Source organism: Diceros bicornis, chromosome 1 (assembly GCF_020826845.1).
Source record: "Diceros bicornis minor isolate mBicDic1 chromosome 1, mDicBic1.mat.cur, whole genome shotgun sequence".
NCBI classification, from domain to species: Eukaryota; Metazoa; Chordata; class Mammalia; order Perissodactyla; family Rhinocerotidae; genus Diceros; species Diceros bicornis.
Window position 1 is genome coordinate 61,206,402 of NC_080740.1, and position 144,179 is coordinate 61,350,580.

Consider the following 144,179-nt stretch of genomic DNA (forward strand, 5'->3'; position numbering starts at 1 on the left):
CAAATTTCAATAAAATGGGAGTTAGCAGCTATGAACCAGTTGCTTAAACTTGGAGTCTGTTTCCTTTTTTATAAAATGGGAGTTAATATTGTTCTCAGCATTTCATTTCATTTCAGTCATTCATTCATTGGATGAGACAACTGGTATAATGTACGTGAAGGTGTTCACAAATATGAGATTAATACTTGAAGTGAATAGTAATAAGCAATAATGTGTATACATCCTGGTGCCACATCTGGTATTTATTTCTGCATTATACCTGAAGACACTGGGAAAAGAGGTTATACACACTTTTCCAGTCACATACTCTTAAGTGACAAAGGGTAGTGATGGTATTTTTCTTATTCATAGTCTATCTTCAATATTTATCATATAGTAGGCAAGTAGTAAATACTTAGTGCACATATGATGGATGAGGCAAACTTGGTTTTTAAATGATAATGCTTTTTTCTTAGTGATGGAGGTCACCTGTGGAGAAAAGAGTATTTTTGAAAAGTCTGTTAGGTCATCCAATTCATAGATATGACCTGAACATAATATGTTTTTGGAAAATACTGAATAGGTTGTATAGCATAGCTGGTTTACCACGTTTCCCTCTTCTGGCTTTATTGTCTGTATTGTGCAACATTGCTATGATACTCACTAAATAGTGAGTAATAGTAATAGATACTCCCCTTTTCGGGGAGAAAGAGTTGATTTTAAACTAAGGTAAGAATTGTGACTGGATAATATTTGTTTACATAAAAATGTCATTTTTCATGATAAAGACAGTTATATTTGGAGAAGCCTTGGGAGTGAGTTCTTCCTTCCCTTAGTACCCTTTGCACTAGTTGGCACGTGACCATTTGAAGCATGGATGGGACAGTCTTTGGGTCTTTGGCACCAAGGTTAAGCTCATTTTGAATTTATGCCATATTAGCATGCTGACATTGCCACAGTAACATTTAAATATCCACTTTAGCATCCTAAGATTCCTGAAGTGATGATAACTCTACCTTCAGTAGGTGGAGGAAAAAAAAGTAGAAAAATTGAAACTGCACAAGTTCTACAAAAGCATGTTGGAGTCACATAATGAAAAAGCAGAGTTTTTATTATGATGTTTCTCCATATTTGGCATTGCTGTAAATGGCTAACTAACATTTACTGCCAATTCAGTACAAATGTGTGGTTTGGTAATACCAGAACAGCAAATTTAAATGAAAAAAGTTAAATGTTTCCACACAAGATTTTACAATCTGACATTTCACTGCGTAGGTAAAAAGACATTTTTTTTACTACAGATTATTATTCAGCATGAATAAAAAACTACAACTTTTATTTTTAAACAGGAGTCACTGGTTTTAATTTTTACACATTTTAAAATTACTGTGATAAAAAATAATGAAAAAGCTTCTTAATAATGCCATCCATACACAGTATAATATAGATTTGTCCCCATTATATAGCATTTGTTTAATATACAAAATAGAATATTGACACACTTGAATCTATATGTAGTTAAGCAAGTTATTTGAGGAGGGTATTTTCATACAGCCTTTCATCAGAAAATAAAATTCTTGCAGGCATTTTCTAGAGGGAAGCTAATCCTCTCCCGAAACCTGGTCACTAATCCTTAGTGGACCAGGCTGACTGATAATAGTCTGGAAAATGATGAAACTTCCATTCAAAGTGGTGAAAGTGTCCTCCTTTCACTCTTATTTTCTCTTCCAACTAACTCTCAAACCAGGCACATAAAAACACATTTATCTACAGCTACAGTCTTTTGGGTGACCAACCAAGATCGAAATCTCACTGAGGGATGTCATGCTTCTTGAATTTAGTCAGATCAAAGTATAATAATATTGTTTATTCTATGGTGATGTAGTTTTAAGGTATTTAACAGAGAAGTAAAATGAAAAGACTTAATGATAATAGGTTGTATAGATAAGTAAAATTGGAATTGCACATCTTTTCCACCACTTATTTTGAAGTGAGGTTTGCTTTCCATTATATACATAGCCAGAGCTCATCCTATGCTAATTATCAAGCTGTTTGTTTATAAGACATTAATCAATCATGTTAGTTTTCCTTTTGAGGTGCTATTTTTTTTTTCTTCATTCAGGAGACGGTGGGTGCTCTTTTAGGCTTCTCTCCCATAGTTTAGTTTTAGACAATGGGTATATATGCCCCCAAAGAGCTTGTATAGTATTTCACAGCAAGGCCTAAAAACACGGAGAGGGTCACTTTTTTCCACCAGTAATTAAAAATACTTTTCAGGATTTGTTGTGAGTCACCTAGGCATGTCATCAACTCTCACTGAAGTTACTACAAACTTCTTAAATAGTTTGGGATGGCAAGATACCACATACATAGAAAATGAAGCGGCTTTCAAATAGCACCATATCTTTTTTCACTTAAATCCGTAATTATCTGTGAACATAATTAAGATACTTTTCTTCTTTCCCATGTATTCTAAAAGGGCACAGCTTATTCTTCCATTTAATATACAGCCTCCTATAGTTTTATGAATGTCAGCTGATTTCCTTTTAACAACAAAGTGCACATATTTTTTTTCACTGAGCTCTATTTTTTGGGAGCTGAAGTTATTGGGACTAAAATAAGATTAATGTGTGATGTGCTTTCTGGTTTTAACCATATAAAAATTCCAAAAATGAACAATAATTTACCTTTCAGAAGCTCTTTTCGAAACTTAACACTGTCATTGATGATAATATTCAAGCAGTATTTCTTAGGCACCAAAAAGTTCACATCCTGCTGGGTTACAAACCATCTTAAAATACTTTGAGATCAATTTAAACCATTACAAAAGGAACATTCCCTTTTAGAGAGCATTCAAAAAGCAAATGATTACATTTTTTATTAAATAATTTCTCCAAAATACTGAAAAATAACATAACATTCAAAAAGCATTCAAAGAAAACATAAACATGTCCTCATTTTGTTTGGAAATGAACTCTTGTAGGATAGAAAGGAATTAGTGTATTATTGGCAACCTATGAGATTCTGCACTATTTACATATTGCTGGTACCTCTATGCATATTATTGCCAAACTTCTAAAGCCTCTGTTTTTATTAAACTGTTGGAGAGGCTGTATGTGAAAGTAACTCTGCTATGAGATGGTGCCTTTAAGTGTGTAAGCACCACCTTCTGTCCCCTGTTTACACACTTGAGCGCAAGGGGAGATTTAGTAAACTAAACCTGCGCTGACAGACTCACTGTTGTTGGAATGAGAATGGTGGTCATTCTGGGAGGCAGAGGATTACTTCCTCTGTGATCTGAATGGGACGGAGCCTCAGCAACCTTCACTGCACACAGGGCCAGTCTCCATCTCCCTCTTCCCCTAGAGCAAACCTGTTTGTTTGGTTTCTGAGACCATTGCTGCCTGTATGAATGCTTGCACAATATAAATCATATAGGTTATCCATCGACATTTCTTTGACCCCCTACAAAAAATATATAACATGTCGTGATAAAACAATCTCATCTAAAAATCATTCTTATTTTACACTATACAAGCTATTTTACAGTCATTTTAATAAATTGCATGTAAAGCTGCAGTAGCCCTTCCCTTCCCAGATTAGTGAATACCAATATGATATATATCTGAAACTATAACTAAATATAAAAATATATTAGAAGTTTCATATTTTTAATATTAGATTTTCAGTTTTCTATTACACAAATAATTTGGCCACCCTGAATAGAAATCAGATTTCTTGTGGCTTAGTAAATATAAGTTTGAGTTTACAGAAAGTTGGTAAGGTGCACACAGAAAGGGCTACTACAGCTTCTATTTTGTTTAAAATGATAATTCTCAACAGTGAGAAGGAGAAATTCACAAGGCTTTTGTTAAATTCTATGGCACACAAAGGGATGTGAGGGATGTGTAGTTTTACAAACATGGAAGTCTGACATACATTTCTAAATCACAGAAATCAGTAGCTGAGCTTTCCTGTACCACCAGGAAAGATAGACCAATTGGTGACAGATGGGAATGTGAAAATGGGTATCTAGCCACTTTTGCCATATTAGAGATTGATTTTTTGGGTAAAGGTTAATGAGATGAAATTACTTGGTCTGATTAAAATCTCTCAGCTTGTTTCAGCTGATTATCTGGAATCATAACTTTTAAGAAGTTATACAAACTACAACAAAAGGTCCTGAAAGACAGTTAGTTTACCAACTTTTTTTTTGCCATCTAACCGTTGCAGAGATAGAGCATTAGATACAAACAGGGCCTCTTGGTTTTTTTTTTTTTTTTTTTTAATTAGTCTTTTGCAACCATCATCCACAGTTTACCCAGCAGGTTACTGGACTAGGTGCTCTATGCCAGTAAGGACGGTTAATTTGCACAACCTATATAATTCTCCACTGAAGCAGATATATACAAAATATGAGCATTTTTGAAAAGAATACTGGAGATTTGAGTCAATTTTTGTGGTCTTCTGATAGCTAAGTGCCATCAGATTAGAAGCACCGACCCATTTTCACACAGATTAATGTTTCGAGTTTATTTAGGAAAGCTATGAACTAGCTGCCCATCTTAAACAGCTGTACAATAACTTGAATACAAAAATTATGTAAGAAAAAATGAGCAAGCGTAGTTCACTGAATATAAAGGAAATCGTTAAAACCAGACAGTAATAGCTATAAAAGGCACAACTTCCCTTTTCTGATATACACTTGTAAACTTTTTTCAGGTTTCCATGCATAAATGAAAAAAATGCTATCCTAACTGTACAGGGGAAAATACACCAACAAAAAGTCTAGAAAATTTTGTCCAGCTAACTGTGAAAAGTATGAGCAGAAAGTTTATCACACAGACTTCGGGCACTGGTGGTTTAGGTGCCATCCCTCTCTGACAGTGGAGAGCACCGCCACACATCCTTGTTTCTAAGTTTCTAATTTCCGGGATCCACCAACTATCACTTTCTACTTTTCCCATCACTGAAAAGTGATGGCTCAATTGCTTCTGTTGCCAAGTCTTGGCCCTCTAGAAACCACATGTAGTGCGTATTTAAAACAGAACAAAAACAAAAACTAGACAAAAACAAAAAAAAGTAAAACAACAAAACTGCTACAGGACAAACTGATTTTTTTGTACAATAAAAGCTATAAAATCAACTTTCTTTAAGGCAACCTTTCTTATTAAGGCAGTCACTTTTGATGAAACAGAAGTTTTTTGATATTTCCATTTGAATATTTTGGTATCTGATTGGTGATGATTTCAGCTAACATCTCTGGGAATTCAATACTCATGGTCTTATCCAAAAATGTCTGGAAGCAATAGTTAAGGAGATTTTCAACCACCTGCAAAAGAAGATATAGTAATGATTAGTCTTAAAACTTATCAGTAGGGACATCTCATGCTTGTTGGCCTCTAATTTCTTTTTTTTAAATATCTGATTATAATACACCAATCTTGGCCAGAATTCCCCAGGTGAAAAAGAAGTTTAGTTAAATAAAATGAGCACTCAGGTACCAAAGACATTTTGAATTCCTTAAATTGTATATAGAATTATATGGAATTAGGTGTTTCATGATGAGCTGTAGTACCATAATATATGAAGGACATACTCTAATTTAATGGATTAATCATATGAAACAAGCAAGTCTACCTTTTTAAAAATAGTGCTGTTAAATTCTGTACCAGCATCATGATGTTAATATGTACATGACTAGATGAAATGATATTTCATAATCTGCCTCAGGAAAAATGTGTGCCAAACTGAAGTTCACAATTTGAACTCAAACCATCACCAAAATCCACAAACAGAAAAAAAAACCTATTGTATATAATTATATACACTAATCAGAACATACTTTATGTCCCAGAAAATTCTTGATATTTATTTTTTTTAAAGATTTTATTTATTTATTTTTTTTCCCCCCAAAGCCCCAGTAGATAGTTGTATGTCATAGCTGCACATCCTTCTAGTTGCTGTACGTGGGACGCGGCCTCAGCATGGCGGGAGAAGCAGTGCATCAGTGCGCGCCCGGGGTCCGAACCCGGGCTGCCAGCAGCGGAGCGCACGCACTTAACCGCTAAGCCATGGGGCCGGCCCTTGATATTTGAATTTATGTTTGACACTTACCTCATGCATGGAGTCCAAGAGTTTTGTCAGTTGATAAAACCGCTGCCAGTTCTGACTGGAGTTTCCTTCCCTCTTGACAATGGCTTTTCCTAGCTCTTTGATGTAGGTCATTCTAATTTCATCAAACAGATCTTGGCTCTTCAAACCTTCCTTCGGAACTAAAAGGTTAAGATGTAATCAGCGGAATTTTTGTGTGTAACTTTTCATTTATGCAAGTAGGTCATTTATTACTAACAGCAGACTTCATGACTTACATTGTCTATATACTAGTAATGCATTCTATTAAAATATAAACATTTTCAAAGGATCTTAAAACTACAGCCAAGAGAGACTACAAGATAATAGAAAATTGAAGGACTTAACCTTGGGTAAATCACTTTGTTTCTCACCTATAAAATGGAGCTGGTGATGACACCTTCTCCCTAGTTCACAAAGCTAGTTTGAAGACCAAGTGAATAATACAGTGACTGTCATTCTGCCCTTGAATTTTAATTCAGTATGGACATAGAAAGCTTTAACAACAGTGTTTATTGCACCAATTACATCTTGGAATATCTGTGATATGACCAGTCAGTCAGAACATAAAATCAGCATGCAATACATCTTATTAATCAATGTGTTAACATACTGAGCTGATATGATTCCAATCTAAAAAGAAACTTGATTTTTTTTTTTCTTTGCTGAGGAGGATTCACTCTGAGCTATCATCTGTTGCCAATCTTCCTCTTTTTGCTTGAGAAAGATTTGCCCTGAGCTAACATCTGTGTCAGTCCTCCTCTATTTTTTTGTATGTGGTTTGCTGCCACAGCATGGCCACTGATGAGTGGTGTAGGTCCGTGCCCAGGAGCTGAACCCAGGCTGCCAAAGCAGGGTGTGCCGAACTTAACCACTAGGCCATGGGGCCAGCCCCTGAAACTTGATTTTTTATGTAGCCTATAAATATGCCTTACTGGGGAGCAAATACCTGTCTACTTAGAAATACAGAAAATACCTCATGGATTCTGGATCATAAAATTGGTATAAAATCTTTTTTTATATTACTCCTCAAAAACTGATACTACTAAGGACTGAACAGAAGGTTAATCATGGTTTCACTTAATCTTGCAGAGATTATGACTTTTGTAGAGTGCTACATTTCTCAAAGTGTGCTCCTAGGAATTCGGGTTCTGTGTTAATGGTTAGGGAAAAAAGGTTTTGATAGTCAAAATTTAAGCAAAACTAAATGTTTAATACAAAGTTAGGCAGATTTCTGGTTTTTAGAACTTCTAGAGCTATAATTATGCACACTCCAGGGAGGGGAACACATTGTTTCCCAAACTTAACTTCACTTCTGGTGGCATCTTAGAAAATGCTGGAATAGAGGAAAAGCAGTAGATTTAGGAGCAAGAAATCTTAAAAAAATGCTTACTTGCCCTGTGGACTTGAGTATAACCTCCCTGAGTCTGTTTCCTTCTCTATCTTTCTCACTAGATTTAAAGAAAATTTTTTTTTTAATTTAGATATAATTGACATATAACATTCTATTAGTTTCAGGTGTATGACATAATTATTAGGTATTTGTATGTATTGCAAAATGATCACCACAATCTAAACATCCACCACCATACATTGTTACCAAAAACTTTTTTCTTGTGTTGAAAACTTTTAAGATTTACTCTCTTAGCAACTTTCAGATATACAATACAATACAACTATAGTCACCATGCTGTACATTATATCCCCATGACTTACTTATTTTATAGCTGGAAATTTGTACTTTTTAACCCCTGGCACCCATCCCGCCCCCCCCCCCCAACCACCAATCTGTTCTCTGTATCCATGAGCTTGTTTTGTTTGTTTTTAGATTCCAAGTGAGGTCATATGGTATTTGTCTTTCTCTGATTTATTTCACTTAGCATAATGCCCTCAAGGTCCATCCATGTTGTTGCCAATGGCAAGATTTCCTTATTTTTTAGGGCTGAATAACATCCATTGTGTATATACATATACCACACACTTTCTTCATCCATTCGTCCATCGATGGACACTTAGGTTTTCGTATCTTGGCTGTTGTAAATAATTCTGCAATAAACATGAGGGTGCATATATCTTTTCAAATTAGTGTTTTTGTTTTCTTCAGATAAATACCCAGCAGTGGAATTGCTGGATCCTATGGTAGTTCTATTCTGGATCCTATGGTAGTTCTATTTTTAATTGTTTGAGGATCCTCCTTACTGCTTTCCATAGCAGCTGCACCAATTTACATTTCCACCACCAGTGCACAAGGGTTCCTTTCCCTTTTCTCCACACCCTCACCAACACTTGTTATTTTTTGTCTTTTTGATAATATCCACAGGTGATATCACAATGAGGTGATATCTCATTGTGGTTTTGATTTCAGTTTCCCTGATAATTAGTGACGTTGAGCATCTTTTTATGGTACCTGTTGGCCATCTGCATGTCTTCTTCGGAAAAATGTCTCTGCCCGTTTTTAAAAATTGAATTTTTTTTTGCTACTGAGTTACATGAATTCTTTATATATTTTGTATATTAACCACTCATCAGACATATGATTTGCAAATATTTTCTCCCACTGGGTAGGCTGCCTTTTCATTTTGTTGATGGTTTCCTTTGCTGTGCAGAGCTTTTTAGTTTGTTGTAGTCCCATTTGTTTTTTGCTTTTATTGCCTTTGCTTTTGATGTCAGATCCAAAAAATCATTGCCAAGACTGATGTCAAGGAGCTACTACCTATGTTTTCTTCTGGGAGTTTTATGGTTTCAGGTCTCACGTTCAAGTCTTTGATCCATTTTGAGTTAATTTTTGTGTGTGGCGTGAGATAGTGGTCCAGTTTTATTCTTTTGCATGTAGCCGTCTAGTTTTCCCAACTCTATTTATTGAAGAGACTGTCCTTTCCCCATTGTATAGTGTTGGCTCCTTTGTTGTGAATTAAATTGACCATATATGCATGGGTTTATTTCTGGGCTCCCTATTCTGTTCTATTGAACTATGTGGCTGTTTTTATGCCAATAGCATACTGTTTTGAGTAGCTTTGTGATATAGTTTGAAACCAGGGTGTATGATGCCTCCAGCTTTGTTCTTCTTTCTGAAGATTACTTTAGCTATTCTGAGTCTTTTATGGTTTTATACAAATTTTAGGATTGTTTGTTCTGTTTCTGTGAAAAATGCCATTGGAATGTTGATAGGGATCACATTGAATCTGTAGATTGTTTTGGGTAGTATGGACCTTTTAACAATATTAATTCTTCCAATCCATGAGCACAGAATATCCTTCCATTTATTTGTATCTTCTTCAATTTCTTTCATCAATGTCTTATAGTTTTCAGTGTACAGGTATTTCACCTCCTTGGTTAAATTTATTCCTAAGTATTTTATTCTTTCTGGTGCAATTGTAAATGGAATTGTTTTCTTAATTTCTCTTTCTTAGTAGTTTATTATTAGTATATAGAAATGCAACAGATTTTTGTATATTGACTTTGTATCTTGCAACTTTACTGAATTTATTAGTTCTAACAATTTTTTGGTGGAGTCTTTAGCATTTTGTATATATAATATCAGGTCATCTGCAAACAGTGACAGTTTTACTTATTCTTTTCCAATTTGGATGCTTTTTATTTTTTTTCTTGCCTTATTGCTGTGTCTAGGACTCCCAATATTATTTTGAATAAAAGTGGTAAGAGTAAGCATCCTTGTCTTGTTCCTGATCTTAGCGGAAAAGCTTTCGGCTTTTCACAGTTGAGTATGATGGGCTTGTCATATATGGCCTTTATTATGTTGAGGTACAGTCCCTCTATACTCACTTTGTTTAGAGTTTATCATAAATAGATGTTGAATTTTGTCAAATGCTCTGTCTGCATCTATTGAGATGATCATATGATTTTTATCTTTCATTTTGTTAATGTGGTGTATCACTCTCACTGAATTTAAGATTAGACCAAAGAACACGTATGAAAATGTTTTGATTCTATCAAGTAATACTTGGCACTTCTAAGATGTCAATATTAATGTGAAAATGAAGGCCATTTACTCAGGAGTGATGAGAGCTTACCATGTTAAAAATGGGTTAATTTCACATATTACTATATTATTGTTAATCTAATTATTGATAATATTTAAAATAATGATTGCTTATTTATAATTTTTTTCCTGATGGTTACCCTAATTCTAAAAATAATTATGGGAGAAGCCCTATTCAATATTTATATTTACAAGAATTTCATCTATCCTAAATTATTCCTAGTTATCTTTGTAGTTCCATGAATTTTTGCTTTATGTAGCTGGAGGCCATACATTTAGAATTATTTTCCTGGTGAGTAGAATGCTTTATGTAATGAGTATTTTAAAATATACCACTGGTTTTTTTGCCTTTGAGTCTATTTGATAATAATATAGCTGCTTCAGCTTTCTTTTGGTTAAAGCAGCAGTCAGCAAACTTCAGCCCATGGCCCAATCCCACTGACAGCCTGTGTTTGTAAACAAAATTTTATTGTAACACAGCCATGCCTGTTCTCTTTAAGTATTATTGATGACTGTATTCATGCCATAAGGGGCAGAGTTGAGTAGCTATGACAGACTGTATGCAAAGCTGAAAATGTTTACCATCTGGCCCTTTACAGAAGGAGTTTGCCATCACTGAGTTGCACTATGCATAGTATATCCTTTTACTTTAGCCATTCAGTCTCTGTATCTATTTACAAGAGATATATTTAAATAATGTTGGATTGTTTTTTTAATCCTGTCTTGCATTTTTGGTATCTTTTTACCTTGGAGTCTTGGAGCATTTAGTCCATCTACATTTAACGAAATTGCTGATATATTTGAATTTATTTGTACCACTTATCTCTTACTTCCTCTTATCATGCCTTTGTTTATGCTTTTTTCCCCTCCTCTCATTTCTTTTATTCTTTTGGAGTGTTTTTTCTTAGCATGGTCTCCTACCCCCACTCCCTGCAGTGGTTTTAGTAGTTTGTATAACTCTATTTATAGTTGTCATCCTTGAAATTTAAACACTTTTTCTTATCAAACTCTCCTTGCTTATATGTAATTATTGTGTACTTTAGTTCTATTTTTTAAACCCCCAAAGACATTATTACTGTTATTTTATAGATTAAATGTTAGTTTAATGTTAGTACATGTTATCTACATATTTACCACCTTCTTTGTTCTTTTTTCCTTCTTAGAGATGGGATCATTTTCCCCTAGCCTCAGTATATCCTTTAATATTACAGTCATGTGTCCCTAATGACAGGAATATATTCTGAGACATATGCATCATTAGGTGATTTCATCGTTGTGCAAACATCAGAAAGTGTACTTACACAAACCTAGGTGACATAGCCTACTACACATGGGACCACTATACTATGGGACCACCATTGTATATGCAGTCTGTTGTTGACCGAAACGTCATTATGCGGCACATGACTGTACTTTATTGAGGATCTGTGTTCGCAAACTTTCTTTTCACCTTCATTTTTTAAAAAAATATTCCATTGGTACATTTAGAGCATTTGAATTTAAAGCAATTGTTTGATATATTTGGATTAATAGCTACCATGTTTTTTAACTGTTTTCTACTCATTGCACTTGTTCTTGGTTTCCTTTTTAAAGCAATTGTTTGATATATTTGGATTAATAGCTACCATGTTTTTTAACTGTTTTCTACTCATTGCACTTGTTCTTGGTTTCCTTTTTAATCTTCTCTTTTTCTGCCTTCTCTAATTTTCATTGAGGATTTCATGATTCTATTTTCTCTTCTCTTGGTATATCAATTATTCTTTTTAAAATTGGTTTTCGTGGTTGCCCTAGAGTTCACAATATACATTTACAACTAATCTACACTTCCTTTCAGATAACTCTATACTACTTTATAGGTAGTACAGGTTATCTTCAAACAGAGTATTTCCAATTCCTCCCTCCCATCCCTTTTAACATTGCTGTCATTCATTTCATTTATCCATATGTTAAATCATCCAATATATTGTTGCTATTACTACCTTAAACAGTTATCTATTAGATCAATTAGGAAGAAAAATGAAATTTTATCTTCATCTGTTCCTTCTCTAATACTCTTCCTTTCTATATGTAGATCCACATTTTTGACGTGTTATCATCTTCCTTTCTTCAGAAGAACAACTTTTAACATTTTATGCAAGGCAGGTATACTATGAGTTAATTCAGTTTTTGTTTGTCTGAGAAAGTCTGTCTGAGAAAGTCTGTATTTCACCTTCACTTCTGAATGATTATTTCACTGGATACAGAATTCTAGATTGGTGATTTTTTTTCTTTCAACACTAAATATTTCACTCCACTCCCTTCTTGCTTTCATGGTGTATGATTAGAATTCTAATGTAATTCTTATCCTTGTTGCTCTATAGGTAAGCTGTTATTTTCCTCTGGATTCTTTCAAGATTTCCTCTGTCTTCAGTTTTCTGCAGTTTGAGGAAAATGTGCCTAGGTGTAGATTTTTTGGTATTTATTTTTCTTGGTGTTTCTGAGCTTCCTGGATTTATGTTTTGGTGTCTGTCATTAATTTTGGGAAATTCTCAGCCATTATTACTTAAAATATTTTTTCCATTCCTTTCTCTCTTTCTTTTACTTCTAATATTCCCATTACTTGTATGTTATACTTTTTGTAGTTGTCCCCACAGGTCTTGAATATTCTGTTCCATTTTTTTCCTTCTTTTCTCTCTCTACATTTGAGTTTGGGAAGTTTCTGCTGATGTATCATCGAACTCAATGATTCTTTTCCTTGGCTGTGTCCAGTCTAATGATGAGCCTGTCAACAGCATTCTTTATTTCTGTTACAGTATTTTTAATTTCTAGAATTTCCTTTTGGTTCTTTCTTAGAGTTTCCACCTCTCTGCTTACATTACCCATGTTTTCTTGCATGTTTAGTTTTTCCATTAGAGCCCTTAACATATTAATTGTATTTATTTATTTATTTAAATTTTTCCCCCCAAAGCCCCAGTAGATTGTTGTATGTCATAGCTGCACATCCTTCTAGTTGCTGTATGTGGGACTCGGCCTCAGCATGGCCGGAGAAGCAGTGCGTCGGTGCGCGCCCGGGATCCGAACCCGGGCCGCCAGCAGCAGAGCACGTGCACTTAACCGCTAAGCCACAGGGCCAGCCCATAATTGTATTTATTTTAAATTCCCTATCTGATAATTGCAACATCTGTGTCATATCTTAAGTCTGATTCTGATGCTTGTTTGTCTCTTCAGACTATGTTTCTTTCCTGCCTTTTAGCATAACTTGTAGTTTTTTGCTAAAAGCTCGATATGCATATTAGAACTGAGGTAAGGAGGCTTTTAGTGTGAGGTTTTATGTTAATCTGGCTAGGAGCCAGGCTGTATTTAATATTTGCTATAACTGTAGGTGTTAAGAGCTGCAGTTTCCTCATTTTTATTTTTTCCCCCTGTTGTCTTTTTCCTATATAGCTGTGTTCTGCAGCTCTTTCACTTGTAATCCAGTTATTATACTGCTGAAATGGTGGTAAGGTATTGGGGATGTGGAGTGTTTTATACCTTTACTATTAAATTTCAGTTTTTTGAGTAGGCCTGAGTCCCTGGCTTGTGACCTTCAGAAGTGGTTCTGAACCTTTTTTTTTTCTTTTTCTTTCCCTGCCCTCTTCCCTGACATGAGATAGGAAGGTAGAGGGGGCTGGAATTTGCCATTTCCCTCAGAGGGCCGAAACGTGAGGGGATCTTTCTCTCATCTTTAGCGTAAGAACTTGGTGGGGCTTCTGGACGTAAACCTTAAGAAAGTGTGGGGGACAAACCTCCTAAGACTGGGTCCCCAGGAGTTTTTAACTCACAAGCTATTCCTCACTTAGTCTCCAGCAATTCACCAAAATTACCATAAGTGTTCCTACCAGTTACTGGCTCCAGTAGCTTCTCTGTTCCCAGTAAACTGATCTTTGCTGTGCTTCTCTGTATTTGCCTTTTTCTCCAGATTTTGAGGTGGTGGTTTGCCCTGTGACCCTAATTCTCTAATGGATCTAAGAAAAGTCACTGATTTTTAGTTCAGCTTTTTCTTGTTGTGAGGATGGGAGTGATAACTTTCAAGTTGTTTACTTATTAGCACTGAAACTGGAAGTCCACTTTCATTTTTCAATTTTTTCCCTTAGCATTTTGAAAAAAAATCATTCTACTTTCTTCAGTTGCTGCTGTTTGGTTAAATTGCCTCTCCTTTGAAGATCTTTTTTCTCTGCCTATTTGGTGATTTTCTTGTTAACCTTGTTAATCAGCTGGATTTTATTTATATGTTATGTGGAATTCAGTGAGGTGCCTGGATATGGGGTTTGGTGTCTTTAACAATTCTTCAAAGTTTTCAGCCATTATCTCTTTGTATGATGTACTTTCCCTATTCTCTTTCACTTTTCATTTTGGATCTCTGATTATTATGTCAGACAAGAGCTTTTTTTAAACTGTACTGTCAATGGTTTACTAATGTGTTAAGATAATGATCTACTATGCTGGTCACCACTGGTTGCAAGTGGCCTCATTCCTTTACCTCAGTGTACTATGCTGTACAAATGCTATTTTTTATGTTCCTTATGACAGGAGAAGAGTTATGAAGCACTCTTTTAGATCTCCTCTCTCAGTCATGCCTCTTATCCTCTTGTTCATTTACATATATACATAATACACACACACACCCATATATACATTTTAAAAACTGCATTCTGGCTAATTTCTCCAAATATTTCAGTTTAAATGTGTCTAATGTGATTTTTAGATCCATCCTTTCTTTTTTTAATTTTACTTATTTCCAACCCTTGTCTTTAAACTTACTAAATATTTAATTTACCAGGTTCTGCAAATACCCTCTAAGAGAAAGCTAGCTTCAGAGTGCAGCTTACCTCTTTGGGTTCCTGCCTACACTTAGTTTTTAATTTTTTTTCATCCAGCATTTTTAGTGTGAGGTTAAGGTACCTATTCCAGTATTCTACTAGAGTAGAAGTCTAATTATATCTTAAAGTATGTATTTTCACCCTCACGATTCTATTCCTTTTTTTAAAAAAGAACCAATGATATGTAATAGTTAAATTTACTTTTCCTTATCATCTACAATGAAAAAAATACATCTAGCTCAGTGAATCTGGTATGTATAAAACTTAAACCATCATTTTTTACAAATAAGATTGGTTAGTATCTTGGCACCAACCTATACCTGGATATTATCAATCAAAATCATGATCAGAACTTGAACTGTTTACCCAAACAACATCAAGCTCACTTCTTTAACAAGTGTACTGCTATAGGTAACCTTGAAAAAAATCTCTAGCACTGATCTTTAGGTTTTTTAATGAGTTATGGAAAATTCTCTTACCTTGATTGAAATATTAATACTCCTTAAATCCATTAACATAAAACAACTTTTTGTAGAACAAAGATAGCATGAAAGCATTTAGATTGATGTGTGCTTTGGAAAAGCTTAAATAGGTATAGTCATGTGCAACATCTATAGCTTCAAGTTACTTGGCAACTTTGAAAGCACAGTTGCTAATGGAATGAAGACCTTTTAAAAAATTGCAAATTCACTTTTTTACTGAATGGCCTAAAGTTTGTAATACTAACTGGTTTGCAGACCTTCTTTTATTAGTTGTTGAAAATGCCACATTTTTACTAATATAGACAAGATACTTTGTATTTTTCAAAATCTTTGTAGTTTTACTGAGACTACTTTCAGCTAGCAAAGGCATTACAGTTTTCTATATCAGTAACTTTATCTAAACTTTCAAGATTTTTGTTTTATAAACTCTTGTTGCTGTTTTCAAGGTAGAAGACCTCTGTCCAAAAGTCCACTCCAATGCTGCATTAACCAAACCTCTAAAAGTAATCAAGCACACCTTTTGTAGGATGCATCTTTTTCTCCCATAATTGCTTATACACTGTAGTACTCGGTCTGACCAAGTAACAATGTAGTGGAGAAACAAAAATTATGCTAGTTGGCTTTCTTTCTCCATGTCTCCTAGAGTGGTGTTATCAAAGGTCACATGAAGGAAGGAGGAATTCTGTACACACTCCAGACCAACAGAGACCCCTGTGTGGCTAATATACCACTCTGTTTCTCCATGACATCTATTTGTCTTATTAATCTTGGTATCATTGGCTGTGCCTTTCTAAAATTTACATTTATGAAAATCTAAATTATCTGACTAGCAGGAAATAGTAGTAGACTTGGTATAATTATTAATGCTATGTATACAAATAAATCTTTGTTGCTAGACTTCTATATTTCATGCTTTTAACATACTTAAAAGTGAATTTTAGAAGTGAATAGGTGTTGTACCAACCTGAGGAGAGAAGCAGTAAGGTTTTCATGCAGAGATACTCTTCATAAGATACCTGAAGCCTGTTTAACTCAGAGGAAACATACAGCATATGTTTACATTGGTCATACATGCAGGGTAGAGTCATTCTCTGCCTGTGAAAGACAAATGTCATTGTTTGAGTTAGAAAGAAATAGTGCTTGTTCTCAAACATGTATATTTTTCTGTTTTATTTTGCAAAACTATGAACTCATAAAGGAAAACCTAACTATTGCTATTAATAACTAATTCCCTATAGCTCAGAGTTTTGGAAAACTTTCCTTAAACTTGTTCCCGGGTCTGGAGCATCTAAAGACACTACTGAACAACATAATTTTACATTGGAGAAATTATTTTTCTATCATGCATGCCATATCTTGTTTTTCTTAAATGTTTAGAATTTATTCCTACAGAACTTATTACCAGTTGCTCATTTGAATATGGCTAATTAGACAACACTGTTTTAGATACTACCCATTTAAAAATCAAAAGGTATTTTTTTCAGAGCATTCCATCCTAAAGACAACTATGTGTGATACTGTTTATAGTTATGCAGAGTATCAGAACCAGAATGACTCTAGGGTCTCTGATACCCAGAGTGTGCCTCTGACAGACATTATGTGACTGAATATTCTTCTAACTAAAGGTACCAAATGAATTCTCAATTCAGATTCTCAACAGTCATTATCATATCTACAATTTTCAAATAGGTCTCTAAAGTTTCCTAGCTTTTTAAATGACACTAAGAGCCTGAAGCTGTGCCTAGTTCATGGTTTTTAAAGATCTGTGTTTGTTTTTTTTTTAGTTTCTGACAGAAAATGATCTGGGACTTAGGGAAAAAAAGGTTATTTTTCTGTACTGAAGATGTAGTTTATTTCTTAAATGATAAATCAAACATGAATTGTATACTGTCTAAGGTGATGACAGAGGAGCTCACATGACTCTCCAAATTTAAAATCTGCTCTTACCAAAGAGGCACCTTCCCAATCCCCTAATAGGAAGTAAGCATTCCTTTTCTGGGAGAAAGTTTTTCTCCTTAGTTTCTGTACATGGCAATTTTGACAGTTACAGTGTAGTAGAGTAAAAATTCATTCTAGTTGGTGGTATAAAAAAAAATTTTTTTTCACAACATTCTGACCTAAGGACAACTGTCAGAGACTGTTTTATAGCTACACAGATGGTCAGAACCTGAATGTATACTTCATGACACCCAAAATCTGCCTATCACAGACACCAGAGCCGTATGGAAACACAGTGGGCCAAGAGAAAAAAGGAGAAGGAGGCCTGCCTATTTCATACACAGCAGCATAAAGACACAAGAATGGGAAGTAAAAATGCCCTCTTCAAAACTATTGTTCCTATAAGCCATCCATTCTCCAGTAGAGCTGAACACTGAGTAAAAATAATCCTTTAAACAATCTTCAAAAAGCACTCTTCTGTATCCCATAATTAAAATGAAACTGATGTAAATTTGTTGATAAAAAACTTCTGTAATTCATGTAAGGAATGTTGTGACATAATCAGGTTATGCTGTGACTGTTTAAATCTAAATTAGAGTGCCTCCAAAATAAAAACCCTGATTTAGATTAATTTTATAAAAGAAGGATAAATTAGTTTTTCATATAAATTCTCTGTTCACAGTTTTAATCCCAATTAAATGACTTGAAATTGCTTTTTAGAAAGTGACTGTGCTTTTTAGAAAGTGACTGTAAATAGTAAACAGTGCCAGCATGATGTTTTTAAATAAGCATGGTTGGATTCTGAAATGAGCAACAAGTACTTAGAGATCTTAAATGTCTCTGAGTTTGCATATAAGCTACATATATTTATCAGTTAATTTAAAATTTGATGAAACAACTTAAATCTTGTTAAATTGTGATGCTTGTGTAAATTGTGATGCAGTGGTTTGAACAGTCCTCTTTTGGGCAACAGACAGTCAAGGTGACTTCTTTCTCTGACACAGATACCTAAGAGTGTGTGTGTGTGGAGATCTGGTCTGGCCAAGCACATGGCAGTGCCTGCTAGCTAAGGGCAGAGATATGGCCCCTTCTTGGAATACAAAGAGATTGATTACAGCATGTCTATTTCACGTGCCTCTTGTCATATTGCTTCTCACTATGAAGCCTGGTCCTTTTCCTTCAGGTCTTATTCAGCTCAAATGACATCTCCTCCAAACAGCCATTAGCCACCCTATCTCAAATAGACCTCTCTCTAGTAAAAACTGTATCATAATCTGAAATTATTTTATTTATTTGGTGGTGATCTGTGTCTCCCAACTAGAATGTAAGCAATAAAGGTCAGGAACCTTGTTTGTCTTGTTCTCTGCTATAGTTCTCTTCTAATACGTACCAGGCATATCAGGAGTGTGACGAGTATTTGTTGTTCCACTCTAATCCATTCTCTATCATGTTATCCTTTGTTTGAAACTCTCCACTGGCTTCTTCTTGCTTCTAGAATATGTCCTACAAGATTCTGCTTGACTTGGTCCCTGCCCACTTTTCTAAACTCATACAATATCCTCAGTGGCCTTCTCTCAATTCCTCACACATGCCAAGGTTGTTTCCGGCCTCTCCACTCATTTCCTCTGCCTGGAATGCCCTACCTTTCACACAGCTTGTTCTTTTGTACTATTTAGTGCTCAGCTATTTAGAGAGGTCTTTTATGGTCTCAAAATCTAAAATAGAGTAGCACATACCCCTCTCTCCTCCCCTCCCTCAGTCACACTATTATATCATGGCTTTCTGAAATAATTTTGGTCATTTATTTGATTTTCCCTATTGGAATGTTAGGGGCCTCATCTGGTGTGTTCACTATTATAGCTCAAGCTCCTAAAATAGTGTCTGGCATTTGGTAAGTACTCAAATATCATTGAATGAATACTGTGCTGGAAAATAAGTATCATCAACACAGAAACAACACTAAGTTTAACTCAATATTTCAGTCTGGATTTCTAGACTAGTTTTTTATGCAGCTAGCCTAACAGAGAGAAAACCTGCAATCTCTGCTTTAGGTAGTTCCCATTTATCTTGCCAAATATGTAGCCTTGGAATTACCTAGTAATAGTAAAAAGAAGATGTGCCCTGGATCTAGAATTATCCCACTACTTGTGGTTTCTTGCACAATGCCTAAGAATTTCTTTTAAAATATCTGGAGCTAGTATCATCCAATCTCTACTAAAACACTTAAAATACTTTACTACACCATAAAGCAGGCCTTTCCATTTAACGCTCAGCTCAAATAGATGCTTTCGTATAACTTATACCCATTATTTTTGTGCCTGGCACACCGAACAGATAAAACAATGTTTGCTTTATCTTCATTAGAATATCTCTTCAGGCTATCCTCATCAGTCCTAAGTTTCCTTTTCTCTCTCCTCCAAACATCCCCTGTTCATCAACTGATGTTCATTTCCAAACTCCTTGCCACTCTGGACATAAAGTTGCCACTGTTACTTTTAATATGGCATTCAGTTTTAATATGGCATTCAGTTCTGAACACAAACTACTAATGGTGGATTGACTCACACTCTATTTTAATAATGTGGTTTAAGATTTTATTAAAAATTTTTGGAACCCTTGTCAGCAGCATCCAGAGCTCACAATTAAAGAAATCTCCATCTTTTTCCACACAAACACAACTCTCCTTCATTTTTTGCTCTGCTCAGGCCATGGGTATGTGTGTGTGAACTCCCTGTTTGCATTCTAATGAAGGAGAGAAGCTATGGGCATGAAAAGTAGTAATACAAGGTAGAAAGTGATAAGAGCTAGGGATATACAGTGGAGAGGGCTCATATGGTGAAATGAACATTATGAGCTGAGGGTATGTTTGAAGAATGGGTTATCTGAGTGGGAACGATGAGTATGTGAAGGGGAACAACGAGACAGAAAGTGAGGCCAGGGTCTGAAAAGCCAGAAACCATGCTGAGTATGCACTGGGTGGTCAGTGAGGAGACACTGAAGACATCTGTGTTGGGGAGATATGTGATGTGATCAAACTGTGCTTTAGGAAGACAAAAATAGTCAACACGATGGAGGAGACAGGAAACAACTGCAATGAGGTAAGGGGAATGGATACCTGAAATATTTCACAGATAGAGGAATAGGCCTAGAGGACAACAGAATAGCCGATTTATAAAATCTTAAAGCTTGGTTGGTTCTCTGTCAATTGAAAAAAAACCTCTTGTTCTCATGTTCTTTGCAAGTCATAAACATTGAGTGAACCCTGCCATGCAAAGAGATACCTCTTATCTCTGGGTCCATACCTCCCTCCCCTCAGCCTAGATGTCCTCATCTGTAATTGTCCCTACTGAAAGTGAAATCAACATGAATTGTATCATGCTCCTTTTCCTTTCTGGAATAGGGTTATGTTATTAAAACAATGTCATACTAAGATTCCTTTTTACTTGCTGTAGACTTTACTGACCCCAGAGATGCTCACTGTTTAAAAAAATCCTTAAATATGTCCTGGGACAATATTGCCACATGTACATTTGCTCTACATTACACCTGGCCTGCCTTAAACATTGATAAACAAGTGTATTTCCAGTTTGTCCAGTTCCAAGATACCTAGTATGATTGATTCATTCCTGAATGATCACAATAGCAGTCTATCAGGAAAACATCAGCTGGTTAAAAATACCCCTATGAATACAGGGAAAATGACTCACAAATGACTTACTCATTAATAATCAGATCAGGAGCAAAACACAGCATGCTTCCATTTGATTGTCTATATGATCTCCACCCCAGGGCAAATGCCATGAGGAACATCCATGAATATTGCAGTAGGGTCATTTGGTCATCCAGGTGTAAGTTCCTGAATCCTGAATTAGGAGAAACAAAGATATGAGGAACCCTTCTCATTACCCAAGAGAAGATCATCTCTCTGGAAACTGCCAAAGACCAGATATCAATTAACCTTGTTTTGGGGGACCTCTAAGAGATAGAGGAAATGAAGCACCAAGCGGGCACAGTTTTCCTTTGTCATCTGACATGTTAAAATTGAAGCCCTCAGTGCTTTTTAATAGTATTCAGTGTAAGAAAACTTAAAAGCGTAGCCAGTTTTTGTCACGTTTTGCCTATTTAAGTAAATATGAACTAAATAGTGTAATAGAAAGCCATGAGTCCTGGCTTGGGACATTACTCATTCAATGAATTTAAATTAAAAAATTTCTCTTGATATTTTATACCTCTTTCCCCCTTGATAAAGTAGGGATGCCAGGAGGTCAGGTTACTTCATTCTTGTTCTGTCTCTATTCCTCTCTAACTACAAAGTCAGGGTTGACATTAACATTGACCTCTACTGTTTCATATCATCTTAAAAATTAGATTACCTAAAATTTACATTCAACGTGAATTTTATTTAGTGAAGAGTTAAAATCATTCTACTTGAGTACCTTTTGACAAAATGTCACTACGCCTGATTTTTACCAATTTTACAAATAACCTAATTTTTAAAAGTGATACATTGAAGGAAAACAAACTGAATTCTTAGAAATATTATACATTTTCTTCCCCTAGACTTAGTATAAAAGAAATTTTGAGTAAATCCTGTAACTCTAGTTCTGATCTACATTGTCCTGTCTGAAATTACCAAACTCTGAGTAATAATCTGAAAAGCAGGGAGCAGTGTAAACGTTTTATTATAGACTCTCAACTCTCTCATATTTAAGTGACTCTCCTCTTGTTAGTCCCCAGAACTAAGAGAAACAAGACACACCATGGGACCAGGATGATAAAGAGCTAGAATGTGTTTGTTTAAGAAAATACAAGAGTTTGTACCTTACTGTGTCATCTTTTGCATCTTACCTGGTATCGCCTTTGCCCATTTCACTGCTGCAATCACTTGCCGCCCACCTAACATGTTGAGTGCGGTCATGATCCGCCAAGTGGTATCTGGAACAGAGCTATCGTATCCTGCGTATAACACTTCAGGTTCAATGACCTCCAACAGTGACACCAGAGTAGGGGTAAGTTGTGGTAATGTTGCAGGAACTATTGTTTTGTTAGCAGGATTTTCAGAAGTTTCTTGTGAGGCTCCTGTAGTGGCCTGAATTCCTTTTATCTTTTTCTTTGTTTTTCGAGCTGTGGGTATTAAAAAAATATATACAGAATGAGTTGTAATGGAAGTTCTGGGTGGCACAGTTTATTCATGAGGTATTTTAATTTCTGAAACTATTTAGATTGAAAGAGGACAAATGTTTTATTTAGCTATTATTATAAAGTGACATGGAAGAAAAGAAAAAAACATTTTTTTCTGAAAGCAAAGGATCAAGAGGAACCCATTTATTAATTTCTTCTCCAAATAAGCCAGTTACTTCTTTGCTACAGTTTATATGAAATTAAGTGTCTTACAGCACTATGTTAAAACAATCTAAACTTCTATAGCTTCTTCCAGAAGTCACTTCTATAGATTCTTCCATAAATTAATTAGTCTCACTTTCACTCCAAAGTTGAAATTTTTATTAGTTATATAAGACAAATTACTTTTACTATCAACTGAAAGAAAGAACCTAAGCTTGTAATACCAGACTAGAAACTGTGGCTTCGGGTTAATCTAAATTATGGTAACATATGTAATGAAGAGAGCTATATTATTTACACCCTTGCACAAAGTCTCCTTCTTATCAAGATAGTAAGATGACATAGCAGGTCACATGCTAAAAACAGTATTAGTTCTAACAACAGAAAAATTGACTTTTACCTTTATATGATGGATACTACTTGGTACTAGAAACATTTGGGGAGATGAAAAGAAAAACTTTACATTTCTTCACATAAATTATCAGTGGGTAATTGCCCTGTTATAAGAGATTTATATTGATGACTCTATAAACGTAAAGCACCCATTCTCATATTACGTATAAAGTAACTAAAGCTATCTTTTTTCTTTGACTTAGTCGGGAACAGTGTAATCAAATTACAACTTGAATTCTGTAGATTTTTTTTAAATAAACATATTCATACTCTTGAAGTTACTTGTTGTAGTGACTAATAAGAATTATATTATTCTTTTTTAGTATATGTGCTGCCAAAGCAAGTGCAGAATTATAGTATTCTTAAAGAGAAAGTACTCAGAGCTCCAAGGAAGGGCAAGAAATGTAATTTATGTGAAAGAAGAAATGCACCTGCCTTAGTTATCAGGGATGCAAATATTTTGCTAAGGGAAAAGTAAATGCTAATTATATTTTAAAATAATTATCAGATCCTCTGTCCCTAAAAAGACAAAATATATAGTTTGTGGAGGATAGATATGGTGGCAGGAACTATATCTCAAAAAAGCCTGTCCTTTACATTGAGCAGAATGGTCCCATTTCTTATTGTGCTCTGTGCTGAATGTGGTACTGAGAAATTTAAGAATTTTTAATTAATATTTCAAAATAGAGAAACAGGATCATGACAGATCTATTCTCATTTATTTTACCATGCTCTGTTGAAGACACAGTATGGTGTAGTAGTAAAGAGCATATATATCTGAATTTAAATCCTGGCTCTGCCATTTTAGTAGTTGGGTATCTGTGCAAGTTATTCCCTGGGCCTTAGTTTCCTCTTCTGTAAAATGAGGATAATAATAGTACCTACCTCATAGGATGACTGAGAATTAAATCAGTTAAAATATGTAAAATGCTTAAAATAGTTCCTGGCACACAGTAAGTGCTATATAAGAAGTATTATTACCTCAACTGGTAGAAGAATACAGTTTTAGAATATTTTGAATTCAGATAGTACAAGTCTATAGAGGAGTAATCAAGTTTAAAAAAGGAAGAGCTCCTGTACATAAGGAAACCCTTTAAACAACTAAAGGTATCTCACTGAAACCCAGATCTCTAATTCATGGAATGTATTCTGATGACAAAGTAAAAGAAAACATGCATGTCCCAAATCAGTACACTGAAATGAAAATGTAAAAACCTCAATTAACCATAACTTAAATTGTCTAGAATATGTGTTCCTACACTCCTCCTTGCCACAAGGAGGAAAGGATAAGGACAAGCTGGAGGATTTAAAAAAAATCTTCTTCTATGACTCAGTATATAATTAATTTCTTACTATTTATCTAGTCTTACATGAGAGAACTGATGCTTTTGAATAAAGCTGAAAAAGCGCTAGTGAGCCCAATTGTGTTGTACTGACTTGAGCAAGAAAGTATACTGAAGTTTTCATATAACTTTAGTAAGGAGTTATTTGAATTAGTTAAGGAATCACTATTTTTAAGCAATTTAGTTAATAAGATTTTTACTCTATATAAAGTTCCTGACCTCTTGGAGCACATAGTAGATTAGCAGTCAATACATGGATCTCTATAGAAGTGTTCATGAGTCTGTGATAGCTCCTCTTTCTTAATAAAAGTAATCTTATTTAGTTTAAAATTAAACTTAAAAATATTAGGTATGAAATCTGATAATGTCATCAGTCTCCTTGCCTGTAAAGGTCCATTTGACTCTGTACCAAAAATAAAGCTATAATTTGGAGTGATGGCAATACACTTTAAAATGAGATAAGTATAAAACATTTAGGATCACCATTAAAAAACTCATCTGTACTTAAATGGCACTTTAAGCAGTGAAGAAGGCTGCCTTAAAATAAATCTTGAGAATTCCTTGGTACGGGGCAACAGTATCAAAATACACCACTTGCAGTACTAAATTACATTTATAGAGAATTGGGCTCTGAGAGAGCTGACTGCTTCTGCAAAGTTACTCTGGGCTATCATGAAACTGCTTGGCTTAGGGGAAGCACTCCGATGAATAAGAATGTTTCTAAAGATTGTAAAAAAATAAAAAATAAGCATGAAACACATGGCTCATCTACAATGTTCTTAAGTATTATGGTCTGCCAAACATTTCTGGCACACACACATACCTACTCCAAATAAAGATTTTATATATACTGAAATAATTAAAAACAAAAATGAGGCTTTCACACTAAAACTGCACATACACAAAAAACCCTATGAACTTGGAATTTTTAAAGCCTTTCTTTCAATTTTTCTACAAGTAGAATTACATTATCAACAGCATATGTGCTACCTAATATCTAGTATATTAAATGACAAACTAGAGCTTTGTAAAAGTGGACAGAATATTAATCTTGGCCCACTCTAAGGTGTTTTTAATAATATGAGAGTCCAAAATAACCTCTTTGAGTAGAAGAATGTATATCAAACACCAGCATGTAGTAGCTCTTGACAAATGCAAGTTTCTCCACTATTCTGAATATCTTATATGGACAACTTATCAAAAGCATACAGTATGGTTGTTTTTTAATACAGTGTTTTGAGAAATTGCAGCTCATTTTACGTTGTGTGCTTAAATTTTATTCATTCAAAAAAATTCTGACTTTCAACAAAAGATCTGATTAGAAATGGCAGTGATGGTATATTTGATAATAGAAAGAAAATTAGATGTCACTTGCTGCCTTGGTCTTCCTTCTAGTGAGGTAAAGGCAAAGGGCACTGCAATCGTTACTAAATTTCTAAGAGGGAGGAGAAATGGGACAGACTTTATAGTTGATATATCTTATTTCTTTTGAATAAAAAATTCTGTTACACTTTGGATAGGGAAAGAATTGTCCAGAAGAGCATTATATATTACATCTCCAAACATCTAAACTAAGCTTGATGTGTATTCAGGAAAAATGTTACTGGGTAAGCAACCATATTATATTAGTGATATGACAGAATTTTATTTGGGTTTGTCCTTTGAGTAAACTTATTTCTAAATATAAAACAGCTGAGATGAAAACATGGGGATTAAAGGAAAGTAGTAAAATTGGGGCTAGAGAAAATAAACCAATCACTAAAAACTGACATGTCTTAAAAGAGAGCAGCAAAATGAAACTTGGTAAAATATGGGCAGAGATCTGGAATGTAAGAAAGTGAGGAATAACTATCTTGTTTTTATAACAAAAAGAAATTATCCTTGTGGCACTGAAAATGAACTTATACATGAATTTGTAATTAATCTTTGTAGCTTTTTTAACACCTACAAGAAGATGGGCAGCTGTCACTTTCTTTAAGTCAATGCTTAACATGTTGGCACTCTGCAGTAAAGTTTAAGCAACCTAGTCATACTTAGAAAAAATTTGGTTAAGTGATTGGTGTGACACGCTTGTCTGTAAATATGGTGAAGAGACTAATTTCATGTCTTTTTTGCTGCTGAAGTAATAAGAAGTGAGAAGATAATGTTGTGTATGTGGTTTGAGGAATTAGACTGTTTACAGTCACACCCATAAATCTACTTTATATTTAAAAACACACACACAGTATGTGCTAGATAGCACCAATAGTTAGTCTCTCTTATATCAAAAGAACCACATGGTTTCCATTCTCCCTCTAACATCACCATGTCTTATCTGGATTGCTTCTATAGATATCATTTAATTGGTCTCTCTATAGAAGATTAGTCTTTTCAAAATACAAATCTGATCATGTCTCTACCCTTATTTTTCACCTAATTCCTACTCAGCTTTTCTAGATTTGAAAATGAGTGTTGCTTCTTGCAGGAAGCTTTCCCTTTTAGGACAGAATTAGATGACCCTCCTCTTGCTCCTGTGGCTCTGTTCCTTTTGTAGTGTGCCATACTATTTTGTGACTGACTCTGCAACCTAACTAGACAGTAAATTCCTTGAATACAGGCACTCTTTTATTCCTTTTATGTCTAGTGCCTGCCTTGTTGGTGAGTACTTGTTGAATGAAAGTGCTATGACAACAAATAATATGCACATGGTTTATTAGATCACCACCACTACCTTCATGGAACTTGCAATTTCAACTAAAGCAGAATTCCAAATATTTTCCAGAGGAAAGTTTTAAAATGATGAGATCCATGTTAATTATACAACTTGTTTTATAAACAGGGATATGCAACTCGAACTTACAACTAGTTTCAGCTTTCTTCTTTACTTGAAAAACAAAACAAACAAAACCTATTCAATGCCTCCTTGAGGAGTTTTTTTTTCCTCCTGCAGATCTAATAAAACATACATACATATATAGCACCAGGTAAATGACAGAAAAATGGACATATAATGACAGAAAGGTGACAGGTAAGTGGACATAAAAATGTAAATATATCTGATACAGAAACATTTCCAACCCTAGGTAATAGTTTTGAGGCTGAAAAAAGGAATAAGAAAGATAAAAGGAACGTTGCTTCAAGTTTTGTAAGTTTCATTATTACCTAATTTCCTTTCTTAGTATATAGTCTGGCTATAACTGAATTCAGTGTGTGCAATAAGAGCTGCGAATACATTTAAGCAGAATATGAAATATTCATTAAAAAATTCCTACTTTTACTGAGCAGTAATATAAAATTATGCTAGTCAAGCACATATTTACTGCAATGACCAAATTAATACATCTTCTTGCTTACATTTTTAAAAGTTAAATGATAAATTTTTATATGATGCAGAGAAAATTCCTTTCAGGAATTACCTTCCAGGTTCATTCCAGCTTGAAGACATTTTCGATAGCGGCATGCTGGGCAGTTTTTTCTTCGAATTTTATCAATGATACAATCATTTCTTCCAGCACAAAGATAATTGTGCTGTCCTATATGGAAAATAAAGGCACTGTTAAAATTTCACAGGTCTTAAAGGCTATTTTTATGGAGAGACTCTGGTTTTGTTTTGAGTGGAACATAGCCAAGGACCAAAGGCATCGATTAAGGAAGGTACACTGTACTTGCTTACATTGCCATTACAAAGTTAAGAGGTCAACTTAAAAAAAAAGAAGTCTCTTCCTTATTCTGTTCAACAAAGTAAACAATAGTTCATTAAAAAAATCTTTACAGTAGTATACATATGGAAAAGTGCACAAATCATAATAGCACCTAATAAATTTTCATAAACTGAACACCTCTCCATGTGTTCAGCTCTCAGATCAAGAAGCAGAAGAGTACCCCATAAACCCTCTTCTTGCCCTTTTCCAGTCACTACCCACCAAAGGTAACATCTTTCTTGATAAATCGTGCTTTCAACAGTTACAGAAGATGTCTCTAATCACTATTTTATTATGACTTCTGACCTAATGCTAAGGAGGACTAAAGAAAGAGGAAACTGGTTAAAAAAATACCAAGACAGTCCCAAAGGGAAAATGACTTTCATTCAACATTACACTACCATATGTAAATAAAACGTGCTCCCCCTCCCAATTTTAAATGAAGTGATAGATAAACACTTAATCGTAAACGTTAAGGTTGCCAGCAAGTAGTTAGGTGAAGCACAGACTTGGCAAACTAAACTACTGTATATAGATCTTACAGAGATCTGTTCATTATTTCACATGCTTTTAGAATATAAGAATATTTGAATTCACCATTGACCCCAAATATTAATTTAAAGACTGTTATTGTCTAAAATCTTCTGGCACCCAGTATTAAAGAGGTAAAAGGGCAGTTTTCACCTGGCAAAAATTTTAAAGGAAAATTTAAAAGGAAAAGACTAAAAGCCTCCCTACCCTCCACTAAATGCACATTCTTGTAGTTTTCTTTTAATCTGGTTATCAAATGTTGAAGAAAACTATCTGAGAATCTGCTGGCCTGGCAAAAACTGAAAGGATCCTCCTACACAAGACCAGCATATCTAAATAGCTACACTAGATAATTAAGAGTCTATGTACCTTACACTAGAGGGGATGGTCTTCACAAGACTGCAGGACATTTCTCTTCTCAAAAATAAATCATATTCAAAGAAAAGAGAAAAATCACAATTATCCATTCACTAGGTTGAATATACCTAGTTCTGATTTCTGGGAAAAGGTCCTTTATGCATAAAACAACCTAAGGCTTGACTTGGACAAAAACAAACTATATTCACTTCTTCCTAATATGATAAATCACAATGCTCTTTAAGCATTAGTTTTGGGTAGATGGTTAACTGTATCAGGTTCCATTCTTTGTGAGGAATAGGCCACAGAGTTGACTAATGGCCTGTAATTCAGCTTTGTTCCAGAGCTGCTCTCCAATGCCAAATGTCCGTACCAGCTGTTTCAGTTCCTTTCTGTATTGTGTAAGTTTCCTAGCTGCTTTACTTGGACATGAAATGGAAGCACTAACTCAATAATTTTATCTTCTATAGAGCAAAAGTAGGAACAACAGATGCATCCATAGTTGAAGCAGTTATAATATAAAGAAGTTCTACACCATAAGAATATCCCCAAATCATTGTCCTGCAGTTACTGGAAGAGCAAGTGAAAAAATTACTAATTGCTTAAAACAGAAAAAACTTCAATACTTTATTTATATCTGGCCAAAATATCAAAATGTGCCCATTACGCTAATAATGATTTCTTTATCCCAGGTATGCCTTGAGCACAACTAAGAATCTGAGCTACAGGATCAGGGCCATTGTACCTTCATAAGTTAAAATTAGTCCTATCTGGTTATTAATATGAAATTGGGCAACTCTGTGTCTTATCTATAAAACGAGGAGTTTCAACTAGTGGTCACTATTTTACAAGGCATGGACATGTACCACTAATAGTCACTCCCTGTCAATCCTTTTGATAAGATAACGAGACATCTTAGTTTGGAGTTCCTATGTTTTCTACCACTTGGTAAATTCTGTTTCTAACTAATATAGAGTAAATTTCAGAAGAAGAGCCTTCAGGTGGGCTGGAATTTTTTAACATTGTTTTGTTTGCATTGTATTTATTTTTATGGTTAAAATCTATTTTTGGCAAGTGATTTATAGTGGGTGTGGTAGCCAGCCCCCAAGATGAACCCCAATGGTCTCTGTCTGTTGGTATTCACATTCTTGTGTAGTCCCTTCCCATACTATTGGTCTGTGTGACCAATAAAATATGGCAGAAGTAACAGTACATCACATCTGAGATTAAAGACATTATGTTTCCATATTGGTTACACTCTCTCTTGTGGACCATTTGTTCTGGGGGATGCCAGCTGCTATGTTGAGAACAGCCCTAGAGGCAGCCCACATAGTGAGGAACCGAAGTTTCCTGCCAAAAGCAATGTTAGTGGGCTTGGAGGTGGATCCTCCAGCCCCAATCAAGCCTTCAGGTGACTGTAGCCACCACCAATAGTCTGAATGTAACCTCATGAGAGTTCTAGGACTACTCAGCTAATAAGCTGCTCCCAAATTCCTGACTCTCAGAAACTGCATGATATAATAAATGTCTGTTGTTTTAAGCCACTAATTTTGGGAGTAATTTGTTAACACAGCAATAGATAACTAATACAGGAGGAATAGTAAAGTTTTTTTTTTTTTCTAAATTAAGTTTTAAAAAAGAATAAATCAAGAAAAATATTAAATAATAAATAGAACAGTGATGCATGGACATGATTAACATGAAAGTGGTACAGGAAATGGGCAACACAGCAAGGGCATGTTCTAGGGTTTTCTGCAGTTTGTATACCCTATTTGAAGTATCCAAGTTTTAAATATGAACTGTGACTGTCAGCTTGAGCTTCTTGCTTTACCTGCTGTCAAAAACAGTGTGGTATAATAGAAAGTGCATCGGTAAGGTGCCAGGAAGCCCTTGATCTGAATTGCAGCTCTATTTCCTAGATATGTGATCTCAGTAAAGTTTATTAACTTTTCTGAGCCTCTGTTTCCCCATCTGTAAAGTTGGAAAATTAGCACCTACGTTTCTGGGCTTCTGCAAAGGTTAAAGGAAATAGTGTAGAAGGTGCTTACAGTAGTGCCTAGCACATTGTAAGCACTCAATAAATGCTAGCTGTTAATTCCCTTCTGATTACGTTCATCTCAGTATCTAACTAGATTATAAACTGCCAGGACAAGACTTTTATCACATACCTGTCAGGGAGTCAGTGAGCATTGAGGTTAAGAGCCTGTTTGGAGACAGCTGTGTTTGAATCATAGCTCTGCCACTTAAAATCCTCCGAGCCTCAGTTTTCTAGTCTACCAAATATGGATCATAATAGCATCTAAGAGCTCACAGAGCCGTTAATTAAATAGTATTAAGTCAAACATAGTAATTGGTACATGGTATATTAAGGGTAGCTGATGCCTATCTCCATTATGACCCACCAACAAAAATTACATGCACTTTTGTGTGAAGGCAACATAAGAAAAAGAGACTCAAGGGGAAAAAAAACAACACTACTAAACTGGTATACATCAAAAGAAATGAAGCTACCCAAAGTTCTTTTCTGTATGCAGAAAAGCAACTCCCAGAATATTGAATAAAAAAATTCAAATGTCTGTCCTTGATCGGGGTTGTATGGACAATAAATACGTAAAACTACTGTAAATTTCCTAAAAATAGTTAAATTTTGGGGTATTTTTTATACTATGCCAATTTTGGGGACAAGCTATAATTTGTAACAGGTGTTAAAAATGGAGTACAAATCATACAAGCAGCATCTTGGTAAATGTTTAAGAAAGTGCTCCAAAATATGTCTTTGGGCTTTAAAACATATATCCAGCATGTCTAGATAGGAAAAGTAGAAGAACTGCTATGAGTTAGGTTATCAAAGGATTAGAGAATTTTAGAGCTGGAAAGGACCTTGGAGAACATTAAAATCTAAATGAAGGATTTACTTAACAGTCCACATTTAAACCTTTTCTTACTCATCATGTAATCTAGCCATCATACTTAACTGAAATACTTAAATGATAAACATTTTGAAATAGTATAGCTAATATCCAATGAAATTTTACCTAAAAACAAGTGTAAGAGGGGCCAGCCTGGTGGCATAGCAGTTAAGCGTGCGTGCTCTGCTTTGGTGGTGCAGGGTTCACAGGTTCGGATCCCGGGCGTGCCCCGACGCACTGCTTGTCAAGCCATGCTGTGGCAGTGTCCCATATAAAGTAGAGGAAGATGGGCATGAATGTTAGCCCAGGGCCAATCTTCCTCAGCAAAAAAGAAGAGGATTGGCATTGGATGTTAGCTCCGGGCTGGTCTTCCCCACATACACATAGAAAAACAAGTATAAGAATTTAATTCTAAAGCAGGGATTAAGCCCAGAGGGCATATGGCCTACAGTGGTGTTTTATTTGGGAGGTATGTTTAGCTTTTTTTTCTTTCCAAATTGCATTTGGATGCTTTTAGGTAGGGCATGCTTGCACTCTCTAATATCAGTGCCTGTCCTCTTTCCCCTAGTTGTGTTATATTTGGCCAGATTGACATATACTTGGTCCCTATAGGCATCTGAATTTGAAGCCCTGGTTTTAAAGAATAATTTTAGTTAAAATGGAAGAGAATGAAAAATATTTTTAAAATACCCATATTTCTTTTAAGGCTCCTTTGTCTCATTCTGAATTTCACATTCAGAAACCAATTTGTCAATATTATTTATTATATACAGCAATAATGTATTACTGTTATCACTACATTATATCATGGAAATAACTAATCGGTTAAAATGCTGAATAAAGTAAAGTAAGGACAAAAAGAGGCTTCCTCCTCTTGGGTCTGTGGTAAGTAACATCTGCTTTGTTAGAGGCATTGCAGTAAGCAGGGGTTGGCTTTAGTTATGACTCTACTCAATAGTTGAGAGCTTGTAAACTGGTCAAAGCCTCCATTCCTGTGCGCTATGTGGGGTAAGATGAGTTATTCTATAGTTTGCTAAAGTGTGCAAAAGAAAATGACTCATCTAACTCTTAAGGATATGCAAACACAACTCTAGCCAAATAATAATAATCCTTCTCATACTGTGAATGAATAATTATATTTCTTTCAAAATTAATATAATCAGGGCTTTAGGTAATCCATTCAGGACCCACTGCCTTCAAACTGCTTTACAACCAAATTTTATAACAGTTTTTTCCAAGACGATTCACTGGTGATATTAGGAAATTTTAGAGTGACTTCCAAAAATAATTTGCTATAGAATGAATTTCTCTTTCTTTAAGGAGTTGATGCTATTGCCCTTGTCAGCAGGCTGAATCCATAAGAAGGGTCAAGTTCATGTTAATGTAATATTCATATAGTGAAATCACCTTCTCTAAAATACCATCTTTCCTGACCTCCTCAGGCAGTTTATCACTTGCTCCTCTGTATTATAATCTCTATACCTTGTAATTGTTAACTCATCTTTCACTTCAATTAGACTGTGACCTCCTATAGGGCAGGGGTCAGGTCTTACATTGTATTTATACCACTTAGCACAGTGCCCTGGCTCAACAGAAAAATATAAACCAAAATACTTCCACCTTGCGCCCCCAGTTCTTGTCACTTATTTTTGCTGGGTGGGAATTGTTGGTGACTTTAAAACCAACTAGCTTATGGGACTTAAAGCCCGTGACTCTAATACAATGAGCATTAGGTTACTGTCCAAACCTAACACCATCATTTCACATGATAGCACTTTCTTAGCTACCTTCTGTTCTCTGACCAGACTCCCTCCCTTCAAATTATACTTTTCTGTTTTATTCTAGTTCCGCTTGTGTTGCTTTTTAAAATATCTCTTTCCCACTGGAGGACCTACGACCCACTCGCCTCTCCCTGCTTTACTAACTTCTAGCCTTAATGGGCTTTGCATATAATAGAAATTTCAAAATCCACTCTGAGAAATAGGAACCAAATAGAGGAAAAATAAAACTCTTCAAAACACACACTACCTTCCACTGCTCTTTTGAAGAATACTTTACAGCTTCCACAAGTCAAGACCCCATAATGACATCCCGAAGCTTCATCAGAGCACACAAGGCAGAGTTTGGGAGGTGGTCCCGTTGCTGCTGAGGAGCTGGATGGAGGAGAGCTTACATCTGGTCTCATTCCAGGGCTAAAGAAGAAAGCAGTGTTATGATTTAACTGTCATGACTGTCAAAGGAATATCGAAATAACAGTTCTCACTCTACAGTGAGCATGTTCACACTGAACTCTGGCTTCAAGTACTAGCAAATATTAAAATATACTATCTAAATACATTCAAAAGTTGTATTTTTCTTTTATACAAAATTAAGAGTGAGGTCATTTCTTTTTAAGTATCCTCTAAAAAGAATAGTAAAATTGTGCTTCACTTAGAAATTCCAATTTTTAGTTGCTTAGGATTTATAATCACCTTTATTTAGGTATCATTTACATACAATAACATTCACCATTTATAAGCGTACAATTGATGAGTTTCATTAAGCAGATAGTTGTGTAATACCACCACAATCAAGAGATAGTATATATCCATCACCCCAAAAAGATGCCCTCTCCTACTCCTTTTATTGCTTAGGACATCAACTTTTTTTTTTTTTAATTTTAAGATCTTGTACAGGCATCTTTCTAAATTCAATCAAGTCTCATTACAATTCTGCCCATGTCCTCTACTGGAGTAAAAACTTTTTACAGTATTAGAGTTTGGTCCTACATCTCTCATTCCCAACGTAATCCTAGCTGAAACCATAGTTTCTTATGACTTAGAAAAGACTGATGCAGAAACATTACTTTCTATAACCTTCTTGTCTGGCTGGCACTAAGACTGGAAAAAGCACTAGGCTTTCAACAGTAAGGACCATCCTGCCCTCCCCACTCAATGAAGATATGCCCTGGAGAAAAAGTTGGAAAATGGGAATCTGTTTCTACTGTGAGGTCTTGTTTTTCATTTTGCAGACTTTTCACCACAAGGAGTGCAGGTCTAGTGTTTACTAGTGTTTCAAGATAAATATTCTTTTCCTAATTTGTTGTTTTGAAAACTTTCAAACTCTCAGAAATGTTGAAGGAACTGTACCATGGATATATACCCTTTACCTATACTCACCAATTCTTAACATTTTGCCACATTTGCTTATGCAGATGTATGTTTATAAACCAACGAAACAGTGATCCTTTTAATACAGGGAAAAATTAACTATAAAACACTTCATAATAGATGATATAATGGTTCCCAATGTTGTAACTTCCTAAGGAATTTTCATCTTACGTGCTAACTTCAGAACTAAAACTGTATTGTGTAACTAAAAGTTTCTAACCTTCTAACCTTGTGTAACTGTAAAAAGAGTCTCTACAAAGAGCTTCTAGAGGCTGCCCATTTCTTCTCTGGTTATGTGTTCTTCAAAAATATGGATGGTAGCAATCTGTTGATTTTGAAACTCTACAAATTAAAGTATGTTATTTTTCACCTATATGAGAAAGCTCATAAACATACCATTAACTTTCTCCGAAATTTTCTTAACTTGCCTGTTCTCTAAAAGAGATGGCATTTAGGAATAAACTTAGATTGGGTGTTAGTTGTCTCTTTGTCATTCTTTATTCCTGCACCCAGTTACAATACTAAATCTCAATTACAAATATGCTTGAACTAATTCACAGAGCAAACTAACTTAAATTGTTTTGGTTATATTTATTAAGTAATATCTTTTTTGTTGTTATGTTTTAGGAATAAAAGTTGAAAGGTAATTACAGAATGACAATTTGTTTTATAAATGTCACTCTAAGTATTAGGCCAATAAACCCAAATAAGGTCCCCCTAAATTCTGTCCTCAAATGAAGCTTACTGCACCTTGCCAACCCTCTGTCTGTCTAAGAGGCTTAGTCAACAGGACAGCGTTCCCACAACCCCAATTCTGGGAATAGGCCCTAATGTTTCACACTGTTCTCAGAACACGGTCAAGAAGAATTTCTGGGTGTTTCCGTATCACAAGGCACCGATTCCCTGCTAGATTTAGGAGAGTGGACTGAGTACATATTGAAAGGCTGCAATGGAAGAGAATAACCTGAAATGACTCTGCTGTAGGTCTGGCACGAGCCACCCTTGATTAAGGGGAACTTGTGACTAATGTAGAGGAGCTGCTGTGGGCCAGAGTTTTATAGAGAAGTAGGAAGGTCTTGGAATGAGTGAACAGAGCAATGTGTTAGGGAAGCAAAAACTTCCTTGGCTTCTGTTCTGAAGATGCTCCTATTCCTGCTCAGCCAACTCTGTCATCTGACATCTATTTTTAGGGACCAACCAGTTGTTTTTATATTTAGTTTATGGAAAATGAGTGCAGTATTTAAATATTTGGAAGGTTAATTCTGTAATGTTTTCTCCAATTATATATATATTTTTATATGTATTATATATATTTATATACATACACACATACATATATGTATGTATTTAAAATAGTTCTTTGTAGTACTCTATAGTTTTAAAACACTTTCATGAATAGACTGTCATCTGTTCTCTCAACAAACCTGTGTAAAGGATATCATCACCTCTAGATGAGGTCATGCAGTAATAGGTGGTTGATCAGAGAGCCTATTTGTGGTTAAACTGACTTGTTTCAGATCCTAGCTCTACCACTTAAAAGCTTGTGTGACCTTGGGTTGGTGGATAGGTATCTACTACTTTGAGCCTCAGTTTCCTCTTGTGTAAACTGGGAAGGACATCACCTGTGTGTGTGCTGTAAAAACAAGAGAACACACACAAAGTACAGCACATAGTTCTGCATCTAGAAGGCACTCGATAAATGTTCATTCTTTTCTCTTTCATGAAGACTGGAGATTTTATGAAAAAGCATTATAAGTATTGTGTAAGTAGAAAGTAGTATTATTAAGTCTAAAACTAAAACCTAGGACAGTATTCCCAAATTCTCACTTATAAATTAGAGCTATGCAAAACATGTTCAGGCCACTCAACTGTGAGCTACAGATGACTAAAGGAAAAGTTAAAACTAAATGAACAAATGGATTGATAGCACTGTAGCTAAGAATCTGGATCATAAGTCACACTTTTGGCATTCCTTCAGGCAGTCATTCTAGGCTACATCAGATAAGAACTGAGTACATGGAAAGCTGCCAAGTGTACCACAGACATCAGTGGAAAAAATCAGTTTTTGTCACACAAATATGAGGACTTTGGTGGCCCATAATGAACACCATGGGGAGAAATGGATGAATGCAAAATGGTATTATTCAATTGCAAATGTGACCCTGTGATATTGCTAAAAGGACAAGGGTGCAACAAAATGGTTAGAACTCAAAGGAAAACCATATGGAATCACCATCTTTTAATAAAAAGCACATCATAATAAGAATGCATATTACACCTCCTTTGAATGGAAAAGCTAAAATGTCCTGGTCTTTGCTCAATGTGTGTTTACAGCTGTGCCAAACATTCTGAAGATGCTAAGAGATTCTGTTATGAACTGACTATATCCAGGGTGCTTTCTTTTAAGTGCGGAGTCACAGGAACAAAATACCTTGTTCCAGGTGAAGACTTGAATGCTGTTTCCCATTCAGAATAGAGACTGTGCTGGACACCAAGTTGTTCCTGAGGCTGAGTTTACATTAGAGTTGCGAGAGAGAAAATACATGTACAAAGCTGGGTTTTTCTATTTAATTTTCTTGCAAGAAAAGCAACTGATGAAAGGAGGATCATGGATGGACAGTCATGGATGGATTATAAAAGTTAATAACACACCTTGAGTAGCATGTAAAAAGTGCAGGTAAATTACACCCTTTCATTCAGCACACACTTTCTGGCACCTAAATGCCAGGCACTGTGAGGATACAGAGGTCGTATCATATATGGAAGTGATATCATGCATGAATTGTGTTACTGAAATGATAATGAACCTTGAAACTTTCATCTAGGTAGGAGTAGCACAATATTTTTTAGCTGCCTTTTGTGTCAGTACTACTAGGAAGAGTCAGCTATATATACAGACATTACTGGGTTATGAGTTCAAATTCTAGCTCCAGTGCTCTAACAGCTGTGCAACAGTGGCTGTGCGACAGTGGCTGATTTAACCCTGGAGTCTGTTTCTTTATTGGTACCATTTTAGGAACTTTCGTGTGGATTATATAATATTAGAGTTATATAAAGTATTGGCATACACTCGGTGATCATCAAATGACATGTCTCTCCTCAACCCCCAGGCATACTTCTTTTTTCTCCCTCCCCCAACTCCTCTTTCCCTTCTGGAGGATCTCAGGGAAAGAGAAATCATCTTCCCTGTGAGCCAAGGGAGGATTAACGGTCCTCCAGAAGCTTAAATTCAGGTAATTGTAGACATTCTTTTTTGATACTACACGAAAATTTGACAACTTAGTTTTTTAAAGGTTAGTGTTGCAATGTGGAATCTGAAAGCATATCAGTAAACTTTTTGTAACTCTGTTACATTAAAATCCATTGGTCTATCTTGCACTTTGAATGGACCTTTTGCCCATGCATGATTTTGTACTATGATGCATTAGTCATTTGGAAAATACTGGTTCACTGAGTTATGCAGCTCTTCCAAATGTTGACACAGTTCATTATACTATATAAAACAGTCACATTTGTCAAGCTTACAGTGGTAGATAAAAGTCTTCCAAAATTCTAAATTTTGTTTGAAAGCTCTAATTTTTATCAGTGGGCAACAAATACTGTCAGCTGTCTTCCTTAAAGTGATTAGCTCAATTCAATCATTTTTGGGAAAACATCTCCAAGGTACCCAAGGCTGAAAACCGTGATTTTTTTCATGGTATACCATGAAGAAAGTGCCTTGTTCAACTCACAACTTAATATATACTTTTCTTTGAGACAACCATCAAATGCTATATGCAGTATAAGTGCTTTATGCATCTTCCCATTTTGTCACACACATAGATATTAAAAAGACACATATATTCAAGGATGGAGATTTAACACAATAATATTTTGCTTCCTCAAAGATATTCTTAAGTGAAATTGGTTTTCTTTCCTTTTTTAACTGTGAGTGCATGGCTGTGAATACAATGACTACTGTACCCTACGATGCAAGCAGTTTTACTCACTATTGCTTTTGTACCATCAGTGCAAATGTCACCACAGTGAAAAAGGCAAATAAAGATTATGTATTATTATGAAAGTAGTTCTGAAAGGGTCTTGGGGACTCACAAGGGTCCATGGACCAACTACATTTTGAGAATTGCTGTTACAGTGAATAGTGAGGATCCTAAGTCAGACAGGCTAGAATTCATAACCTAACTGCAGTGTAGTAGCTTGATGACCTTTTAATCTCTCTAAATCTCAATTGCCCTATTCTAAATGGGGACAGTAATGTACCTGGCAAAATGACACAGTATTGCTTACTAAGTTAGAGGCGTTCCCCCACACAGAAAGGAACAGAGATGATACACCATTACAAATGCAAATGGTGTGATTGGCTTAGCCTTCAGTTTAAGTGAATTGAATCAACAATTTTTCAATGAAATGCAAGAAATCCATTTGGGCAAAAGGGCAAAAAGGATGTTATTGCCCCTATATCAGAGAACAAGTACTAATTAACATGGGAAAAAATCCTGGAAATAAAGCTGCTACAACTGGATTAATTTTTACCAACTACAAATGGAAGAGGTATATTCTCATTGGTTTACCAGTTTTTGTCCAAATATCATAGAACAGTCGTTCTCATTTGAGAGCACTTTTGCTCCCCAGGGGACATTTGGCAATGTCTGAAGACATTTTTGGTTTTCACAACTGGGGAAAGGCTTAGGGTGCTGCTAAACATCCCACAACAAAGAATTATCTAGCTTCAAATGGCAACAGTGATGAGGTTAAGAAACCCTTCCCACAAAGCTTTAAGCGACATAAAATGGAGGAAAAAAGAAATTCAACATGGACCAGAACCATATTTTAAAACCTTCTAAACTATCTTCAGAAATGGAGCAACCGCTCTACTGAAACAGCCCTAAATATTCTTTGATTAAAGACAGTCCAAAAAGAGATTCAAAACAGAGCTGAGGCCAGGGATTATACAGGTCCAGTGATTAGCTGGAGTCAGTAATTTACGTTTATTTTTCCCTCTAGCGCTAGCCCTAAAAGGCAGTTTTCACACGTTAAAGTCACCTGCACTTTTCTTATCTTTGTTCATTAGGAAAAATGTAAATACTCAGCTGCACACACCAGGTGATTATATTTTCTGATTGCCCATTTATCCCTGCATTAGCTAAAGGATTACTGATTTGTTTGATAATAAGCTATGGAATAGTTTTCAAATCAAACAGAAAAATACTCTGGGGGAAGGTTTTTACAATATTTCTGTTAAATGGTTTTAGCAGAAAGTATTTTATCTTATTTAGCAAGCCAAAGAAATACTGATTATTCTCTTTGCTTTGCAGTTTTGAGAGAGGTTTCTGTTGGTTTTAAATTTAGGTGCATATTAAGGTGGTTTCTCCAACTATGCAACATTTATACTCAGTCATCTTAGGGAGGAGGTTAGAGCAACAAAACCTATACTGTAATAGGCTAGGAACATTTTTAGTAAAGGATGAGTGAAGATTTTTCTTTTCAGATCTCTGAGACATCAATGGCCTGTCACTTAATGTCTCTGGGCTTAGTTTCCTTGTCTGTAAAATGAAGGCCTTGAATCAATAAACTCCAAGAAGCTGTCCATATTTCCCAAGGTGGGGGTAGCAGTAGCGGTAGGAGGTACAGAAGACTACACTTGGGTCTGTAAAGGCTTCTTTGGATCTGTATATTTACAGATCCAGAGAGAAGATGGTCACCTTAGCTATGCTTCTTAAAGTCTAATCTAACATGTTTCACAGAAGAAATAATGTGTTTCTTTCTCTTTGGAAGGATTAGTCCTCACTCTGGTCATTGTGTTAGGTAACTTAGTTCCTAACAGATGAAATCTTGTAGCACCCCTTTCTCAGGCTGCATGTGTTCTCAGTTCTGTTTTTGAGGTTTGCATTAGGGGACATAAGGAGTAATGATGTTGTGGTAAACAGAATACTAAGACCAAGACTAAGTAGCAAGAACAATGAGGAAAAACTTTTTTCATTAAATGGTTATTCCATTTTCTAGAATGAAAACCTGATTTTGTTCTATCTGATGCTTCCTCATTTCTTAAGAGCACAAAAGGATAATTATGGTTTGGTACACAGAATTACTAATGTGACATCTTCAAAGAAGGCAAGAACAGGTTTGAGAGAATGGTACACTTACTGCCTTCTAATATATATCTCGCTATATATCTAGGGTTGAAACTGGTGGCTGTGGAGTTGTTTTTCAACTTGAATCTCACTTGTGATTTTTTTTTGTTCTTTCATGATTTGGATTTTTCTCATATACCAATGCATTTGTAGTTTTATCAGATTTTACTTTTAGAGAGCAGAGTGGTAATATCTTATCTTCCCATTTTTTGATTAAGTTGGTTCAGCTCTGGTGCTATTTGTAGGTATCTTCAGTGTCAGGTCCTTATAGTTGAATGCCATTGTTATTACAATTATTTGTAATCACACTGTAAGCCTGAATTTGGGCTTGTACCTGCGTATTCTGTATTTTGTACATTCAGTTATTTAGACTTGGGGAGTCCTCTTTGGTTTCAGTCATTTATGTCTGCTTTGTAGATTAAGTTGACTTCGTCAACTATGGTCTATTTTGGGTTTGTAGTTTAACTTCGAATTGTGTTGAATTAACAGTTTGTATTTGAGTTCATTTTACCTTAGTTTGAAGTAAATTATCTAATTTTTGAGTTCTGGCATTTCGAACACTTACTGTAATTTGTAATGTAGCTACTGTGAAATAACTGAATAAAGATGACAAGAGAAACAAAAATGCCGGTCATTTCCACCTCAACTACGACAGTAGCGTATTTCTAAATATCTCATTCCATTCTTAGGCTTGAATTCCTCTCACTATATTTAGTAACCCAGGTTTAATGCAGAGATTTTGCCAATTCCAACCCTTTTCCCACATCCTATTTATTTACTCTCTGTAACAGTAAATCATGTACCTTTTTCTTCTTGTCGTCTCTGACTGCCACCATCTTAATGTGTGCCTTCCCGCTTGCCTTAACCACTGCAATGGTTTATACTAAGTAGTCCTCCTGCCTCGGGCTGCTTCTCTTTCCATTCCATCCCCCACACTGCTGAAACTCTTTTTGCTCATCATGATTAAAACTCTCCATGGTTCCTGCATTGTATGTAGTACAGGCCCAACATGATCCACAATCTGGTTCCTCTTTCTTTTTCCTATCATATGTCTTCCTACTCCTCTACACAAACCATTTGGTTTCTTTATCACCTTAGGGATCCTGTATTCTACAAATATTTATGAAGTGACTACTGCATGCCACATTTCTCCTGGGAGCTTATGCTAAGACGTGTTCTCCCAGCCTGGAGCGTCCACCATGGATTTTCTGATCCATGACAACCTCTAGACTCCCCTAAACATTGCTATGTAGCACTTTTCACAGGTGATCCTATGATACCTTTTGACATATGTTCCTTTCAATAATTCCTTTTAGGTAGGGTCCATGTGTCAGGCCTCTTTATTTACCCAGCATCTTGTACAGTGTTCAGTATATGTTATTTTATTTAGCTTATTTTATATGTTCTGCAAAAGAATTTGAGGCAGCTAACATGGTAGATGTTTATGAGATGATACCCAGAATACTTGGAGCTACCATGCAAGCTCTTTCTTTATATACATTATCTCCTTTAATCCTCTCCACAAACTTATGAACTGTGGGTACTATTTTCAGTGCTTTACAGATGAGGAAACTGAGATTTAGAGAAGTTGACTTGCCTAAGGTGACAAAGTAGTAAAGTCAGGATTCAAGCCCAGGTCTTTCTGACACCACAATCAGTGTTCTTAACCAATACTCCACTTCCCGCACTAGGATAAAGTGGCAAAACTGAGAAGCTGAGGTAGATCTACGTCTTCACACTGAGGAACAATGCCTTCTACTTTGTAGGCTGAGGTTTGATGTCTCAGTGATAATCAACAGCAAAAGGTAGCAAATTCCCGTGCCTACTTCCACTCATGATCTGCAAATGAAGATTTTTGCCCAAATAAGGGTTGCCAGAGGAGGTCAAATAGGTAAAAACAGTTGCCTTAAAATTGTGCGACAGTCTACACTGCTTGACTGAATTTTCAAATGATCCACAAACAATGTATAGCTTATACTGCACAATTAGCACAATTCCTAAGTCCCTACAAAGAGATTTGTAAAATCAAACAAAAGCAGAGCAGCTATGTCTATATTCATATTTATATTAATATAAAAGAAGGGACAAAACCCTCAGAATCAACCTCAACTTGACCTAAGGCCACATACTCCCTCCCTTTCCTCACCTCAGTCAAAAACTAAGGCTTGATTCTTCAATTCTTAGATTCTTACATTAGTGTGAGAACTTCTTGGTTTCTCTATCATACCAATCTACCAGATGAGTTTTTTTGTTATATACATTTCCCTAAGGTTTTGATGGTGATGCTTTAACTTCACACCCTGGTTCCTAAATATTCACTGAAACAATTTCAAGGAATAATTTTAAGTATTTACTAAATAGTGAAAACACTGGTAAACTTGTCTTTAGAAGAGGAAGGAATAAAGAAATAATAAAGCAGTCTTTAGAATGATGTAAAAGTTACTTAGTGGACATCAGCAACACAAGCAGTTAGATGAAAAATTTAAGATCAAAAAAGATTTCAGGGCCGGCCCCGTGGCTTAGCAGTTAGGGGCGTGCACTCCGCTACTGGCGGCCCGGGTTCGGATCCCGGGCACGCACCAACGCACCGCTTCTCCGGCCATGCTGAGGCCACGTCCCACATATAGCAACTAGCAGGATATGCAACTATGACATACAACTATCTACTGGGGCTTTGGGGAAGAAAAAGGAGGAGGATTGGCAATAGATGTTAGCTCAGAGCCGGTCTTCCTCAGCAAAAAGATGAGGATTAGCATGGATCTTAGCTCAGGGCTGATCTTCCTCAAAAAAAAAAAAAAAAAAAAAGTTTTCAGTAGGTGAAACAGAACACTCCCATCACAGTAATAATCATACTGGAAACCAACTGACTGATTTTTAATTCTTTATGCCAAGCTCCATGGCTAGGTACTTGAATAAATATATTATCTCAAATAATCCTTACTACTAGTCCATTTTACAGATGAGAATATAGAAATTAAGCCGTTTGCCCAAAGTCACAGCACAACCTGGATTTGAATTCAGCACTGCCTGATTCCAAAATCCATATTCCTTACTCTCATGATTGTGTTGCCTGGCAGGGACCTGCAGGGTAATATCTGTTCAGCCTGACAGAGATTTTAAAAGATTATGTGAGTCATCAAGTTGATAGTCTTGAGGTAAAGTTAAACATCAAAAATAATTTGTTTTTCCCTCTTGTGACTATCCTTGGTATCGCAATGGAGTAGAAATTATCTATAATTAAAATATACAGGGGCCGGCCCTGTGGCGTAGCAGTTAAGTGTGTGCGCTCCACTGCTGGTGGCCCGGGTCCAGATCCCGGGCATGCACCGATGCACCGCTTGTCAGGCCATGCTGTGGCAGCGTCCCATATAAAGTGGAGGAAGACGGCCACAAATCTTAGCCCAGGGCCCGTCTTCCTCAGCAAAAAAGAGGAGGATTGGCATGGATGTTAGCTCAAGGCTGATCTTCCTCACACACACACACACAAAATATATATAAATATATAAAAGTATCTAAGTCACTTTCATTTTTTCTTTATATTCTTGTTATATTGACTTAAATCTTAAAATTAGAATATTCACATTCTAAATTATTAAGATAATGTTATATTAGCCGTTAAATACTGAATTAACATGGAGACCATCTATCAAAAATATGGAAGTAGAAATAGGAGGGCTTCGTATATTCATAACACCATTTTTGCTCTTAGAGGAGCTTTGAAGCAGTTATGTTTGACTAACACATTAGACCTCAGAATTTTCTGAGATGCATTTAATTTTTCGAAATATACTACTCCACCTAAGAAGGCAGTTTGAGATATATAATGATATCAATAATAATTTTTGTACTGTTTTGGAAAATGTGTTAAGTTGTAAATTTTACTTTAAGTATTAATATTATACAGCCTTAATTAGAAAGCAGCTGTCTAGTCACATAACCAGTTTTAGAGATGGAAGATTTATATGTATTGACCAGAAGAAATTATGGGTGCAAATTAACATGTCAACTGATGTTGAGAAGACTGATAAAGCCAAAAAAAAAAATAGTAGTTATTCAATTTAAGGGCACTAAAGTACCATAATTATTACATAGTCGAGTTGAGTGTATAACAGCTACAATTTATTTAGCATTTCTTATGTGCTAGGCACTGGATACACAGAGTCTATAATCCCCTGAAAGTGATATCACTACTCTCATCATACAGATGCAGAAATTAAGATTCAGAAATGTTAGAGAACAAGGGGGCAGTCCAAGATGGTGGCATAGGAAGATCCTGAACTCATTTTCTCCCATGGACACTCTGAATCTACAGCTACATATGGAACAATCCCCCCTGAAAAAGAACTGAAAAGTAGATGAACAGCCCATCAAACCAGAAAAGGGCCACATCAAGGTGGGTAGGAGAGGCAGAGATGTGGTCTTGCCAAAAGCCCCACTCCTGTCACGGTGACCCACAATCAGGAGGGATCTCACAAATCCACAGCTTCTCCCTGAGGAGTGAAGGGTTTGTGTCCACATCAGGCACCCCAACTCTTAAGACCTGCACCTGGAAGACAACCCCCAAAACATCTGGCTTTGAAAACCAATGGGCCTCACATCCAAGAGACCCAAGGGGCTGTAGTGAACTGAGAGACTGCTCTTGAAGGGCTTGTGCACAGACTCACCCCAGGAAACAGCTTGGAAAGCACCCAGACTATATGTGAGGGAGATTCATTTACCAATCTTTGAGTGTCCACTGGAGGAACAAGAGCCTCTTAGGATTCTCTCCAGGGGCACAGAACTGGTGGGTACCATTTTTTTGCTCTCCTTCTGCCTCACTCAAGCCAGCGGATACATGCCATCCCTGTGCCCTCTCCTTCTGCCATGTTCCACAGTGCCACTATCTTCCAGATGGGGGCTTTTACACACGTCTGGTGCTCGGTTTTTGTTTTTAAGTCTGGTGCCCCAGTTTTTGTGGTGGCAGGCCAGGGGACACCCCTTGAGCGTCTGGCTCTGCAGGCCAGGGGGGCTTGTGTTCCTGGGTCCCACAGGACTGTAACAATCATAGAGACAGTTCTTGGCAGACTACCACCTCCAGGGCACTGCATAGATAGCAGACTGAAACACACTCCATTCTTTCTGAGAAGGAGGCCTATTTTTTTTGTCTAGTAGCTTTGACCTGAGGGGCAGGCTCCTGGTCTGGCATACTCCTAGAGGCCTATGGAGGTGCTTTCAGGGAATGGAGGCCAGTGGACACCAGTCTTTGCGCTCTCCCTCTGACTCACTCCGGCTTGCCAGTAACTCCCAGAAAGGAGCTTATATCCTGGTCTGATGCCTTGATTTATGCATTTGCTGCCAAGGGACAGCTTTATATCACCTGGCTCTGGAGGCCTGGGGCTTAAGCTTGCAGGTCTTACAAGACTATAACAAACGGAGAAAGAGTTCCTAAACAGCTACCACCCTCAGGGTACACCAAGAGGCAACAGACCCAGGTGCTCAGTTTCTTAGTGAAAGAGGCCTATAATCCTATCATCATAGCTTCAGCCTAAGAGTCAAGCTTCCAATTAAACACACATCTAGGGGCTGACTGTAAACCTTTCCAGAGACCTTGGCAGGCAAGTGGTATCTTCACATGCTCCCTCTGCTGTGCTCCAGAGCACCAGTATCTCAGTGAGGAGAGCTCTTACACGTGTCTGGTGCCTTGGTTTTTGTGGCTGCTGCACAGGGGACACTCCTTGATTTCTTGGCTCTGGTGGCTAGCAGGGCTTATGATTGTGGTCCCACAGGACTGTATATAATTGCATGCTTTAAAAGTTGCTGCCCGAGGGTCTGGATTCCAATCAGTCTAAAACTAGGTGCTGACTGAGATCCCTCCCTGTGAACAGTGACAGGTCTTGGCAAACCCTCAACAACTAGAGCTATTAAAAATAAATTAGACTGCTTGGACAATCACAAAGGTTTGATAGACAAGCAAGAGGAGAGCAAGGTTGAATGATAAGGTTTATTTCCTTCACAAGGCCACTCCTTCAGGACTGGGAGAGGTAGCTGTTTTGCCTAATAGACAGAAACACACACAGAGAGTCAAGTAAAATTAGGAAATAGAGCAATATGTTCCAAATGATAGAACAAGATAAAACTTCAGGAAAAAATCTTAATAAAACAGAGATGAGTAATTTACCTGACAAAGAGATCAAAGTAATGGTCATAAAGATGCTCACCAAACTTGGGAGACAAATGGATGAACACAGTGAGAACCTCAACAAAGAGACAGACAATGTAAGAAAGTACCAACACAAGCCACAGAGCTAAAGAATACAATAAGTGAATTGCAAAGTACACTAGAAGGGATAGACAGCAGACCAGATAAAACAGAAGAAAGGATCAGTGATCTCAAAGACAGGGCATTAGAACTCACCCAAACAGAGCAGCAAAAAGAATTTTAAAAAGTGAAGATAGCTTAAGGAACTTATGGGACAACATCACAAGAGAAATAACATTTGCATTATAGGGGTCCCAGGAGAAGAGAGAGAGCAAAAGACAGAAAATTTATCTGAAGAAATAACAGCCAAAAACTTCCCTAACCTGCAGGAGCAAACAGACGTCCAGATCCAGGAAGCCCAGCAAGTTCCCAATAAGGTGAACCCAATGAGATCCACACCAAGACACATTATAATTAAAATGTCAAAAGTTAAAGATAGAATAAGGAAACCTCTATAAGACTATTAGCAGACTTTTCAGCAGAAATTTTGCAGGCCAGAAAGGAGTGGCATAATGCAGTCAAAGTGCTGAAAGGAAAAAACTTCCAATCAAGAATACTTTACCCAGCAAAGTTATCATTCAGAATTGAAGGAGAGAGAAAGAGTTTTCCAGAAAAGCAAAAGCTAAAAGAGTTCATCACCACTAAACCAGCCTTACAAGAAATGTTAAAGGGACTTCTTTAAGCTGAAAAGAAAGGGCACTAATTTTATACTACATGAAAGTATAAATCTCACTGGTAAAGGTAAATATATAGTAAAAATAGTGGATTAATCATATATAAAGCTAGTATGAAGGACAAAAGACAAAAGTAGTAAAAATAACTATAACTACAATAATTAAGGGATATAAAAAATAAAAATATGTAAAATGTGACATTGGAAACATAAACTGTGTGTTGGGGGGCAGTAAAAATGTAGAGTTGTAGAATGTGCTCAAAGTTAAGCTGGTATCAACATAAAATAGACTGTTACATGTAAGCCTCATGGTAACCGTAAAGCAAAACCCCATAGTAGATACACAAAACATAAAGGAATCTAAGTATAACACCTAAGAAAGCCACCCAACCACAAAAGAAGACAGCAAGAGAAGAAAAGAACAGAGAGGAACTACAAAAGAGGCAGAAAACAATGAACAAAATGGCAATTAAGTACATACCTATCAATAATTACTTTAAATGTAAATGGACTAAATTCTCCAATCAAAAGACACAGAGTGGCTGAATGGATAAAACAACAAAATCCATCTGTATGCTCTCTACAGAGACTCACTTCAGATGTAAGGACACACAGAAAGTGGAGGGATGGAAAAAGATATTCCATGCAAATGGAAACCAAAAGAAAGCTGAGGTAGCTATGTTTATATCAGACAAAATAGACTTTAAAACAAAGCTTGTAATAAAAGACAAAGAAGGGCATTACATAATGATAAAGGGGTCAATCCAAAAAGAACATATATAAATATTTATGCAGCCAACATAGGAGCACCTAAATATGTAAAGCAAATATTAATAGACCTAAAGGGAGAGATAGACAGCAATGCAGTAATAGTAGGGGACTTTAATACCCCACTTCCATCAATGGATAAGTCACCCAGACTGAAAAATCAGTAAGGAAACATTGGCCTTGAACAACACATTAGACCAGATGGACTTAACAGATATATACAAAACATTCCATCCAAAAGCAGCAGAATACAAATTCTTCTCAAGTGCACATGAAACGTTCTCCAGGGTAGATCACATGTAAGCCCACAAAACAAGTCTTAATAAATTTAAGACTGAAATCACATCAAGCATCTTTCCAGACCACAATAGTATGAAACTAGAAATCAATTACAAGAAGGAAAAAATCACAAATATGTGGAGATGAAACAACATGCTACTGTACAACCAATGGGTCAACAGAGAAATTAAAGGAGAAATAAAAAAAAGCTTGAAACAAATGAAAATGGAAATACAACATACCAAGATTTATGGGATGCAGCAAAAGTAATTTTAAGAGGATGATACAGGCCTACCTCAAGAAATAAGAAAAATCTCAAATAAACAATCTAACTTTACACCTCAAGGAACTAGACAAAAAAGAACAAATGGAGCCCCAAGTTAGTAGAAGGAAGGAAATAAAGATCAGAGCAAAAATAAATGAAATAGGGACTAACGCCACAATAGAAAAGATCAATGAAACTAAGAGCTAGTTCTTAAAGATAAAATTTTATCTTTTAAGAAGATAAAACTGACAAACCTTTAGCTAGACTTCACCAAGACAGGGCTCAAATAAATAAAATCAGAAATGAAAAAGGAGATGTTACAACTGATACCACAGAAATACAAAGGATTGTAAGAGACTACTATGAACAAGTATAGGTCAACAGATGGGACAACCTAGAAGAAACAGATAAATTCCTAGAAGCATACAACCTGCCAAGACTGAATCATGAAGAAGTAGAAAATCTGAATATACCAATTACTAGTAAAGAGATTGATCAGTAATGCAAAAACCTCCCAACAAAGAAAAGTCCAGGACCAGATGGCTTCACTGGTGAATTCTACCAAACATTCAAAGAAGAATTAATACCAACCCTTCTCAAACTCTACCAAGGGGGGGAAATGCTTCCAAACCCATCTTATGTGGCCAGCATTACCCTGATACCAAAATCAGACAAGGACACCACAAGAAAAGAAAATTACAGACCAATATCCCTGATGAACATAGATGCTAAAATCCTCAGCAAAATATTAGCAAACTGAATTAAAGAATACATTAAAAGGATCATGCACCATGATCAAGTGCGATTTATTCCAGGGATGCAAGGATGGTTCAACATCTGCAAATCAATGTGATATACTACACATTAACAAAAAGAAGGATAAAAATCATATGATAATCTCAACAGATGGAGAAAAAGCATTTGACAAAATTCAATATCCATTTATGATAAAAATTCTCAGGAAAGTGGGTATAGAAGGAATGTACCTTAACATAATGAAGGCCATGTATGACAAGCCCACAGCTAACATCATACTCAGTGGTGAAAAGCCAAAAGCTTTTCCTCTGATCAGGAACAAGAAAAGGATGCCCACTCTCACCACATTTATTCAACATAGTATTGGAAGTCCTAGCCAGAGCAATTAGACAAGAAAAAGAAATGAAAGGCATCCAAATCAGAAAGGAAAAAGTAAAACTCTCATTACTTGCAGATGACATGATATTATACATAGAAAACCCTAAAGACTCCACCAAAAAACTGTTGGAACTAGAACTAATAAACACAGTAAAGTTTCAAGATACAAAAATCAATATACCATAGTCTGTTGTTTTTCTATACATGAATAATGAACTACCAGAAAGAGAAATAAAGAAAATTCCATTTACAGTTTCATCAAAAAGAATAGAATACCTAGAAGTAAATTTAACCAAGACGGTGGAAAAAACCTGTACATTGCAAACTATAAAACACTGATGAAAGGAATTGAAGAAGATACAAATAAATGGAAGGATATTCTGTCCTTTTGGATTGAAAGAACTAATATTATTTAAATGTCCATACTACTAAAGCAATCTACAGATTCAATGAAATCCCCATCAAAATTCCAATGGTGGGGGCCGGCCTGGTGGTGCAAGCAGTTAGGTGCGCATGCTCTGCTGCGGTGGCCCGGGGTTCGCCGGTTCGGATCCTGGGCACGCACTGACACACATCTTGGCAAGCCATGCTGTGGCAGCATCCCATATAAAGTGGAGGAAGATGGGCATGGATGTTAGCCCAGGGCCAATCTTCCTCAGCAAAAAAAAAAAAAAAAAAAGAGGAGGATTGGCAGATGTTAGCACTGGGCTGATCTCCTCACAAAAAAAAAAAAAAAACCAATGGCATTTTTCACAGAAATAGAACAAACAATCCTAAAATTTGTATGGAACTATATAAAAGACCCAGAATAGCCAAAGCAATCTTGAGAAAGAACAAAGCTGGAGGCATCATGCTCCCTGTTTTCAAACTATATTACAAAGCTTTAGTAATCAAAACAGTATGGTATTGGCATAAAAAACAGACACACAGCTCAATGGAACAGAGTAGAGGGTCTAGAAATAAAGCCACACATATACAGTCAGTGAATTTATGACAAAGGAGACAAGAATATACAATGGGGAAAGGATGGTCTCTTCAATAAATAGTGTTGGAAAAACTGGACAGCCACATGCAAAAGAATGAAACTAGACCACTAGCTTACACCATATACAAAAGTTAACTCAAAATAGATGAAAGATTTGAAATGTAAGACCTGAAACCATAAAACTCTAGAAGAAAACATAGATGGTAAGCTCCTTGTCATCAGTCTTGGTGATGATTTTTTGGATCTGGCAACAAAAGCAAAAAAACAAATGGGACTACATCCAACTACAAAGCTGCACAGCAAAGAATGAAAAGGCAACCTACTGAATATGAGAAAATATTTGCAAATCATATCTGATAAGGGGTTAATATCCAAAATATATAAAGAACTCAATCCAATTAAAAAAAAATGGGCAGAGGATCTGAACAGACATTTTTCCAAAGACATACTGACGGTCAATAGGCACATGAAAAGATGCTCAACATCACTAATCATCAGGGAAATGCAAATCAAAACCACAATGAGATAGCCATTCTAACAGGTGTGAGATGATTATCATCAAAAAGACAAGAAGTAACAAGTGTTGGTGAGGATGTAGAGAAAAGGGAACTCTATGCACTGTTGGTGGGAATGTAAATTAGTGCAACCACTATGGAAAACAGTATGGAGGTTCCTCAAAAAATTAAAACTGTAACTACCATAGGATCCAGCAATTCCACTTCTGGGTATTTTTCTGAAGAAAATGAAAACACTAATTCAAAAAGGTATATGTACCCCCATGTTCATTATTTACAATAGTCAAGATATGGAAGCAACCTAAGTGTCTATCAATAGAGGAATGGATAAAGAAAACGTAGTCTATATATTCAATGAAATATTACTCAGCCATAAAAAAGAATGAAATCTTGCCATTTGCAATAACATGGATGGACCCTGAGGGCATTATGCTCAGTGAAATAAGTCAGACAGAGAAAGATGAATACCATATGATTTCACTTATATGTAGAATCTAAATAAAACAAAAAAGCCAAGCTCAAAGATAACAGCAAACTCATTGGTGATTTCCAGAGGAGACGGGGGTGGGGGTGGGTGAAATGGGTGAAGGTGATCAAAAGGTACCAACTTCCAGTTATAAAATAAATAAATTATGGAGATGTATAGCATGGTGACTATGGTTAATAATACTATATTGCCTATTTGAAAGTTGCTAAGAAAGTAAATCTTAAAAGTTCCCATTTCAAGAGAAAAAAAATTTGTAACTATGTATGGTGATGGATGGTAACTAGACTTACTGTGGTGATCATTTTGCAATATATACAAATATTGAATCATTATGTTGTTCACCTGAAACGAATATAATGTTGTATGTCAATTGTGTACCTCAATCAAATTCTCCTTCCTTTCACCCTATCTGTCCCCTCCTAGGCAGAAGATTGGAGGCTTTTCTCTGTAAAGAGCAAAACAGAAGGGCTCTGGACTAAAGAATTCCAGACACAGTTGAGGGTAGAGATATCTTGTAAAAAACTGAAGGATTAAGTGAGCTGTTACATACCCAATCTCAGTGGAATTCATATGGTCTGAAGAACAGAAAGGAAAACTAACAGTGCCTCAGGGGCCTGAGAGACAGTATCAAATGGCCTAACATATATGTAAATGAAGTCCCAGAAGGAGAAGGCAGTGAGAAGGGAGCAGGAAAGATATTTGAAGAAATATGGTGAAAAAGAAATTAGAATCAATCAATGAATTTACCATAGTCACAGGACACAAAATCAACCCTCTTTCTATATATTGCAACAAACAATTCAAAAAGGAAATTTAAAATTATTGTCAGTTACAACTGCGGCAAAGCACAAATACAAAAAACATAGGAATAAATGAAGGATAAAGGGTGTGCAAGAGCTCTAAGGGAAAACTAGAAAACATTGGAAGGAAACTAAAGAAGATCTAACTATAGGGAGAGATATACAATGTTAGTTATGTCCGTTCTCCCCAAATTGACCTATAAATTCAATGCAATATCAATCATAATCGCAGCAGGTTTTTTGTGTGTGTAGAAATTGACAAGCTGGTTCTAAAATCTGCATGGAAATGCAAAGACTTAGAATATCTTAAACCTTGGCTCTACCTTCTGGGGGAGGGCTAAATATCTTTAAAGATAATACATTCATTTACCACATACTTTATGAGTACCAGGCATTAAATATATATGATGAAGACAGCTCATCCATTAAAAATGAAACAATTCTTCTATCTGTGGGCATACACAAAACTCTTCTTTCAGATGTTTTATAAGCCATTGTAGTTTCAAAATAATAACCTATGTTACTTGGTTTAGTCAAAAGCCTGAAATACATTAAATAAGTCACTATTCCAAAGAAAAAGTCAGCAATTAGATAATGGAATGTTAAAGGAAAATTCCTTTTGCCAAAATTTGGATGTGTTCACTCAGAATTATAGGTGTTCTTTAATTTATGAGGCTCTCCTTTGAATACTTTTAAAAATTAAAGCTAAATGCTCTGATGGCTTATAGCAAAAGGAGATGCTCTACGTAAGCAAACTCATTAGAATAATATTGAGTTTGAGAAGACGAGTTGAAAACAGAAGTCAGTCACTCAGCAACCAGAATGCCAATAAAAAAATGACAAAAGTAGAAAGAACTACATCCAACATTGGTGTTTTCAGGAACATCTGTATACAGTGCTCACCAGCTGTCCTAAGGAGCATGCCTTTACAATGCAGGAAGACAAGTCTGTCTGCCAAAACTCTTTTAACAGAACATATGCATCATATCCTTTAATATTAATATAGTTATTTTGTTTTAAAACTAGCAAGTTCAAAGTGAAATGACATTAAATACTTAATATAAACCTGTTCTTAAATATTCTTAGGAGAATTATTATTTCATTATTAAAGTAGAATCCTTGGGAAAGAAAAGACCTACTTCAAATAAATTGTGACTGAATACAGAATTATTCAATTTACAACAGATAATACATGCAAATACCCTCAATTTTTATTATGAATTGAACTGAAATGTTATTACTATGGGCCTGACATGAATAGAGTGTTGTGGCAAAGAAAACACAGAGAAGGAAGAGGGGAGAAATGAATGTTTTTAATCACATCATGTCCAGGCTCACATCCGTTTGATGCTTGTCCAGGATGACGTGATTATTGAGTCATAAGCTGTTCCACTGACGCCATATTCAAAATGACAATTTGGTCTCTCAAACCTCCAAAGGGAATCCGAGACAGACACCGTCAAAACAGTATGAATAACAAAAACGTGCCATGCAGGTGTTTCACAGAAAAAAAGTTCTGAAACATATTATGTTTCAAGAACAACAGAATTTCTTTCCTTTTGGTTTCCTCATTTAATCTGTTAATTAATTTGCCTAATTTAATCTACAATTAATTGTTGCTAACTTTCACTTAATATGTGTCAGGTACTTTGCCAAATGCTGTACAGGAATTACCTTGTTTATTTTCATTTTGGTGACATCTTTGAGAATGGGTTCTGTTAAGGACTTTAAGGATAAGGAAACAGGCTCAGGGGTCAATTGTGTAAGACCACCAAGGTGGTAGCTCTGTGAGAAATAGAATCTAGATTCTCAGACCTCTTGCTGAGAAGTTTCTTTACTGCATTCTGTTGGTTCTCTCTATTGTGATGACATATGGATAACATTTACTATGGATACACATTTGAAGAATCAACTTTTAGGAGAAGTTGGAAAAATCATCAAAAGGCTGCATGACAGTAAGAGAAATTATTAGCAAAAAAAAAAAAAAACCAGGAGAAGGAGATGCCCCAAAGTGTTTTGAGATGGAATCATCAAGTCTTGAGAAGGAAGGAATGAAAGATGATTGAGTTCTTAACCAGGAGCTAGGAAATGTGCTATGGACTTAGGACTGTAATTTTAAGTAAGATAGAAACAGTTTCTGTTTTCATGAAGTGTCTATAGCCCATTGTAGGAGACACACCAGGATATGGGCAGTTATAATACATTGTGATTCATACCGCCATGGGAGAATATGGAAGGGCCTTTAGGTAGAGAGAGCTGTCAGGGAAGTCTTCCTGGAGGAGATGGCATCAATGCTAAGAGCTGAAAAGGTAAATAGAAGGGGGAGGTCAAGGGAGAGAAGACAGGTCTTGGTACACAGAACACAGCTCTTTTGGGAAACTCAAAGGTGACAGAAAAGGACCAACAAAAATACTCAAGAACATTAGAAAATACTGTCCAACCAAGGTTCAAAAGTGATCTGTAAGTTATGGGTTAAATTTCATACACTGCAAATGTAAGACAGCATCTAGGGAAGGGAAGGTGGTAAGGTAGAAATCTTAATAACAGTGGTCACAGTGCATTTTCATATTGTAGAATAGCACAGCATTCTAGTGCAAAGCAGACCCCACCATCAGAAATAGGTAACCAGAGGGATTCCAGATGTCCTACCAACAACTCATTGGGTGACCATCAACAACTCATTTAGCTTCCCTGGACCTCAAGCTCTCTCTTCTATGACTCACAGATAAAGCCACTTATCTTGCAGGGGGCGGGATGCCGGACCTGATAGTTTTCTCAGTATTCTTTCAGTTCTAACATCCATGATTCTCTAACGCAGATACATGATGGCAAACAACCAGAGATGAACAACAACAACACTATCTTAATGAGAACCAGTAATACTAGCTAATATTGTATATGAAGGACCAAACAATGTGCTAGCAATTGACAGTCCTTACCTTATTCAATCTTCACCACAATCATATGAAGTAGGTACTATTATTATCCCTCAGTAGACAAGGAAAATGCAAACTCAGAGAAGTTACCTGCCCAAGGTCATATAACTAGCAATTAGTGGAGCCAGATTTCTTTCTAGGCATTTCAGCTGCGGAGTCTATGCCCTTAATCAGCAGCGTGTGCTTTATGCTGCCTCTCTTTTATACACTGTTAGTAGCAATAGTCTCAGTACTCTTACCCTGTGTACATCGATAATACTTAGCTTTTTCAAAGTATTTTCACATTAGCAATTTATCTTATCTTCATAATATTCTTGGAAGGTAGACAGAGTATTATTATCCCCATTTAGAGATGAGGTAACAAGCTCTGAGGTCCTGCAGGGTTTTAGTGATGGCAGTAGGACTAGAATCCAGGTTTCATGACCTCAATTTCTGTGCTCTTCTAAAAACAGCAAATTACATAGATTTAGAAAGCCAACATCATAGAGAGATAAATTGCAAATGTTTTCACTCAACTTTTTGTGGTTAATTAATTTATAAAAGGATGATTAATATAAAACAGTAATTTTAGGCTAGGATTTTTCCTAGAGTTTTATTAATTATGTTCTTATAAGGTATAACATGGAATAAAACTTTAAATTACTGTGATATAGTACTAAGCATTTAAATATTATATTTTGCTATGTCTAGTTTAGGGAAATCCAGGCTTTAAAAGGACTAAAGTAAATTAGACATGCAAGAGAAAAAATAGACTCCCAACACAGTCTTCCATACCCATAATTGTATAAAAGTTTGCTCTTCCCTAAGATGAAGTTAGTTCTTAAACTTTATTTCAATGTATCCTGTTAGCATATTGGTGAACCAAACAAAAACCACATCAAAATAATAGCAATGACAATTAGTACTGAATACTAACTATGTGCTAGACACCGGTCTGAGTACTTCACAAATATTATAGCTCATTCTGATCTTAAGTAGAAAAATCTTACCTTATTCAAATCCTCACTACAACCATATCAGATAGATACTATTACTATCCCCAGATAGACAAGGAAAATGCAAAGGTCATATAGCTAGCAACTAGTTTCTCATTTCTCATACACATTATTATTAGCTCCATTTTATGGATGAAGAAATTTAGGCTCAGAAAGGTTAGGTAATTTTCCCCCAAAAAGTCACATAACTAGAAAATACTTGTATCTGGATCCCAAATGAGGTAACCACTCTGGATGCCAAGCTCTTAACCACTATGCTAAACATACAGTGTTATGTCTTTAATAAAGGGAAGATTATTATGAGGCATACACTGCATGCTGTCAGAATCTTAAACCTAGGTTATCCAAGTAAGTTACTGAAAAGCTAGAGCTAATTGGCAAGTGATTGAGCTGACATCCACTTGGTTAAATGAGAGAGCAGCTGTGGTCAACCAAGGGGCTGTGTCAAGGTCATTGTTCCACTGTTTCGTTTTTTCCCCTCCCTCACAACAAGCTTAGAATTCTATGGCATCTGACATTTCAAACATGGCACAGCCTCCTCATCTGTTCCCAGCTAAGACCTGCAGACCTCAAACCTTCAATCCACAGAGTAGTCTCCAGAAGAAAAGACGAGACAGAACAGGAGAAGAAAACAGGTCTCTATCTAGCCACTTAAAAGTCAGCATCATTTTAGCCTTAATTTACTTAATGACTTTTCCATCTATCATGCCACCAGTGCTTTAAAATAATTTGACAAAAGGCCCAGGGCCTTGAACAATATATAGGAAACTGGATTTTTGTAAGAAAGTTATAAATCTAGGAAATTAAAATTTCCCAAATTTGAACAATCTCTGGATTACAAGGAAAAGATCACCACCAAGATAATTTTCAGATCCTAGGAGTGGCTAAAATGAAACATTCTTTAAAAATGTTAATAAAGTATAGCAGAAAAACTGAAATGACTAGAAACTTCAAAACTTACCTATACTTTTAAAAACTAAAAACGTAGCTAGCAGTTGTTCAACTTAGGCAGAAAACAATTAGGAAAATCAGAAAATCAAATAAGATTCTTTTATAATTACAGATTGCCTGGCAGAAAAACAGTAAATATTACAAGGTTATTGAAAACTGATTTCTGATGTTACCAAAGCAGCAATAAGAGAATGACCTTATGTGTGCTCAGTGTTTTATGATGTACAATATAGGCTTTAATAAATAGCACTGTAAAAGAAGTCCCTTTGCAGAGAAGGAGAAGCTCTTGTTAATGAGAAGTTTCCTCCCTCACTCCCTCTCTTTTCCTGATGCCTAAATGTAACAGTATATAAAATGTATATTTAATACAGAAAATGCCAAATATCCACATATCCATAAATATACAAAAATCTTTTGCAGTTATCTTTATTGCAATTTATTCTAATTGTCTTTTACTAAAGTAGTAAGAAAGCAGAGACCAAAGTTCAAAATTTTCTCATCTGTTACAAAAGGGAATGCAATCTGTAAAAACTGCAGTCATTACCATTTGTAAGAACTGAAACTGGAACTAGTACTGGCATTTCTCTCTCACTTCTATTAAAAAACAAACAAACAATAAGAAAAAAATCTGCACCTCAAAACTTATACCTTATGCCAGTGCCACTACTTCCAGGCCCCAACTCTAATTTTTTTACAGAGTTATCACATGGTTAAAGAATTAAAGGCCTCTTCTTCACTTGTAAATCCCACTTAAATTACATGAAATTTCTAATACCTGTTATAGACATTACAGGGCATAGACACTGGCTTTTTGGGAAATCCATTTTACTATACATAGAATTGGAAACTGCCAAAGGCTTAATTGGTATGAACTTTTGCTACCCAAGAATTTCAGCCTAAGAAGGCCACCTCCTCCCCCTAATCAAGAATGTGCAATCACTTTCCCATTGCAGAAACTGAGGTCAAACTAGACAAAGTGGAATATCATTTGGTGAAATGACATTGATACTTTCAGGCAGGTAATAGCTCTATCAAATATATGCTACTAAAATGCAGCTTTTTTGCAGCCCCTCACAAACTAATCTCTTTGTTTTGTGGAGGACAAAGTCCAAATTTCTTCAGTTAGCAAATACAGCTTTCCACATTGTGTGCCTAATCTGCCTTTCCAGGCTGAGCTCTTACTCCTTTAAGTATACACTCCAGTGTCAGTTTTCAGTTGCTGTCCTCCAACCAGGTTACCTGAATTCCTGTCCATTTGTGTCTTCTGAATCTGAGGTCTAGACCCTCAAGATACAGGTAGCCTGATAGTTATCCTGCACACTGTTCTTCAGTATTCATCTCAAATCTCAGGGCCTCCATGAAAGTTTTAAAATTTTTCTAGCCTATAGCTATGATTGTGAATTATCTGTTGATTCTGCCTCACAGCATCAACTCACCTCTCTGATATCATACTTTGGAGCTTCAATTATAAGATTTGAAATATGACTTCTGATAAAACTACTGAAAATGGCCACTGAAACTATAAACTACAACATTCAGTGCGTGACTAAAAATCAGGGCAGGTTATAAGGTACTATAATACTACTTTTAAAAACTGATTTAATTATCAAATAAATTGGTACAGCTGATCCTCATTATTTGCAGATTCCATATTGCAAGTTCACCTATTTGCTAACATTTATTTGTAATTTCAAAATCAATACTTGCAGTGCTTTCCTGGCCATTCGTGGATAAGCACAGAGTGGTGAAAAATTTGAGTTGCCTGATGCGCACATTCCCAGCTGAGGTCAAACAAAGCAACATTCTGCCTTCTTGTTTCAGCTCTCATATTGTAAACAAGTGTCCTTTTTGTAGTACATTTAGTGCCATGTTTTTTTGAATTTTGGTGCTTTTCGTTGGTGATTTCCCTGTTTAAAATGGCCCTCAAGCGTAGTGCTGAAGGGCTTAGTATTCCCAAGCACAAGAAGGCTGTTATGTACCTGAGGGAGGAAGGATGTGTATCAGGTAAGCTTTGATCAGGCATGATTTACAGTGCTGCTGGTCATGAGTTCAATGTTAATGAATCAACAATATTTGTTAAATAAAGTGTCTTTAAACTGAAGCACACATAAAACAAGGTTAGGTATTGATAGGTTGGTGAAAAAACTGTGACCAGAAGCTCACAGGAACCTAACCCTGTATTTCCCCTAGGAACAATGGCTCAGTATTTGCTAATTCAATGTTCATTGAGACTATTTTAGAACCTAACTAGAGTGAATAATGAGAATCAACTATATATCCATATGATAATTATTATATACCCCTTAAAAAGGAAGATATAGATATATCAGGGCTCAGCAAATTTTTTCTATAAAGGGCTAGATAGTAAATATTTTAGGCTTTGCAGACCATGTATCACATATTCTTTTTTGTTTACTTGTTTGTTTTTACAACCCTTTACAAATATAAAAACCATTCTTAGCTCATAGCTTTTAAAGGGCCAGGTCTGGCTGATGGGCTGTAGCTTGCCAACCCCTGATGTAGATCTAGCTGCATTATACATATCCACCCATTATCCATATCCATTATGCATCTGTCCATCTAGCCATAAATACATTCATGCACCCATCCACTGAATTACTCCTTCATTCAACAGAAATTATTATTACATATACTTTTTTTGTCAGTGTTAATTGCTTTTCCTTTTTTAAAAAAAAATCTAAGGGCTCAATTTTAAAATTTTATGTAAATACAGAAAGAGAATGGGTCTTAATACAGAAAGAGAATGAGTCTAACTATAAGTATTTTTCCAAAAATGCTCCTTGGATTATTCACAGAGGAAAACATCCAAATAATTACTTTTGTCTCCATGCATGCCATCCTAGTAAAATTTTATACCAATTCCTAATTATTGCTGAGTAATGTGTGGCAGAACTGAAGTAGGGAGTGGGTGGGGGAAGAAGCCTCTTACACAGGTTTTTCTCTTAGCCTTCCAAGTCCCTGAGAACGAATGAGGAGAGTCAGAAATGATCATACTGTCTTTTTCTGGTGGTGGTTAAAAAATGGTAATACAATCCTCCTTAGCTGCTTTGCTTTACAAAAACCCGTTTCCCTATTGCCACCATTTTTCTTACAACACTGTTTGACGATGGCTGCTCCTCTAATTGCTTCAATCTGAGAGATTCAAGGCCAAGAAGAGGGATTAGAAATCTCCTCCTTCACTCTACCACTGCTGTTACTCTCTTCACCATGGCTCATTCATCCCTTATGTTTGAAATCTACACGTGGAGTAGGCTCATCTTTTCATCCCCTAATCCTTTTTGCTGTCATTTATCATTTTAGAGGACTTTACTCCTTCTTCTGGGTCTGCTTTGGGACCTGGCTATCTTTCCCCCGATGCTGTCACCCACCATTAACCACTGTTTGATGATTCTACCCACACCCAGCCCTCAGTTTTTTGCTTCAGTTAGTTATAGTGGACTAAAACAATATTTTCTAAAACAAACTCAACTCTTCTTCCAATTCCTAATCTGCTCCTTTCCTACACCTTTCATAGTCTTGTTTCCTTGCCTCCAAACTTCCCCCTCACTTTGTCATTTATTCATACATTTAACAAATATTTATTGAGTGCCTATCATGTACCAGGCATGGGGTATACCACAGTGAAAAAGACAGACATGGTCCTCTGCTTTCACAGCACTTTTAGACTAGGGAGACAGAGACAAGTTAACAGGTAGTTGCAATACAATGAGATAAATGCTGGAATTTATGCTTGGTGCTGTGATGCTACTGAGGAGGGACATCTAACTCAGATGTGGGGGGTCAGGGATGGGCCTGCTTGAGGATGTGATGTTTTAACTGGGTTTTGGCTACCTAGGAGGAGGAGTTGGCTACCTAAGTGGAAAAGATATGGGGGTTAGAGGTGGGGTAAAGTACAGGAAACAGCATTATGCAAAGGAATAAGAACTTGCAAAGAAGAGGCCAGAGGAGTAGGAGGAGGAAAACTAGAAAGAGTATTATATTACAAAAACCACAGGAAGAAGCCTTTACAAACAGCATCCTGGTGCCTAGCACAAGGCTGGTGCACAGTAGGTCACTGCAAAGTGTCCACTGAATTTAACAACAAGAAGGTAAATGGTAACCTTGGAAAGATATTAATGGAACGTAAACAGAAACGAGTGATTCCCCAAGGTCAATCAGTTGCCTCATCATACCTTCCAAATGACTCTCACATCTATCCCTATATTGCCTTCTCCACAGCCACCACTCCACTACTACTTGCCTGATCTTTGTCAATGGCTCATGTAACTACCTTTCTGTGTAGCCTCTCTTCTACAACTCCTCCTTCCTCAAATAAAACAAAGCGATATATAACACATCCTATGCACGACTATCAGAGTAATTTTTCTAAGATACAGCTTAAAGCAAATCAATCCTGGCTCAGAAACGTAATGATTCTCTGCTGCCTTCAGAATAAAACCCAAACTCCTTAGCATGACATTCAAAGACTTGTATTATTTGGTCCCAATCTATGTGCCCACACTCCACCCACCTGACTTCATAAAAAATGCTGATCTTGGGGGCTGGCCCGGTGGCGCAAGCGGTTAAGTGCACGCGCTCCGCTGCGGCGGCCTGGGGTTCGCCAGTTCAGATCCTGGGTGCGCACCGATGCACCGCTTGTCAGGCCATGCTGTGGCAGGCATCCCATATAAAGTGGAGGAAGATGGGCATGGATGTTAGCCCAGGGCCAGTCTTCCTCAGCAAAAAAAAACAAAAAAGAGGATTGGCAGATGTTAGCTCAGGGCCAATCTTCCTCACACACAAAAAAATACAAGACAATTAAAAAAATGCTGATCTTAAAAAAAAGTTCTTTAATATTTAACAAGTCAAGATTTGGATTATGGGCATGAAGGTGAGAATAATTTCTTCCTTTATTTAAAAAAAAAAAGGGTCCAGGGCTCTGTTTATTCCACCACAATGAACAAACAACATTTGACAGAGCAGAACTGTCATATAACACAGTACTCCCTGTTGTGTTACGGCATGAAACACATGTCTTAAGGAGGGGGGAAAACGGTGTTTTTAACATTTAATAATGTATTTTATAAATACTGATCTGTTATAGAAAACATTCCACCCTATTATCAGCTCACTCATTCTGCTACATTCTCAGCTAAGTAAAATGCCAAGAGAAAGAGAAAAAGAGATAATGGCTTTCTTTTTAAACATTTCCCCCTACCAATCTTGCAGAAACTGTCCTGTCTGATGGTTTCTAATTGGAAGATGGTAGTTTGTACATACTACACTAAAACAGCAAGTGTCACAGCTTTCTAGTTATACTGCATGCTTATTAGGAAATAATTATATGGGTCAAAAGACATTTAAGACTTTCAGACAAATTTTAATCCAAACAGATCAGAGAGGCCTGTGACACATCTAAGAGATGTATTAAATATTAGAGATGACCTAACAGATCAAGCAGGTTTTGTTATGTAATTTTAGGCATAGCTGAATCCCTCACAACCTTCCCATTCCCTTAACTTTGTTTTTCTTTGTAGCCTTCTAAGATTTTGTACAATCACACACATGGACAAACACACACATACTTAATACAGTGCAGTGATGATAAAATATGCTTAGCAAAGATGTTGCCCTTTTATAATTTACCCCACTGCTTGCCTTGGTGCTACATTATAATTCATGGTGAATGAAATAAATGATATTTAAATATATATGTCTGTATATATAAATATATAATAAATGAAATGATCCTAAGATTAATCATCAGATTACTGCGACCTTTTAAATCCTATATCCCCAAAAAATAATATTTATGAAAAAATCTTCTTACTGAGATTGATACAGTGAAAATTTATCATTGTGAACTTAAAATTTCAATTAATAGCATGAATTGATTATCCTGGACATATCTTCTTGGTTTATAGACGAATGCCATGAAGTCTGTTCCCCTTCTGTAATTATAATTTAGTTATGTTCTCAATTAGAGAAAAAACATTTTCATTCATATTGCTGAAATCTCAACATTTCCTATAATATATATTTCTTATCTTTTTTACATGCTGGGTTTATTTTTCAGCCACAAAATATTATTAATATTTAAATATGATAGAGTCCTCCTATAATGGCCACAGCTAGTATGTTACCAGTGGTTCTCAGAAGAAATATAAGAAGCATTTGGAAGGCTTTATCAAAATACAGATAACTAATCCCAAGCCCCCAAATTCTGATCCAAATTCTGATTTAGTATATCTCGTATGCAGCCTGAGAATTTCCCAAGTGATTCTGACTTGGTAATTAGCTACCAGATCGACTTTTTACTCATCATAATCTTTGTAGCAGTTAGAGGTGACAGAACATATAATTTATATGTACATACCTGGGGCACACAATCATAATTTCTATTTGGTGCCTCTGTTATTGCTAATTGTTTAGTTTAATTGAAATCAAGATGAATGTCTTGATTTAATGTATTTTTTTTTAATAAACTGCCATGGATACTTTTTAGAGATAAGTCAATTTCTTAGTATTGTTTACATCATCAACTATCCTAATTTTTAGCCCATTGTTATAATTTAAAATAAAGCATCACTGTACAAAATGACAAATGCTAATCCAAGTTTTGACTGACTTTTCTAGTTTTCAGGAGGAAAGGAGTTTCACATTATTTGAGTTCCTTAAACATTGGTAACAACAGAGATTTTCAGACCTACACTTTCCAGGTTTTAGTTTTCAAACCTACACTTTCCAGGTTTTAGTCTGTCTGCAATGTAGACAGAACTAAAAGGACTTACTAACTTGAGTTTCATGAATGAGCTTTAGCTAGGTCCAAGAAGTTCCTCAATTACAATATTAACATATATTGTAAGTATGTGTGTCTCATGCATTTTTTCTTGGGGAGAAGGTCAGTTACTTTCATCAGATTCTCAAAGGGTTTATGGCCCAAGAAAGCTTAAAAATACTGATTCAGAGAACGGAATTGAAAGGTTCACTAAAATATACTATACACTCTAAAAACATTATTTTCATAATGAAAGAAAGGTGGGCTGTCTAAAATCAAATGTCCTGCTGTTTCTTGTTTTATATTCATTGAAAGGACAGACAGGGATTTAAGTGATCTTATAAGGGCAAACATATGCCAACTCAATAAATGTCTTTTTCACCCGAAGAAACTTACTAATTTATTTTAATAATCAGATTTTACATCATGCAGTTAAACCCTACCCTGAAAGACTTGCAGATATGGAAAAGATTTTAAAGTTTAGGTGAAAGATATAAAACTACTATATTAACGCATTCTTAAGTGATAGTTTTAAGCATATAAGGTTTCATTGTTGAAAAACACAAATGCTTTTCCTAGATTTTAATGTTCTGATTTTTAAAATAAATTTTAATTTGGATAAAATTCCCTTCATAAATTTACAAGTAAATAAAAATCTGCAAAAATCTTTTAGAAACCTTCCAATTAGTAATTTGATTCCACAAAACTGTTCTAATCTTAATGAAAAACTAAGCACAAACATTTCTTGAGTTGTGGATATGATATGATAGAATATTCCAGAAGACCCATTAGGTCTTGACTAGTTTTTCAATAAAAAATTGTACAGAATTCAGTAGCCTCCACTTTTAACACAGGGATGACACTTAGGTGGTTAAATGATTCACCAGCTCCAAACAAATGCTTTGGGAATAATACACCTTTAGAAACAAAGGTAAGATCTTTTCCTCTTTTCTAAGATTTTTGTTTTGGTTATCTTATTTAAGGAAAAAAAATTTTTAAAAACCCCTCATTTTACATATCATATAATATTTTTTCCCAAAAGACTGTTGGACAGTAAGTTAAATACTTTGAAAGTAGGTCAGAGAAACTCCCAAATATAATCCCAAATAAATCAGACAAGGTGAAGGCAAGCCAGTTTGAAAAATTCCTTTTAATGATTAAAACTGCTTTTTAAAAACTTGTCATCATTATGAAAGAGGTATTCAAATCCAATGAAACAGTACTAATAACTTCTGGGGATTCCTAAAAGATCTTGTAAGCACTGAAATATCTTATTAGGTACTTAATAAATTAGTACAGTTGTACCTTTTTTCCATGTTTAATAGAAGTGGAAATGAACAACTTAAAAGGCATTTTCCTAACCCTGACTGCAAATCACCAGCTTGATGCTGCTTGAAGCCAGCTGGCATGGTGCCCATTTACAGTAAGTTGTTTACTCCCTGTCTACCAATCACGCCACAGAGAAGGAATGCCTACAGCCAGAGCAACAGAGAAAGAAGGGTTTATAAGCTTTATTAAATTCTTAGCGGTATTATTTTAATAGTGTTCAAAATATCCCAATCCAGTTTTGATAACCTCAGCATTTTTAAGTCAAATAATTGCCTCTCAATAGATAATCTTAAGATAATAGTTTATCAGTGGAATGGGTGGTGTCTTCTAATCATTTTGAGTACCTTTTTACTATAACTTTTAAAGGCCACAATATCTATCTTAAAATGGATCTGAACTTAATCAGTTGGACTGAAACCTTTAAATAAGCAATATTTAGCATCAAGACTGAGAATAGTAAAAAAAAAAAAATGAAATGTTCAGAGAGGGAGTAGAAAAAAATGAACTCTGATTATCAAGAGAGAAGTGGGTAAGAAAAACACAGTGATTCAAATAAGTGATTCCTGATATGCCCCCAGAAATCATGTTTGCTGCTTGGCCCTTGAAGAGCCTCTTCCCACCCACAATGACCAGTTCAGGGAAAACCAGGTAATATGAAACCTTTTTCTCTTGGACCAAATGTCTACTATAGCTATTCCCTAAATGTCTTCTCCAGGTTATATGCTATCACTGGTTATCAGTTGCCATTCAGAAGTTCAGAACATATCTTCTACTCATTGTGTTCCGTGAATGTTAAAATGAGTGACAGACACAAAAAGGGAATGTCTCAAGCTATCCCATCAACATCAGCTTAATCCTAGAATCAAGTCAACAAGCATTTTGAACAAATCCCAGCTCAAAGGGCCCTAGGAACCAAAAGTACTTTTTAAGCCATACATCTGTATCAAAAAGATGACCAACCACAGAAATGACTGACAGACACCTTCAATAGCCTCTGTGGAAAAAGAAAGAATCTTATAAGAAACATCCTAAACCAGCTACTATAAAACAGACAGAAAGTACTATTGTGTAGTACTTGGCTTCTCTGGCTTCTTCCTTATATCTTGAGCCAATTCTTCAGTAGGTTCTAGAGACCTACATCTTTTACTGCTACAGTACCCTAAATAAATCATTTCATGACAGCCATTTTCTAGTATCTCAGCTATTTTACATAATTCCCAAGCCCAAATGGCAGAGCAAATCATTTTACTAGCAATATAGGATTATTTAGACCCTCAGAGCTAGTCTGAGTTGGTTTTTTTTTTTCCTCTCCCTGCTTTAAGTCCATTATGCCCAATAATTTTGAAGATTTAGTTTCTGCAACCTTTGGTCCTATAACAATATTTCTTATGCTACATCTTTTAGTTTTTTATGTTTCTCATAATTTCCATTTCTTCAAAAAAAGATCGTGCAAATTCTATCAAATAATTTAAATTACTAAATTATCCTATATTACTTTTAAAATTATTTTTTGGGGGAGGGGAAAGTTTAGTGTTAATGATCATCATACTTAGGCTAATTTCCTTTTTTTAGGAGACCAAACCAGAAAGAATATACACATAGAGTACTGGGACTAGTTATTGGTTAGAGTGCTTATGTTATTTCTAAGATCTCACTAGGGTGTGAGGTTTAAATTAGACCTCAATCAGTAGGTAAATAAAAAAATCAAATTCTATCTTTGTTCTAATAGTTAATACCTGGAAAGGTGCCAGACTCATGGCCTTGGAAATTATATAGTTTATAAACAGGATTTCAAATAATGCTGAGGCAGCAGTGGTACTTCCTCACTTCCTCAGTCACTTCTAAATATCCAAAGGACTAAAAATCATCAACTGTTCATTAAATAGGTTGAAAGTTTTACTTTATATGTGTAATGTATTCTTAGTGCATTTGCTGCAGGAAAGCAAGTTGGTGGGTCAACACAATGATAAATAGCTTGATAAAAAGATTATGCATAGATTTGACAATGAAAATTCAAATTTAATACGTTATTAAATGTAATTATTATGGGAATAGTTCCGTTTCTCAGATAAATTTCTAACTCCACTTTCCCTTTTAATTTTAACCAAAGAAAAAAAAAGAAACAAGACTTTTGTTAGTTTAACAAAACAACTTTATTTTATTCTATACAAAATTGAGCATCACGGTATGAGAAAGCTGAAAGTGAAGAAAATCAAAAGATGCACATTTTATCTATAAAGTGAAAAATAAATCTGTAATTAAAAAATTTAGAAAGCAATCTGTAATCCTCAGCTTATAGCTGAATTGAGAAAGGTTAATTTAGGCTGATACCATGAACTACAAATAGGGGAATGCCATGCTCCCTTTTTCCTCCTTTTCTTCACCTCCCCCACTATATTGTTAAGTTTTTAAGAGTAGTACCTTCAAATTAGCACTTCTAACCCTCAATAAAAATAGAAAATTCTGTGGTAATATATTAGTTGTCCTCACTGAAAAATACATACCTTCATAACTTCATTGTAATTTGTCTCCTATTTTAAGGTGGTACATCTACTTCAAAAGTATCCTCTCATCTTCCCCCCACTCCTCACCTTCACTTTTATGGTTGTTAGACTTCCAGAACTAAAACTGAAATTTTGGTTAATAGTTAACCCCAAAAAACCCTGAGGTAAACAAGAAAAAACTTAAGCAGATATTTTCTTGAACAAATATCTATCTGTTCAAGCCAAATGGACAGTTCTCTCACCTGAAAACAGCCAAGTTAAGATGTCTTGATCTTTATGTTATTGTGTGCTACTGAATAGGAAATTTATTTTCAGTAAAGTATGTTAGGATTTGGCCAAATGGGGCTACGAGGAAATGAAAGTAGATATCTCTTCTCTTCACATCCTATCTTACCAGCAGCTCTTCCTATTCCCCACCTCAATAAACAAAACATTTATATAACTGTTAAGTTTTGTTCTTTCTACTTCTTTATTCATCCTTTCAAATGTTTTGCTGCCATTTTCCAAAAGACATTATAATTTAACATTTAGTATATAGAGAACTCCCAACTAAAGATGTTTTTTCTTAATTATATTCAGTGACACCCATGTTAGTCCAGCAGTGAACAGGTCACAAGAGGACATGAGAAAGGAAGAAAAGCTCTAGGACATCTACATTAACACCAAGTAGTCCACACAAGTAAATGATTTAATTCTGAAGAAGGAGAGCTTTAATGTCATTTTGATCACGAGTCAGGAATATGACAGCATCCTTCGAACACTTCAGCCATGACGACCATCTAATATCTGGTACCATTAAATATTTATGGGAGGAATTGTACTGTGTAAACGTTATAAAAGAATTCTGAACACAAGAGCCTCCTAACTCTGCCTGTAGTTTTAACCTACTCTAATCCACTTCTCCTAAAACAAGAGTTTTCAAGCCCTTAGCAGCAAAATCCTTTCTTTTAAAATATTAAACCTTATGCAGAAACCCAATACATAAAACAGGTAAAAGTGATGTTGTACTGATAAAGCATATTTTATACATTCAAATTTATAATATTAGTCTATGTAGGAAGTGATCAGCGAAGCTATTTTGATTAAATCAGTAAATCTGAAATTGGAATTTCAGGCTTACCATTAAACTTTTCTGTTTAAACAGAGTTTGGAAACCACTGCCCTAAAACCTCACTTTGTCCCCATTATCAGCCCCAAGTCTCATTTCCAAACCTCTATGAAATCTTCTTCTCCTGATATTTGCAAACCATACATCTGATAAGGGGTTAATCTCCAAAATATATAAAGAACTCATGCATCTCAACAACAAAAAAACTAACAACCCAATTAAAAAATGGGCAAAAGACCTGAACAGACATTTCTCCAAAGAAGATATACAGATGGCCAACAGACACATGAAAAGATGTTCAACATCATTAACTATCAGGGAAATGCAAATCAAAACTACAATGAGATATCACCTCATGCCCGTCAGAATGGCTATAATTGACAAGACAGGAAACAGCATGTATTGGAGAGGATGTGGAGAGAAGGGAACTCTCACACACTGCTGGTGGGAGTGCAAACTGGTGCAGCCACTATGGAAAACAGTATGGAGATTCCTCAAAAAATCAAGGATAGAACTACCATATGATCCAGCTATTCCACTGCTGGGTATTTATCCAAAGAACTTGAAAACACCAATGCGTAAAGATACATGCACCCCTGTGTTCACTGCAGTGTTATTCACAATAGCCAAGACTTGGAAGCAACCTAGGTGCCCATCAAGGGACGAATGGATAAAGAAGACGTGGTATATTTACACAATGGAATACTACTCAGCCATAAGAAATGAGGAAATCCAGCTATTTGTGACAACATGGATGGACACTGAGGGTATTATGCAAAGTGAAACAAGTCAGAGGGAGAAGGTCAAATACCATATGATTTCCCTCATTAAGTAGTAGATAATAACAACAACAAACAAACACATAGAGACAGAGATTGGATTGGTGGTTACCAGAGGGGAAAGGGGGAGGGAGGAGGGCGAAAGGGATAATTGGGCACATGTGTGTGGTGATGGGTTGTAATTAGTTATTTGGGTGGTGAACATGATGTAATTTATGCAGAAATAGAAGTATAATGATGTACATCTGAAATTTATACAATGCTATAAACCAATGTTACTGCAATAAACAAAAAATTAAAAAAAAAAAAAAAGAAATCTTCTTCTCCTTATAAAAATAAAGCCCAAACTTTAACAAGGCCCACCAAAATCTGACTATAACATTTCTCTCACCAGTTTCTTGCAAGAATGGTCTTTCAGTCAGTATGTTTTCTCAGTGTCTGTCAATATGCCAAGTTCATTCAATCATTCACTTAGATATGTTCTGAGCGCCTATAATGAGCCTCTAGATTTTTGCTTATTCTACCCATTATTGCCTTAGAATCTTCCTCAACCATCCTCAACAAAAGCTTTCTCCTCTTATATCCCAAAGTACTCAATGAATTCTGCCACTCATGAATCCTGAAGTGATTGCCTTTATTAATGAATGGGCCACATGGTATATACATAGGTAAGACTGCTAATAGAGAAATGTGCTAAGATACACAATTGTTTTCTCCGTTTGGATTTTTAAAAGAATCAAGCTTGTATTTCTATTGAAGAAAATAAACCCATTTCCGAATTTCAGAAATGAAGGTTTGAGTCCTATTTATTTTATACAAAAAGCATATATGAATGTATACAGTTTGATTTAAGTGGTTTCAGATTACTCTGTTGAGTAATTAAAAACTTAAAAAGCCACAGTTTGGCGTACAGAAAAGCTACTAAGTTTCAAAAGAAAAGCCACATTTTTCACATACATGATTAAAGAATCCAAAGTGTTTTTCATAGCACAATATATATTTTTTAAATTTTATTTATTTATTTTTTCCCCCAAAGCCCCAGTAGATAGTTGTATGTCATAGTTGCACATCCTTCTAGTTGCCGTATGTGGGACATGGCCTCAGCATGGCGGGAGAAGCCGTGTGTCGGTGCACGCCCGGGATCCGAACCCGGGCCGCCAGCAGCAGAGCGCGCGCACCTAACCACTAAGCTACGGGGCGGGCCCAGCACAATATTTGATCAAAATTTTGAAATATAATAAATGCATGAGTTCTAATTTCTACCACTACTTGTAAACTTAGTAAAACTACTTTTAGTGGCTTGTGTATGATTCAGTTTTGAAAGATAAGTTCTTTCTCTGCAACTTTATGTACTATCAAGCTATTGTTTTTAATTCATAAAAGATGCCTGCCTTGTTTCAGAAAGGACTTGAACGAGCTTTAACAGATACGTAAAATGCAAGATGGTAATTTAAAAGAGAATGCATTTTTCAAGCTTATCAATTACATTTCTATAGGAGCAGCTTACTAGATCCCACTTAAATTATTTAGAAACACAAAATATTCAGGATACTCTCAGGTTTTTTATCTATCTTTCTTTGCTGATTAACTTAAGCCTAGTCTAAAATTTTCTACTGCCATATAAAAATTACAATATAAGAGGGGCCAGCCAGGTGGCGCAAGCAGTTAAGTGCGCCTGCTGTGCTGCGGTGGCCCGGGGTTCGCCGGTTCGGATCCCGGGCGCACACCGACACACTGCTTGGCAAGCCATGCTGTGGCAGCGTCCCATATAAAGTGGAGCAAGATGGGCACGTCTGTTAGCCCAGGGCGTCTTCCTCAGCGAAAACAAAAAAAAAAAGAGGAGGATTGGCAGATGTTAGCACAGGGCTGATCTCCTCACACACACACACAAAATTACAATATAAGAACAAAGAAATATGAGTGTTTAATCACACAGATGCCAAAATTGGTACCAGGCTTTGTCTTACCTATAACATTTAATGAAACATTAATGACATTGCTCCACCTACTGATGTTTCTATGGTTTCTGTTATCTCATTAAGGGACTCCTGTAAAGCAACTGATAAATAGTAAGCAGAGTGACTTCCAAGTTAGATACACGTAAGCACACAGACTAGCTCTACTGTAAGTTGTCTCCACTATAAACTGACAGCTACTGCTGTAGGGGACCTAAAAAGTTTTGTCTTGAGTCTATCCAGTAAAAAATGGAAACACACAGCACACAAAAGTTACAACACACTGAACACAATTTAAAAATATACAAAATGTCCCACAGAAGAAGGAATGAGGATGCAGAAAAATAATGTTACAGGACAATGCTAGACTGAGTATTTTCCTTTCAGCAACTGGAGAGTCTACTGGATACTTAGTTTGAAAATAGTTTAGAACTGTTTTCCTTTTCTTTTTTTTTTGGTGAGCAAGAGTCACTCTGGGCTACCATCTGTTGCCAATCTTCCTCTTTTTTTTTTTTTTTTTTTGCTGAGGAAGATTAGCCCTGAGCTAACATCTATGCCAATCTTCCTCCATTTTGTATGTGGGTTGCCACCAGAGAACCCACGAATCCAGGCAGCTGAAGCGGAGTGCACAGGACTTAACCACTACAACACGGGGGTGGCCCCTACAGCTATTTTTCTAAACTTAGGCAGTAGCTTTCTTTTTTGATTGTTAGATTAAGCTAGTTTTATTTCATATAAGTAGGAAGCACTGTTGAATGACAGAAGACAAAACAGGTAGCAATACAGCAATTAACTTCATTAGATTAAAACCTTGGTTGGATTACAGCATAACTAGAAAGTGTTAAATTTTAATAGAATAATAAAAGGAAAGAAAATGAAAGAAATTAATTGGCAAAAATTTTCTAGTAAATTATTTCCTAGACAATGGAGAGTCTTGATTCAGTGATAATACAGGCATTCTCTACTTCTATACACAATGCATTCTTAAAATCATTTGTGGTAAGTGAAAAGACATTTACAAGGGGAGATAGGGTGGGGGTATGTTCTATTCCAAGAGAGTTAAAATATACTACTGAATCCCTATTTGTACTTCATTGTAAAGACAATATTCAGTTACATGTTTCCATATTTCACACATGTTCTCTGATTTTTGGCTCCTTTATTACTGAACAGTCTACCTGATTAAGTGTAAGGAGCATACAGGTGAAGCCAAAGATTGACTGTTTGGTGCATACTCACAATTCCTATTTCTGTCCTAATTTTATTATATATAGAAACTCAACATTTTTATCCCTAGATCAGTACCATAATTTTTCTGTTTTTAATTAATTTCTCTAAAACAACATAAAAATACAATATAATATAACAAATGGCATTTGAAATAATTTTTCTTCAAAGAAAAGCTTCTCCAGAAATAAGGTATGTAATAAAAGCCAGGTAGATTTCTCTGTGCTTGACCCCAACTCCCCGCGTTACCACTATAGTTCCTAATAGTTCTTCAGAGTAATATGAAAAACACTGTAATAAAACAGTTACTCAAATACCATCATACAGATAAAGATATCACCACTACTGAAACTGTTGGCTGGTGGGCAGTACCAGCATAAAGTAGCTTGAAATGTTTGTCAGCTGCTATAAGAAATTTCTAGATTTGCCATGAAAAGCAGTTTGGTAGAGAGGGCATCAATATAAACAGTTGCAACTTCTCTACAGAAATCTCATTTGTTCTCAAGTTGAACAGTTCAGGACCACTTGTATGTTAGACAATATACAAGACTCAACAGATTCTAAAGTTAAGACAAACAGTAAAATAGTTTGCAAGAGCTCTAATATTGGATTTTGGCCAATATGAATTCATTTTCCAAACCCAAGGGCCATAACAGTATTTTTCATTATTCAGAATTGGGAGAAACTTTAGAAAGAAAACGTTTGGGTTTCACAAAAAGTGCTTTACTATGAGTGAAGTCAGCAAAAGTGTTGGCGTAAGGAACTCCAGATTCCACCCCTCCCTAAGGGCAAAGAAAAAAAAGGCAAAAACTGTTTTGGAACTCTGAAAATTACCAAAGGCTTGCAGGAACCCAGAGAATGCTTATTCCACCCATAACCCTCGCCCCCCACAGCTAATTCTTGGTAAGAATAGCAAACTTAGCAGTGTTTTAACTTACCCAGTCCCACCCCCTGCTCCCCAGCTCAGAAGTAGCCATGAAAACAACAGCCCACATTCCTGGTATAGAGGTAGCAGAATAAACCTCATCTGCAAAGAATTGTAATTAATTATGGTTCTGATCTTTCTGGTGGCTCCCTGGAAGACCACCTCAAAAAGACTGTCTTTATTTTGCCTAACTCAGAACTGGCTTAGTGCCTGTGAAATTAATAAAAGAAACCTCAACTAAATTGGAGTCAGGAAGGCCTATAGGGGGAGCTCTCATACCCTATCATATATGGTCAGTTACTCCAAACAGGAAGAAATAGAGGCTTGCATCTCTGACAGGAAGGTGTTTTCTACTTTACTACCAAGCAGGAGAAAGGAAGATTTCTCTCCCGATCCAGCAACAGCCCAGCCAATGAGAGACTGTAGCAAGCCAACCAATGGGAAGCCTCTACACTTTAGACTCCTAGTTTTCCCTAAAGGACTCTTTGTTTATTACAGCCCCTCCCCCCTTTTCTCTATAAAAGCAAGTTCTGTTCCTCTGTACTCTGGATTCGCTTATGGTCTGCCATAGCCTGCATATCCTGAATTGCAATTCTTTTGGTTGTTCACGAATAAACTCGTTTTGTGGGTAAAACAAGTGGCCAATTTACTTTTAAAGTTGACATGCTAAAGTGCTTTACTTTCAGGGTGGGGAATGCAGTGTGGGTAATGGGGTGGAGGAGAGGGTATTTGTTGAAAACATTCACGCTAATGTCTTCGTTTGCTGTTGATCAAAATTTTGAAATATAATAAATGCATAAGTTCTAAAACTTCATTTTAGTTAGCAGACTAACTAAAAAGTTTAAGAGGAAAGGCTAGAGCTTTGAAAAGGTCTGCCATATTCCTGGGAAGGCCACGAGCAGGAGTAGGGCTGTGCATATGCTCAGGAGAGATCTAAGAAGGCCCTACGCTTTCACCTTCTCTTGACCTTGAAGCTATATGGAAGCTGGAAGTGAAGTCTAAGGCAGAGTTGTAAACTCCAGGGGTGAGAGTAGAAGGCCTGCCCTAACACACACACACACACACACACACACACACACACACACACTCTGAGCCCCTGGGCAAAGGCTGAAAGATTTTTTTTGCTTCCAGACATTTAACAAAATCTCTCTTAAATCATTAGGCATTGATTAAGCTAAAAGAAGAGAGACTTCAGGTTTCACAATGGACAAAGAATACAAACTTGACAGAATTAGTTCAGAAAAGTCACTAAACAAACAATATCTATAATATACATCAACAGCAACAAACACTGCAGAGAGGGGAGAGAATTTGATTTTCAGAGCTGCCACATTGTAATATTCAAAATGTCTAGTTTTCAACAAAAAAAATTACAAGGTATGCAAACAAAAAAGAAAGTATGGCACATGCATGGGAAAAATGAACAGAAGCCCGGAAGCCCAGATGTTGAGCTTTCTAGACAAAGACTTAAAATCAGCTATTTTAAATGTGTTCAGTGACATAAAGTAAACTAAGTCTAAAGGACAAAAGGGAAGTAAAAACAAAAAAACAATGTCTCATTAAATTGAGAAGATTAATAAAGAGAGAAATTATAAAACTGAACCAAACAGAAATTTTGGAGTAGAAAAGTACAATAACTGAAATGAAAAATTCACTAGACGGGCTCAACAGCAGATGTGAGCAGGCAGAAGAATCAGCAAACTTGAAAACAGGTCAACTGAGATTATTCAATCTGAGGAACCCAAAGAAAAAACAATAAAAAAACCCACAAAAAACAAACCCCCGAGTCTGAGACCTTTGGGACACCATCAAATGGAGGAGGAGAGAGAGGGGAGACAGGAAGAATATTTACACAGATAATGGCCAAATTTGATGAAAAACATCCAAGAAGACCAACAAACTCCAAAAGGATAGATTCAAAAAGAGCCACACCTAGACATACCATAATCAAACTACCAAAAGCTAAAAGCAGAGAGAATCTTGAAAGCAGCAAGGGAAATGCAACTCATTACATACAAGTGATTTTTCATAAGACTAACAGCTGATTCTTCATCAGAAATTTTGCAGGGGCAGGCCTGAAGACAGTAGGATGACATATTCAAAGTGCTGTAAGAATTAAATGTCAACCAAGAATTCTATATCTGGCAACACAATCCTTCAAAAATGAAGGAGAAATTAACACAGTCCCAGATAACAAAAACTGAGGCAGTTCATCACTAGCAGACCTGCCCTCCAACAAATGCTAACGGAAGTCATCCAGGCTGAAATGCAAGGACTCTAGACAGTAACTCAACTTCACAGGAAAAAATAAAGAACACCAGGAAAAGTAACTACATAAGTAAATGCACAAGACATATAAATATATCTTTTGTTTGATACTCCCCTTTTTCCCCCCATCTGATTCAAAAGACAACTGCAGAAGCCATAATTATAAATCTAAGTGGATAGGCACACAGTGTAAAAAGAGGAAATCTGTAACAATAACAGCATAAAAGGGAGGAAGCAGAGATATATAGGGGCGATGTTTTTGTGCACTATTGAAATTAAGTTGGTAGTAACCCAAACTAGAGTATCATTATTAATTAAGATGTTAATGTCATTTCCAGGGCAACCAGTAAGAGAATAACTCATAAAAGAAATGACAAGGGAATTAAAATTGTCACACTAGAAAATACCTATTTAATACAAAAGAAGGTAGTAACGGAGGAATTGAGGAACTAAAAAGACACGACATAAAGAAAACAAATAGCAAAATGTCATAAGTTCTCCTTATCAATAATTACATTAAATATCACAGATTAAACTCTGCAATTAAAAGGCAGACGTTGGCAGAATGGATTAAAAAAACACAATCCAATTATATGCTATCTACAGAGACTCACCTTAGATTTAAAGACAAAAATAGACTGAAAGTAAAAGGATGGAAAAAGATATTCCATGCAAACAGTACACAAAAGAGAGCTAGAGTGGCTAGGCTAATATCAGATAAAACAGACAACACAAAAATTGTTCCCAGAGACAAAGGACGACACTGTATAATGATAAACATCGAACAACAGATATAGACATATATGCACCTAACAACAGAGCCCCAAAATATAAGAAGCAAAAACTAACCAGTATTAAAGAGAGAAATAACAATTCAATAATATTAGTTGGAGACTTTAATACCCCTTTCAATAATAGAACTAGACAGAAAATCAGCAAGGAAATAGAAGACTTGAATACCACTATATACTAACTAGATCTAAGAGACTATCAAACACTCCACCCAACAAAAGAAGAATACTCGTTCTTCTCAAGTGCACATGGAACATTCTCTAGGATAGACAATACATTAGGCTATAAAACAAGTTGAATAAGTTTTTAAAGGCTGAAATCATATGAAGTATGTTCTCTGACCATAATGGAATGAAGTCAGAAATTAATAACAGAAGGAAATTTGGAAAATGCACAAATATGTGGAAATTAAACAACACACTCCTAAATAACCAATGGGTTAAAGAAAAAAAATCACAAGGAAAATACCTTGAGACAAATGAAAACAAAAATACAACATACCAGAACTTACAGGATGCATTGAAAGCAGTGCTAAGAGGGAAATTTATAGCTGTAAATGTCTACCTTGAAAAGAAGAAAGAACTCAAATCAATAACTTTATCTTCCACCTTAAGAAATTACAAGAAGAACTAAATCCAAAGCAAGAGTAAGGAAGGAAACAACAAAGACTGCAGTGGAAATAAATGAAACAGAGAACAGAAAAACAATAGAGAAGATCAACAAAACCCAAAGTAGCTTCACTGAAAATCAACAAAACTTGAGCTAGGTTGACCAAGGAAAAAAAAGAAAACTTATGTTACTAGAATCATAAATAAAAGAGTGACCATTACTACTGACCTTACAGAAATAAAGAGGATTTTAAAGGAATACGTGAACAATTGTATACCAACCAACTGGATAACCTAGATGAAATGGACACATTCCTAGAAACATAAACTACCAAAACTGTTTCAAAAAGAAATAGAAAATCTGAATAGACCTATAACAAGTAAAGAGATTAATTTAGTAATCAAAGAAATTCCAACAAACCCCAGATGCCTTAGCTGGTGAAATCTACCAAATGTTTAAAGAAGAATTAATAATAATCTCGCTCCAACTCTTCCAAAAAACAGGAGAGGAAGGAACACTTCCTAATTCAGCCTGAGGCCAGTATTGCTCTGATATCAAAGCCAGACAAAGATATCTCAATAAAACTACAGACCAATATCCCTTATGAAGACAAATTCAAAAATCCTCAACAAAATACAGGCAAACTGAATTTAGAAACATACAAAAATGATTATAAACCATGACCAAGTGAGATTAATCCCAGGAACAGAAGGCTGGGTCAATGTCTGAAAATCAATCAATGTAATAAACTATACCAATGGAAGGACAAAAACCACATGATCATCTCAATAGATGCAGAAAAAGTATTTGACAATATCCAACACCAATTCATGATAAAAACACTGAACAAACTAGGAAAAAATGGAAGTTTTTCAATCTGATAAAGGACATCTGTGAAAAACCCACAGCTAACAACATTCTTAAACTGAAAGTTTTCCCCTAAGATCAGGACCAATACAAGCATGCCCACTATCACCACGGCTATTCAGCATTATACTGGAGGTTCTAGCTAGGGCACTTAGGGAGGAAACATAAGTAAAAAGCATCCAGATAGGAAAGGAAGAAGGAAAACTATCTCTATTTGTAGATGACCAGAACTTATATACAGAAAATCCTAAAGAATCTAACCAAAAAACCTATTAGAGCTCATATATGAGTTCAGCAGTTGCAGGATACAAAATCAGCACACAAAAATCAGTTTCATTACTATATAGGAGCAAATAACAATTTGAAAATGAAATTAAGAAAACAAATTTACAACAGCTTCAAAAAGAATAAAATACTTAGGAATAAATTTAACCAAAGAAACATAAGATGTGCATACTGAAAACTACAGAACATTGTTCATAGAAATTAAAGATCTACACAAATGGAAAGGCATCTTGTGTTCATGGACTGGAAGAGTTAATATTGTTAACATGGCAGTATTTCTCAAAGTGACCTACAGGTTCAATGCAATCCCTATCAAAATTCCAACTGCCATTTTTCAGAAATGCACAAGCTGATCCTAAAATTCATATGTATTTGCAAGAAACACAGAATAGCCAAAACCATCTTGAAAAAAGAACCAAGTTGGATGACTCAATTTCAAAACTGAGTACAAAGATATAGTAATCAAAACAGTGTGGTACTGGCATAAGATTAGACATATAGAACAATGGAATAGAATTGAAAGTCCAGAAATAAAACCATACATTTATGGTCAATTAATTTCAACAAGAGTATTGAAATCATTCAATGGAGACAGAATGGTCTTTTTAACAAATGGTGCTGGAACAATTGGGTATCCATGTACAAAAGAATCAAGTTTGACCCCTACCTCACATTATATACAAAAATTAACTCAAAATGAATAAAAGATTTAAGTGTAAGAGTTAAAACTATAAAATTTTTAGAAGGAAATATAGGTGAAAATCTGTGACCTTGGATTAGGCAAGACACCTAAAGCACAAGCAATCAAAAAAAAGTTGATAAATTGGACTTCATTAAAATTAAAAACTTTTGTGAGTCAAATGACACTATCAAGAAAGTGAAAAGACAACTCTCAGAAAGGGAGAAAATGCCTGCAAATCATATATATGAAAAGGGTCTAGTATCAAGAATATATAAAGAGATCTTAGAAACAATAATAAAAAAGACAACTCAACTAAAAAATGGGCAAAAGATTTGAATAGGCATTTCTCGAAAGATATACAAATGGCCAAGAAACACATAAAAAGATGCTCAGTATCATTAGTCATTTTGGAGATGCAAATCAAAATCACAGTGAGATATCCAAGCCCACTCAGATGGCTATTATAAAAGAGACATAACAAATATAGGCAAGGATGTGGAGAAACTAGAATTCTCATACATTATGGATGGAAGTGGAAAATGGTACAGCCACTATGGAAAACAGTTTGGCAGTTTCTCAAAAGGTTAAACAGGGTTACCATATGACCTAGCAATTCCCCTCCTAGGTATCTACGAAGAAGGAATAAAAAACATGTGTCCACACAAGAACTTGTACACGAATATTCACAACAGCATTATTCATTAATAGCCAGAAAGCAAAAACAACTTAAATGTCCATCAGCTGATGAAAGGATAAACAAAATGTGGTATATTCATATAATGTAATATTATTCAGTCATAGAAAGGAATGAAGCATTAAATGCAACAACATAGATGAACCTTAAAAACATACTAATTGAAAGAAGCTAGCCACAAAAAGCCACATATTGTATACACAATATGTGTGTATACACACATTTATATGAAATGTCTAGAAAAGGCAAATCCATAGAGACAGAAGATTAATGATTGCAATGATGTTGCTAAACATCCTACAATGAACAGAACATCCCCAACAACAAAGAATTACCCAGTTCAAAATATCAATAGTGCTGAGGCTGAAAAACCCTGTTCTAAGGTGAAGTTTAATCTATTAAATAGGAAAAAATAACCAATCATGTAAAATTATATTGATTTTATTTTGGGACATAGTACTCTAAACTTATTAGAGCTCTAATTCCTCATTCATTTTGACAATATCAAATCAGATGGAGAAGGAGTGTTCAAGTATCAGTCTCAAGTTTAGAGTGTACCTTAAAGGTTGTCTATTTTAAGACATCTTTAAGATCTTGCAATTCAAATAAATTTCTTTTTCTGATATGAGTTCAATTATATTGGATATAAGGATTCGGGGAAATCTGAATGGCATCACAGTGTTTTTAGAACTTGTTTTAAGGATGTTTCTTTTGGAGACATCTCCTTCCTATCGTACATTTACCTCCAATCACTGGAGAAGACGAGATTATGGCTTTTGAGATTGATATCCAGGACTTCAAAACTGGCTTGGTGATATAAAGTCACGTAGGCAGCTTGCTATAGAGGCTCTACTCAATAACGTGCGTGACTGTAGGAAAGCTGAGAGCACACTGGTAGCTGTGTGTCTTTTCTAACCTTTTCCTCGGAACTGGAACCTGACCAATCACTACTCTTGATATTCTTCTTTGAAAGATGAGATAAAAGGTGTTCACAAAAGCTTTCCATGGGAGCTTCTCATGGATGAAGGTGTTTGAAAACATGGACATGGGCAGAAATCTCTTAATTTACAAAATAGATGCACTTCTGAAATATATGAGAAATAAACATTCACATGTATAATTCTGTGAAGCAGAAAGCACTGAAGTATAGTGGGAAAAGGCACAGAATCAGAAGTGATGACCTAGTTTCAAATCCTGGCTTTGCTAAATTAACATCCAGTCACAATCTCTCTGAACCCGTTTCCTTATTTTATTTAAAAAATAGGGATAATTTTATATTTGCTCTAAGCACTTCTCCAGATTATGAGGATCAAACAATACAATTTGTAAAAGGTGTGAATAAATAATCACTTGCCTAATAAAGAATGCATTTCAATGGAGGGTTTTTTTTTTTTATGAACGAAGTTAAAAATTCATGGAAGAGAAGATTAAAATGGAATCTGGCTCTTTGGTTTAATATATTACAATACTAAAGCAGCTCAATGGATCTTCATAATAGTAGTCCCTCCAATCTCTCTTCCCTCATGCACCCAAAAAGATGGTTTCTGGTATCTATTCAAAAATAAGATTCCCAAATAGCTCTGAAACACATTGAGGATGCTATCAACTTACTATGTTTACTTTCTCTAACTGACTTGATATCATCTTAGGCTGGCAGCCAGGAGCCAATGATGAGATGGTACTCTATGCAGAGCCTGCAGGCAGAAGGAGCTTATTGACTTTTTGTTTTTTAAAGACCTGCAAAATGTTAACTCTGAGGAATAATGTGCATTATCATCATCTTTCTCAAAATCCATTAATTATGTCATTATTATTTAGCCAACTTTACTTAAAATGAGGGGATAAATTAATTTTGAGAATATTTCTTCTGGGGCAGAATGATAACCTGAATTTTTTAAGCTGCGTATTTTGAGAAGGGAGTCATGAGACATATATTAAGGACCCTAGCTACAGATCTGTTTATTACAACACACTAGTCCTCCCAGGCTTTCGCAATGACTGGCATTTAGCTGAGGTCGTATTGGTCTGGCTTCAGGCTATTACTGGTTCTACCCCTACTCAAACACCTACCTATCCGAGCAGCTCCATGACAGATGCAGAAGACCAAAAATTCCCACTTGGAAGTTTTTACTGACTCCCAAGAATACAATAAAATAGCAATTAAAGAAAAGAAAAACTGAAGTTCCAAGAGAGTGAAATTACATCTAGAACCAAATTATCAGGAACCTCTAAGTGGTTGGAAGCTTAAAATCTGAGAGTGAAGGCAATCTGACACTAGAGATGTATCAATTCAGAATAAAGCTGTTAAAATTTGTCCCATAAATGTCCATAGATTCTTTAGACCACAGCCAAATGAAAAGTCAAGAGCAAGGCATGGAAGGCTATTAATAAAAGTGCAGAAATAGAGGAAACTAAATGTTTTCTATGAGTCTTACTCTGATAACTAAATAAGTCCTTGATCGACGAAAGACCAGAGAAGGGAAAAACTTTATTTTAGATTTGGTAGTGGTCTTTAAAAAGAAAATGTTTGGTTTTTTCATTACATGTACATCGTCCATTACATTAGGTGGCTACCTGAAGTTACCAGACAAATCTGTAATACCTTAAATACCAGAATAAAAAGTGTTTTTCTTAAAAGAAAACTCATTATTTTGAAAATCACTTTTAACTTCCATTCTCACATCTTTATTCCATTCTTAAAAGTGTCCTTGCTTTTGATTTACAACTAGAGCAGATTTTTACCACAGTCTAGCATTTCATTGGAAACCAGTTTGACACATAGAGACAGAGATTGGATTGGTGGTTACCAGAGGGGAAGAGGGGAGGGAGGAGGGCGAAAGGGATAATTGGGCACATGTGTGTGGTGATGGATTAAAATTAGTATTTGGGTGGTGAACATGATGTAATCTATGCAGAAATAGAAGTATAATGATGTACACCTGAAATACAATGTTATAAACCAATGTTACTGCAATAAACAAAAAATTAAAAAAAAAAAAAGAAACCAGTTTGATCTCTTCTTGTTTCATATCAGTCTTTTTTCATTGTTCCATAAGACTGTAAGCTCCTGGGCAGGAATCTGGCTCTTTCTTTTTAGTTCCTTACCAGGACATAAGAGTGCTCAGAAAGCAGAGGATCACTGCTTGTTCAGAGTCATCCCTCACAGCACAAACTGCAGCTGTGGTGCTCAGAAGGCAGAAAAGAATGAGGCAAAAGAACCGTAGACTTGGCAAGAAGAGCCCTAAGGACACACACCCCATCTCTGTCACTCACCAGACAGATGTCATCTGGTGGACTTGTTTCACCTCTCTTACCTTTTGTCTCTTTATCAATAAAGCAGTGGTAAATGATATTTTCCTTTTAGCATTATCATTAAATGAAATCTCAAATGTGAATGTTCTGTAAATGGTAAGAGTTCTGTATGGAGTCAAACTATAACTTACCATTATCTATGCCACTGTTGCTAAGGGAAATCACTAATCACATTTTGCCTACCCCCAGACTGCTGAACTAATCCTCTCCCCTTTCCCACCTCTCTTCTTCAGCCTTCATTTAAGACTTAATAGTAAATTTCAAAATCTCTTGCAGGAGTTCCCTATGTTTTATCACAGCTGGTCACCATCATGTTCCTCTAACATGAGTCTTTAAACCTTGTTGCAACTTTTAGCATATAGAAGTTGAGGAAGCTGAAACTGACGCACAAGTATCCCTTGTACAATCATTCAGAAATAGCTTACTATCATTCTGTTCAACAAGCACAATTACTGCTCTGACTTCTAAACCACACGTGTATAGTTTAACATACTATTTTTATTCAGTGAGGCAGAGTAGCTCCAGAAAACCAAAAAAGTTTTCCTTTTAGGCACTTTTGTAACCGATGTTTATTCCAAATCCTAATCTCAATTTCCTCATTAAAGCAAAACAAAAAAAAGTGCCTTGATTTCTAAATATTTTTTGTGTGTGTGAGGAAGATTAGCCCTGAGCTAACATCTGTTGCCAATCCTCCTCTTTTTGCTGAGGAAGGCTGGCTCTGGGCTAATATCCATGCCCATGTTCCTCTACATTATATGGGACCCCACCACAGCATGGCTTGGCAAGGGGTGCATCGGTCCGTGCCTGGGATCTGGACCTGTGAACCCTGGGCTGCTGCAGCGGAGCATGCGCACTTAACCGCTATGCCACCAGGCCAACCCCTCTAAATATTTTTTTTTAACTCTACTTAAATGGTACCATGAAAAACCAAAATTAAATATTTCACCCCCATCATACCGGCACAAAAGTAAAAGACGAGCACTACCACATGTTGGGGCAAAAAGAACACTTATAGCACTGCTTGGAAACAACTGGCATTATCTAGAAGTTGTAGGTGTGTACACCTTATGACCTACTTATTCCACTTCTAAATATATAATTCCCAAGGAAAATACTCTTACAGTATGTACCAAGAGACATTTTCAGAGGAACATTGTTCAAAATAGAAAAAAACTGGAAACAACCCAAATGTCCATTAACAGAACATATAAATGTGTTTACTATATTCATGCAATGGCATAATATTTATCTGTATTAATAAACTTCAGCTACATGGATGAATCTTACAAATGATGTTGAATAAAAAAACAAAACAGAACAGGTTGTGTTGTGAAAGACTACATTCAATATAAGACCGTTACATGAAGTTAAAAAACATCTAAAACTAAATAGTGTATTATTTAGGGATATATAAATAGGTAGTAAAGTCATAAAACTAAGCAAAAGAAGGCAAAAACACAAAATTCAGTATTATAGTTACCACAGGTCGGGAGGGAGGGGGATATGACTGAGAAGGGACATACAGTGAGTTTCAAAGGTATTGGTAATGGTCTCTTCCTTACATTAGGTGGTGAGTACAAAGAAGTGCTTGTTTTATTATTCTGTAAATTATACATATAAGTTATATATACTTTTTTCTGTATATATGAAATAATTCCTAAAAAAACATGGTGCCTATAATAAAAAAGAAAAATGTGTTTTCAAGATAATTCATAAATTCAGTTTCTCTCTCCTTTCAGCTTCTAAACTGTCTTATTTTGCCACTTTATTAATACATAAAATATGCTACTGCATTTACTGCCTTTTCAGAATGTTCACTATTTATATTGTTTAGACTTTCCCATATTCTAAATCATCAATAATTTGCCTCAGCCTCATATCAGCCTGGGGAGTATTTTACAGAGAAATAAATGAAACCAAAAGATTAAAAACTTACAGTGAATCAAAAAGGAAGACAGAAGAAGGGAGCTGATTTTAGAACCTGAGAATTGAATTCTCAAGTCACATTTTATTTAGTATCTGGATTATGTTTCTTTCCCCTAAGCTCCTTAGGCCTTCATATTCTACCTATTTTCAGAGGCCCCATCTTATAACTCGGGATGGTTACCATAAAGTGATGAAAACCACAAATTTCAGTAATGGGATGTTGGCATGCAGGCAGATGCTAGATGGAGGACATCACCCTGCCAAACTCCAGGCTGACATCAGATCAGCTATATTTGAACACACTTCTTCAAACTCCTTCACAGGCCCTCACTCTTTCAGCTAAGAAAGTTGAGTCATGCCACCTATTCTTAAATTGAAGAGTTCAGGAATTTTATGCACAACAAATTACTGACAGATAATCACACAGATGACACAATTTTTAAAGAAGAATACAAGAAAACTGTTCAATGCTTCTGATGTTACTTAAGGCAATTTCAAAACTTTTCCTTTCTGAGACTTAAACCTACAGAAATACTTGAAAGAGAGGGAAAAATATACATGTATACACACACACACACAGATGTACACTGCAACACGGTAATACCAAAAAAAGAGAGTTACTCTAAATTCTCTTCAGTGGAGATCTAGTTAAATGTAGTATAGCCATGTAGCTGTTAGAAAGAATGAAGTAAATTTGTACTGACATGGAAAGATGTGCATGATACATTTTTAAGAGACATAATTTATGTACACACATACATATTTCACAAATTAGAATGTTAATCAAAATTTTTAAAAATTTTAAAGATTATTCACTTTTATTTACAAGTAAATTGTCAACTTCTGAAAAGTATAGAAAACATCAAAAGTAACCAAAGTTAGCACCTATCATAATAGCACACCACCACTTGGCAATTTCTGTCAGGAATCTACTTCTCTGAGAACTGACTATATCAGTTTGCATTATTTGCTAAGTTAGTTAATGAAAGAGAAAACAAGAGAGTAAGCATAAAGTGCTTTCTTTATGGTGAGGAAGACTGGCCCTAAGCTAACATCTGTTGCCAGTCTTCCTCATTTTGCTGAGGAAGATTATTAGCCCTGCGCTAACATCTGTGCACATCTTCCTCTATTTTGGATGTAGGACACCACCAGAGCATGGCTTGATGAGCGGTGTGTCGGTCCGCGCCTGGGACTCAAACTTGCAAACCCTGGGCCACCAAAGCAGAGCACATGAACTTAACCACTACACCACCGGGCCGGCCCCGTAAAGTGCTTTTTTTGAAAAACTAAGAGGAGCTGGCCCCGTGGTGTAGTGGTTAAGTCTGGCACACTCCACTTTGGTGGTCTGGGTTCATGGGTTTGGAGCCCAGGCGCGGACCTACACCACTCGTCAAGCCATGCTGTGGCAGCGACCCACACAGAAAATAGAGGAAGGTTGGCACTGATGTTAGCTCAGAGCAAATCTTCCTCACCAAAAAAACTCATAAAAAACAAAAAAACTAAGAAGAAAGCCTTGTTTCAAAATAATCATGTTAATTTCTTAGTCTCTGGATGAATATTTGAGAGAATGCAAAACACAGGGCAGAGTTTGGTATTTTGCAACGTTTCACTATTTCTTCCCTTTTAAAGTAGGCACAACGCTCTACTATATTTTCATAAACCCTCAATGTTATTCAGCTTTCAAGGGAGGCTCCCTGAAATTAGGTCTGTGCCAATTAAAATTTTTTAAGGAAAAATTATTACCCATTAGAAAGTTGAAAGGTTCTGAAGAAAAAAAAGTCAGAGTAAACTTGGATGATTACAGGAAGCTGAAAAAGTTCTCATATTTGACACACAAGGGCAGAGGAAGAAATAAATTGAAAAATTAAAAAACTGAAAGGGGTTAGAGCACAGCCTTTCTCCATCTCACAAATGCAGTAAGAACTAGAATGTTAAGAATGGGAAAGAACCTTAAATAAGTTCTCAGATAAGGATATGGAGGCCCTCGCAGAGGTAGGACATCAAGGGAGCCTCTTCTTGCACAGGATTCTTTCATCACACCTATTGCCCTTCTCCATCTAGAGCTTCTTTAAAATTGTGTCACTTGTTATAACAGAAATACCCTTCAGTATTCAACTGTTGTCTTTCACTGATGCAGCTAAAATTCGTTTGCTTCTTTTGAATAGGACACCAAAACAAAGCAGGTTTGTGGAGGGCACTGTATTCCTTTTTCTGGAGGGGAAGAAAGGGGGTGCCCCCCAAAAAAGCCATGACTCAATATGGTGAATTTTGCAACTTGCCTCAGGCCAGCCTTAGGGCAGTACCTACAGAGCTGTTGTGTGCCTGGAGGAGACTGACCCAGAGGAGATGTGAAATCTGCCTAAGAACCACCTGATGATGCATTGGACTGTCCCTTCTCCCACACCTGCTTTACCTTTCTCTGACCTCCTGGAACACTCTTCAGCACCGGCCACAGTTGTTTCATGTTTACATGTTTCATGTATCTGCATCATGTCTCCCCAGCCAGATGCAAGCTCCTTTGAGATCAGGAAGAACATATGATTTCTCTTTCCTCCCCCGAGCACAAAGTGCAGCACTGAACAGATAGAAGGTCCTCAACAATACATTTATTGATCATCAGCAGGTAATAGTGGAGAGAAACACTGTTCTACTGCCATCTCTTTATGACCCTCTGCTTCTAAGCACCAAACTGAATTTTACTTGCCTGTCAAAATATTCTTCTTTCCAATTAACTGTCCTTCCAAACTAAGATTCTTTCCTCAGCACAGTCTACTTTTGTTGGTTTTGCAAACATGTATTGACATGAAGTTAGCATTGAATGTTTTGGGAAAATATCCCCGGATCCCAAAGGATCTGAAGTTTCCCCTGGTTTATGGTTGAAAATGATCTTTGTAAACAATGAAACTGGGAAATGTGGATCAAAAAAAAGCAAAGATTGAAATCCATAAAGTTCAGTAGCTTAGCCTTAAAAAAAAAAAATGACTAAGGGCTTCTAAGCCAAACACTTTTACTGTCCACACTAAAATATTTTATTTATCATCAAAAAACTATACCCAAAATTTCTTTTCTTAGAATAATGTGTAATTATTAAACATGAAAGGCAGCTAAGGTGCAGACAAAGCAACTGACTTGCTTGTGTTCACACAATTAGCTGATGCTAGAGGTGGTTCAGTCTTAGTTTTCAGTTCTTTGAGAACACTTACCTAGTACCCCTCCTAAAAGAGGCAATTAAAACTCCATTTCTCATCGTCTGGATTCTAAAATATCTGCCTCTTTGTGTGAGTTAAGCTAATCCAATTTTACCATATCTGTGTGTGTGTGACCTTTTCTATTTCCTACTAGTAGGATGGAGAGATTTAAGTGTTTAGTCTCTACCCAATATGACAATTGTTTTCAACACAAGGAAAAGAAATTCATGTGATTTTATTTCTAGGTGGCCCCTTTAATTTTTTAAAAGCAGTCAACTTATAACTGTTAATGTGAGATCATACGTTTTTTTCCCTATACCTGATTTCTAGATGTGACAATTCCCAAATGTAGTGTTAAGACACTGTGTGTCTAAGAGGGGCCAGAATTCTTAAAAAAAAAACTAGATTTGGACTGTGTCTAATGTTACAACTCTCACCCCATGAATCACAGTGACTTCTACCCAAAGACACCTATGGATTTTTCTCTCTCAACTATGGGTCTCAAGCCATTCTTTTCTTACAAAAAAAATACCCCAGTGAGTGGTCCCTTCATTTTGTGGCCACAAATATTCCTCTTCCCTTCCCTAACACACTTTCCCTTCCTTTTTATTCCAAGAAAGTGACTGAATCTTGCACTTTGACTGGAGTGTGGGAGACAAGAATAAAAGCAATTTTTTATTTTGCATGAATAAAAGCAATTATTTAAGTACTTAGCAGATACCCAGCTCTTTCTTTATAATAAATTACACATTAAAAATCTGAAGTTCAAGTGAATCAACCATTACCGAGTGCCTACCAAGAAGGTTAAGTAACTGGTGCAGGATTGAAGAAATAAGTGATAGAGCTGGAATTTGAACCTCCATTAGTCTCTAAATTCTAAACTTTTCCCCTTTTGATCACAATGACTCTGTCTTTCCACCCTGGGCAAGTTTCATAAGCAATTAGAATATCACCAACTGAAGGATGAGAATTTCAAATGCACCCAATACCTATAACTATTATGACAGATTGCAAAAAAAAGCCACCCTTCCCTATGGTCATGGCCTTTGCAGTTCCTCCTCCTCCTGAATCTAAACTGGTCTTATGACTTGCTTTGACCAACAGAACATGGTGGGAATAACAGTTGTTCCAAGCCTAGGCTTTGAGAAGCTTTACATGCTTCTACTGGTTCTTCAGAGCCCTGCTGCCTCTCTGTGAACAAGCTCTGAAGAGCCTGCTGGATAATGAGACATGCCTGTCAGCCTTCATTGCCAGTCAACCAGCCAGCTGCCATAGACGCACTGAGTGAGCCCAGCTAAAATCAGTTGAGCCTGGCCTGATCAGTAGAACTGCTCAGCTGACCTGTAGACTCATGAGGAATAATACATGGTTGTTACTTTAGAGTTACTAAATTTTGGGGTGGTTTGTTACAGAGCAAATACTACCTGATACAACTATCAAACAAATCCACTTTGAGCATGCAGAGAAAGTGAAACAAAAAGTTGCTACTGAAAGATGGGCCCCAACATGGAAAAGCTTGTTGAAATTAAAATAAGAGAGTTGTTCAACGAATACCTAATTACTTGACTTAAATTTGCAAAATAAGGCTGAAACATGTGACTTGACCCATTCAATAACTTGCAAGATGCTTCAGAAATTTAGATATGAACATGAACAATTATATATTTGAAAATTGACATCCAGAAAGTAAATTCCTTTTACTTGTGGGATTTAACTCATACTGAATTATAAAAAAAACTTTTTTTTTTTTTTTTTGCTGAGGAAGATTTGCTGTGAGCTAACGTCCGTTGCCAGTCCTCCTCCTTTTTCGCTTGAGAAAGATTAGCCCTGAGCTAACACCCGTGCCAGTCTTCCTCTATTTTTTTTTTTGTATGTGGGACATGGCCACAACATGCCAATGAGTGGAGTAGGTCTGCACCCAGGATCTGAACCCAGGCCGCCGAAGCAGAGCACGTGGAACTTTAACCACTCGGCCACGGGGCCTGACCCCAAAAAACTATTTTTTTAAAGTCCTGAAGAGGTAGAACCTTTGTACTGTAATATGACTTTCAAAGAGTTAATATTCTCTTTAAGAAGAAGCCAAAGATATATAAAGAGATGAGATAACAAAAGCAATGAACTTATTTATAAAACCCCAAGAATTTGTCAAGACATGAGAGGATTGCTCTTCTTCAGACAATTATTCTAATTTACCTTAATCAAATTCCCTAAGAGGTTCAAGTAATGGAAGAGTGACTCTGAGTGTCGGGGGAAGGAGGGGGGAAAGCCAGACAGGAAGCATTTAGCACTTGTTTTAACAAAACATCCATCACATATACATTTTTCAGTGTGTCTTCAAACTTATGGCACCAAAAAATCTGATAATGGTATCAGAGGTTATGTCTCCATTACATAACTGTAATTACTTAGTTTGAAAGTTCAGATCACAATGAAGCCAGTTTAAGGAACTATCAGTTAATGAAAAAGGCTTATGTATCATATGGTATGGCACAATGGACAGAGTTCTCAAGGAGCTGTCTGATCTTAGCCACATCACTAACAATAACAGCTAACATTTCAGGAGTGCTTTATAGCGGCCAGACGCTGTGCTGTGCTGTGCTGTTTACATGCATTATCTTGTGCCCATTTTAAAGGTGAGGGAACTGAGGGTTTATAGGGTTACGAACTTGCTCAAGGTCACATAACTGTTAAACAGATTCAAACCCAGAGAATCTGACTGTACTACTGTACCACAATACGGTACTAATTGTACTAGGCTTTAGTTTCTTCATATGAAAAGTGAGGACTGGATATCAAGACTGGCTCCAGTTGGAATTCTGTGATTCTATGACAACGATAGGAGCCTACTCCCTAGTGGTTTGTGCTTTGGGTAGTGATGGGGATTGGCACCTTTCCCTAAAAAGGAATGCCCTTACCGTGTTTGCTAACATTAACCACTCTATTCCTTTGCTTCTCCACAGATACAGAAATGGTGAAGCTGGTTTGGGAAACAAGTCTACTACCCACAAGCAGTCACCTTGTTCAGTCGCCACCTCTCAGCAAAGGTCTGGCCGCCTTTGGGCTTTCTCTTCAGTGCCTGGCAGAGTAGGCACTAAGTAAATGTTGAATGAATGGATAAATGTTTCACAGCCTCTGCCCCAAACTGAATACCACTGTTTTAATGTTTCCTACAAATCCTTTAAATGTAACATCCTTAGACCATAAGCTCCACAAGGACAGAGACAACATCGGCCTTGCTCACTGCAGCATCCTTTGCAACTTGAATTGTGCCTCGCATATAGTAACTGCTCAACACAAGTGCTGTTCTTATTGCTGTTACTGGAATCTTAGAGTTCCAACTTGCCCTAGAAGGGGTTAAATATATGATTAAAGGCAAGGCCATGCTATTTGCTTCCTCTTCTCTGTGGTTCTTTGTTCAAACAGACAACCTAAATTGAGTATCTTAAGTGATAGGTGCTATAGTGAAAACATTCCTTGTCCTGAAGAAGAATGCATCTAGTTGAAGAGATAAATCAGAAATATATAAAGAAAACATATTAATTCAACTAATATTTACTGGGCATCTACTATGTGATAATCACCAAGTTAGGTAGAAAGAACTGTGCGGTTAGCAGTTGCAAAGGATACCATCAGATGAGGGAGAGGGTGCTATGGGCTGGGCTACATAAAGGAAAGTGGGCATTAAACTAGTCTAGGTTACACAATGTTAAAAGCAGAAAAAAGGAGCCTGAATTACAGACTGCAACAGTCCTCAGCTGCATCATATGGACATTGGTACGTTGTGATCAAATTTAGGATTTGTAGCAAGGAATTTGTTAGTAATAATGATTTATGTATTTTCACTGTAAAGTTTAAACACTGCCAGGTTAGACTGTGATTTGCTGTAATCCTTGTGAAAGGTAATTCGGAAATATCTGTTAAAAATTTAAATTTTTATACCCTTGACTCAGCAACCCTATTTTGGGGAAATCTATGCTTAGAAACAAAGTTGCTATATGTAAGAATACATAGAAAATGGTGTTTATTGGAGCCTTGTTTGTTGTGGCAAAAATCATGAAACAACCTGAATGGAATATGTACAACTCTTAAAAAGAATGGGATCCACATCTGTTGATCTGGAAGGATGTTCAGGGGGTACTGTTAGGTAAGAAAAGCAAGCTGCAGAGAAACTGGTATATGATAATCCTACTTCTATTTAAAAGCAAACAACCCAGATGGCCTTATATGTGTATATTTATGCTTATATGATTACACAGAAATGTGGAGGATAAGGGGAGACAGGCAGGAAGGGAAGGAAGAAAGAGGAAGGGAGAGGTGATGTGAATAAGTTTAACTTTTCTTGATATAATTTTACTGAAGGGCATGAACACATGTTATTTTTGTAAATTTTGAAAAGGCATTTGCAAAAATAATAATTAATAGGGGCCAGGCTGGTGGCATGGTAGTTGGGTTCATGTGCTCTCCTTTGGCAGCCTGGGGTTTGTAGGTTCGGATCCCGGGGACAGACCTATGCACCGCTCATCAAGCCTTACTGTGGCAGCGTCCCATATAAAGTAGAGGAAGATGGGCACGGATGTTAGCCCAGGGCCAGTCTTTCTCAGCAAAAAGAGGAGGACTGGCAACAGATGTTAGCTCAGAGCTAATCTTCCTCACACATACAAAAAATAATAATAATTAATAAAAACTATTAAAAAAAGAGCCAATTCATAGACTATCCCTGTAATCTCACACTCAGATATGCTTTCTTGGATAAGATAGACCAGGATAGAGTTGCATGGAATTGTGCATAACCCAGATCCTTCAAGGGTTCTAGAGTATTCGTGTGGCCATGTGCCTTTTCGGAAGAAGATGGAGAACCACTATGCTCTGAGCAACAGAACCACGACATTTTTTGATGAGGGGAATAGTATTGAAAGCAGTGTTGTAGGAAGTTTAATCTGGTAGCAGAGTGCAGATGGACTGAGAAGGGAAAGGGAAAAACTAAGACAATCAAGAGACTACTGAAGTGTTAAGAGTTTGAACTACCGGAATGCCAGTTTTTCTGTTGTGCTGGCTTCTCAAGGAACAAAAGCTTAATTCCCTCCTGGTTGCCAGCCTTTGTCTCTTACTTCTAACCCTGTCTCAGAAGCATGTTTCTTATTATCCACTTTAATATTTTAATCTAACTTTCAAAGACTGATTAGGCTCTCAAACTTAGGGTTTCTTCTTTAAAAAAATATATATATATACATATATATTTTTATATATATATACACACACACACTAATCACTAGTTATGTTGTTCCATTTAGGATTTCACTGATGTCTTTGGCTTTTGACTCTTGAGAATGTTTACATATTTTCAGGACTGGCTTCAACAACAGTCTCTCTATTGATGATATTTTCTTCTCTCTCTTCTACCCTAGTTGACTCAAGAGCATAAACTGCTCTCTCGGCCCCAATTTAAAATTGTCTCCTAATTCTCCAGCTATTCATTCACTATCTTTGGTGGCTGCTCTCTTTGGATGCCTTCCAGAGCCCTGTCCTTGGTCCTCCCTCTTTTTTTCCTGAACACTAAAGTAGTTCATTCTGAAATGACCTCATCTGATTTTCTTGCTTTAGCTAATACCTACTCACCCTGCATTTTCTCTTTTCTGTGACTGTCTTTACCGTAGTAGGTTGAACTCTCCTACAACTCTTAGTAGGAGATAACTTATCTTACTAACCTTTTGAATTGCTGCTATATACTATAGATAGAATAAGTCAAAACTACAGATGGAATAAGTCAAATCTAAAATAAAAATAAGCTCAGGAAAGATAACTTAGAAATTCAGGCAAAAATAAGACACCTCTCCTTTCTTGGAATATTCAGTGATTACATACACACTTATCGGAAAAATGGGCAAATCAGTCTCTTCCCTGACTTTTTAGATAAGTCAACACAAATGTATACATTAGGCATCTGCTAGAATAATCTCAATTCTTAAACAAGTGAAACACATAAAGATGAAAGCTTCTATTACAAAAGGTTGAGCAAGATAAATAAAACAAAACAAAGCCAAACCACAGACTCTTCATTTCCAAGCTCGGGTTACCCTAATTCGTTCAATGGTAAATGTACCAGAGTTGTTCTAAGAAACTGTGAAAAGCAATCCAGTTCAAAGTCTTAGAGCAAATTTAAAGACTGACAACAATTAAAAATACATTTTCTTTATGTATACTTTCTCTCTGTATACATAAGCACTTGTCCATCTTAAAACCGATTTCCTATCTGTAGAAGAAAACCTGGGCTATCATCCATCTTAGTGATATTCACTATCTGTGGACGCTTTCCTTTCTTTAGAAAGATAGAAGCGCAATCCGTACCTACACATCTTCTTGGCTTATATATCAAGTTTTTTTATTCATATATTCGACATGTATTTATTGACGTCTTACTATGTGCTCAACACTCTTCTCCTTGCTGGGATAAAGGAGTACGGAAGGCGGATGATATCATTGCTCTCAGGGGGCTTACATTCTAGCAGGTGAGCAGACAAGACACAATTAAACATATACTGTTGAGGGGAAGGGTACAGTGTGTGAAAAATGCTACTAATTGAGATAGAGCAGTGAGAGAAGGTCTCTCTTATGGAGTTGACATTTCAGTGGAGACCTAAATAAAGTGACACAGTGAGCCATGTGGATATCTAGGGGAAGAACATTCCAGACAAAAATTTCTCAGGGCTCATGCATCAGAGGAATTAGAAAGAGGACTATGCTTGTTCTAGAGAATAAGGAGATGTTCTTAAGTGACTAGAAGGAAAAAAAATGTCTTGACACTAAGGGGGCACAACGTGAGGTTAGGCATTAAGGGTGAAAATCGTGTTTTTTCCTTGTCTCATATTACATGATGTATAGGATGGCAATATTGTACATATTAGTTTCCTCCACAGGTGACTAAAGTCCCCTGCTCTTCCCAACTACTGAATCCTCATCTGATCAACTCATTCTTTCCATCTTTTCCTTCTTCTGTCTCAGACTCCTTATTACCCCCTTCTTTTTTATTCCAAATAGTTGGAATCAACTCTTGTTTCCTATTCATCCACACACTTTTTTCTATGAAGTTTCAGTTATACCTTCCTGGAAAAACCTTAACATCCTTCAAGTGCACATTTCAAAAAGCAAACTGGGCGAGGGGGTGGCAGTGGGGGAGGGTGGAGCAGACACAAGGATCATTAGAAGATCACCAGACTGCTCTGTGAGCTTGGGGATTTTTACCTTCTTCATCTCTGTATGCCCAATGCCTAGCTCAATAAAGATTTGCTTCTGCTAGTGCAGGTGGAAGGACCTTTGAGATCATGTGCTTAACGTCCCACTCCACGATTCTCAAGAATCCCTTTCCTAGACCAGGCCTTTGCAGCTCTTCCACCTAGTAATACAGTGGAGCCAGGCTGCCTGTGTACTTCCCAGCGCTCAGACAGAAACACTCAGGCACAGAAAAATCAAACTTAACCAGATTTAATCTGGTACTGGAATTTAGAACCTTCATTTTCTTTCTCTATGGGTTTCTTAATTGTAACTTTTCCCTCTGCCTTCACTTATTTACTCCGTTTTCTCTTTTAAATATGTCTGTGGTACCCTCAGAGCACCGTGCCACCCTGTTAAATGACATCATCAACTAAAGGGTCACTCATCCCTAATATACTGAATTAGAGACTATTTCCTCTATTTTTCTAACCTTTCCTTTAAAAAAATATTTCTTCTTCCTAGATTACACTTAAAATCTCTACCCATAGACTGCACCACCACCAGCCCATTGTATGTGGTATGTGCTTAGTGATAAGAAGCATTTTCTACCTAATAGAAAAATCTACCAGCCTCCTAGCTAAAAAAACAAACTATGAGATTCAAGGCTCATAAAAGGGTGAAAAAAATAAAACCAAAGTCAGCAATAAAGCACATATCACATAGCTTTGATAGCTCTTTATTCTTTCCTTAGCCACTGAAAACTTAGATATCATTTTTGGAGGAAAAAGAATAAGTATTTGAGAAAACAGGTTGTTCTCAGTACCAACATAGGAAACCTAAAGTTCTTAAGCAGACTATCCTCACAAAGAATGTCAGCACTAATAGAATGGTTACAAAAGGGATATCCTATTTTTAATGCCATTGTAGGTATCTTCATGATTTCAAAGGCCAGGATCCATTCCAGTCCTAGCATTTTATGAATAATAAACATACTTAAATTTAGAAAATTGTAGTGACAACCAAAGTTCACTTAATTTTAAAGTACTTTCACTAAGAGCAGAAAATTTCTTTTCAGGTTATGAGGAATAAAAGTAGAAAATATGTGAAGTTTATATGGCAGCTGTAAGGCTCCGTTAAACTATTTTATGGGTGTAAATAATTTTAGTGTACTTGACTTGTTCTTGCCATAATGATTGTCAGATGGTTAATTCCCTGAGGGCTGGAATGGGAAATTAAACTGTTTTTGGAGATTGTTGTAGGAATTTACTTTATATCTGCTGTTATCAAATTCCCTTCAAGTCCAAGGAAAAAGACAGGCCCACCTTACTTGAACATATACACTTATGAAAAAATCAGGCTTAGAGGTGAGTAATCTCTATTTTTTCTGTACTGTGTCAAGAAAAGGGAATATGTAAGCTGTTAACATAAAGCTCCTTGATAGCTTAAAGAATACAAACCAGAACTTCACCACTGAGCACCATCCATTTCAGATTAGTCACCTTGGGAGGCTCGGCACTTATTCCAGGAACATTCAACACAGTTTTAAATATCTTCTATAGAAATACCTACATGGGTTCTTTTAAGTAACCTGAACGAAAACAAATGTTATAATTTGGAAGAGGATTAAATTTCTAAATTTCTGGAAATATTCAGATCATTTGTAATCACATAAATAAGGTTAACGGTCAAAGCTAAGGAATAAATACATTTTCTGATTAAGCACGAACATTTAGGTGTTACTATAGTGTAATGAGTCCAGTTTTCTTTTATGGCTTACAAAGTTGTTCTTAAGTCAATTTCAAACAGGAATAATATACATAGCCTCCCATAATATACAAAATTTCTAAGCCGTAGGTGGAGGCTTAGAAATACAACATTCATTTTGGGTTTTCTGTTTAAAAAAGTCAATCTAACTATTTTGTAGTCACTCCTTGTCCTTAAACTCAGCTGGATTCCAGATGACAAATTTGATGCAAAGTTCTAATTAAGTTTTTAAAAGTTTCCCTTTAAGAAAGCTGCCTACAAACAATGTTATATTTTATGTTAGTATGTTTACCAATTCAAACTGCCACTTGTTTCTTGTACTTAGCTCTTTGTTATATAAAAAAAGAGATTTATAACTTTGGTTTAATCCATCAAATTTGTTTTACCGAAGTTTTTTTCAACAACTTGATCAATAAAGAAAAAAAATTAGTAAATGTAGTCAAGTAAGTTTAATAATCCTCCCAAATATATGCACTTAGGATAAATTTTGGTATTCAATATAGTCAGAACCTCTTTTTCACACAGCTTTGCTAAATATAATAAATGTGGAAAATTTTTAAAGCTGATGACTTCATTCTCATTTTCAGGCAAATTAAAGTTTCTTAATGACAAAGAACCTTGGCATACTTAATTTTATAAAAATACCAGACAGTAAAACAGAAAGTGGATATTCTAGCATTTATTAATGAAAAGATAATGTGGTCAAAGTTATCAATACAGCTATTAAATTTAGATGGCACACCTAATACATAACAACAAAACCCATTGAGAAGTGAACAAAAAACCAAAACTGAAAAAAATATCAATGTAAATATAATGATCTTGGCACTTGAAGGCCTTAAATATAGTACTCCTTATGGAACTGGGATCCGTGACCCTTCAGGGACTGCACATAGTAGACAATGAGACACATTAGTAGACATTAAGACACATTAGTGCTTAATGAATAGGGAATACCTACAAAGGCACAGATGTCCTAATGTATTTAGCCAATGAGGGTCATGCTAGTTTGAGCTCAGGTCTTTAAAAATTCCACCTTAAATTTTTATAGTACTTTCTGATTTTCTTTTTAACTTTTTTCTTTTCTTTTCTTTTTTTTGCTGAGGAAGATTAGCAGTGAGCTAACATCTGTTGCCAATCTTCCTCGTTTTTTTGCTTGAAGAAGATTAGCCCTGAGCTAACATCTGTGCCAGTCCTCCTCTGTTTTGTATGTGGGTCAGTGCCACAGCATGGCTGACGAGTGGCATAGGTCTGCACCAAGATCTGAATGCACACACCCAGGCCGCCAAAGCAGAACGCGTGGAACTTAACCACTGTGCCATGGGCTGGCCCCTTTAATTTTCAAAGTAAACACCCATACACAAATCCTGTCAGGAAAAATGAAAATGTTGGGTGCTCTATTTTACAGAAGCTGAAACTGTGACAGAAAGCAGTAAGTGACTATACAAATATATGCAGGAGAGCAGAGGCTTGATCCCATTTCTCTCTCACATATTGTTTAAAGATTCACCGATGACAAAAATTATTAAAGATCCATGAGGAATTTCTAACACGATATTAAATATTTCCCTTCAGATCAGTATTAAGTTTTCCTAACTATTCTTTTTTTCTTTCTCTTTAAATGTCTCAAGTTTTTCCACCTGTAAAGTTGAGGTAAATAACAGCTGCCTTCGGTATTACATAGACAGTGACAGAATCAATAACTTAATATAGAAACGAGAATTAGAAATCTTCATAGGGTTGTGAAGAGGTTTAAATGAGATGAATGCATACAAAGTCCTTAGCATAGTGCTGCCACGTAATTAGTGCTCAACATCATTGGGGAAAAAAGTGTTAAAAACATATAAAGCATATGGACACTGTATATTTCTAAAAATCTAAACTAGTTGACTTCATAGTAACTTTTATAAAACACCTGGCTAATCTGCATCACACTTCAGGTCTCTAGAACTAAAGAGCAGACGTTAGGAGAAGCCTGCCGGGGAGCTTAGACAACTGAGAATTAGGATATTTGACCTTGCAACACCACTGACTCATTCAGGGGTCTTTATCTCTAGACAGTTTCTATGGGTCTCATTCATCATCTGAAAAAATGAGGGTGTGGGGAGTAGATGAGCTATCAAGCCCCTTTAAGCTCTAATCTAAAATCACCATCCCTGACACACAAAGCAAGCTCTGAGGACCCATGAACCCCACCTCTCTGGCTCCATCAACAACAGTGTTGACATATTATTTCCAATGTACCACCAACTAAATTATTTTAAATTATTCTACAAAAATACCAAATCTGGGTTCATTTTTGTCTTGTACTTGATAATGTACAAAAAAATGTCAAAGAACCAACTTTAGTATATCATTCCCTACCTCAACTGCCTCCTTCACTAAGGTGATAGGTTAAGAAGACTGTAGAATTTTAGAAACTGAAACACACACGTGTTTTGAAAATAATTCATCTATAATTGTAAAGAAATTATTTTGAATCCAAAATACCTAATTACTCAAGGTCACAGATGGCTCAGCTCAGCCTTAGAAATGAAGTCTTCTGATTTTTAGTCTAGTTCTTTTCTACTATTTCAACTATTGAATAACTAAATCAAATTGTTTGGAAAGTATTTCAGGGCTTAAAAAAAAGCACCGATTTGCAATTTAAATCATCTTAAAATTAAGGAAGCCCTTACCCCCAATACTTACAAAACAAAATGTTAAAACAACAACAAAGTAAAACTGCGTCCATAACAAACCAGTAGAGCTTTAATGTTCAACATGTGATGATCATAAGGTCATAAGTCATTGCATTACCCCAACTAGCATGAAATAATAAATAAATTGTATACTAAATTAGATGTCATTTCACAATAGCTTTAAAAAATTGGCTATCAAATATACTTTCCTAATAGCCACAGTCAAATATTATGGACAATTATGAAATCAACTAGAATAAAGGCTAATTTTATTACAAAAAGAAAAATTAACATTTATTGCAACAAACTGTATGTTCTAAACACTGCATACTTAGGTTTAACTCTCAAACTATTAGTTACAAAAATAAAAATTCAGTGTAAGATAACGTGCTAAACATCTACAACTAATCATACCATTAAATCTTTCTCTCTCTTTATATATATATTTGGTGCCCTATTTCGTGAATTAAAAAATCCTAAAATAAGAGGTACTTTCACTAAATTTGCCACATTTTAGACACTATTAATCTTGTTGAAACATGCTCAAAAGAAAAAATATTTTAAAGCCCTCAAAATTAATATCTGAGTTACTCTGAAAAAGTATGTTTAAGCATGCAGCTCTACCAAGATAAGTCATTAATATTTAAACTCGCCCAGAGATAAAATTAGGGGATGACACACTTCCATTCAAAATAATGCACTTTGAGGACTATATTACAATATAAATAGTTTAAATGACTGTCATTTATGAGTTTGCAGAAACCCATAATTTATTCTATATATGTACCATTAAATAATTTAAGTTCCTTAATATTCCAGCAGGAAAATACACAACTCATGAAAATACACTACGAGAGAAAAGGGTTGCATACCAGTGAGATGACAATGTATATAAAAATGCGCTAGGAAATATAAAGTGGTTATATCAACATAAAACATCATTTCAACTACATTCCAGTAATTAGATTTTCATTGATTAAATAGCCACCTAAATAAAAATGGGACAAATATGATCTTAGATGAAATCATCTAAAAGGGATTAAAATGTTCATTCCATCCTTTTTTTGGTAATAAAGCAAAGCAAAGGACCACAACATAACCGTATAAACAGTTAGGGCTATATTGCCGCAATTAGTTTTAGATTTCTACCCCAAATGAAAGAAACCAGTTGTAATCCTGGTTAGTGCACTCCCTTGTACATAAACACAGGCCCAAATTTCCTTTTTTTTAGTCTTCTGAATTCATGACAGTTGATCCAAACTGTTGGTTTTCAGAATTCTTCTTGCTATTTCTAAACTTATCTTCCAGCATTCTGTACCTCTATGCTACACCCTCTCCCGCCCCTCCCCTCCCTTTTCCCTTCCCTTGACACCCATTAATTCACAAACGCCATTGGAAATCCTGTATTTAAGGGACATTTGCAATGGTAGTGGGGAATAAAGAGGACATCCTGTCACAATTAGTTTTTTTGGGGTTGGAATCACTGTGTACAACTAACTTTGAACTGCTATAAAGTTGCATATTTTCTAAGATATACCTTAATGTGCAAAATGAGCACAAAAATCACCATTAAAAGTCACCCTCTTGGGGCCGGCCAGGTGGCATAGAGGTTAAGTCCATGCACTGTGCTTTGGCAGCCCAGGGTTCGCAGGTTCGGATCTCAGGCATGGACCTAAACACTGCTTATCAAGCCATGCTGTGGCAGGCGTCCCACATATAAAGTAGAGGAAGATGGGCACGGATGTTAGCCCAGGGCCAATCTTCCTCAGCAAAAAGAGGCAGTTTGGCAACAGATGTTAGCTCAGGGCTAATCTTTCTCACCAAAAAAAAAAAAAAAAACACCCTCTTCTCCAGTTTAGCATAGAAAGGATCATACACAATTCAAAGGGAAAGGAACACTTAATATCTTCTTTCTTCTTTTAAATGGAAGCTCTCCATAGGAATATTTTTATTTACTTGAAAAATATAAAACCCAAGTAGAATGAGCCAGAAAAAAATGAGAGCAGTTGGATCTCTGAAACTACAGAAATAAGGAGAGCATGGGCTTTTAAATCCTTACATAAAGGTTAATAAGTAATTGATTTTTTTTCAGTTATAGCTTAATTCAACAAAATATTTCTTGAAAACTCTTTTGCAGCATGATTCACCAATATGTGTTTTCCATGATTCAGAAATATGGAAGCAAGCTCCCGTTAATTTGGCAAATACCCGTAAATACTACATTACACGATTATCAGGATGTCCTCACAAGGGTAAATGCTATTTAGCACAAACCTATTTTAATTTGCTTACCTAAGTAGTAGCACATAATAAGAACTCACTGCTAATTAAAATTAGGTGTGATCTTTAAAGTAAGAAAAAATGTGTTTTAAGAAATATGCCCCAGACTTATTTTAAACCTAATGTAAGTTAAGATTTCCTAACAACTAGGCTGTTCCAATCACCTGCAGGCCAGAGTGGATTAAGACTTATATAGCCAACCAGTTAATACAGATGCCCTTTCACATCAGGCACTGATACTAAAAAAACCCTTTTGATCCAATCTCTCCTTCACTAAAATCTCAAAAGGCCTCTAAAGTGATCTCTACCCACATACGAATTTCACTAATATAATTTGCATTTAACCTACATTTATGTAAGGTATGTTTCAGAATAAGTCTTCCATAAAATTTATAAACATTCAATAATATATTAAAAGTGGTCAAACTAAAATATCTGTAACACCAATAGACAAAACCAAAACAGCATTGCAATAGAAATTATGTTATCAATTATAAAAATATAATGGAATAGCCAAGGAAACATCACAAGAAGTAATTTCAATAAAATCTGACCATATGCTAGTCACATATTTCTGTATCGGAGTCATTCCATATTAAATCGACACACCTGAATACACAGTGTGTTTTATCTTTTTTTTTCTTTTACTAATAATATAGCCATAACAAAGAACAGGGTTTAAAAAAAAAAGAAAAAGGTTCTTATCATAAAGCTAAAAATAAATAAGTAAATAAATAACCAAAAGCAAATCTCCTTTAACATTCAGAAATCATTTTATATGAGCGAATACCAGAAATATTAAGCGTAAGAGAGACACTGAACACTCATTGCCAGAATCTTTGGAAGGAGAGGAAAGAGAAAAGGTAGGAAGTAAAGAAAGTATGCATTAAAAAGTATCCATTAAAAAATTTAAATGATTACTAAAAATAATAATCATTAAAAATGATTATTATCCATCATAAAACAAAATCTCTTCCTTATTCCTCCTCTCTTTCTGAGAAAACATTCAACACGATGTTAATAAGAAGAATGAGAAAGGGAAAGAATTTGCTTCCCTCATCCTGTGTTTGTACAGGTCTTCAATTTTATTACATTAATAAAATTAGACACAGATGAAATTAATGAGATATTAAAATCTACATAAATTTTTGTAGCTTCATTTAGTGCCAATCATCAGAGCTTTAAACTCCACCTCAGACTGAGTTTACGAATTCATTTGCATCATTCTTCCTTTCCAATAATCCCACCCTTTAGAAAATGGTCAACTTTTTAATCACTGAAGTTTCAACATGATCCCAATAAAAGCTCTAATTCCACCTGAAACCGTTTACTTCTCTACCTCTTTTCAGCGGTTTCACCATTAATGCTGAAGTGAAACAATGCTGGAGATCATATTATGCAGAAATGTGCCTTCGTCAATGTTACAAGTTGATGCTAAATTTATTGAATTTCAGTATTTAAAAGGCATATTAAGTTAGAATGGCTAGTCCATTTACTTAAAGAGTGTATTTGAGTATCAATAAAGTTTCTCTTGTTTTACTATCAATGAACTTAAACCTTAAAAAGAAAATACTTTATGATGCTCAATCATGATAGTCATAATTTTGAAATTTAATGTGATAACTGAATGTTGTGCTATACTGACACATCAGAAAAAATTGTCTTCCCACCCAAAACAGAGTGTAACGTGTTTCTTCTTTTTTAAGCATTCTGAGAAAAAGCATTTTAGGTGATATCTTAAAAAGTCAAATTATAATTTATGCTTTTTTATAATTTAAAAGGAATGCAAGTGAAGTTATTAGTGGTATTTAATATTTTTACATCTAAAGTCAGAAAGTCAGTATGTAAGACAGTTGTGGTCTCAACATGTTGATTTATCTGCTGATCACTAAGGGTCACTGGTCATAGCTAATGTTTGGCTAGAACCATGTAACATATAGAAAAGACAAAGCAACTAATTTTAGTTATATCAGGGCTTTTGTTTGGAAACAACAGACTAATTCAGTGATGGTTAGAAAAGAAACATTGTTTCAATTTATTTGGAAGATGCTTTGTTCTGGGTAATTGTAGTTCTCGATGTTAAGTTATTGCCAAAGGTATAAAATTTTCAAACATTACCAAATGATCCTGTGTAAGATATTACACTTTCTCATTAGGACACAAGGTACTGATTATAATTCCAAATCACAAACTCGCATAAAAATAATCATTTCATTGGATATTAAAGAATCTCGAAAGAGCCACATCATCATTGCTTTGCCTACTGTCATAAGGTTGTTATAAGACTAAATTAAAAATATGTGAAGACACTTTATGTCATAAATTACTATAAAAGGTCTTAAAATTATCTTTAATGATTTAAGAGTAACTATGTTCATTTAAGACTTATGCTCCAGATCCCAGATTTTATAGGGCTTAATGAAAGTTCATTGTGAATGGAAAATAAGTCTTGTTCCAGGCCTTTTTTATAGTAAGGAAAATGAAAACAATACCACGGTGATTATCAGAACAAAATGCATTAATAATCCCCAAGAGTTTCCTAAGATATATTATTTTTCTTTGTACAAAATTACATGTTTTATAAATCAGTGTAATAGTTTTCTACAGATAGCTCAGTCAAATCAACCATGCTCACACTTTTAGACAACCAACCACATTCAATCATGAATTCCATTGCCAAAAATTTGAGATTGACAAATTTAAAACACAGCATGTCGGTTAACATTTAAACACAACAGCTTATGCGATAAGAAACATCTCAAATCTCCTTATTGAAAACATTCTAAACCTTCAATTAGGAATGACAGCAATAAAAAATTGAAGTAGTGTTCTTCTAAATAAAAGATATTATATAAATAATAGATTATAGGTAGTTTACATTAAGACACACAAGAACCAAGGTTTCTTTTGATAAGAAATAACTAAGCTTTTTAAAGGAATAGAACATAGCCTAAATCTAAGTCTATATTCTTCCCCCAACAAGAAAAGCTTCCTACTTAAACAGGAAAGAAAAGTGACACCTCAGTGTTAGGATATACCTTTAACAGAAAAAGTATTTTAAAGAGAGTTTTAAATAAAATCTTCAATGACTAGTTAATGGCAACAATGAATATCACTAACACTTACGAAAAAACTTGCAATGGTTATGTACAAATAAATCACAGTATCTGCGATGCCTTTAAAAAAAAAACCACTGATTAATCAATCTTGTGTCTCTACAATCACATTGTTATATTTTCCTTCACACCTAAAATGTGATATATAATCCAGTATTTATCTGAATTGCGGGTGCGGGTATGGGGTACAGAACTTAACCTCTACCAACAGATACATCTAAATTTAGAACTTTTTCCTGTTAATTCTATTTTAACAGACCTTTTTGAGGTGAATCAGAAATGTCAGTGTACTTATAAATGACTGAGAAAAAAGACGACGGAAACAAATGAAACGATAGCTGAGAACTGAAGCTTAACAATGGCGGCCATCATCTATCTATTTGAGAACTTGTAGGAACATTTGAAAGTAAAATTTTGTTTTGCACCACATTGCCATCAATTCCTTTCTTAAAGAGATGGATCAGCAAGCAGACAGAACTTGTCTCCTTTAGGTCGGGAACCCTGTGGGCAAGTCCCACGTCTAACACTACGAATAGGTAACACTGTTCATTGCATTGCTTTAGCAATCTCAAAACTCAAATTTTTCAACAGAAGGTTCAGTTTGAAGAAAAGGGCTCATTGTTACTTCTTCTAATTTTTAACTCTTTAGTCTCCTCAAGCTAACACTTCACAAAGGTACAAATACAGCAGCACAAGTCTTGATTATGTCAAGTATTAAGAGTAGTTTTCATTGGAATGTAAGAGCATATTCTAAAACAGCTTAAATGAACATGCACAATACATATATTGCCAGACATTCTACTCCCTTGAATTTATACAATTTTTTCTTAAGATACCTGTTAATGAGCAATATTATTTTAAATTTTTAAATAAAATCTTTAATCACCAGCCAATGGGATATTGAATACCATTATTTCAGGAAAAAACTTGAAATGGTTATGTACAGATAAATCGCTTAGGTTCTCTACCATGCATGCCTACTTTCAAAAGACCACTTAAACTTATTCACATGAAAAAGCACACGAATCACTGGAGAACACATACAAATAAATGAAGATTTAAATCTATCAGTCTAAGTACGTACCATTCTTAAGAAATAAAAAAGCATTAATCTTACCTTGAATAGCCATTAGAAAAAACCGATCGACCAGAAAAGTTCAAAGTCCCCAAGGAGGTCAAGTTGTCATCTCCAGATCCTTGGCACCTATTCCAGTTTTCTGAACTAACAGGAATTGGTGGAATGACATTAAAAATAGGCTTCTGATCCTGCTGTTGAGAAAGTGATGCTGTATTCATGTCATAGTGGTACATCTGTCCCCCAGAGGTACTCACACCATGAACAGAAATGGCAGACATTTTACTACCAATTATAGTTGCCCCAGAAAAGCTTGCCTGACAGTAAACTGGGCCCAGTTTCTCCTGCTTAACTACTCCAGGGGTGCAGAGTTCGATGAAATCTTCTTTTTCTGTTTTCACTTGGGGCAATGGCACACTGCTGGGGCTTGATAAGATCAGATCTCCATTATCCTTAATTTTAGGTTTAGTGTCCGGTAAAACAAGAGGCTTACAGTCCTCATTCGAGTTTCCTTCCAAGAGGAATGGATCATCGTCTCCTGCCAAAGGAGAAAGCAAACAGTTTTCATCTATCAAGAGGTCTGATCTCCAAGGACTCTCATTCGTCTCTTTACCTGGGGACCCAGAAGAAAACTCCAAATCCTGCAAAATGTCAAAGGTTCTTTGGTCTGTGGTATACAACTTCACATTGCCCCCGTTGGTGCCAGTCTGCCCCTTCAAATTTTGCTGTTCTGAAGACACATCAGAGTGAGTTTTTGGAAACTCCTTCTCTGTGGGGGCAGCAGAAACAGCAGTGGACGCTGAACTCTTGGGGTTCTCTGGAACACTGGTCGACCTATTGAGGTTTGCGATGCTTTCTTCCAGAAGCCGAAAGTCTGTTTCCCCAGAGGGAAGGTTGATTTGGCCCTGCTGTGGGAATCCCAGGTCATTTCCCATCACTTTTGTTTCTGTCTCTCCCATATACAGTCCCATTGAGAGTGAAACTGCCTTGGACAGATCTGGCTGCGGCACATTGCTTCCTGAGCCTTTTGGAAAATCAACCAAAAGTCTCTGCTGCTTGGAGTCTGACTGAGAAGCAGCAGCCAGTGAGGGTGAAGACGCAGAACTCTTCACAGTAGCTCCTCCCCTTAGGGTTTTATAGAAGTCCATCACATTTCCCCTCTCCCGACCAAGCACACTGCTGGGGATTTCTTCTCTACTGGGCCGGCTTAATGATTCCTTGGAGTCCATCGGTGAATATCAGCTATAAAAAAAAAAAAAAGAGATGGGGGAAACATAATAAGCTATAAAGTCACATTATCTCTTGATCCGATTAGTAAAAGCCTGTTAAATGAACCTTTTAGTTAACTCCGAATCTAATTTCTTGTTATCAGAAGAGTAGTTTCTGTCTTCCAGAAATAAAAAAGCTGTGTCCCCTGCTCCCATTCCGTGTGCCACATTTAAAAGTACAATGAAGTCCATTTGCACAGCTGAGGACAAAACTGTATCAAACTAAGCTTGACTATTCATGCTGCCACTCACAGAACTGTCACTTTCTTAATCAGAGACATTATAATTCATTATTTCTGATTATTCTAAAGATTCAAGTTGATGTCAAAGTACTTAATTAAAAAAAAAAGTATGACCATTAAAATTCCTACCTCTTTTCAATCAATCAAGGCTGTTTGCTTTTCTGAAAACCAATACACACAAAATTTGATAAATACTATTCCTGAACTCTCTATCTCTAATCACTCCCAAATTCCCATCCTACCAGCTAGTTACACATTCAATCCTTTTAGTACAATCTACTGGTGAAGCACACACACTTTATTTGAAAAATACACAATGATGCTCTGCTCATCTTCCAATAGGCTAGGAAAAGGCTCTTCTTTTTAACCCATATTTCTTACCAAATGTGCCTATCTAATAATGCCTGCCTTCAAACTTTGGGCATACAAAATGAAATACTTTGTATATAGGCCAACTAAAATTTAGATTTTAAAAAGCAGAATAGACTATGTAGTAGGTTCTCACTACAATTTTAGCTTATTTAAATATAACAAATATAGTGCTCGCAACCCTTACAGCACAATAAGATCTAAATGAAGCTACATTTTTAACTGCTTAAGACCCTCAGTACGAAATACTATTATATCTCTAAATTAAGATCCTTCCTTTCCAAACATCGAAGTACTGAAAACTAGAAAAACCTGGAACTTAAAATCACATTCGTATAAATCCAGGTAAAATAATATCCAATAAAATGCTCAGAATAATTTTCTCCGAATTCTAAATCGTCACCTATCCCAAGTGTGAGCCGATTCTCAAGAGGATTAGGTTGCTAGTTATTGTTAATAATCAGGATGTTTCAAGAGGCAGGCAAAAACTTCGATAAACACATTTGCCACATTATAATCAAATCCCGTCCAATGAAAGGCAACTTTTCCTGTACGCAGACTTTAAGAAGCATAAACGTCTCTGGCACTTACTGAAAGTGGAGTGTGAGGAACGTAGAAAGAGGGGTGGGGACCTGCCACTACAAAACGTGAGGGTGCTTATCTCCCCACCCCTCTGCGGTGTTTATCTGATAACGATCTCTAAACACAGGGTATCAAATGGAGCCTAATGCATTTCCATGCTGCTTTGACAGTTGCCTTCAAACACGAAACCAAAACAAAAACTTCATAAAACGAAACGATCCCTTAAACACCTTTATCCCCCAGTTTAAACTGCAAATGACCCTGTCACATTAATTGGCCTTAATAAACCATGCCAAGGGACCTTAAGTGGTATTACAAGGCTGCAATTATCAAGTCTGCAACCTCAAACGTCAAACTACCGCTTGTCAAAAATCGTCACACAAAACTATTACGGTTAGGGAGAGTCTTTTTCTAAAAGGGCCACTTAGAAACGTCACGCTCGAAATGATGCCAAGCGCTAAAGAACAAAAACCCTCTCCCGGGGTAGAAAAAAGTGCGACGATAAAAAAGAAATGTGTCCAGACCCGTTGAGTTCTCCGACACGCCCACTTCTACCAGATAACGCCAGCCCTGGCCGAAGTCTCCAAGTTGCAGGCTGTCAGCCCCCTGCATGTGTACACTCACTCACACACACACACACACACACACAGCGCGCCCGCCAGAAAGGAGACGCGCTGGGGCCTCGACACAAACCCTGATCGCGCTCGGGCGCACTAGGGTGGAGTGGAAATATTCGGGCGAGTAGAATTCAGACGCGGCTTACGTTCACCATAAAAATGAGTGTCTGGGCGGCCCCCGCGGTGGGGGGGGGGGGGGAGAAACGGGACTTGGAAAGAAAAAAAACAGAGGCCAGGTCCGCGCCAGGGAGCGAGAGGCTTGAAACCCGGGGCGGCTCGACGAGGCTCCGCTCGCAGAGAGCTCTGGTTCCTCCCCCTCGGACCGGCCGGGGAACGGCGGCCGAGGGGGAGGAAGAGGCCAGCGCTGTCACCCTCGCGCTGCCCTTTCGTCACCGTCACTCGGCCCTCGCCGGCCCCCACCCTCACTCCCCGAAGCTAATAAAAGTTTGCAGGCTCCCGCGGCGGCCCCCGAGCCGGGCCCCCGTCCCCGGCCAGCACCTGGGGGCGCGAGCGGCGGCGCGGGCCCCAGCCCCCCGCCCACCCCGCCTCTTACCTCCGGCAGAGGCGCCGCTCACCCGCCACCGTCCGCAGCTCCCACCGCAGCGGAGATAAACAACTTAGCGTGTGAAAGCGGGAGGAGCAGAAGGGAGATTTTTTTTTCTAAAAAAAGGAAGTAAACAGCCGCCCCCTTGTCCAAGGGGGGAGGGGAGAGCCCCTATTTAAGAAAGTCTCCCATTTCCCGGCTGACACGCCAGCCCCCCGCCCATCTCGGCGGGCCAGGGCTCGCGGGCGCGCGTCCTCCGTCCCGGCGCCCCGCCGCTTCGGCCGCTCCGGCTGCGGCGTCTCCTTCCACCCACTAGACTCCGTCCCCGACGGGCGGGCGGTGACTCGGGCTCCAGTCACAGACTCGAGCTCGCAAAATGGAGGAGGAGGAGGAGGGGAGGGAGCGCGGACACGCGAAAGGGCCGCCCGACCGCGGCGAGCGAGCGAGCGGGACCGAGCGGGGGGCGGGCCGAGGCGGCGCCACGGCGCGCACACACTCGCACACACACGCGCTCCCACTCCACCCCCGGCCGCTCCCCGCCCGAGGGGCCGCGCCGCGGCGGCGGGGAACGGTGCAACCTGTTGGCGACGCTCGGCAACTGCAGGGGCGACCGCGGCCCCCGCCCCCACGCCCTCAGCGGGGTCCCCGCCACCCTGGCCCCGACGGCGCCCGCACGCCCGCAGCCCCGGCGCTGCCTCCGCGATGCAGCCCGCCGCCCTGAGCGCGCGGGGCTGCTCCTCGCCCACCCCCCATTCCCCAGGAAAAAGGAGACGCGGCGGAGGCCGACCTGGGCTCTCTAGGGCGGGCTTAAGAGGGAAGCGGAGTTTCTCTAGTTTCCCTTCTTGCTGCCTCCTTCCCGCCCCCGCCCAGCTCCGCGACTCCCGACCCACTCGGGAGCTTGCCCTGTCCCTCGGCGGCAAGCGCCGCCAGCGCCCCTTGCGGGTGACAGCGGGCTGGCTAGGGGCGCCGGGGCGCGGCCCGCAGCAGAGCCGCGGGGGTGGTCCGCGCCGCCGTCCCAGGGTCCGAGTTGCGCGAAGTGTGTCACTTCGCACGGGGCTACAGGGTTGCACGGAACGGTGCCGCAGCGTCTCGGCCGCGCTCTGGGCCGGACGGCCAGACACGCCCTCTGAGGAAGCTTAAAAGAGGGGAGGGCAGCGGAGGGGTCGGCGCATACGTACTCTGGGCTCGGCGAGGAGTCGCGTGCCGGCAGGTCCCCCACCCCCGCATGGTCTGGGCGGCCCTGTCTGCAGCCGCCGACGCCGTGCTCTCGCGCCGGAGCGAAGTTGCAAAGCAGAACCCACCCTCCCCCGCGCCCCGACCGTCCCCCACCCTCTTCCCCAAGTCTGCGAGGCGGCGGCGGCGGCGGCAGAAGGAGGCGCCGCCTGCCAAGTTCAACCCCCACCCCTCCCTCCCAGCGCGCTCACACTTGAAGGAAGTTGTACGCCAAATGCAAAACCTCCGGCGAGCTGGATTTCTTTGCACTTTAATATTTTTTTTAAAGGAAAGTAGGGGGTGGCAGGCCTAAAAGCAAGTTGCAGCGAAATAGTAAGTTGCTTGCAAAGTACGCCCTCTCAGCCCCCCACCCCCCAAACTCCTGACCTCTCCTTCCAGCCCCTCGGAGCCCGCGTCCGAGTTTCCCGTGCAGGCCCCTCCCCCGAATCTTGACATTTTGCTGCGCTCCAGGAGTCGCCCACCCTTTCGTGGTCAAGGGACCCCTGCCCCTCCAGATAAAACACACGCAGCTTTAAAATGTCAGCATTAAACTCCGTCCAGCTGTTCCCGTTACGCACCTCCCCCTCAGTCCGAGGGAAACACGTGGCCTGTCCCCAAGGACAGGAGCGTGGGGCGAGAGGTGTCCTCGCTGGAGGCCCCCTCCCCAGCCCGCTTCCCCAGCTCGCCGCGGCCGGAGGGCTTGGGCGACGCCGGGACGAGCCTCCTACCTTGTGCGGCACATATTATGATTTTTGTGACTCGGGGAAAAGTTGTGCAGTGTTGCTTTAGGATTTGGGGAGGTAACTTATGCGCCCCCACAGGTGACAGCGCTTGCCAGCTCCCGACGGGGGCGGAGGCTGCCGCAGCTCCACCTAGTCCCTGGCCGGGCGCTCAGCCGCAGCCACTCTCTCCTCAGGCCGCGCTCAGCCTCTGGCGGCCGCCGCCTGCGCTCTGACATCTTGAAGCGGATTGGGGAAGCGCATGCCGGAAGCCGGCCGCCGCCATCTTGGTAAAGGACGGTGACGCCGCCCGGCCGCGCGTCCACCATCTTGGCAAAGGTTCTAGATCGCGGGCAGCCCAAGTCGTTCTTCTTCGATTCTGAAGAGTAAACGCTGTCTCATGCGTCGACCCATATGAAAGGAAAGGAGTAGGCTTTTGGCAAGCTGCCTGTCCGGAGACGATCTACACGGGCAGCCTCCAGACGATTCTGGGCCGCCATCTTGGCAAAGGAAGCGACGCTCGCCGCCTCGGGGAAGAGAAGCAAGAACTTTGCCAACGTAGAACCTCAGCCGGTAGAGTTTTTATGAAGGGCCCTCAACAATCCAGTTATTAACAGAAGCTCCTTGTGGATCCAGAAGTGATGACTCCTCTTTTCCTTTCCCTTGGAGCAAGTCAACTAGAAGGAGGCCCTTGCCTTGGGTGCTCATGGTGGACCCTAAATGAGAATTTACTCCGAGAACACTACATTGCCTACTTGCCAGTTTCTCCACCTTCTAAGTCTCTAGTACTAGAATCAGATGTCTTCCGTGGATTCAGTCCCCAAACCACCAATAGTTTCGTGAGAAAAATATCAAGACCCAAACGTAGAGTAACATGTTATCGATGTTTTAAAAATGAGTTAAATAACGCATGCTACTATGATTATCTTTGTACATCTGCTTAAAAGTTATATACCAGAGGTTATTTTTATATACATATAATACGTTATGTATGTAAGTATATATCATATATAATAATTTGTATATTAATATATGTAAAGGGACCATAACAGTTATCTCACATATTGGCTACTTCACCCCATACCATAAACCTGTTTCACAGCTGAATCTCTGCTCTAAGAAAAGAATCCACCTCATCTCTCTTACCTGTTGGAACTCTAGGTGGCGGATACTCTGCCTTTAGATAATTTCCAATTCTATAAGAGCTCCCAATGAACTTTCTCCCTACTCATTTTTTCTGCAGGTTCAGCAGATCATCTTAAAGTGGAGGAAGACTCACATTGTTTTAAATTAAAAATTGCCGTTGAAAACACTTTCAACTTAATTAAAGTGTGAAATTTTCCTCATTTTTCCCCGTCAGTGGTCTAAATATGCCTGTTAATTTTTTGATTTGATAGAAAAAATTCTCATTCTTTAGTCTTTCACATTAATTTGAAAGCATACTTCAATTTAACCCAACGTCTGTTTTTCAGAGGTAGAATAGTTACGCTTTATGGCTAACATTTATTGACTTCTCCACTCTACTGCCCACTTTTGCTGACAACAGCTGATTGAGATAGGTATTATTATAATTTTTCAACATGAGGAGACTGAGGCTTGCAGAGGTTGATGCATATCCGAGGTCACACAGCTTGTAAGTGTGGAGGGTAGAATTAAACAATATTAAAAGTTTTTCTTCACTGATCTCATAATTTCCATGAAAGAGTATATCAACCCCATGATAGGCTTGTAATAAGTGTGCATGGAATTTAATTCAAGAGATAAAGTCCAGTGGACCAAAAAGGACATGAGATTAAGCGTTGTAATAATAACATCAATTCTAACAGTAGTTAGCATTTATTGAGCATCTACTGCCTGCCAGGCACTATTGAAAGTATTTTATACACACTATCTTAAGTCTTTAGGTATGACAATTACTAATCTGTAACCCTGGGAAGTTATAGTTCCCATAAGAGAAGAAATAGGATGAATCCCCATATGTGGGGGAATATATTTGATTGTCTCAGAAGTAGAGGTGGGAAGGAAGGTGATATATCCAAACTCCATCAAGGCAGGGACCTAATCTGTCTTGTTCATTGCTGTATGCTGTACTCCTAGAACAGAGCCCCGTGTATAGTGGGCACTCAGCAAATATTTTACAGAGTTATAATAATAACGTTGAGTCAACTAGGCATAATATCACTTTTACTAGGTTGTTGTGGAGGCCAAATGAGTTAATGAAAAGTGTACAAATATTATTCAAGATCCTCATTTTTATTGTCTTGTGTTTAAACACCTGAGTGCTCCCCAATAAAAAAAAGAAGACCCATTATTGTGTGTTCTTATCGTGTCCTGTACTTTACTTTGGTAGCACATTTCAATAATAGTTCATTATTTGTGGGTTCACTTGTTAAATTTCTGTCTCCCCGACTAGAACATAAGCTCTGTGAAGGAAGAGCCTGAGTCTTTTCCACCACTATATCACTAGCAAATAGTAGGTGCTCATTGAATGAATGAATGGAGTCTGAGACTATATCCTAAGGCCAATAAAATCTTAAACCTGAATAGTAACCACACTACCTTTTATATTTATGCAGCAATTGATGTATTATCTGAGTTCTCCCATTCTGTTCATCTGTTTTATCATTTCCATTCCCCGTAAAATAATCCAAGCCTCACTTCCAGATTACTCCTCCAAAACATCAATTAAATCATGCCATGCTCCTGTTCAAGTATCTACAATAACTCCCTATTCCAGGGATATACGGATCCCAACTCCCATTCTGGTATTTAAGACTGTCATCTTTCACCTGCCCCTTTCTAGAAGGCTTTCTAGATGCGATTGGACTGGTATTAAATTAAATTAAAAAGTCAGTTAAAGCAAAGGAATAATAAAAAAAAAATGATACTTGCAAATTTTAAGCTTTAAAACCTAAAACCTATAATTGAACATTTATTTTGTAATTCTTTAATGAAGGTCTAAAGTCTTGGTGAACCCACTGACTGGAGTTCCACGTCCTTCTCCGTGTATAAGCTACACCCACACTGCATCAGTACAGCATAGCAGTTGAGAGCCAAACTGGCTGGCTGGCCTCCACCACTATGAGGAATGTAACCTTGGGCAACCTAACTCTCTGCGCCTCAGTTTCCATCATCTGTAAAATGGAGATGATAATAGTACTAACTCAAGTTATTATAAATATTTAACAAGTTTTATATATGTGAAGTGCTTAGACTAATTCCTGAAACATATTAAGTATTTAATCATCATTAGCAACTTATTAATATTATTAATATGTAGTATTACTATTTTACCCAGTTTTTTAAAAAGTGGAGCAAAAAATTAAAAGTACTTACAAAATAATGAATGTAGATTTCTAAATCTTTATGATTCATCCCCCCTGCCCTTGCCCCAATCTTTTAAAGTTGTCTTACGTTCACTTAATTTGACAGTGATTACTTATATGGTATCTTTCCATTAGATTTTATAAAATAACAACTATTTCTTTTTTTACTCATATTTCATCATTATACTTAACATTTAAGTAAATTAAGTAATTACAATAACAAACACAAATGGAATAAACATGTTTTGGGGGGGAAAACACAAGGAGCTGTTGGTAAGCATACAGCTTAACCGGCAGGAGCAGAAATGTGTGGAGTACAAGAAGTAACCCTGGCTCCAGTGTTCAGCATGCCTGGGGCATCACTCGGTGTGTTTTCCAGGGAGAATGGAGAACTTGGATTACTTGAGCTGAATGCACTGAGCAGTGTTGGCTGAGAGATTCTCAAAAAGAAAGAGCATAGCATATATCACATTCATTCCCACCTCTACATTGTTTATCACATGTATTTCCTCTTACATAAGGACACCACCTTGTGACTTGTTTTCCTATGGCCATGATTCCTTGTCATGGCTGTAGTTTCCATGTATTCTCTTATCTTTCTATTTCCTCCACACACTCTTTAAATCGGTGATGTTAAATGTAAATTAGAATCAAATTTTTACCATATTTGTATGTATTAATAAATTTGAATATGTAAATTTAATATTAAGCCAATACAAGCAGCTTTGCAGGTTGTCAGAACTTACTTTAAAAAAATTATTCCTGCAGCTATCATAGCTATTAGATGCCTCTTTAAAATATTATCTTGCCTTGGGGAAATACTTCTATTCTTGTTTAACTTTATAAGGTAAGAGGTTCAAAGGAACCATGCTGAGCTTTGAATGCCCTCTCTCTCTCTGCTTCAATATTTGCATTTTACACCAGACATGCTTATTATAAACAATTCACACCAGTACAGCAAGTTCTTAATCATAATGAATTCCACTTTGGTACTTCTCTTGTAATTAGAATTAACTTAACATTCCTCCATGAACTGGGAAATGCTAAATTGTTACCAGCATCCCTGGTGTTTTGCTGCTTCTGGTGATGGTTTCAGTGATATCATCATAAAGCAACCTAAAATATCACAATTTGTGTTTGTATGTGTGACGTGCTCTTTGGGTGTCCTGTTAAGTCTGTATTCTTTATGCTAGCAGAACTTAGGTTAAGCGATAGCTGATTCAAGAATGAGGTAAATATCAGCAGATAAACGAGATAAATGTGGCAATAAGCAGGAACCTAATGTTTTTAATGTTTGGAGACATTAGAGCAAGCACACGGAATCATTGTAACGAGTATTACGTACTTTGTTGTTCATTTGTGGCATTTGTGGCTGGCCATTATGTCATTAGCTTTCTTCCTCTTCTGATTTAATCGCCTTTTCTGTCCCATGTTCCTTTGGTAGATTGTTTCAATCTGCTCCATTTCAAGGTGGAATCTTTCAGCTCATTTTTGAGAACCTACATTTCCATTTTGGTGCTTACACCTTATTTATTAATTAGGTCACATGGGGTAATTTTTAACCTAAGTTAGAAATAGTGAGGTTTATAAGATCAAAACATCCTTGATATAGGGATCCCTTAACAAGATATGAATGTACTTTGTATCAGACTCTAAAGTGTTACAAAGGACATTTGTTACAATTTTTAAATATGATGTCAGTATTTGCCAATTAAATTTTCTCTAGCCTCTTGTTTAATTTTCAATATAAGACCTGGGTTTGAAATCCTATTCTGCCACTTACTCACCTGAATGAGCTGGGGCCAGTCGTTTGATTCTTCTCAGCCTTGTTTTTCTATCTGTAAAGGAAGGATGATGATACCTACCCCACCTCTCCCACAGGAAATCTGTAAGGCTTAAATAGGATGATGCATACAAAAGGAGTTTTTAAACACCAAACTTGGTTGGGAAAACAGGGAGGGGTTGTAGAGTTGCTGGATCATCAATTCACTACAACAAAAGTGATGACTAATTTTATCAAAAATCGTCATTGCCTCTCTTCACTCATTCCCCAGATAATCAGTGCAATGGGCATCCTAAAATTCTAAGCAGGAGAGTGACAATTTAGTAGTGTGCTGGAGCCAGGTGTCTCAGCTTGGGAGAGCTGATTGTTAAATTTTCAGGAATTTTATAAGTCAGTTGTTAATCATGGTCGATATTAAAAACTATTTACAAACTTACCATTAAATGAATTATTTTAAAAAACAAAGGCAATACATGCTCAAAACATCACTTCCTAATTATTTCACTACATTTTACTATTATCTGTGCTTTAAAGTTACTTCTGTCTGTTCCGTGTAATGGACATTCTGTATAATGGTGTGGCACAGCGTAGCTCTTCCCAACTCTGCGCCCAGAAATGTCATTGGTAGTTTGAGATCAACCATGGTGGAGTATTTACACTACAGAAATTGGAAAACACTACAAATCAGAGCTTGATTTATGTTGTTGATTGTCTAAACTTAAGAAAGTGATAGAAGAAATTTTAATAATAAACATTAAGCTTAAAAGTGTGTCAGTTTATGACTAACACAAAAAACTAAAGAAATATTTTTCCAGCACCTGAGAACTATTATCTGATCAGCAAAGAAGTCACTCACATCATTGACAAACGAGTGCAGTCCCAACATACATCTTGCTGTTTCCCTATCATCTCACTCATTAATGTAAACAAAAAAATCAACCAACATTCACGCTTGAACTTCAGTGGATGAGCGAAATCTTTGCTGACCTGAACATTAATCAACATTTATTCGTAGTCTGCTTTTGCCAACATGGTTGAATTGCAATTGTGGGTTGACTATGGACACAAGAGTTTGGCAAAAATCATTGAAACCATTCTGTGAAAATCAATGGGCTATATAGAATTTACTATAAAGAGCATTATGTATTTTATTGTTTTTTTTTTGTAAATTGTGTGCTAAACATCCTTTATATCAGTAAAATTTATAATAAATAGATACATAGATACTTCCTCCCACCCCTAGCAGTTAAACATTTATCAGCACACTGATGGACGTAATCTAGTTTACTATTTGAAAAGATCACTCCACCTGTCATGTGGAGCCTGGGGTGCAGGAACGGAAAGAGGAAGCAGGGAGAGCAGTGAGGAGGCAGGCGCACTGGTCCAGGGGAAGATGGAGATTTGCACTGGGGTGGTGGCAGTGGAGGTGGGAAATTATGGTTGGACAGGGGAAGCATTTTGGAGGCCAAAGGAAGGCAAACCAGTCATTCGGCAGCTATGTGGAAAAGATGGACTTGCAGGAACCACCTGTGCTAAAGGAGAGCATCTGGCAAAGACTAAGAAGGCTCAGTGGTTGACGGAAGTGAGTGCATAGAAAGCTGCACCCAAGAAAAGGCATCACGAGCGGCATGTAGAAGGCGGTAAGGAAATAGAGATAGTTTTAGAGTTTAACTAAATATCTTTGAAGCACATGGAGAAAGTTAGGCTTGCTTACCTTGCAGTGGGAGTTGGGAGTGAGGGGGAGAAACTCCAAATACCAGTAACATGTCATAACTGGAGCTCACATACGCAGAAGCTTTCTTACTCATCTAGAAATTTTATTAAGATTTTGCCTGCATAGAGGGATTATTTGTTTATCCCAATGCCTTGATCCTATCCCAATCTACAGATTTTTTTCCCTAGCATTTGCTCATTTTAATTGTAAAACTCTCTCCTACTGAATCACCCTGTGCTACACAGACAGCACTGCCTCTTTTTACACTTCTCACGGCCTCGTTCCCAGTTTTTCTTTGCTATGTCATAAAGAAGGACCTTGCCATAAGCCACCCTGCTGTATTGCCTACTAGTTATCAGCAAGCTTCTGGCTACCACTGCTCTCCCTGCTTCCTCCCTTACAACCTACAACCTAGACACATGACAGGTTTTCTGTTTTGGTTTTAACATTTTGCAACAGAGGTTATTAAATTTTATGGACTTGTAAAAATAGTAAATGTTTTGTAAAAGAAAGAACAACTGCCTTCCATTCACCCACCTTCTCAACCCTAACGACCAGAGAAAGGAAAAATTCTCAAGTAAACAGATACCAATGACTGACACTTTCAGGATTCAGTTTGGATATATCAATTTGGTTTATTTTCATCTTCTGATAATTAGCTATTTTAGTGACACTTTCAATTAATCATAGAATCTTAATTAATAGATGGGACTTTCCTGACTAATTTTCTCTCTCATTCATTCATTCCTTCAGCAAAATACAAATCCTTCAACAAGATAGCGCCTATTACATGTTAAGTCCCAGTGTGAGGCTGCAGGGATATAAAAATGATTGATACAATCTCTACTCTGAAGGAAACTCTGAAGGAAATGGAGACAGATACAGTAACAAGTCATTATCGAACAATGCAGACTTGTAGAAGTGTGGAGATAGATGCAGAGGGTACTACATATGCATCAAGACGTCATCTGGGTGTTCAAGGATAGGGAGGTGGGTGTGGGTATGAAGACAATAGTCAAGGAGGGTTTCTAGGAGGTGAGCAGGACTGATTTGAATTATGAAGGGTCTTCTCCAGGTTATTTGGTTATTTCTCATGGAAATAACACGTATAAAGAAAGCTTGTTATTAGTATTCTATCAGGACATTTTTGGGTGCATTTAAAAGAAACTCAACTGTTAAAGAAAAAGAAAGCTTATCGATTTACTTCAAAGTCCAGAGGAAGTTTAGTTTCAGGGATGGCTGGATCCAGGGGCTCAAATAATGTCAAAAGGGCTTGGACTCTATCTCTTAGCTTTATTTTCCTCAGTTTGAGCTTTATTCCACCTGGTGGCCCACAGCACCTGGATTTAAAACATCCTACCAGCTTAGTAACTTCAGCGGAAAGAGAGTTCTTCTCGTGCAATAATTTTAGTGCATGTCTCTGGGAAGGGCTTCATTGGTCTAGTTGGGTCACATGCTCATCCCTGGAACAGTGACTATGACCAAGGTATATAAGGGATGTATACTCTGATTGGCAAAGCCTGGGTCAAGTGCCCACCACTGATATCTAAGAGTTGGGTACAAATGACAGAGAAAGAGAGAGACAGGCAGAGAGAGGAGATGCTCCCCAAAATAATTGGGCTTTCAAATTAAAGTAGGAGAAAATGGATGCTGGGCATGCAGAAAACAACGGATGTCCACTACAATAGCTATTTATCAAAATATTAACAGTGACATAAACATCATATTTTACATTTTAAGGGAATTAGTCATGACCTATAATGTTTGTCAGCAAGAGAAAGAACCCTGAAAATTAAGTGTAGTTGTTACAAGTCCTACTGATTTCCCTTCCTGACTCTAATAGAAAAAGAATGTGGATTTGTACTTTAAAAATTTCCAATAGTCCACAAATGAATTGACTATTGCTTTGCAGAAATAGTACTTCTAACTAATTGGGCCCTTTTCAGGTGACGTAGTGATGTTTACAATTTTTAAGCTAGTTTTACAGTCTTTCACAGAAGGAATTTGTCTCACTTGACTGTGATTCCAACAAACATGATGGGTCTAGAAGGCTGCTGTGAGCCTCTGCCTGTTTATTTTGCTCCTTCTGTCTTGACAGGCTGAATGTCATGCAAATATCTCCAGCCCTGGCCCTGGGCAGGCAGGAAGCCAGGACCAGTAATAGAAGCAGGAGGCACTCCGTGAATACTTGCTGATTAATTTTAGCTCCATAGGCCTGATGGGTTTTCCATCCCTATAATTACCATCAGCAAATAGTTATTGAATGATGTCCAGCATACTTTTATTCCTCTTCCCTTGGTCCTGATTTTCATTTTCTATTTTACCGCGCTGTGATTTCATCACATGTGTTTCTGTTCATCAGACCAACAGAGCCTCCTTGATCAGTTTCTAATTGCTCAATTCTATTCCACCTGTGAGATGTCTAGCTCTATCTATCTATCTATCTAAATTTGTTTTTATTTTGAATAGTTCAAGTCCTTCCTGGAATTCGTGAGGGGATAAATTGTGGGGGAAAAAAAGAAATATAGTACTGAATGGCTATTCTGTTAGTACATTCCACATTTGCTTTACAAGTCAGTCTTTTTTTATTAGAAATAATGCTTAATAAGGCCTGCCTGGGTCACTCTATAGAGCAAATGGAGAGCAGTGAGGGCCAAGGGTATGAATATGAATATGACAAATGGGGAAAGATTTTACAGAAGGAAGACTGGGGGCTCCCAACAAAAATGGTTGTCTTTGTGTAGATGGCATTAGAAGAACAAAACATAACTTTAGATATTACTTTTGTCTTAAAAAAAAAACTTTAAAATAATACATGCTAAATATATATGTACTTATTTTAAAAATCCAAACATACAGAAGACAGAAATGCATAAAGTAAAAAGTAAAAATTCTCTCCCTGACACGATCCCATTTTGCAGATGTAGTGACTATTTTTAAGAGTTGGTGAGCATTCTTCCAGACCCTTTCTGTCTATGCATGTGTGCATGCATGCATAGCATACACACACACACAGTTTTTTTGTTTTAAAGCAAAAATGGGATTTTACTATACATATATTTCAACTTTATTCATCAAATGTTTTTGGACATCTTTCCATGTCAATATTTTCAGGTAATAGTGCCACAGTTTTCTGTTGTTTGGCTGTATTATAATTTGTTTAACCTTTCCCTTATTGATGAATATTTAAGTTGGTTCCAATTTTTTACTATTGTAAGCCATGCTGCAATGAGTATCCTTGTATCTACGTCTTTGCACCATTGTGAAAGTATTTCTGCAGTATAGAATTGGAATTGCTCAGGCAAACGCAATTCATAACAATCAATAAGCACCCAAATGTGCCACATTAATGGGCTTATTTAAAAAAAATCCTTGTCCATTATCAGCTCATTTTCTATTTCATCTTCCTTTAGGCATTCTAGAAGAATTCAATTAGAGCAGGAGTCATGGATAGCTATGCAGAACAGGCTACTACTTGAAGATCCCTCATGTCTTGCTTATGGACCCAATTTTGCTGAATCCACCCTTCTGTTAACTGTATTATAAATTCAAGAGGAGTGGTTTACATATGAACTGGGAAGAGGCACCTGCAAGAGATCATTTAGGGATACCACATTGCTTTGGTTGACCAACCTCCACCCTATGAGGGTACCTGGTATGTTCCCTATCATGACCGGATGGTGGGTAGATACTCTTTTTGCCTGCCACACATCCACTCTCCATAGATGATACTAGGACCTCAATTTTCCTTTGGAAAACTATCCTTTCCTCAACTCCAGTCCATGTATTTGTGGTGGGATTAACCCCAACCCAAACTCTATGGATGGGCCAGGCCTGGCCTATCAGAGCCTTGTTCAGATATGGGCACATGACAGGCACAAATGAGCCTTCATTCTGGGCCTTCTGGGGCTATTCAGAAACTTGCCCTTTTTTAACAAGAGTAGCTAAACTGATAAGACGCAAGCTCGGAGCAGCTGTATTCTACCACTTAGAGCCCCCATCACAATGAAGCAGACAAAAAATAAGAAAAAGTAAAGAGATCTGGAGATAGACAGATTCCCACTTATACAATTTGAACGTCTAGATCCTGAAGCTAGGTCTACCCCTAGATTTGACTACTATACACTCCGATAAATTCTTTTTTTATTTTTATTTTTTTGCTTCAGCCAGTTGGAGTTAGCGCCTTAACACTTGTGTCTGAAAGGATCCTGACATAAGAAGTAAAGGTCTAAAACATGGGGTACCGCTGCTTCTGGAAGAGAGGCAGGCTAAGGTCACTAGGCATCTAGGGTGACCCAAAAGAGAAGGGGAAGCCAGAGAGAGAAGCCAGTTGAATGCCTAAAAATAAACTTTACCTGCTTCACGAATTTGGCTAGTTTCCTGTTAATGATTAACTAGGTGAGATGGTCAAACTCCTTTATTTAAAATACACATACATAAATGAGAATACCAACCTTCAATTAATTCACTCATTCTGGCTATGTCTGCCTCAGATTTCCATTTTTTATTAATATAGAACTTGCTTTTCTATTTTAGGCTGTGCTTTAAAAGCAAAAAAAAAGAAACCCTGGTAATCCTCCAAAAGAAATGTCTTGTCTAGTTTCTCTTTAGGGCGACCTAAACTATTACTCTGCTTTCCATATTGATCCAGCCTTATATTTTATTGCTTTGTTTATAGTAGACTTGATAATACATTAACTGAAATATAGTATCTGTAAATATGGTCTAGTGAGGAATGTGTTAAAATATTTTAATATCTTCTTCTTACTTGTGTTTTTGAAACCCAAACCTGATAGCTGAAGGAAAAACTCCACTAATATGAAAAATCAATCCCTTAGTTGAATTAAATTTACAATTCTTATCCAAATTTTACTACTGTTTTCTGTATGTAAACTTTATACTTCTCTCTCCTCCATAGCAGGGGAATAGGGCATGGTGGTGGATAGGGATAGCGATAGTTGGATTCAGTAAACATTTATTTAGTTATTAATAGCTCCAGCTTGGTCTAAAATAGATTTGAGACTCTACTTCTTAGTAGACATGTGTCTTTAGGCAAGTTACTTAACCTCTCTGAATCTTAGTTTCCTTATCTGCAAAATAAAGGTAATAATAGTATTTGCTTCATAAGGTTCTTATATAGATTAAATAAGCTATTCTATGTAAAGCATTTGGCACAGTCTCTGTCATTTCATAAGTGCTGTTATGTTACATGATTATTGCCGTCATTAAGCCCGGTGCTAGGGACTGGCAATGTAGAAAACCAACAAATCATAATCGCTGCAGAAAGTGAGATGGACATGTAGGCACACCCCAATCGGAAAAGGGACACACACACACACACACCCCGCCTTCCTTCAAACTAGACCCCTTGCCTCATCTCATGGAATGTGAAGCGAGGCTCATTGAGCACCCGCTGGGGATTCCGTAGAAGAAATTCAGCCCCTAGCTAGAAATTTTCGTGGATGATTTATCAGGCTCCTCACAGCTTTGGGGTCCTATAACTCAATAAACCGCACAAATTACATACAGCTATGGCATTTGATCCTCAGGAAACCCAAGAAAACCGTAGATTTCCCACATCCAGCTAAGCATGCTCAAACAAAGACATTCGAAAGCATAGACGTTGATCGCATGCTCTTTAGCCCGCAAAATTCTACAGCCAAAAGAAAGAAAAGCACAGAGAAATGGAATGATTTGTCTGGAGTCTCACTGATTTGCCAAGGAACTAAAGTGAATGTGCAAGCTTTCCTAACGCTTGGTTAAGTTCTCTACACACTCAACATAGTGATAGACAATCTTCAGATGTCAATATTGACCTTTTATGAATTTATTGCTGGCCACGCGTCAACCAGTACATTCATTTGTTTACTTATATCAATATGCCATCGAAAACCCTTTCACTTCACCCTCAAAGTTTGTATAACGGTGTACAAAGCATTGAGTGAGGGGACAGGGGACTGGGTTTTGGTTTTGGCTCTGGGACCCTTTCCTGCCCCACTCCCCCAACTGCATGATCTTGGGTAAGTTTCTTTTCCTCTTTTTGACTGTCTTTCTTTCCTTAGGTCTCTGGACTTTCACTCCCCATCTCTTTCAACTCACACAGAAGTAATTATGTTCCTCTCTTTACCTCTAGCTGCAAAGCTTTTACTAGATACCCCATATTTATTGGGCTCCTGCTGTATGCCTATATGCAAAGCACTGGAGATAGAGACAAATAAGGTAGGCTCCTGTCCTCAAGGCTCTCCCACTGAAAAGGGGATAGACACACAAACAGACAATGTGATAGAGTAAATGCAATAATAAGAATGTGCACAGGGTGTGACAGGAACATAAGAGCTCAGAGGATGAAGGCAAGGATCAGGGAAGATTCTGGAGGAGACAGGTTGAGACTTAAAGGATGAGCAAGAGTGGATGTCGGGTAGGGGACAGATAGATATAGTCTGAGGCTTGAGTGATGACAATGATCATGCTGAAAGGAAGAATAATGTTAACAGAACTGGCTTGGACTAGGACAGAACTAGAAAGAACGCAGGCTCTGATGCTTCTAGCTGTGGATCTTGACTGAGTTACCTCCGTTTCGTCATCTATTAAATAGGCATAATGATTGGATTCCCTCGTAGGGCTGTTGTGAGGATTCAGTGAGATTATGAATGCTAATTTTAGCACAGTACTTGACACTAATAATAGCAGTGGTAATAGTTGATAGTAATAGTAATAATAACAGTGGTCTTACCAATTTGCTATCACCAACAACATATTGTTATACCCGTTCCTTTGTCTCCTCTCCCTCCTCCAAGGATACAAGCATATTCATATCCTGCTGTTAAATATGTTTTGTTTATAAGTATTTTTAATGCTAACACCCAAGTATTTGAAGCACTACAATAAAAAAGTGAACATTCCATATAGTACTTTGAAGAGATCATAGAGGTGCCATTAATTATAATGGTTTCTCTGAGATGAATAGTTCTCAATTGGAGATGATTTTTGCCCCAGGGGACATTTGGCAATGCCTGGAGACATTTTTGATAGTCACAGATGGAATGGGGGAGTCTCATTGACATCTAGTGGGTAGAGGCCAGGGATGCTACTAAACATCCTACAATGCACAGGAGAGCCCCCCCAACAAAGAATTATCCAGCCCAAAATATCAATAGTGCTGAGGCTGGCAATCCCTGCCCTAGAATGTAACCCACTCCTGCTTACTTTCAGTAATCATTGGGAAACACAGTAAAGCAATGTTCTTAAAGATCCTAAGTTCAGCCACAAAAGTGTATCCTTTGGACATTTTACACATTTTAACATCTCCTCTGAAAACACAAGTCCTTCAGAGACCCTGGTGGCATCATTCAAACTTTTGCTACCAAAATAATGGAATAAAAAAAAAAATAATTTTCCCCTACATGGATAACTCAGGACAAATTCTTTTTTTAGATGGCGATTTTAATGAAATTCACAAAAAAGAAACTCAATTAACCCTAATTTGGGAGTCTTTTTTTCAGGAGTAGAGAAACCTGTCTCCACTGCTGCGGGGATACAAATGGCTAGCCACCCAGTGTTGCCTCCTGCAGCATCTGGGAGGAAGGAGCTAATTGCCCTTTGAGTTCTTACAGTTGCCAGGGCTGGGCCAACAACAGGCGCGCTCCACAGGGTGTACGTGTTCATTTCTCTCACATAAGAATTTGCTCCAAAATTTAGCTTTTCTAAATTGTAATGTTAATGGGCCTCCTCCTTCATTCCTTCTTTTTTTCTTTCTTCTAGAAGCAGCATAGTGGTTAAGAATATGAGCTCTGGGGCAAAACCACCTGGGTTTGAATCTGGCTCTGCCACTTGCCTATGTGACCTTGATATGCTTCTTTCCCTCTGTCTGCCTTGGATTCCTTATCTGTAAGATGAGGGAAGACAACAGTACCTGCCTCACAGGACTGTTGTGAGGGTTAAGTGAGTTCTTACATATAAAGCACATAGAACATAGCCTGGCACATAATAAGCAATAGATAAATATTAGTTTTTTCTCTTACTATTCATTCTTATTTTTCACTCATTCATTCACTTGCTCATTGGATACTCTGAAGCAGACTTTAGATATGACATGGACTTGGTAGAAGGCACACATCATTGCAGAGGATGCAACACAGTCACAGCCGGGGCCAGCTGGAGGACAAGGTAGGGAGTGGCTGAAGTGTGTTCATTGCTTGATCAATTCTCCTTCTTAGTTAGCCTACCAATAGCTTGTTTTGTCTCCTCTCTCATCTTTACTAGTACTCAGTTTTCTCTTACTTTTCCTGGCTTTTCCTCCTGGCTTTTCGGTGAGTATGAAATCTCACCGAAGTCTTCTCTGCTTTGACGTCCCATCATGTTTTATTTGGCCATCCCTTAGAGCGTTGGTTTCCAACTGAGCTGTCCGCCATATCATTTGGGAATTTGTTTAAAGTACAGGTACCTGGGCATCACCTCAAACCTACTGAACCAATCTCTAAGGGGAGAGCCTAGGGGTCTTTATTTCAGTCTTTATTTGAGTGGCAGCATGATGTAGTATTTAAGAACATGACCAAGGGGCCAGACTGCCTAGGCTACTTATTAGTTGTGTGCCTCAGGCAGATTATTTAACTCTGTGTCTACTGTCCTCATCTGTAAAATGGGGATCATAAAAGTACTTTTTTCATAAAGTTGCTGTGAGAATGCATGAGATAATGCCTCAGAACAATGCCTGGAATATTATAAACATTTATTAAATGTTACCTGTTTCTTTTCTCTCTCTTTTACTTTCCCTACCCTTTTGCTTTCTCACCTATCCTCCCTTCCCTCATTATTATCTTTTCTCCTTCCAACAAACATATATTGGCCATCTACTCAGGACCTGACTTTCGGACCCAGAGATGAATTAGATGTGATTCTAGCCCTTTATGGGGTTATAGTGTAATGGAGGAAATAGACACATAAAGAAGTAAATATATGGAAGTGTTCTAGGTGCTCTGATAGATATATGTACAGAGTATGAGTGAAGGAGTTATTGGTTTTTCTTAGAAAGGAGAAGGGGTTGAGGAAAGGCTCCAAAGAAGAAGTGACTTTGGCATTCAGAATTAGAATAGAGATGAAATCAATCCATTCCATGCAACCAACATTTTCAAAAATACCTACCACATACCAAGCACAGGTCACAGTGCCTTTTTGAAATTTTCTTCCTTTAGAGATCTGCAGCTTCATCTTTAACTTAACGTTTTAAAAAATTATTAACCCAGAATAGGAAAGTAATCTTTAAAAAGGAGAATAAAGTCAGAAGACTCACAATTCCTGATTTCAAAACTTACTGCAAAGCTGCAGTAATCAAAATAGTATCGTACTGACATAAGGAAAGATATATAGATTAATGGAATAGAATTGAGAGTCCAGAAACCCATATGTCTATAGTCAACTGATTTTTGCCAAGAATGTCAAGACTATTCAATGAAGAAAGAATAATCTTTTTAACAACTGGATGGCCATACACAAAAGAATGAATTTGGGATCCTACCTCACACCATATACAAAAATTAACTCAAAATGGATCAAAGACTTAAATATAAGAGTTAAAACTATATAACACTTAGAAGAAAACATAGGTGCAAATCTCTATACCCTTGGATTAGGCTGTGGTTTCTTAGATATGACACCAAATCACCAAGTAAACGAGGAAAAAATTGATAACCTGGACTGCATCAAAATAAAAAACTTTTCTACTTCAAGGGATATTATGAAGAAAATGAAAAGACAACCCACTGAATAGAAGAAATATTTGCAAATTGTACATCTGGTAAGGGTCTAGATCCAGAATATATAAAGAACTTTTACAACTCCATAATAAAAAGACAACCTTATGTTTTTAAAAATGGGCAAATGACTTGAATAGACAGTTCTCTAAATAAGACATACAAATATCCAACAAATACATGAAAAGATGCTCAACATCATCAAGGAAATGCAAACAAAAAACACATGAGGTATCACTTCATACCCACTAGGATAGCTATCATCGAAACCATGGAAAATAACAAGTGTTGGTGAGAATGTGAAGAAATTGGAACTCTCATACATTGCTGATGGGATTGCAAAATGGTGTAGCCACTGGCAATTCTTCAAACAGTTAAACATAGAGTTACTATATGACCCAGCAATTCCACTCCTACATATCTACCCAGGAGAAATAAAGACATGTGTCCACACAAAAACTTATACATGAATGTTCATAACAGCATTATTCATAATAGCCAAAAAGTAGAAACAACCTAAATGTCCATCAACAAATGAATGGATAAACAAAATTTGGTATATCCATACAATAAAATATTATTCAGCCATAAAAAGGAACGAAGTACTGATTGATACATGCTACAACATGGATGAACCTTTAACACATTATGTTAAGTGAAAGAAGACACAAAAGGCCACATATTGTATGATTCCATTTGTATTAAATGTCCATAATAGGCAAATCCATAAGCAGAAAGTTGATTAGTGGTTGCCAGGGGGTTTAGGAAGAAAGAAATTGGGAGTGACTGCTAATAGGTACAGGGTTTATTGTTGGGGTGATGGGAATGCTCTGGAATTAGATAATGGGGATGACTGTACAAAATTTAGGATATACTAAAATCCACTGAACTGTACTTTTTAAAATGGCGAAGTCTATGTCATGTGAATTATATGTCAATAGTAATAACAAAAGGGAAAAAAATTATTAAAAACTAGCATATGCTTTCTATTTTCTTTGGAATGTTGATACATTGATACAAATTAGCTAAAATAATAAAGCACAAGAGTTATGCCATTAATATTTGTTTTATAAAAATACATGTGTTCCATTCTACGTGAGAAGTTAAAGTTCATTCAGATTATAATCAAGAGTAGTCAGGGGCCAAGGGAAAGCCAAGTTTAAAGGACTTGGTTGTCAAGACTCGTTTGACTAATTTTTAAACTCCCACATGATAATTCATCTGTTCATCAAAGCAGCACTTTGAAAAAACAATTTTTATTAAAACTTGACTGTACACTAATTAGTGGGTCAAATCCTGTCTCATGGGTACAAGTTAGTCATTTCGAGACATGTACGAGCTCTTGTAGTGCACTGAACAGCTGTTTATCTGGGGCGAACCCATGGGGCTCTGGTGCATTGTTGCCTCCTCTCAACATGTCTCACAGTGAAGACTCCACCAACAGTATCTGCTCTCTTTTCCTTAAATGTGCTTTTTTCCTAGCTTATTCTTTGGGCAGAGCATCCGTGTTAGTGGATGCAGGATTTGATTTGTTCATGAATATAATTCATAAGTCATATGGACTTAGCCTTGTTTATTAAAGCAGATCTTTTCCTTCATTTCTGCTCTCCTTTAAAGGAGTTCTAAAGCTAAGACACTCTCCTCAGTGAACTCCTGAGCACACCTTGGCAAGTGTGATATTTCTAGTCCTCGAGGAGGAGCCCTGGTCTACCCTGTAGGAGGTTAGGATTTTCATTAGCATGACAGTGTCCTTACTGACCATTTCACTCCAGATCTGGCTTATTTATGTATTTATTTTACAGTGAAGATATAAATAAAGATTTTGAAGCACTTGGCATCTTACTGGGGAAGATGATTAATCATGTTGGGGACTGCCTTGATGGTGGCATGGGGGTGGAGGGAATCACCCACGGAGTTTAACTATGAAATTCACGTAAAATGGATGTCAAATCATCTAAACTGGCAGAATGGCAGATAAGATGTAGAGGGAAAAGAGAGTTGGCAAAACAAAACTCAGTGGTGCTTCCTCCAGCCTGGTCCAGGAGATAACAGGATTTGGGAATTCCTGTCCCAGTGGGAAGCCCATGGTGCAGTGTGGAGGTGGATAGCATGTGGTAACCAAAGGCTTTTGTGAGCTGAGAAACGGCTGGCAATACCATTATTCTTATGTGAGATGGATGCATCAGGCCATGTTAGCCTGTTGACCTTAAAATTGGATTTCTCTGCCTTCCTCTCCCCCATGGACTCGGTGTCCACTAGCAACCTTCTGGACATGTTCGCCTTCTGTGGAACACCACGTGGTAGCCGTTAAGAGCCCAGACTCTGGTTCATACCATGTGGGTTCAGTTCCCAGCTCTGCCACTCACTAGCTTTGTCATCTTACAATTTACATAACCTCTGACTTTCTCTGTAAAGGGGGCTTAACCACAGTTCCTACCTGATAGGCTTGTGGTGAGAATTAAACAAGGTAATCATATAAAGTGCTTTATACTGTGCTTTTATACTGTGTTAATAAGTGCTAACCATTATGATTACTGTTATGTTATTCCAATGTAGGTATGCCTATGGGGACTGCTCATGTGTGGCAATTATGTTTTTCATTAACAATTACTAAATTGGGCTTCTGACTTAATATGTTAATCACTTGAACTCAGTGTAAGCCTGATAGGAAGAGAGGGATGGTGGACTGAGAGATTCAGGGTTCTAATCCTGCCTGTGGATTAGTGCTAAAGCCACGGGAAATTCACCAAGGTTATCAATGCCACCTCATGAAGCCCCTTGGGGTCTGCCTGCTGGTCTTTCCCTAAAGATACCATCTCAGTCAGGAGCTTGCTTTGAATTTCCCTAGCAGGAGACTCTACAGAGGAAGTAATAAAATGGGATCAGCGGTTCGCATGGTGATCGAAAGCTGAAATACTGATCTACTGAGGACTGGGCTTATATATATCAAGTTATACCCCTTTCTAAAACCCTCTGAAGGCTTCCCCCCTGCTCTTCGGATAAAAAGGAAACTTCACGCTATGGTCCACAAGGTCCTTCCTATCTGGCAATTTCTGCCTTTCCAACCACATGGTACAACTCTCCCTTGCTCGCCATGCTCTAGTCCTGGGGTTGGCAAACCACAGCAAAGTTGTGCAGGGTTTTACTGGAATACAACACATGCATATGTTTATGTATTGCCTATGGCTGCTTTCATGCAGCAGTGGCAGAACTGGGTGGTTGAGACAGAGACTCTATGGCCCACAGTGTCACATGGTAACACCTAACTGCACAGGACCTGGGACATGAAGTCTAGCTGTGGGTCCAAGAAGAAGAAATAGTTTGGTTCATCAGCTAACACTTTTTGCCATAAAAGCAAAGCCATGTGCTTGGGGGTCTTGAAATCCCCATTGCCCTTACCATTCTGATTACCACCCCATTCCCCGCCAAATGTCCCTGGGGCACACTGCAGAACTTAAAACTTCAGGGCACACATTTTGAAAAACCCTGACTTTACTAATTTGATTTGGCACTTTGAATAAAGTTATTTTGGTATTTTGATTAAATTTGTAACTACATGACATAGACATACTCATACCACCAGTGCTTTAAGAATATCCAACAGGAAGCCAATGACTTCTTAACAGTTTCACATTGATTCTATATTCACTGCCTAATAATAAGTGTTGATGATAATAATAGTAACTAACATGTGCTACATGCTTTACATGCATGATCTTATCCAATCCTCACCTATGACGTAAGTGCTTTTGTTATCCATTTTGTAGATGAGGAAACCAAGGAAAAGAGAAGTTAAATAACTTGCCGGAGCTACATAATTATAAGTAATGAATGATGAATCCAGAAAGCAAAACCAGCAGTCTGACACTAGAGTACCAATTAATTCATTTTAGCTCTATAAGCACATTGTATGGTTAAACTAATGCCTCATTCTTTTCTTTTTTTTAATAATTTTATTTATTTATTTTTTCCCCCAAAGCCACAGTAGATAGTTGTATGTCATAGTTGCACATCCTTCTAGTTGCTGTATGTGGGACGCGGCCTCAGCATGGCCAGAGAAGTGGTGGGTTGGTGCGCTCCCGGGATCCGAGCCTGGCCGCCAGCAGCGGAGCACGCGCACTTAACCACTAAGCCACGGGGCCGACCCCTAATACCTCATTCTTGTATAGTAGTTTACAGTTCACAAAATCGATGAGATTATCTTTGTTTTCCCGAAAAGTAAACTGAGGCAGGAAAAAAATTAAGTGATTTGACAAGGTTATGTATCCACTTTAAGGCGGAGGAATATTAGGAACTGGGTGTCTGGATTCCTCCTGTTAGAAACAAAAGCTTAAGTTGAACTGTATGCAGTGCTTCCTCTACAACACGCACGCCTAGAGCCTGGCGGGCACTCAAGCAGAACAAACGATCTGCATGGCATTTCGGTTACATATATCCATAAATGCCAAATAGATGTATCCCTTGAGAAAGAAATTCTGCTCCTAAGAATATGCCCTACCTCACTAAGAATAAGAGAGGCAGTGTGTGATAGCAAAACATTAGAAACCACTTTAATATCAACCAATAGGAGAATGGTTAAATAAATTATGTTGCATCGTAAGATGGAATGCTGCCATCAAAAATCACACTTTTCTAATTACCTGGGAAAATGCTTACAGTCAAATAATAAGTGTGTATATATATATATACACACATATATTTGTGCTTAATAATATCTACTTATACTTAATACATACTTATTTATATATGTGTTTGTATAAATTGTGTGTGTATAAAACACAAATAATACTATCTTTTAAAAATATATCCTTATGTATTTCATGCTTTTATATTAGATTATGTTTTCTAAAATATATTAATTTATGCTAAATAACTTCACAGGAAATACATTAAAACACTAACCATGGCTATCTTTGGGAAGTAGATGATAGTTGATTTTCTTCAACGCATTTTTCTGTACTTTTCTACTTTCTCCAATGAAGATATATTACTTTTATGAGGAGAAAAGTTTCACAATACATGTTATTTTAAGGAAAGGTGCTGGTTCCCTGTATTTCACAGCCTGCCTCCTCAGCAAGGTCCCACCCTGTTTGGGAGTGTTGAGCATTTATATGCAACCTCTAAAAGCACATTCCCACTTTGAACTTGTAAGTAATTCTGAATTCCATTTAGGAACTTCCAGTTAACCATCAGCACCAGCTAAACACGTCTTGTCATCATCTACAATGTTGTTCGGGCAGAGACGTGGGGAGGAGAGGGGAGGTTTTAATCTTCGTGGCTCCATGGGAAGTACTGTTTGGTATCCCTTGTGGAGAGAAGAGGGCAAAGGTTCAGACGTGGTTAACGACAACAGAGTGCCAGGACTGGCGGGAACTATGGCTCTGGAGCTTCTGGGAGTGGAGTTGGGCCACACCCTTCCCCAGGGCATTCGCTGGTATGCACTGATTTTCCACAGGAGGGGTTAGGAACCTCCAGACAAAAGATTGAAATCCTGCCCACCAATGCACAGCAAACCTATGTCTGTGCAATGAGGGTGCTCCCGAATGGAGGCCAGATGACAGAAAGGAACAGCTGCCACCAGGGGAGAACAAAACTGGCACCGCAGTTCCAGTGATAAAAGCTGATGTTAGCAGAGTGTGGGGGTTACAGGTATCTGTCAGCTGACACCAGAACTTGTCCTGACCCTGGCACCCTGGGGGTATGTTTGCAGCCTAGGAGAAAGGCGTAGGCGGTGTGATTTGGAAGAATGATAGCCCTATAAAGGCAGTAACACATTGGGACTCACGCAACTTTGCAGTGCGGCCCCTAGCTGAGTGTACAACAGCAGTGAAACCCTCTGGCTTTGAGTCACAGTCATACTGGCTTGGGCTGGGAGACGACTCTCCCTGAGGAGATGATGGTAGCTGCAAAGATGGCAGGAGTGGAGTTTCAACCTTGGAGACGTAGTACATCTAGAGATCTGTGAGGGTGCGGGGTGACAACTTCCTTGCTTGGCTCACCGAGCCTCCAGTGAGAAAGCCCTACCACGAGCCACCATAACATCTGAGGTTGAGCAAGTTTTCTGTGGGACTCCTAGCTGAATGTAGCCCCAAGTGTTCTCCTCTCACTTTGCTGAGCAAGGAGGTGACAAGGGCTTCCAGCTTAGGCAACTGGCAAGTATTCCAAATTCACCAGCATTGGGCCTGCAGGATTTCAGGTAGTGGTCACTGTGATCGCAATGGGGATGGGGCTCGACTTCTAGTACTTTGGGGTATCTTTATGGAAGCATTGGAGCCCAGGTCCATGGATTCCCACTATGGTGGGGACACTCAACACAATTATTTCTGATCCCACATCAGCACCCCTGGGCATTTCTAGAAATATTTAGGGGAAAGGGACTCTTTAAAAGGCAGAGGCAAAGCAGGGACACCCATAATTGGAGAAGTGTGAGATGCTTGGGGATGAGTTTGTTTAAACAAAGCAAGCCAAAGGGGCTATTAAAGCGTATGATTCTCCATGAATTCAATGCTTTTCTAGAGCCATTTGGCTTCTGTAGCCACTTGTAACTATTTCCAGGAGGTGCCCTTCTAGGACTTTATTTTTTATTAGACGAGAGAAACACCCTGACATGAGGCAAATCTGGACAATATTTCACCATAGACAGAGTTTATTTTTGGAGGTTCCTCCCCCAGGGATCTTCTCACTCTGTCCACAGTATACTCAGCAACCCCCTAACTGTTACATTCTCTGCCCCAGATTTATTCTTTTCTTTCTCCCATTCGAAGTGAAGCTAGCTATAATGGCAGAAAAGTGATCTGATATATGAATTCATCTAAAATGACAAATGACTGACAGTAGCTCAAGTTAGTGTTTCTATTTAAAAGGAGGCTGTCTGGGGTCCACAACGTCTTAACAGAAAGGAATCAGGCTAATTGTGAAATTCTTTCATCATGACAGGCCGTTGGAGGGAGACTTTTGGGCAGGGGAGCTTCCTGGAATCTATTATGATACCCCAAAGGCAATTCAACTGACTCATATAGTTAACTCTGATGGTGCTGATAATGTAACCAATAAGCCCTAAGCCTGTGCTGCCTAAACTTTACAGAGTTTTATTTAACATGTCCTTTTGAGGTAGGTAGAGCATAAATGATCATGCCTAATTCACAGTAAAGATACTGAGGAGTAGAGAGGGCCACTCACTTGGCCTTATCTCTCAGCTAGTAGTGGGTGGAACCAGGAGGAAACAGATAATGTCACCTCTTGCAGGCCAACAGGCCAAATGTCCAAGGCAAGGGTGTTTTCCTTGACCCTGATGGGTATCCCGGAATATTAAATTGTGAAGGACTTAAAGCTCAGCTAAATGAACTGATCCGTAAGCCTCTCCCTGTCTGTCATCCCCCATATCCAATCCTTTAGCAAATCCTGTTGGCTTCACATTCAGAACACATGCTGAATATGACCACTTTTCACCATCTGCACCGCTACAGCCCTGCCCGAGTCTTCGCCATCTCTCCCTAAGATGACTGCAGCAGCTTCCTGACTGGCCCCCCTGCTCCTACACTTGCTCCTCCGCGGTCTATTCTGCACACACCAGCCAGAGGGATCCTGTTAAAACTAAGCCAGGTCATAACAGTCCTTAGCTTAAAACCCTTCATAGCTCCCCATCTCACTCAGAGTTGAAGCCAAAGCCTGCAGCCTGGCCCCTGGCTGCCTTGCTGGCCCCAGGTTCTCTTTGCTGCAGCCACATTGGTCTTCTTGCTGTTCCTCAAGTCTGCCAAACACCTTCTGCATCAAGGCCTTTCTACTTGCTGTTCCCCTGTCTGGAGTCCCCCAGATATCCACGGAATGTGCTCTTTCACTTTATTCAGAGCTCTGTTCAAATGTCACCTCCTGAGAGAAGCCCCCCACCCCACTCTATCTAAAACAGCCCCCTCCCATCACTCTCTGTCCCTTCACGTTGTTTTCATTTTCTTACAGCACTTTTCACCTAACACATTATATATTTTAAAAATCTGCACTATGTGGCTCTCTTATCTAGATTTAAGTGCCATGTGAGTTTTGTTTTGTTCACTGCTATATCCTCGTTGCCTAGAAGAGTGCCTGGCACTTGCTGAATAAATGAAACTGAGAAACTCAGAGCAACACATTTCTTTTTAGATAAGCCCACACAAAAAAAATGTTTTCTTCCTTTTCAGTTTAAACTACCCAGCACGGCAACATCAGTCCTGTGATCATTTCTTTTTTTCTGATGCTCTAACCTCTGGGTGACCTTTAGCAGGTAACTTGACTTGGTTAGAACTCACTTTACCCAGCTGTAGAATGGGAATAAAAATACCACCTACCTTCCTTCCCTGACACTTGAATGAAGCAACCTCTGAAAAGTCTTCTTTGTTCTTTGAGGGAAGGAGCCGCACAGACGGAAATTCTCATCATGCAGTTACAATGAAAGCCCCAGGAGGGTGGGAGCTGTGCTTTGTTTCCCTCCATTCTCGCACAGAAGAGGCATTCATCCGTGCTCCTCAGAGTTCATATCTGTGGGACATGACCTGCACCCGCTTCTGCAGCAGTCACCACGGAAGCCGGCCCCTTTCTGGGCTAACGCTCTGACAGCAACAGAACAAAATCTAACTTAGAAGTGATGCAGATTCCTCTTTCCAGAAGAAGCCAAGTGTACAACACTTGATGGACACACAGCTGCCGCTGATGTGTTTGTACTTTGCTTTGAACATGGGAAGAGGGAATTTCAAAAGAGGAGAAAAATGCAGATCAGAGGATTCTTCCTTGCAGGTATAACTTTTTTCAGAGTGATCTTGATTAATACCACGACTCTCCTAATTTTGGTGAATTTCCTGGCTCAGCTCAGAGCTTCTGACTGAGCAGATATCCCGAGTCAGACCCTCGTGGAAACTAACATGTGAAGTCTGGTACCCCGCACTTTCTGACACTCAACAAGGATTTGTAGAGTAGATGAATGCACGAATGTTCACACCAAACAATTTGTTTCTGTCTTCACCTCTTTTTCTGTCTTTCTTCCCTTCTTCCCTTTCTGACTTTTTTCCTTCCTCCCTCCCTCACACCCCAGCGCTTCTCTCAGACACATGGACATTTTATGGTCCTGCTGGACTTGACAGATTATTGACTCTCCAAAGTTCAATGGTTTGTTATCAGAAGATCTAAGTTTTCTCCTTTTTTCTACCATTTAAAGAAGTGTGTTGTAATTTCCCCAGCAGAAGTGAAAGTAATCAGCGTCAGCTTAGATGTCTGTACAGACACAAGAATGAGGGAGAGAGGGAGTAAGGGAAGAGAAAGGGGACTTTTGAAGGGGCTGAAAGCAAACCCTCACATACGTTCCCACCAGCCGGTGGAAGGAAATGAAGTCTTGCGTTCCAGGGCGATTTTGCTATTGATTATAATTCTCTGTCATCGAACAGGTGCCAGGAAAAAAATTTTTCATTTTGATTTTTATACATTAATTTTAACAACTAGGACTTCCTCATTTGCCCGAGGAGCAGCTATACAAGATGCACAATTTATAGTTAACTTGAAGATGAATAAAATAGTACATACCTTTTGTTTCCCCTAAAACACAATACCTAAATTAGCACAGTGACCTGATTACCATCCTACACACGCATTTAGATTGTAAATGAGCTCAGTGTGAAGCACATTTGTAATGGTTGAGCAAGTGAGAGATGCATTAGGTGGCCATATTGATTCTAATGATGGTGACCTTTAGAACTGTCCCATCCCAAGAACACCCACAGCAGAACCAATAATCTTGGCTCTGGCCCCAATCAGAAGGTTTTCCTCTAGGGCATTCAGTCTTAATCATAGCAGAATCTTTCAAATGAATTTGTTTTCAGGAAGCTTGCTTGACACAGGTCAAATGGCAAAAGGTGCAAAAATGTCATTGTTTTACATAAAATGTCCTCAGAAATTACGCCCAGAAACTGTTGCCTTTTTATACCATTAGCTGGTATATACAAAGTGATGGCCAAGTCCATTTGTTACTGTGGTGGCAAGGTTCATTTTACGGTACATTTGTAATTGTTCTAAAAAAATTAATACGAAATAAAAGTTACCAGAATTAAGCGGTGATGTTTTACTTAAGAAGTGGAAAAGAGGAACAATTCATTAAGAACTTGAGAAGAAACTGGCTCTAAGAAACTTGTTATCATATTTGTTGAAAGAGTATTGTCTAGGTCTTTATCTATATTATGTGGCTCCACAGAACATAGTTTCTTTAGATTTTAGTCTCAGCTTCCACAATACTGCTGGTTTGTTTTAATCTTATAGAAACTGTAGGTTTTTATGCATGATCATATTTTCCTCTTTGCTTTCCTTGGTAGGAAGCTCAAAACCAAATTTATAGACTATCTATCTCTAGTGACTACAGAACTTTATGTTTGTATTTCTTTTTCTTTCTTTTTTTAGGAGGTGCATTAATTTTATCCTTGGCTTTATTTTCTCATCAGTATTTTCTCTTCACTCTGATTCCTTCAACTGTTTTTTTAATTCCTTTTCTATTACACCCATTCTTAAAAGCTGTCATGCCAAGAGATGAAGCATGAATATACAAATAAATCTGGTCTCAAGGTGACAAACTTAACACATCCAAAATCATCATCTTGGTGCTACTATTTATCATCTCTTGCTATCTTTTTAGAATAAGAAATTTCTAAAATTTGAAGTTATAAAAACAGTTTAATTCTTTTCTGAATTAGCGTATACTAAACTTAGGTTTTCCTCTTAGTCTTTTAAATTTTGTTCTTTCTTATCCTTTGCCTCAAAACAATTTAATGTAAACTCTGACCTTAGGTTCTATTAGTCATCAACTTGGGGACACACTACTGCCACACTGTCAGTGAGTGTCTTATCTTTTTTGACAGTTCCAGGAGGGGTGATCAGTCTATTCTGATCCATCACATTCTTTCACTCCGTCTGCCCAGTGACCACGTCCTTGCATTTCTTTCTTTACTTTCTAGCTCAACTTATCTATTTATTATTTGGCTATTTCACATTCTCTCTCTCTCTCCCCTGCTCCCTCTGCCTGTCTCCTTCTCTTTCTCTCTTTCTCCTATTCCTCCCTCCCTTCCTCCTTCTCTCCCTGCCTCCCATATATGCTTCCCCAGAGGTTTAAAAGTAACAAAAGGCTCACATAAAATCAGGCCATTAAAACATAAACAAAATCCTAGAAACCATAGAAAAGGAAGAAGAAACAAGAATAACAAAAATCTAGTTATGATTACAGTCTTAAACTCAGTCTGGACTCTCTGTTAACTCATGTACAAGAGAAAATCAGCATAGATTCTACAAGTCCTAGTGGCAGACAACTTGTATTAACATATTGGCTGTAAATGCAGCTGGATTTGGGGTGGGAGGAGGTAGAAACGAAGAGGGTTGTGGTGGACATGGGAGATTATTTGGATATATAATGGAATGAAGATAACCAGACCCATTTTGGAATCATCCTGACTCCTCCCTTTCTTTCATACCTCACATCCAATCCATTAACAAATCCTGTTATTCCTAGTTTCAAGATATATATCCAGAATCTGCCGTATGCTTCCTTCACAACTACTATCCTTGCACAAGTCATCATCCTCTTTTTCTGGATTGGCATAGCCTCTTTCAGCGCTTGCTCTGCCCCTGCCCTTGCCCTTGAACATACTCTTCTCCACCCAGCAGCTAGTGTGATTGTGTGAAAAACTGGATCACCTCCCTCTGCTCAAGCATCCCCAGGGGCTGCTTTTCTTGTCGGCTCACTCACAGTTAGAGCCAAAGTCCTTCCAGTGGCCTACTCGGCCCTACAAGATCTGGTCCCTGGCCTCTCTGAGCTCTCCCCCTCACTCATGGTGCTTCAGCCACGCATCTCAAATGTCTCTCCTCAGGCATGTTCCCTTTGTTTAAGCTGCATGCCCCGCACCTAAAACAGTGACGAGTGGGTCGGTAGCTCAATAAATATTTGTTGAATGAATGGATGAAACTAAATGCTCTGGCCTCGTTGGTACAAATTCTAAACAGATAGCAGAGTTCCATCCAAAATAAATTAATAGAGTGAAGCAAGGTCCCCATTTCCAAAGTAAAATAGAAGATTAAAGCAGTAACCGGTTAATTATGGCAAAGGCATTTTTTTTAGTGTTCTAGGATCATCTAGAATCATGGGACTGAAAGGAAATCCGAGCTCTCACTCAGTCCTTCTCCAGACTGCAAGAACTGGAGGGGACATTGAAATCATGTTCGAGGGGATCTTTTCTGTGCTTAAGGCATTTGGAGAAATACCTTGGTTTTCCAGTCTTTCACAATTTTTCCTTTTGATGTTCAACGACTCACCATCCGCTTCCTTTCTTAGGAAAGTCATATCTCTGACTTAGATCACACTCACCGAAATAAAAAGCCAACTGCAGTGACATCAGCCTCCCGCTTCTCTTTATCTTTGACTATCTGGCCTCAAACAGCAAGAGAATAAAGTACCACGTTCCTCAAGTATCTGTGGCAAAAAATCAAAATTCTACCAAACAGTGCTGAAGGCTTTTTAGCCTTTTCCTAAGTTAAGTCATTTCCTTTGAAATACATTTTTCTATTAGGGGTTACAAACAACTTTCCCTTTTAATCTCTTTTAAGTAGCAAGGAACTGCTAGCTCATTTGTCTTTTTCAAGTTTACACATTATAGGTCAAATTCTGTTATGGCAATGTGCTACAATTAAAAAAAAAATCACATGTGGTCAGATTTTCCGGTCTAGCAGAAGGACCCATTTTTTGCTATAATGTTATTTAGGTTGACTATTTCTTCAAGTCAATTCAAACCAATAGCAAGTTTCCAGAGAATCAAGAGCTGCCGTGTGAGAGAGGCATACAGGTAGCCCTCGCTTTTCAAAAGTTCACTTTATGCCACTTCGCTTTCAGGAAAGTCCTACCTTAGTACCTGTTTTCACTAACCGAAAGAAATCGGAAGAGGATTTTCGCTTTTACCAAAAAAAAAAGGCAAAAAGCGAAAATAGTGTTTGTTTTCCAGCCAGCCGTTATAGAGGCAGTGAGAGTGACCCCACCGAGCTCCTTCCGGAAACTCCACTCAGCATCTCAGCATCCAGCCGCCATAGCTTTGAACTGTGTCTGTGAGCATCTGTGCTTTATCTCTGATTTATTTTGTGCATCCTTTAGCAAGGTGTGTCCTGAGGTAACTGCTTCATCGCTTTACGCCATTTTGGTTTAGGAGAGGTTTCACAGGAACGCTCTCCTTTTTGATCGCGGGGAGACCTGTATTAGACTGGCAGTCAGGAGACTTGACTGGAATCTGTTTTCTCGTTCTGTTCTGAATCTGCTTGTGAGCTTGAGGCAAGTTACTCAACCTTGAGTTTTTCCTCCTGTAAAAGGAGAGCTTTAGATTAAAAGGAATTTTGAGTTCTCTTTCACCCCTAGGATTTATGATTCTCTGCATAGTTGAAATGAGTTTAGCCTGAGGTTTTTTTTATTTTGATTTTCTTTCCTCCCTCCCTCTCTCCCTCCTTCACTCCTCCCTCCTTCCTTCCTTCCCTCCTTCCTTCCTCCCTCCCTTCCATCCATCCATCTATCCATCCATTCATCTTTACTTATATTTTGATTCTCTACTTCTCTTTTCTTCTATTCTTGCTTCTTTTTTCTTACCTTTCCTTTTTCCTTCAATCACTTTCCTTCCTACTTCTTTCTTTATCACTTTACTTGTGCTATTTTCTTCCTTTTCTTTTAGTCTTTCTTTTTCGTTTCTCTTTTTTTTTTCTTCCTTCTTTCCAGCTTTCATTCTTCTCTTTCTTTCATTCTTTCTCTCAGCAGTAAATCACTTGACATTTCAACAAATCCATAAAGTAGCAGCAGTTTTATGGGCTGGTGTTAACACCTATTATGACCAGCCAGGCATTGCAAATTGATGTGAGTGCTGATAGAGTGACTTTAAGGCCTTGCGTGGAAAGTAGCCAAATCAGCACACGGCTATTATTTAATGATGCCCAGAGACTAACAGGAAGCCTTCTGCAAATTGCCTTGCAAATTATACAGTAGCTCCCTGCCTTCTCATTATTGGCGTGAAATAGATGTGTGAAACTAGGTTTTGACATCCAAGTTCTTTCCCTGTCATAGGAAACATCAAAGCTACATTTTTAAACATAAAAATTAAAAATAAGTTTAGATGGAAAATGCCATAGACAAAGAAAATATCAACAACAAACTTGGGAAATATTTACAACATAATCACAATCAAAAGGTCTAATTTCCATAATATATAAAACGTTCTTGCAAATTATTTATAAACACATATATATTTCAAAGGAAAATGGCAAATTTTATGAATAGATAATTTACCCAGAAGTAAATGAAAATGGCCAACAAACATAAGATGTTCAACCTCAACAAATAAAGAAATTCAGTTTGAACAGGTCATTTTTTTGAAAGAAAATTTATTTTTAACAAAGTACAATGCTTTAAATTGGCCTGAAGAATAACATTGGGGTACATTTT

General features: G+C 37.3%; 1 protein-coding gene across 4 annotated transcripts; it reads right to left on the reverse strand.

Moving 5' to 3' along the window:
- Window positions 1-2,831: 2,831 nt before the first annotated feature.
- On the reverse strand, window positions 2,832-113,273 carry NR3C1 (nuclear receptor subfamily 3 group C member 1). 4 transcript variants are annotated; one of them, XM_058543099.1, is made up of 9 exons: window positions 113,147-113,273; window positions 107,627-108,826; window positions 33,954-34,117; window positions 27,844-27,960; window positions 22,218-22,493; window positions 21,088-21,232; window positions 16,396-16,526; window positions 6,097-6,254; window positions 2,832-5,311 (listed from the first exon to the last, which is right to left on the reverse strand). In XM_058543099.1, exons 2-9 carry the CDS (start codon window positions 108,811-108,813, stop codon window positions 5,159-5,161), a joined length of 2,331 nt encoding a protein of 776 aa, XP_058399082.1. In that variant the 5' UTR covers window positions 108,814-108,826; window positions 113,147-113,273; the 3' UTR covers window positions 2,832-5,158. The 4 variants fall into 4 exon arrangements, with proteins under 4 accessions (XP_058399082.1, XP_058399064.1, XP_058399073.1 ...); XM_058543081.1 differs by lacking the exon at window positions 113,147-113,273 and adding an exon at window positions 112,806-112,953; XM_058543090.1 differs by lacking the exon at window positions 113,147-113,273 and adding an exon at window positions 112,385-112,488.
- Window positions 113,274-144,179: the final 30,906 nt, after the last annotated feature.

What these genes read in the sequence shown, in the direction of transcription:
- NR3C1 (XM_058543099.1), bottom strand. Translation starts at nt 108,813, where the DNA reads ATGGACTCCAAGGAATCATTAAGCCGGCCCAGTAGAGAAGAAATCCCC. An exon ending in TTTTCTAATGGCTATTCAAG is followed by an intron (nt 34,118 to 107,626) that starts GTAAGATTAATG and finishes TTTCTTCTTTAG; the next exon opens with CCCTGGAATGAGACCAGATG. An exon ending in CCTGATCTGATTATTAATGA is followed by an intron (nt 16,527 to 21,087) that starts GTAAGTCATTTG and finishes TGTCTTTCACAG; the next exon opens with GCAGAGAATGACTCTACCCT.